This window comes from Dermacentor silvarum, chromosome 2 (genome assembly GCF_013339745.2).
Source record: "Dermacentor silvarum isolate Dsil-2018 chromosome 2, BIME_Dsil_1.4, whole genome shotgun sequence".
Taxonomy (NCBI): domain Eukaryota; kingdom Metazoa; phylum Arthropoda; class Arachnida; order Ixodida; family Ixodidae; genus Dermacentor; species Dermacentor silvarum.
Window position 1 is genome coordinate 164,399,632 of NC_051155.1, and position 143,826 is coordinate 164,543,457.

The window sequence follows — 143,826 nt, forward strand, 5'->3', positions numbered from 1 at the left end:
TTCTTTCTTTGTCTTAGCAAGAAAATGGTTCATTATGTTTGCCAATAGGCACATATTTTAACAAGGTGCCAGAGGCACGCATATCTTATGAGGCATTCAAAAGCAATTATACCACTATAGTCGGGTACAACTTTAGAAGACAGGAGGAGGCCCCGCCCAGTTGACCGAAGCGCAGCAGCCAATTCCTCCGCGACTAAAGAAATAGTCCCGCTCAAAAAATTGTGACTGCTTCTAAAACGCGTATTTGTCGCTATTATTAAGATTTGTGTATCTTGACGGTGGTTTGGTAAAACTATCATGATGGAAATGCTACCGCACATGCCGGATCGCAGAAAAATAACTCCGTGCCTTCTACAACGCTGTGCGTCGTCTGCTACGGAGCAAGATCGACGGCACCGGGCGTAGCAGTCGCTGGCTTAATAGCATAAAATTCATATATACTTTTTGTGTGTTTGCACAACCTTATTTTTTAATGTGTTGGGCTTATTTTTAATTAATATATTTTTTCTTTTTTTTTTTCGCGGTTGCGAACCTGCGATCTCGTAAGTTCGGGTACGATCGCGCACGGCATTCCGTGCCAGTTTTCGGCCATGGAGCCCAGCGAGGTGACATCGGAACGCAATCCTTTGTTGCCGAACGAGCCTTGTGTCGCCTCGATGACCACACCACCAAGGAGTCTCGGCAAGAACAAGAGCGGCCATATCCTGAACAGCGATTCACGCAACATGATCTTCCACTGCTACACGTTTTGGCGTAACAGGCAGCCTGAACGCAGCGTGGAGGACACGAGCAAGTTTGTCGCCGACATGCTTGGTGTAAGCGAAAGGACTGTGTTCAGGATGAGGCAGGAAGTTAAAGCTTCGCATTTTTCGGGTGGCAAACTGACAACGCCTACGCGAAAGCGCCCACGCAATGCGGAGAAGAGGAGACGCAGCGCGAAGTTTGACAGCTTCACGTTGTGCGCGCTGAGATCATGTGTGCACGATTTCTTTCGCCGCAACGAGATACCGACGGTCGAGAAGATAACTACAGAGTTCTCGGAGCGTATGGAACTCCCATCACTAAGGCGGTGTACTGTGCGTCGCCTGCTTGCCGAGATCGGCTTCAAGCACGAAAAGATAAGCCGCAACTCGCTGCTTATCGACCGGGATGACATCACCGATTGGCGGAATCGCTACCTCCGTGACATGGAGCGCTACCGGGCGGAAGACCGAAAGATCTTCTACCTGGACGAGACATGGGTGACGGCGGGACACACTCGGTCGATCGTGTGTAGAGTTACTGTATATGCTCCCTACGGGAGCAGAGTTGCGCGTAGGTCCGCCATCTCGCCTGGCAAGCAACCAAACCTATGTGGTGAAGCCGAACTCCGTTTTTGCAGGCGACATGCCTACCGTGTCGTCGGTCGACCATGGGCGCTTTTCCATCGAGTGTGGACCGCTTTTCCGTCTAATCGCAAACAAAGCGCATTGAAACAGCTCACTAGATAAAATACTCAAGAAGAAAAAAGGCACTACTGATTTTTAACGCTCGGCGTGAGATGGAGCGCGAATAATATTAGTTGTTTTTTGGACTTGTGCGTTTACCTGTGCACCTTCTCGGAACTTTCCGCTTTCCGAGCGATTGGTGCAGTTGGGAGCAGAGCACCCGGTCAATTAGAGAGGTTTAGCTTTTCCGGTTATCGGCTAAACGCAGGCGCACCGAGCGTTGGGGCCTGTTGGTGGAACCGTAAACGGGAGCGGCCTGTATGGTGCTGCCATCTGGTGGCGCAGAGCGCAAACAGACAAAAACAGCTAATACGGCAGTAACCAAGTGTATTTTACTTCGCTGCTGGCGTAAGTTTTCAGCAGCAGCACGATTACGCCACTGCCGAAAATTTACACCAGCAGCGAAGTAGAAATCACTTGGTTAATGCAATATTAGCTGTTTTTGTCTGATTACGGTGGAATTTCGATAGAACTACGATTGAACACCTGTGAGATCTGCTGCGCACGTTGTGTTGTTCCGCAGCTCACACGCACGTAACAGCGAACGCAAAGATCGAGCAGATTCGCTTTGAACTTGGCTAGTGTTAACTTGCGTCAATCTAGTTCGCTGCAGCGGCGGCGTCGGGAAATACAAGAAACTGGCCGGAGCATCAGCTTCTCCTCAGTGCACGGTTGCTTGGAACTCACGTGATGGCGTTCGGCCAATGGAGGCACGATCGGCTTCATAAATCAGACGCGCAACTCTGCTACCTTTGGTAGCAATACAGTAACTCTAATCGTGTGGACAGACACCGTGGTGCAGAAGCGCAGACGCCTGTTCGCTCGAGCAAATGGCCTGACGAAGGGTCTAAAACAACCTTCTGGGAAAGGTCAGCGCCTGATCGTGACGCACACCGGCAGCGAGGATGGTTTCGTCGACGGCTGCGTGGATGTATTCAGAGGCCAAAAGACAGGCGACTACCACGAAGAAATGGACGGCAATCGCTTTGAGGGCTGGTTCAAGGACGTTCTGCAGAAGTTGCCAGCTGGTAGCGTCATTGTTTTCGACAATGCACCTTACCATAGCCGGCGAGAAGAGAAATTGCCGACGACGGCCTGGAAGAAGGAAAAGATACAGGAGTGGCTCACAAGCAAGAACATCACCTACGGTGAAAGGATGATAAAGAAGCAGCTGCTTGAGCTGCTGGCATCTGTAAAGTCACGCTTTCTGAGCTACATCGTAGACAACACAGCTGTAAGGGCCGGTTGCATTGTACTCAGGCTCCCGCCGTACCACTGCGAATTTAATCCTATTGAGCTTGTGTGGGCCAAAGTCAAAAATGGCATCGCTGCGGACAACAGAGACTTCAAGCTGTCCACGGTCGACGTCATCTTGAGCGAGAAAATCAAGCAGGTAACGGCGGAAGACTGGAGGAAGAGCATTCAGCATGTGATGGACTTGGTGGCAAAGTTCAGACTTGACATGTCTGGGAGTGAGCACATTCAACCCATCATCATCCAGCTGGGTGAAGATGACACTGAAGAAAGCGACTCCGCCTGCGAGCTGTCTGGCATTGAGCCACTCGACGAAGCATAAAGGCTTCTTATTAACAAAAGATTAGGGCTACAAAAATTTTGCTGGTGGATTCGCAACAACCAACCATCCATTCCGTGACCTCTCAAATAAATAAGCAGTTCAATTTATGGCATATTCCTTATAATAGAATAGAAGCTCAATTCTGATAAACAACGTCCTGCACACATTGTGCTCGATTTAAGAAGTGGCATAGAAACACATTTAAATGCTGGCATATCTGAATTCAAACACTATTGTCAATCCTGATTATCGTTGGCGGGCTCAAAAGCTCATTCGGGCAGCCACCGTCGAGTTTGACGCACCCCATAGTGAAATAGCAGAAGTCAGAGCACGCTTTATGGTTCTGTTAGCAGTCTGCACTGGAAATCAGTCATGTGATAGCGAGTGGTGGTGAAATAGCAGCAGACAACACGAAACTGACAGCCACTGTCAGCAGCTTGAATGCCAAAGCACATTCATGTGGTTGCATTGTTTACTTTATCCGGCTCACACAAGTATTGCAAATAAGAGAACAAATATAAGACATCATTAGCTTAGTGAGGCCCAAAATGCTCATTCAGGCAGCCACCGTCGAGTTTGACGCGCCCCATAGTGAAATAGCAGCACTCAGAGCACGTTTTATGGTTCTGTTAGCAGTCTGCACTTGAAATCGCAGTCATGTCATAGCGAGTGTTGGTGAAATAGCAGCATACAACACGAAACTGACAGCCACAGTCAGCAGCTTGAATGCCAAAGCACATTCATGTGATTGCATTGTTTATTTGGTTATCTGGCTGACACAAGTAATGCAATTAAGAGAACAAATGTAAGGCATCATTAGCTTAGTGAGGCCCAAAATGCTCATTCAGGCAGCCACTGTCGAGTTTGACGCGCCCCATAGTGAAATAGAAGTCGGAGCACGCTTTATGGTTCTGTTAGCAGTCTGCACTGGAAATCAGTCATGTCATAGCGAGTGGTGGTGAAATAGCAGCAGACAACACGAAACTGACAGCCACTGTCAGCAGCTCGAATGCCAAAGCACATTCATGTGATTGCATTGTTTATTTGGTTATCTGGCTCACACAAGTAATGCAATTAAGAGAACAAATGTAAGACATCATTAGCTTAGTGAGGCCCAAAATGCTCATTCAGGCAGCCACTGTCGAGTTTGACGCGCCCCATAGTGAAATAGCAGAAGTCGGAGCACGCTTTATGGCTCCGTTAGCAGTCTGCACTGAAAATTGAAGTGTTGTCACAGCCAATTTTCAATTTATTAATCTGACTCGAGCAAGTAATGCGAATGCAAGCACAATTATTAACGTGATTAACTTTGCTAGCATTTTTTTGTCATATTTACGTACTGGAAAAATGCTCAGTAAAGTTGAACGTGTTTTAGTGAGCCACTTTGTTCATTACAAGCCGTAGGCAAAGTGACGGGACAGATTCAGACAGTGATATTGGGGAAGTAATAAATGGTGAAAGTTGCAAAAGCTCTCACAGCACTGCTTTGCTGGACTCCATTCACTAGAAAACTGCATTTGTAATGATGAAAGCAGTGAAGACAGGAAATGATACCCCACTGCACAATGTTATATATGTGTACGACCACATGTGACGGGCAGCAAAACCATCTGTTTATTAAGACTGAATGCAACAACATAGCAAGGTGCTGTTTCACAATATGGCACCTTTTCATGTGCACTTCTGGCAAGCTACCGTATGCACTGATGCATAAACAAATTAACAGAGGTAAGAGACGAAGTAACTGTGCAAGCCATGTGATGCTTTTAACATTTTGTATCTGTCAATGTTTCTGTTGTCACAGCTGATAGAACTTTCTTTGGTGCAAGTTGGCTAATCACGTTGCGGCAACAGCACAAGAAGCAAGGTCAGAATAGTAGGAGAAAACAAAGCAAGGTGACAGACTGAGGAGGCAAGTAGACAAGAGAGAATGGCTTTAATGACATCGAAGAGGCCAGCCCTGCTATTCACAGGACTTGGTGCTTTGAATGAGACGAGTTAATGGAATTGTAAAGAAAGTCGTGGCTGCAGCATGCTTAGAAGATCAAATGCAAAAATAAAAGGATAAAGATAGGAATAAATACATACACTGCACGGAAGAACTCACATATTCACACACATGAACACAAATGCGAAAACTAAGATCTAAAATACAAAAAAGGGCAAAATAACAAATATACACAAACACACAAGAAAACACGCACACACATTTAACGCTGACGCGAGTAGAACTATTAGGAGTCAGTTCACAAGCAGCTGTGCCTATTTGGTCGTACTTTTTTTTAATGCACACATTGGCTCTGTTGCCTTCACTGTCATAGGAATTTTTTAGTAGCGACATATCACAACAAAGCGCAAAGCTGTGTTGTGGGAAAGCAAGTCGAGCGCTAACAGCACAGCTTATGCGCGATTGTATCACAGCAGGCTTTCTACAGCTGGCGCGTGCAGTGAGCGAAGAGTTCTAAGCCACACAGCGATGCGAATACATGCCAAGCTCCCTTGTAACGACACCAGTGTATCAGTCATAATTTTATATTAGCATTCAGGCTGACATTAAGGAAACAAACACTGCTTCCAAACGCCTGACCGTTAACAATCCAATGACATTCGCTCAAGCACCACGTCCCACGAGAAACGCAGGGGCACAGTACACAAACACACCCGCCGCTCACAGTAGGTACCAGACTTTGGCGAACTCTCCTCGTCGTAACTTCACTTAGGAGCAAAACAAAATACCACGGAACAAACACGTACAATGTTTGTTTGCAGCGGTATGTCGCCGCGGGATCCTGTTTCCACACGAAGCGCAGCGTCACCGATGTTCGCTGCAATCTTTCTTCGCCGGCTCACGGCTCAGAACAAACGCACGCGGCACAAATTGTGCATCGTAAGCTCACAATAATATTTCCGGCATGACAGACCACCACAAACAATTCGAATTCACTCTGACGAAGGGAGACGCACAGAGCTGACGCGACTCGGCCCAGTTCGAAGCGAGGGCTGCCATGTTAGGCATGTTCTTCGTCGGCGGGGACATAGGTCGTCCGGCTCATGACGTCAGCTGAAGTGCGCGCCTATTGGTGCCAGCTCGTGTGCATCCGCCTTTGAGGGGCAGATGCCGCTGTCTTCTAAAGTTGTATCCGACTATACATCCATTCATTTTACAGCTCATTTTATTACAAGGTTCAGTTTATCTACATGTTGGAAGGTTTTTTTGCTTTTGCATTTTTTGCAGGAGTCTGCACCGCTGGTAGCAGGTGGCCAAGCATCTCAAGAAGAGCCAAAGAAGGCGCCTGTTGAGGCCCTGCCACCTGCATATATTTCTGAATGTCCGGTTCCCAAGGGCCCATTTAATGCCATTGTCTGCTCTGTGGAGGGCAACCTTGTGTATGTGCAGCCAATCAGCCGCTGCCAAGCCCTGCTGAAGATTACGCAATTACTAGCTGACAAGGCTCTGCGAGACCCTGGTGTCAAGTTTAGCAACTTGCCTGCCGTCAACGAGTGTGCGCTGGCGCTTTATTCGGAAGACGAGCTGTGGTACCGTGCCAGGGTGATCTCAACAGATGAAGCTGCCTCCACGGTATGCCGAGCTTTCTTCGTAAATGTCTCCACCTGTATGGCTCAGTGGCTATGGCATTCTGCTGCTGCATTTCATTAGCTCTGGGAAATTCAAAAATGCTTGTGTTCTTACATTTAGGGTGGGGGTGTGCAAAGATTCAAATTTTTCTAATAACAAATCGATAAATTTCCTATTCAGTTTGAAAATCTAATTGAATAGCCAGTATTCGTAAGTACAAAAGTTGTCCAAATAGTTTCCAGTAATAAATCCTCTAGTGTGCATGATCAAACATAAAATTGACGCGAGAGTGTGATGAACATCATCCTGGCAGACCTAGTAGACAAAATGCGAAAAGTTAAGTGGTGGAGCATGCTATACATCACTCAAGGAGCCAGACGTTTCCTACTAAACCGCGCAATCATTCGCACTCTCGGAACAGTCTTGTGTATTCAAACAAACTACTTATTTGTGCCAATGCTCAATTCATAGCACTTCATAACGTGCAATGTTATGACAGAAGCTTGCTAACATTGCGAAAACTATAGGATGTAAACATTGTCTTATATACTGATATTATGGCTATTTTTATTCGAAAGGTATACAGGTAAACCTCGATATAATGAAGTCTGTAAAGTCAGCAATTTGCTTCGTTATATTGAAATTCATTGTATTAACCCTTTGCCGGTCCGTTGTCGGGACCGCCGTAGCGGTTCGATGTTCAAGGGTTAAATTTAGCGGTCTTTCTCACTGCGATTCGTGCGCATTCTTTGTATACGTGATGTGCCATCGCTTGAGGGATAAATAAACTTTGTTTGTTGAAGTTTGCTTCTCTTTGCACTAGGGTGCAGCACTATGTTCAGCACGGCTTCTGGATACCAGAGCGTTCTCAATTGCGCGCGGAACAGCACGTTCGTGCGGTTCGCTGAGAAGCATGACCACTTTTTCATCGCGTGCGTTTTACGGTGGTGCATTTAGTGAAAGCTTCTAGAGGTTTCCATTGCCAATAGCTTTATTTTGAGGTGCACACAGCTGCAGAATCCTGCTGAGAAAGAAGAGCGACACCTGCAGTACTTCCGCAACCTCTTTCAATAGCTGGTGGGTGACGTGAGGGCTAGAGCCAAAAAACGGGGCCTGTCTGCGCGGAAGGATTGCGAGGAAAGGCTGGATGGGAGGAGCCATTTCATGTACAAGCTCCCAGGCCGAAATAGCAAAGATTGTGCTGTTTGTAGCGGTCGAACAACAAACGGAGGCAGCAGGGAAACTGTGATTTTCTGCAAAACCTGCAGTAACAACCCTGGCCTGCACCCAGAAAAATTCGAGCGGTATCACACGCTGCTCAAATATCGGTAGAGGAGTTGGCTGCAGAATGCAAAAGAAAAAATAAATATCCTATGAGTTTTTCGTCCACAGTTTATGGTTTTTATCGCGGCGCTATAAACTGGCAAAATAGTTTCGGAACCGGGACAGCTGGAAAGTGGGTAAAAGTTTCGGACCGCAAATGGTTAAAATTTGACCTTTTATGCAAATAAGTGCAGTCGCCGATCAATTTTTTTTACACGGAAGGGGCCGCAACATTTCCTGAATTATCGGGCATTCAAAAGCAGGTAATTTGAATGGTAAAAAAATAATTTATTTGAATTTGAGGGTCGGCGGCGAAAGATATGATTTTATGCCATGTCGCTCTCGTCACATCAGTGGTACTAATTAAACGTAGCCAGCCACACTTTTGCGTCTGCTCCGCTTTCGCAGCTGATCGTGTTGCCCGCAGTGGGGCAACGTTATCGGGAAAAGCGGCAGCAGCGAGGAGTGAATGCCTGTGTCTTCAATTCGTCTCTGAAACTCTAGTGGGAAATAAACGGAAAGACAGCACACATGATGTCACACCATCTTGGCACGCGTGCTCTTTGCAAACGTGGCAGATTACCTCTAAAGCAGGGTGGTGGGCTGTGTATTCACTCAGCTGCGCTGATAACCATGCACAGCCATAGCCAATTTTGAGACGTAATATCAAAAATAAATATCTTGAGCTACCCCATCTTCAGAGGACCTTTTTCGCAATTTTACACACACAGTTTATAGTGTGTGGGTGGGTGTGTGTGTGTGTGTGCGTGCACATGCGCATGCATGATAAAAAAATTTTACCCCTATGTCATTTCAAAATTATTGATATGGAAGGTAGAGCATGATCTATCTACTCTACCAATCACTAATTTGCGAAAAAGCTAAACCTAAATTGTGAAACCTAAATTTGGTTGTGGGCCAACTCTACTTGAGATTTTGGGGTGGCCCAGTGTTTAATTGAACGCTGGTGAGCGTCCTTCGAGTTAAGAACACGTTACGGGCAAGCGAGTACGTTGAGACCCTTGGCGCGTTTTCATTGGGCCTTACTTAGGCACCCTCGGAATGCAGGCGAGAGCTTGTGTAGACAAGGAACGTGAGCAAAACACAGGCTTGTGAGAGCGACAGCGAAGGTGACATGGCGTCACGGCGATGCACTCTCCCCTCACTCAACGGTTCATGCGCTGCTGCGGCAGCTGGTGATCTCTTTCGACCGCTCTGCTCCATCGAGGCGCACTCGTGCCTGGTGTTCCGGCTCAATTGGTACAATTGCATTGAAGGGGTTGGATGTGGCAAGAAAATCTGACTGACATTGTTTACTAAAGCCGAAGCACTCTTTGCCACCGGAAAGGCCATGGGTAGGCGTGAATAAGCTAGGAAAGGCAAGTAAGCAAAACTAAGCAAAAACGGAAGTCACAGCCGAGCCAAACAATGCTTATGCTTCAGAAGACAATTCTCAGAATTTCTATAGCTTTTTGGAAAAGCTGGTTGCAGTGGGAATTTGCGGTGCCCCTTAGGATTAAGCAGTTTTCACAGAGGCCATGAAGCCACTCAAGAGCACACAGTTTGTTTCTTTACTGACCTCTGCAGGTTCGGGTTATGTTTGTTGACTACGGCAACACCGAGAACATGACAGTGAAGTTGCTGCTGCCAATGAAGGAGGAATTGGCCTCGGAACCTGCCTGTGCAATGGCTGTGCAGCTTGAAGGTGTGCCAGTGCTTGCGCCCCGGGCTCATGACTTCATACCCAAGGAGCCACTCGTAGTGGAACTGGTTGACAATGGCAAGCCACCACTGGCACGCCTCATGCTTCATGGGAAGTGCATCAACGCTGTCACTGCACCCAAGGATGCATCTCCGGTCAGTGGCACTTGCTCTTACCAAATTGTTGTATCATCTTAAATGCTAATCCGATTAACGACAACTGCTTTATTGATTCTCCTCCCCCTTAGCAGTGTTTATGGCCCTACCTTATTTTTAGGTCCCCATTTGACATTCTGCGTTATACACAAGGCATTCCACGCACTTGAGCTGTCTAAAATGGTATTTTACAGTTGCGTACCACCCATGGGGATGGCTGGAAGTGTGCTGAAAGAATACTTGGTTCCAGAGGTGTCAGTAAAGCATGCAAGTGTTTCACACTTGTGGCTATTAGCACATGCTTTGAAAGACAATTTTTTTTTTAGGGTCCTGCATTTAATTACTTTTATGTAGCATGCATGGCTGTGTAGAGTGGCTTGCAACTTCCATTTATGCAGTAAGAAATGCGTTGCTAAGAAGCCTCACTACTATTCTTTTTGCCTTATAAAAAAAGGATATCTTGTACCGGCTTATGTAGAAGTTTTTGGAACTTGGGAACCACACACCAAAAAAAATACTATAATTTGCTCTCAGCATTGTACAAAATGATTATAGTGCTGGGTTATGTAATAGCTGCACTTATAGCTTTTAACTGAAAATTCAAAAAAGAAATTTTTTTTTCAGACTGTTATAAGCTGCACCTTAAACCTCAATTTGAGAAGGCCATTTTGAATTTCAATTTGAATTTACTATTTGCAGCAAATAACAACAAAGACTGTGCTGTGGGTGACCAGGAATAAAGCTGTTTAGGACAGCTTGAGGGGACCTCGCCACCACAACACTGAGCACCACACGGAAGAGTGGTAGAGATGTACATTACGATAACAAAGTCTGTACAATACAGTGCAACAACAACCTTTCATCCAGTTCAAATCAGACATGATATCTTAACAAAGAGCCACTAAACAGCACAATATAAACAGTACCTGAAAAAGTTCAAGGCACACAAAATAGTATCACAGGCTGACGGGAATTGTCTTGCCAGAAAAGTGAAACACCTAGTTAATCTTTGCCAATGCTAGCATTAATATTCATACCACAGAAGGAAGGCAGAGGGAATGGAGAGAGGTTGATGAACTAGGGGGGGGGGGGAATGGAGTTGTTACATGTAAGTCAGTGTAGTGGCATGAAGCTTGCACAAACAAGCGTACGCTGTACCTCACAATTCCTGGCTGTGTACTTACTCATAGAGCTGTTCAGGAGATAATCATTTCCTCTTTCCTTTTTGTTCTAAAGACTTCTGTGAGCAGCTGTTAGCACAGTTGTCAGAAGTAGTGTGTACAATTATCTTTCAAGCGTGGCGCTGGCTTGTGCAGGGACAACGTCAGCGGCCACTAGGTTTTCCTCGCAGACATTGTCACGCACTGTTGAATAACGCTGTACCATCTCTCTGTAGCGCTACATTTATGCCCAGTAGTTGCTGTGTCAGCAGTCGGCGACTAAGAAACGACATTTCCGCATCACCTTACATCGTTTGCAGGAGACTGTCCAGATTTCACAGGGGCAACTGCCATCCAGGTCGCACTGAGGCTACAGTTCTCCACCGCATACACAACTGTATTTACCTCCGCACAGCTGCCGGCAGTGAAATGCTGCAAAAACTACAACCAGAGCTAGCTGCCTATGCTACCGCATCAGATGTACCTGAGAAAGTGGCCGTTGGCGAAATAGTGTGTGTACTTCACCCAAAGGATCACACGTGGCAGCGTGCAAGAATTGTTGGAACAGCTGAGGACATGTTCAGCCTGTTTTTTGTTGATACCGGTGCCACGGGGACCCAGGCGAAGCTTCACTTGCGTTCGTTGCCTCTTGACAGAGACTGCATCTTCCCAGCCCCAGCGCTGGCCCTCAGACCACAGCTTGATGGTGTTAAGCTACTGAGCGATGCTCTAGTGTCTCCGCTCAAAGAGGCAGTTGTTTTTGTTGAAAGAGTGGAAACTGATGATAAGCCTACCCCCTCGCCAAGTGTGCGCATCTTCAGCAAGTCTGGGGAATGCATTACGGACCTTTTGCGCACTCTGGTCGCGAGGCGGGCGAGGCGCTGTGTGGCTGCCGTGGTCATGTCGTGTTCTTCACACTGTAGGGCACACGCCAAGGTGCGGTGATAACACTGATGAGACTTTCGCAGCTTGCAGGCCGACTGGCTAAAGTGGGATGCTTCAGTTGCAGTGGAACCTTGTTTCAGTGCGCCAGGCAGACGTGTACAACATATTCAAATTAAGTACTTCAAGATAACAAACATTATTTGAAACATTTACTCAATCGAGTACTAATTACCCAAATTCATAATGTATCTGGGTAGAATAGTAGAGTACACATTGCTGAAAAAAGCTGAGAAATGCTATTTTGTTACTTGATGCTTACCTTCAAAATACGAGACATTTAAAAAAAACTGGCATTATTGAACCACTTTTTATAGTCAAACAAAGCACAGGGCTGATTTGCCGAACACTTCTGTTTGCTCTCAGAAAGAGCTGCCTTCCTAAGTTTGGATTAGATATCCTGCACCTTTTGTGATATATTGTCGCTGACGCCGAAAAGCTGCTCTACAGACGGGCTCAACAGCACAGCAGCATTGTGCACAAGACATAGCTCTGAAAGGCAGGCTTATTTCAGTAGTACTGATGTTACATATTAATCCACACTGTCATACACTAGTTAGGTGTGTAATTCCTTGCACAGCTGCGCTTGCACTGTTGCCTGCCTGCAATTCAAGAAGAATGGCTGTGTGCCGGCTTTTGTGCTTGATAATGTCACAATTATAGTAACGTGGCAGTACGCATCCAGAGTCAAGTACTTAACGAGGCAGTTCTACACTTCCAACCAGTCAACTGTGGTTAAAGTAGGCATTTTGAAAACTATCTGATGAAAGAGTGCAAAAAGCGAGAAAAAGGGAAACAAGGGACCTGATTTTTGTTATTCAGAACCGTATGACAAAGGCATGCCTGCGGGGTGTGCGGCACAAAGTCGGGTGTGACAAAGTGGCTTGAATTTTTTCGTCCTGAGGATTTTGCATTATTATTTTCAGCACACGCACCTGGTAGCCAGATTTTATTATAATCGATAACATGGCATGGGAGCATTGTACAGTTAAACCTGTTTATAGCGAACCTCCATATAACGAATTCCTGGATATAACAAAGTTTTTCTATTCCCCGCCGTTACTCCATAGAAGCACATGTATTTGAGACCTCTACGTAACGAAAGTGGCAGCGGGAGACCCCCTCGAAATAACGGATTTTGCCCGCCGACAACCTAGAGATTTCGCCCCAAATTTTGTCATTTTTGTGCGAGCAGCAATCGGAAGCGCCTTCTCCGCCGTGACGGCATGCGAAGTGAGCGCATGTGTGCGTGCGTGCGAGCGTGTGTGAGGCGGGCCTGCATCCCTCGACCCGGCGATCTTGCCACCGCGGCCGTGACCTTTCCCCCTCCCTTCATTCAAACCTGATCCTGCCGCTTGCTGCAGCTGGCATAGCCCGCCAAGCCAGCAGACGCTGTGACACATCACACTCGATGAGCGCGGACACGCGCTGTCGAACGCTGGCGGCGTGTGGAAGCGCCGCTGCAGAAGCGAGCGAAGTGACCTTCGTGGCTGTTGTCTATCACTTCAACGCAAACTGAGTACCGAGAACACACAGCACACACAAAGCTACGAGCCGCTGACGCACCTACACTGCCTAGACTCTGCCCCAACGCAGATTGCTTTCAAGATACGGCCCGCGCGACCGCGCGCCCCCTGGCAGTACACAGTTTATGCCAGAGTACAGTACAACGCCGCCTGCTATCCCTCCCCCTTCACTCTCTCGCCGGTGCCTTGAGCGCAACGGAAGAAGGCGCGCTTCCTTTTTAGACGCAGCCGTCGGCTCCCCTCGCACGTTTTCACTCGTACATACAGCATACGGCGACTGCATTATCGCCCTTGGACTTTATACGGAACACCTATGAGCCAAAACCAATTTTAGGGCCACAACGCATCATAGACACCATCTTTAGATAGCAAATATGGATCTCAAGGGCCATAGTTTTGCTGGCGGAAACTGAAAATACGTCATAGTTGTCGCCCCCGGCACTTTGGGCTGCTAATGTCATCGTCAAGCCACCAAGCCAAGTGACATGAAAAGTCGAAATGGCCGCTCGGGCCGGCAGCGGGGTGGCAGTTCGCAACGTATGATGTGGGAACGGTCCCACAGTTGCGACGCAACAGCGGGGTTACCAATGCGTTGGGTTCTATGGGAGCTGTGCCGGGACCGGCCGAAAACGATGTAATAGCCGGGAAAACGCAGCACCGGGGAACGTAACAGCGGGGTTCTACCGTAACACTATACGACGCTGCGACGCCATCATGACGCTCGCTCTTCGTTTCCGATGTCTCGCGCTTGTGCCAAATGAAACGCGTCTGCGCCTCCAGTACCTGGTGTGACATTCCAAGGATAAGTGCTTCGACGAAATCAGAAAACAGGTGCGGTGCACGTTACAATCGAGGGTGCGTTAGAATCGAGTAAATACGGTAAGAGTTTCTTTTTCGAATTTTCGTGCCGAACCTGCATATAACGAAATCCTCTTTATAACGAAGTTTTTCGGGAATTTGGTAATTTCGTTATATCCAGGTTTAACTGTAGTAAACGATTTATTTTACCATAGAACACATACAAAAAATGCCAATGCATTGGCGGCTTATTGTTATAAATTATAACCCATATGTATACAGTGAAAGCTCGTTAATTCGCACCTCATTAATTCGAACTTTCGGGTTAATTCGAACTGATGGTCATGGTCCGGCCACAATATATAGGAGTCTATGGGTTAACCAACTCGTTAGTTCACGCGCGCATCGGCTCCTCTATCGATAATTCGAACTGCGCGCCGCTGCGTGGTGGTATTTTATACTGCCGCCGCAAGCTTTCAAGGCTCCACGATAGATGGCGCGAGCGCAGCGGCGTCCCTGTCGTCATTGCACTCGCTCTTCGCATCGTGTGGTGGTTCGTGCCGAACGTGTCTGCGTGGTCTCCGTGTCCTTTGTGTGCCGCACATTCAGTCGCTAGGCCTCGTGTACGTCAGAGCTACGAAGTCGTTCGGTGCCGTGTCGCTACGATGTGACGCTGCTCACGGCCTTGCATATGTTGGTGCGTTCCTGGGATCAGGTCACGGCAACAACTGTTGCCAATTGCTTCCGCCACAGTGGCTTTTGTGTGACCAATGAGGGCACAGCTTGCGAGCCCGACGAGCGCGAGGCCGTGGTCATTCCTGCCGGATTGCGGGATGCGCTGGAGGACGTGACCTTCGACGACTACGTCGATGCAGATCGCTGTGCAGCGGTCTGCGGCACAATCACCGACGATGATATCATCGCGCACGTGACTGGTGGAGACGCGCCCGTCGTCGATGTAGGTGCGGATGACGAAGAGGATGATGCACCCACGCGGCCCTCAGCTTTGGAACTAATGGAGGCTATGCGTGTCGCGCGTCTATTCTTCAGCTTCGAGGAAGACGCAGAGGATGCTTTCTGCCACGTTCGCGCGTTGGAAAACAAGGCTATAGCGATCGCATTCAAAGAAGAGAAACAGACAGTGATCACAGATTATTTTCGCAAGTAAATATTTTGAGTAATTTTCCAACAACCCGGTCTCAATTCCTGCTGTTTTTTTCAATGAATTTCGTTAGTTCGAACTTCTGTTTAATTCGAACTCATTGGGCGTCCCCACGAAATTCGAATTAACGAGCTTTTACTGTATTGTTAAAACTGGTATTGCTATAAGTTGGTTCGACATTGTTCACAAGATACTTATACAGTAGTATTTCAGATACGTACAGGTCGGGCAGCGAATGCCTGTCCCAAATCACTTTTGTACATTGTGTTCATTGCATGCATGAGCAAGCATTAGCGCTGACAGCTAATGGCTGTGAAGCAAGAATATATGCCTTCACTGCTGTTCCCGCTGTGGAGTGTTGCTGGTATTGAATCGAGGTGCCTAGTCTGTCAGTGTTCACGAAGGCATTCCTGCTAATTCTTTTACTGTCACGAACTAAGGACCTATGTTCCAACAGTTGCAGTCCACTCGTGACGACTCGCACCCTACCCTTTAAAAAAAAGGCAATTCAGTGGTATGGCCCATTGTAAAGCACAGTGCTTGCTTTTATCTGTTGAAACCTAACGCATTGGGCTAGCCTCTCCATTTTAATTTCATTTATTTCTGAAAGTGCCCAAGAACAGCTCTACTACGCCTTAGTATCGGTGCACTTGTGTTACATAAAGAACAGAAAATAAAAACAACAAACAAATCAGAAAGCCTGAAAGAACAGTGGTAAAATGAAAAAAAAAATGAATTACATCAATGACAGAAGTCATATAATGAGCAAATACAACAGCTGAACCCAGCACCTCCACCACTTCACTACGCGCCTTCAAAGGGGGGCTGACGACATTTATTGAGAGCAGCTGGGCTCCGAGAAAATGGCGGGGAGAACAAACTATCGAGCGTGGCTGTTAGCATGCGCACTTCTTTCTTCTTGTGCCTCTGCGCTTGCCCTGTTCCCACTACTACAGGTGACATTATTGAAATTATAACGTAAGGTATTTTGTTGTCATAACACGTGTTATAGTGTTACAGGTGCAAGAGCAGTTCACATAGAAAATGCTGGGATTACGCAAATTTGGGCAAGGCACGCAGAACATTATAGCGGACAGTAACCGCGGACAGGAAAAGTGGTTATGAATTAGTTTGTACAGGAATAAATAATGAAAATATTTCCGCCTTATTTCTAGGGGTGTAATATTAAACATGCACAGTACACACTCGTAGGCATAAAATACATGGTATCCCAGAAATCGATCGTGCAGGATACGATTGCGTGCTCGAATAGCCTGCTCAGGTTCTTTGAGCGGCCCTCACACAGTGAAGCCATTTCATGTTGTTGACAGTAACATTATATATGACAGTGACTTGCTTCACTGTGTGAGTGCTCGTAACCATTCCTTTTTATGTCGGCAATGGAGCTTCCAGTCCTATTGTAGACAGACAGCACTACATGAATTCATTTTATTGCGATAGCAATTATATGGACACTCAAAAGCAGATTTCTGCCGTCGGCGTCGCCGTCGCCGTGAGGTTCCGTATGACGTCATTTGGAGAAGAAATCGTCGCCGCGCGCCGAACGCTGTATGTGCGAGTGAAAGGGCGCGAGGGGCGCGTCTTTCACGGGGAGTGAACGCACGGCGGAGAACAAACGCGCGTTCTGCGCCGTGCTCGCTTAAGGGCTGCAGAAGTAGGCGTCTCTTTTCTCCTTTACAATCACCATATATGTAGAGCAAACGCACCTTCTTCTGACGCGCGAGAGGCCGTGGGGGGAGGGAGGGAGGGAGGGGGGTAAGGGAAGGGAGGCGACGTTTAGCTGCGGCACCAAGTGCCTATTTATATCAGAGGCTCCGGCAACAGTCACCAACACCGCACGCATTTTGAGCGAACGCGGGCAAAACGCCGATGGCGTCGACAACAGTTCTGCGTGTTGCCGATGCTGCTGCATGTCCAAGTTTATACAGCTGATAAAGCTAATATCATTACTCCGTATAGCTCTCTACAAGTTTGCTATTGCAATTGATGCTTCGCCTTTCAGGCAAAACTGCGACAACTTTTTGTAGCTTTTGTTCAAATGTTTGGTGAGAAACTTGGTGCATATTGATTTTATTACAATTTTATTTTCATTCAGAAATTCACTTGATAATGTGCAGCACATAAGAGAAATAAGAGGAGGGTGAGAGAAATGTGTGGATAGTGACACAGCCAGGTGGAAAACGCTAGGTTACAAGCCCAATCTGTAAGGTTTATTATGAACATGACATTATTTTGCAGAAAAGCATGAGCTAAGGCTCTTTAATGGCTTTAGAGTTGAATTCGTGACTGAATACAGTTGAACCTTCATACCATGAGCCTCAAAATGACGCAATTTATAGATTTATTTTTTGTTTCCTAATGTAAGCTTTATTGAATATCTCGTATTTGCTACTGCAATTAGCAGAGCAATCTTGTTCTGTAGTGTTGATTTAATAACATCTTCGTGCACAGAGCTTTTGGAACAAGGGCGGAGAGCACTAAAAAGTATCCTCCTGTCCAATCACTCTCGTCTAAGCTATACCATTCAGACTGACAAAGCCGATGCTGCTTATCAGCTCATCTATCACCTTCATCCACTTATTGTAACCTGCCTTGTTCATGAGTGAACAAGGCTTCTTTATGGAAGCTGAGACGTCAACCCATTTGACAACGCCACTTTGGTCGGTGTTCTGTTTTATTAAAGGAGCCCTGAAGCACTTTTTTGAGCATAGTAAAAGAATGTTGCTAGTTCGTTGTAGAGGCTGCTGTGAACCTGCGAGCCAAATATTACTGCACTGCATGCAACAGGGAATTTACAATCTACTGTCAAACACAGTGAAAAAGTTGTCGTGAGAGCATTCTCAGTAACATGTAATTGCTAATTTAATTAAATGAATGAAAAAAATATACATGTCTGCAATCTCGCAAAGACTGGAAAGTCATTTCATCTTGGCACTGCACGTAGCTGTGTCAGCTCTGCATGGTCTCCAAGTTGGTAGTGGCATGCTGTGTAGCATAGTCTACCGTGGCCGCATGGGGTGCCACAGCTCTTTCGCCGCTGCGACACAACTCGCAGCCAGGGGCTTTATCCTTTTGGCTTCTCCACTGTGTAGCTTCCGACATGCTAGCGGAGACAAAAGGAAAGTCTGGTTTTGCTGTGACATCACTTATATAGTTGAAGGATACTAACCATTTTTGTGGCTAGAGACTCATGAGACGAAGGATACTAAACATTTTTGTGGCATGAGATTCACGAGACAACATCCTTTAATAGTGAGGCCATTCTATGATTAGTTAAAAATTGTTTCAGGGCCCCTTTAAAGGGAAGTTTTTTTGGCAACCCTCTTGGACTTTCTTGACTGCGACTGCTGGCTGGGCGGGTGCTGCTGCTGTTGTCTTGCTGAATAGCGGCAGGACAGCACTACCATCTTTGCTACCCTTATACTTATAGGGGTCCAGGTTGCCGGCCTTGTTTTCTATGAAATTACTTGGTGAAAAACAAATACCTAAATATCCTCATTGCAGCCAGTATATGTCATGAAGAGCATAATTCCTTTAATAAAGCAAACTTTTCTAACCTTTCTACGCCTACTTTGCTAACTGTTAGGCCACAATTGCACATATACTCCTGTCATGCCAGCTACCTCATTGAAATGATCGCCGCGTGTGGATGATGACGATATTCATACTGTGGCACATACCCACAGCCGAGGTGTGTGCCAAGAAGGAGGTGCTACATTTAAAATAAATTAGCAGCAATTAAGAAATACAAGACAATATAAGAGTTTTCACATTGCATAGCACGGCTGCACGAGAGAGCACATCTGTGTGTGCCAGTTTCTGTTATGCCAACGAGGCATGAATTAAATGGGCAAATTTATAGCATTTCATTAACTAATTCACATTGATTCCAAAATGTGCGTTGGATGTGCAATTTTTTTTTTTTTCCTAGATGAGAATAGAATCGCCTGTGTTGCTTGCTAAAAAGCGCAGTTTTGCTTGCATTGGAAGCTGATAAGCACAAAAAAGGGCTATGTTGTGCTGAATGGTGATGCTCGGGCTGGAGGACTCATTACGTACATGCACCTACCGTCAATACTTTCACAGATGTGCTCCATGACACGGTGCTGACCATCATATTGGTCGACACTCCTTTGAGAATATTGAAAAATTGGAAAGCCGTTTTAAAAATATACTTCCGCATTTACTTTCACAATTTTTAAATGTCACTCATTCCCACTGCAAGTGCTGCCCTATAGTGATGTTTGCAAGCAAGTCCATGGATACACTAACAAATAATGTTGCATTGATGATACCTTCATCTTAGTTGCACCCTTTAAAAAATAAAAAAGAAGTAACTTTCCTGGCTGTTACCTTTCTGTGATTATGGCAGCTTGAACTGCAATATGTTGAACTGCAATATGTTGTAATGTGACCAAGCCTGGATTATGCAATAAGACCAAGCTTGCAACCGCATTGCAAACTTGATTAGTTTTCTTCTGTTGTTTAATGGTACATTTGACTGGTCCATTTCGATCTCCATTCTTGGTACGAGTGCTGTGCTGCTCTCTTTCTTTCTCCTTTTTTTGGGGGGGAATGTCTCAGAGGTCTGGCCAAGTTCTGGTCATGTGACTGCACCTGGCTTGCTTTCCTCTGCACTTCCACATCAGCCTGAGTGGCTTGCGTTGCACCCGCTTCCTGCATCTGCTCAGAGGTGGCGCTCATGTGCCTGCTCTCGTATACAGTGAGAGAGCGTTGCACATTTGGCTTGTGCGAAAGTCCCCTGGCTCAGATTTTGAGCGAGCACCTGATATACAGTCAAACCTGCTTATAACGAACCTCCATATAACGAATTCCTGGATATAACAGTTTTTCTGTTCCCCGCCGTTACTCCATAGAAGCACATGTATTTGAGACCTCTACGTAACGAAGTGGCAGCGGGAGACCCCCTGGAAATAACGAATTTTCCACGCCAGGAACCTAGAGACTTCGCCCCAAATTTTGTCATTTTTGCGCAAGCAGCAACCGGAAGCACCTTCTCCGCCGCAGCGGAATGCGAATCGGCGGCGGCGTGCTTGGCGCACTCGAATTCACGGCAACTGCGAGGCGAGAGCAAGCGCGCGTGTGCGTGCGTGCGAGCGAGCAGTGCGCGAGGCGGGCCTGCATCCCTTGACCCGGCGATCTTGCCACCGCAGGTGTGACCTTTCTCCATCCCTTTATTCAAACCTGATCCCGCCGCTTGCTGCAGCTGGCCTAGCCCGCCAAGCCGGCACTCTCCTTTTCCTGTGGATGTTGCCGAAGGAAAAGAAAAAATTTTTTTTTTTTTTTTCATCGCACTGGCAGCGCCACTCTTTGGTTACTGCGCAAGTCTGCGCTTCACTTCACTAACCTGACACTATACGATGCTACGACGCCATCGTGCCACTCGCTCTTTGTTTCCGACGCCGCGCGCTTGTGCGAAACGACACGCGTCAACGCATCCAGTACCTGGTGTGACATTCCAAGGATGAGTGCTTCGACGAAGAAACGCAAGATATTGACCCACTCTGCAGTTCGCTTTCAAGATACGGCGGCCGCTGCCGAAGTAAACGCTTCCCTTTCTCGCCTCCCCCACCGTGCCTAGCGCAGAAGCACGCTTCGCCCCCCCCCCCCCCCCAACCCCCTTCTGCCTCGCACCTCCGCAAGCTTTCGCTCGCACACACAGCGTACGGCGCGCGGCGACGATGTTGCCGCGTTTGGACTTTACACGTAACTTCAAAGCGACGTCCACAGTGATGGTACAAATGCGCTTCGCAATAAAATGTGCTTCTGCGCGGTTATTACTCCAACGGCGACAGCGAATTCGCACCCCCTACTGCCAGCTTCTCCGCGTTACCGGGAACTCATCTCGAAGGCCATGCTTCTGTGTGCAGCAATCGGCAACAGCTGTACGAGCAGGAAATACGTCGTGGTGGCCATGTAGTAAGTTCACTATCGCTGGCGACTGTCGTCCGGACGTCGCAACTCGTGAATCGAACGTCTGCGCACATGAGAGTTTGACGATTTTGTGCCTGTGCGTGTAGAACAAGAAAAATGGTACGCACTAACCGTTTGGTGGGCAATGAGCGACTACGGCTTAAACGATCAGCCAATACATGAGGTTCAATGGGGGCTGGGTGGGGGAATCTTCACGACTACGTTTAAAGCGCAGTTACGCATTAAGCGGGTACGTATTAACGAGGTTTGACTGTACTATCCTTACTTCGTATATTAATCGATGCTTTGCCTTTCGGGCGAAACTGGGACTTTTTTGTTCATCACAACTTTAGTGTATTGGGAGTAAATCTTGAGCGATAGTACATACGGTAAGCGTTTCTTTTTCGAATTTTCGTGCCGAACCTGCATATAACGAAATCCTCTTTATAACGAAGTTTTTCGGGAATTTGTCAATGTCGTTATATCCAGGTTTAACTCTTATGTGCTTCGAACCAGAGGATAAGTGCGACCAGCTAAATGCATCATAAATGCTTACAAGATAATATATGGCTTCGTGTTGTGCCTTTGTCTGTCTCTGCCTGAACATCTTCTACTTGGCAAGCAAAGAAATCCTTAATTATTCTTTTTTTTTTTTTTTCTTTTAAGGCACCAAAGAAGACCTTTTCGGAAAGGCCTCTACCTGACGGACGTACCAAGGCCATCATTACGCATATTACCGTCCCTGGTGGGCTGTTCTATCTGCAGCAGTCCAGCCTGAGTCCTGAATTGCAGACCATGATGACTGAGCTGAATAGCTCAGTTCCAAACACACCGCTACCTTCGCCAGCACCTGGCGATGCAGTTTGTGCACGCTATGCTGCCGACGGACTCTGGTATCGGGCAGCAGTGCTTTCTGTGCCTCAGGATGGCAAGTGTGAGGTGTCATTTGTGGACTTTGGCAATGACGACTTCGTGCCAGTCGGTGACATCAGGCCCCTTGCTGAGAAGTTCAAGAGCATACAAGTCATCGCCAACTGTGTTACGCTGCAGGGCGTCAAGTCGGTAGCCGAAGAGTGTGTGGCTCACTTGCTCAACGTTGAGGTTGAGCTTGAAGTTGTGGATGCATCAAGCCAGCCCTGCCAGGCAAAGATTTATGCAGAGGATCAGTGCCTCAATGGCCTGATTGAATGAAGCCGAGAGCAGTAACTCGGAGGACGTTAAGTTTTGTTTGCTTTGTAATTAGTCCAACAAAAGCAATGTTTTCCGTTCCTAAAAGTACAAATAAACTTTTTGGAGTGTTCCAAGTTCCTTTTCACTTGCAAGTCACATTGCATTTAACTGAACACTCATTCAGGCTGATCATAACATTGGTGAGTGGGAAGTGAAACTTCATGTGAATTCTTATTTGTTTCCTTCGACATCTGCTTAAACAAAAGCACATTGGTGCATCTAGCGCCACTCTTTGTACATTGCATTTGTCAGAGATGAAACAAAAGACGTGGCTGATTTTAGCACAGCACGGACATATCGGCCTTCTGTGAGCAAATAGTAAAAATTGGTAATGAAGGGCCATTGCAGAAATGTGTCATTTTGTAAACTTTAGGAGGACTGTGTACTAGGCTGAATGGAATGTTTCAGAAACGGAAATTAACACAGGCTGATTATTGCTCCCAAGCAAACCGGGCACTTTTTGCGATAGCCTTTGTTGAAAGCACATGGCACATCGACCATTGCCACTGTGGAAACTAAAACTAAGTTAATATCACAGGAAAGAGTGCATCATGAGACGGAGACAAATAGCAGCTATCATTTATACCTAGAAAGAACACTGTCTGAGTTAGGCGAGTCATGCTCCATTACACGTCACACTTGGAGAAGGAAAGTTTCTCATTTCGGGGATACCTTTTTTTTAACCCTTTAAAGACTGGACTTCAAAATGTTTTTCTATGTCTATATGTGCAAAATACATAAAAAATAAGCATGTTCAACTAAAAGAAAAAATGTTTTGTTGCGAAAACTGAACTCTTCACTACCACGAGAAAATGGGCCATGTTTTGACGGTTTCGGTAATGATTTTTAAAAATATTCTCATGGTTACAATGTCATCTTTCTGGGGTTTTACGTGCCAAAACCAGTTCTGATTATGAGGCACGCGGTAGTGGAGAGCTTCGGATTAATTGTGACCACCTGGGGTTCTTTAATGTGCCCTACAACGCAAGCACGCGGGCGTTTTTGCATTTCGCCCCCATCAAAATGCGGCCGCCGCGGCCAGGATTTCATCCCGCGATCTCGTACTCAGCAGCGCAACGCCTTAGCTCTGCCTAAGCCACCGCGGCGGGTATGGTTACAATGTCATGTTATACAGGGTGTTTCAGCGAACACTTTCAAAATTTTTTAAGGTTGCCTATGGCAGATAGCACAATTCTCGTTCATGAGCTGGTCTACTCGAAGAGGCGAACATTACTTGCACAAAAAAATTAAGGCGCATATTCGACTAAGTAACAAAAATTCACTAATTTTTAAAGTAATTACTCTATGGCCCGTATTGCAATTTACAAATTCTAGCAGTGGAGTTCGCAAGGCGGATCCGTTTGGGACAAATTCTCAGGATGACACCAATTTTGAGATATTAATTTCCAAACGTTGCGGAGAAATGCAATTTCTCCGCAACGTTTGGAAATTAATATCTCAAAATTGGTGTCATCCTGAGAATTTGTCCCAAACGGATCCGCCTTGCGAACTCCACTGCTAGAATTTGTAAATTGCAATACGGGCCATAGAGTAATTACTTTAAAAATTAGTGAATTTTTGTTACTTAGTCGAATATGCGCCTTAATTTTGCAGAGAAATGCATTGGTCCAACGCAGTAGGAGGGAAACACCAGGTAGAGAAACTGGAAGTGGGCTTCACCTAAACCTCCTATGGCTTCACTTGTAATTTGTACAGACAGTTTTATGTGACCCATAGGTGTACATTTCATTTGCTTCACATTACTTGCGATACTGCAGCCAGAGATCTTGCATAGGTGTCTCTTCCGACTGATTTCAAAATAAAGGGAGTCACATGCCAAACTTCTTCCTTGTCCCGTGTTCCTGCTCTAAACTAACTAATGATGCAAAGACATTTAGCTAGGCACTTCAGATTTAATATTAAAATTCGGCAAGAAAAACCAATTTCTAGTATGTTGCCTGTATGTATGTATGTTGGGCATGTGTCCGTAAAGGGCTCTGAATTTCTTCCTTTAGGCAAAGATTTTTCCACTTGACGTAATTATTGTGGAAAAGCTCTCGGAAGCCTGATACAAAGAAAAATATTAATTTACAATTTTTAAGATCAACTCCTGGCCGTCCGGAGAGCTCACGACATCGGGAAAGCCTTTGGCCTACCGGTGCCTACGTGGGCGGAGCCACCGACTTAGCCTGGGGGCTTTTGCCCTCGGGCCCTAGTTTCTCTGGACCTAAATAAAGTTCTTGCCATGCCATGCCATGCCTTACAATTTTTAGCAATGTTAGGTATATGGTGTCAAATGACGCCACCAGGGCTCAAATGTTGTGAATTAACACGTGATATATTCTTTGGAAAACATACAGCTTTCTTATATTTTATATTGCAGGAGCTGAAAAAGTTGTATTTTATTTCCGTCAAACAATATGTTGGCTCTTGTAATGTTCAAACAAGGAAATTTAACTGTACCAAATAAAAATAAGCTTATCACAGGTGCTAAGACATCCTGTTCCAAGTCGCAGTTCGTGCATAGTTCTTGATATTTGTATGCCAAGCTCCTCGAAGAGTTTTTCAGTTTTTTTTTTTATCTAGTGAACAGGTTGGGCACATGAATTCAGTGAGTCTTCTTTGTTTTTCTTGGTGAATAACCTACATGCACCTGAATGTCCTATGGAGCTTTATCACTTTTTCAGCTAAATAACAGTCCTGAACGAGTAAATATGCCAAGAAGCATCAAAAATGCTTCTAGAAAATACTTCGGGAAACATGAAAGATTGACTACTCACAATCTTAATTTTATAACCACTGAGCCCTGGTAGCGTCATATTCGCACACCACAAAGTTATGAAGCCAGATGTCTAAGTTGTTTGGTGCTGATGACGTCTTAAAGTTAAACGAAGAGTGTTACTGCTACAATTGATTTTCCCGCTGGACAATGGTTGTCTTGCACCATTCGATCTAAACTTCTGGCAATAGTCTCAAGACTATGCTGGCTTCACGTCAAAAGCTTAACTTTTTCTATTTACTTTGTTTCATGAATTGTATGGGACATTTTGCGTAATGTTGTCAATCAACACCACCAGGGCTGAAAGGGTTAAGGACATTACTTTGTGGACATCCTTTGTGAAAGAGACCATCTATTTTGTGTGCAAATGTCTAAAGAGAATGTAATAAAAAGGTGCAGATGGCCTGGCGACTTGCTTGCTACTCCACACTTCGGGGAATGATAGCATGAAATTAGTATGAACAACTATATTAACTTTATGCATAACAGGGATGAGTAGCTAGGATAATGAGAGGCTGCTGGTTCACCAGCATGCTGAATGTGTGGTCAAGCATCGTGGTGTGCGCATACGGGCATTGTCTTTTTTGTCGTTCGCCTGTGGAGTGGCAGGCTAGAGGCATGCCACACGATGAAAACTGATCTGTCCAAGTTTCTCTCACGAAAGTTTCCGTCTGCCTCGGATGCCTGGGCTTGCTGTTTCCTCATGAGGAAAAGGTTTTATAGCGATATGTTAAAATTGTAACCCAGCATTACTGCGGGGGACTTTGCTCATATGTACACCATGCTTTACATTTTCCAGTAATTTAAATTACCTTAGTGAATTTTACTCATTGGCACCATAGGAGACAGCTCACTGCATGCATAATGAACCATGCTCACACGTCTTTTCAATCGTATTTTCTAACCTAGCTGCTCATAATGGCATTATTTGTGGGCACGTTGTCTGCAACAGGCACTGCAGGCATGGTTGAGACATTGCATCCATTATGTTTAGTGTGTCGGAAATGTATGGTGTTCACGGCTGCTGTTTTTAGTAAGCGTTGATGGATGACTAAAGCAGTGCCTTAGAGGAGCTGGCTCCAAGCACCCTGCAGAAAGCCTTGACATGTTACCGTGATGTACATACACAGCAAGAGTAGATAGTTCTGAAAGCAGGCTTAAAAGATACGGACACAAGAGGGAGGTAAAAGTTGTATCAACACTCGTGTGTCTTTTCAGCTTTCTGTTGGCGGTCTGTGAAGATGACGGGAAAGAGGAATTGTTCTCACTCCTAGGGCAGGCTGTGTAGATTTTACAAGCGCAATGGTGGTGGGTTGCAACTTGATCCTAATCTAAAGGGGAAAGAAACACGGACCCCTGAAAGGAAAACATCGAAGCACTGATAGCTGTCCCGACAACTACAGAGCGACGACGAGGATTGGCTGTTGACGACGGTACTTTGCTCGCACGTTGCTATCCAGATTGAATACCGCGTTGGGAACTCGTGGTAACCTTTGGACTTGTGACAATGTATAATGATGCCTAGACCGCTGTAATATGCGTGCCGCACCTTGGTGTTTGCATGTATCCATGTGCTATGCACAGTCGGCAACAGATGAATCGTGACAATGCAAGGGGCACATACACTGCGCCGCGGTAGCTAGAAAACTTGCGACGCCATTTAAATATATCCTAGCACATCATCACGACGAACGAATTCCGAGTGCAGTGCGTTCCTAATATCGCATCACTCGAGTCCATGCCGAAGGGACCCACGTACATAATCTTCCAAATTTTAGGACGGGGAACAATGGGGTAAAGGGAAGGGTTGGTGCTGAAGCAGGCTGAAGCAACCCAATAGTTGTTTCGGCTCGTAGACCCGGAAATGTACTAAAAACAAACGTAGGGGTAAGATTGCACGCAAGTTCTGGTGTTCAGCCTCCAGTTCGAAAAGCGCTTTATTGCGAATATTTCTGTCACGAAATGTGCTCATTTTTGTGCTTGTTCTTTATATTTGATGATCTGGCGATAGACGTGTTCAAATTTTGCGCCATTATAACATGGTATTGTCGATGATGATGTAGCGCGGCTAGCATGAACGTTACGAGCAGTTTCGACTGTCAACCAGTTCCAACCATGTGTTCTACATGTTTTACTCGTGATTTGCAGACAAAAGTATGATAAGTAATTTCATAATTAAATAATTGTTTAAAGATAACTTCGGAACTATGCTTTATCCACATCGTAATTTATGCAGAAGCTGTAGTCTGCCATCATCGCCATCGTCACTACGAAACCAAATTACATTAGTAAAGACACTCTTCCGCTTAGAGAAAAAAAAAAAAACTGACCTGGGTTTTGTAGTTCTATATTTTTTTCTGTGCTGTTTAAACATATTCCTCATAGCAACAAAGACAGCTGCTCCAACGTAATTACTATGAAGTCAACGTTGAACGTTGACTTCATAATGCACATCGTTTGATTGTGTTCATCCGCGCGCATGCTTCCATGCTCTCTTCATGTGCCGGCGGTTGTTTTCATGGCGTCGTGCACGTAGTGCACGTGGTGGGAAAACTTTCGTAGTTTGTTGTGGCTAGTGTCGTTGTGACCGCAGCGAACTTTCCAACATGTTAGTCCTCTTCGAGTCACCGGCGGGATACGCCATTTTCAAGGTTCTAGATGAAAAGAAGCTTCAAAAGACCGACAATTTGTTCCAAGACTTCGAGACGCCGGACAAGGCATCGCGTGTGGTGAAGCTGAAGCACTTCGAGAAGTTTGGAGACATGACCGAGGCCTTGGCGGCTGCAACGGCAGCTGTCGAAGGTAAGATGAGCAAAAGCCTGAAGAAAGCGTTGAAGAAGGTTATAGCCAAGGAAGCGCACGAGAGTCTTGCCGTCGCGGACGCTAAGCTTGGAAACGTCATCAAGGAGAAGTTCGATATCAGCTGTGTCGCCAACAGCTCTATCCAAGAGCTGATGCGTTGCATTCGGTCCCAAATGGACAGCTTGATCACGGGACTCCCCAAGAAGGAGATGACCGCTATGGCATTAGGTTTGGCCCATAGTTTGTCCCGGTATAAGCTCAAGTTCAGCCCCGACAAGGTCGATACTATGATCATCCAAGCGGTATCTCTCCTTGACGACCTGGACAAGGAGCTCAACAATTACATCATGCGTTGCAAAGAGTGGTACGGTTGGCACTTTCCGGAGCTCTCGAAAGTGGTCACGGACAACCTGCTGTACGTGCGTACCGTTCAGACGATCGGCTTGCGCACCAACGCCATCGAGACGGACCTGTCCGAGATACTGCCCGAAGACCAGGAGGCGAAAGTGAAAGAGCTCGCCGAAATGTCCATGGGCACGGAGGTATCCGACGAAGACATCCGCAACATACTGCACCTGTGCCGCGAGATCATGGAGATGAGCAGCTACCGCGCCCAGCTGTTCGAGTACCTCAAGAACCGCATGATCGCCGTGGCGCCCAACTTGACCATCCTAGTGGGAGAACTGGTCGGAGCGCGACTCATTTCGCACGCTGGCTCGCTGCTGAACTTGGCCAAGCACCCGGCCTCCACCGTGCAAATACTGGGCGCCGAAAAGGCGCTCTTCCGGGCTCTCAAGACCAAGCACGACACGCCCAAGTACGGTCTCATCTACCACGCGCAGTTGGTAGGCCAGAGCACACAGAAGCTGAAAGGCAAGGTGTCGCGTATGCTGGCCGCCAAGGCAGCTCTGGCGACCAGAGTCGACGCGCTGGGAGACGACGGAACGGGTACCGAGCTTGGAGTTGAACACAGGGCGAAGCTGGAGACGCGCATGCGAATCCTCGAAGAAGGCGGTGGCAACCGAAGAATCAGCGGCACGGCTCGGGGCAAGGCCAGGCAAGACAGGTACGAACACAAGAGTGTCGTGCGTCAATACGAGCCGGCCGCTGACTCGACACTGCCCACGACATCGATTGCCGGCGCGAAGAGAAAGTTTAAGCAGGAAGAAGGGGAGGAAGATAACGAGGCGGCCGATGATGTCACCGAGCCCAAACCCAAGAAGAAAAAGACCAAGGCAGCAGAGGAGGTGACAGCTGTAACCGAGGCCGAAAGCGAGTCTGTCACCCCCAAGAAGAAGAAGAAGAAGCCGAAGAAGGAAGTTGAAGAGGAGTCCGAGACTCCTGTGCAAGTCAAGAGTGAGCCGGTTACCCCAAAAAAGAAGAAGAAAAAGCACCAGCCTTCTGCAGGTGATGACGAATAAATGATTGACTCAGTTTTTAAAATTGTCTCACATTTTATTACAAGAATATCTTATGGTACAGCCTTCAGTAAGATTCAAAGACGCTGCAAATGGCAAGATTGGGCCCTGTTGTGGGGCTCCTATAGCAAGTTCAGAAGAGCAAAAGAAACTGCTCTCTTCAGTCTAAAGAATTGATGCTGTGAAAAGCTTTACAGAGGCCACAGCGACGTTGAAGCTTTTGAGATATGCTGTACAACTGCCTTACAGCCCATTTAGGTAGCTGACACTCGGCAAGAACACTGGATAATGGTAAACAAAGTTTTTTACGCTGTTTTCACCTCTTGAATACATTGTGCTTAACCGCTTGCAAGAATGGCCACGCTCTGTTGCAGTCTCATTTTATCCATGTGGAAGTAAGTAGCCCACAGGTTTGTTTGTAAACATACATGAATGGCATTACTCGGTTGTCTTGACTCGACTGCAGTTACTACAACAGTTCACAACAATGCTGTATACGGTACTGCAGAGCTTCGCGGGCAAGTGTGGTGTGGCACTTGCGCACTTTATGCTTCATGCAAGTAATGCAACAATGTATGAGTTCCATCACTTGCTGCTTTTGTTTAGGGCTTTTAGAGCACACGGGAACGACAGCTGTGGTAATTGTGGATACAGCTTGCATTTTGAGCTGTCCATATGAAATTTAGCACACTATATGTGGTAAAATTGTGTCGCCACAACCATGGCATTCCTGAAATTGTGTAACTGCTTCTTACCAGCTAGACTGACTGCTTTAAACAAAACAGTAAGAAACAATACATCTCTGTTCTGCTAAACAAACATATTGCTATTTCTGCAAAGCAGATCTTGCACTTCTTAACTAGTGAATGCAGGAAGTGCTTACAACTTGCGCAGAACCAATTTCTGCAAGATGACAAATGAAGTTTGCTTTAGGTAGCATGTGCTTTCAAAGACGAGTGAAACACACCCTAAGCTAGTGCAGTCAAATCATGGCAGTCTATGGTCATGTAAATGCTACGATGTTGATACAAGCAGAATAAAAACCACCACACTAGACGCTGCTTGTATTCATCCTATGCACATGCCCAGAAAACGCAACCAAGACATGGAATTTGACTAAATTCCACATGGGCAAAGAAAGCAAGATTGGGTACTCGTGCCTTGAGTCATATTGTGTCATTAACACCCAATTCATTAGCAACTTACTGAATCCCAACAACCCATTTGGCTATCAAGTGCATCATCTTGCTCACAATATTGTTTATATTTAGATAAGCAGCAAACAAATGTGTATTAACTATTTGCTGAATTCGTATATCAGAGGCCATCAAGGCTACGATATACAGTGTAACATCCTTGCTGCCACAAGTACCATTTTGAATTAGCTCCTTTGGCTTTACATTGAGCAGCAGTTGGTAAGCATGCTTCTTGACAGCAGAAACAAGCCTTCTCAGAAAGCAAAAGCACACTGCACGAAAACTGCCTGTTACATTTTTGAATGACACAGCGTGCAACTTCAACCGATCAGCAGTGCTTCTTGTGAAAACGTAACCCAAGCTTGCTTTTCGTGCTGCCATATTGTGTGATTATACTGTATTCGCACAATTCAATGTGTGTGTATCATTGGCTTAAAAAATTGTGGCAGAATAAATCTGATGTATAGAGAATTAATGGAATGTTTTGCAGAGAAGCAGGCTTTGTGTTTTCATGCTACAAAAATTTGCAATGTTTTCATTCGCAGACACAATGCTATCTTTTCAGACTGAGGCTGCACACACAGTGTCTAAGAACTTACGTGATGTTAATGGCTAGATGATAAGTTACAAAAACGCCCAATTTTTGCTGCTGTGAGACAGGAATTCGTTTGTAAACACTTAAAAGTGAGGCACAAATAAATAAAAAATTGAACAGTGTGGCTAGAATACCTTTACTAAAACGGCAACCAACAGCTTTAACTGTACACACTGCATGCTGTCTGTTGTTAAGACCCATCACCAGAAAACACCAGGAATCTTACAATCGGAATAAGGTATTATACCTTTTAATGTTCTACTACATTCACCTTCGGTAGTCGAGGATGAGGCAGTTTTCAGATCAACAAAACAATGACTAGACAAACTCGCAAGTGCTAGAATACTATACATGATGGTAGAATGTACACCGTGACATGGTTCATGTTTGATGAGTGTCCTCATTTGCCAACCGGGAATTCTTCACTGATGCTTGGGATGATCATGATGAAAATGTGATGATGGAATTATGTGTACAAGAGGAGATGATCGCAGGTGCAGACTTTAGCTAGCACTGTCATGAATCAGCTTCGTCATCGCTCTTGCTTGCCTCAAACAAACGGATCAGTTCTTGAAAGCGGCTGGTCACCTGGAACATGAAAGCATACAAAAATTTTAACATGAGCACCTTGACTCAACAGTGGTACGTGTGCACTATACTAGTCATAGATCAAGAAGATAGAAAAAAGTGCAACTCATACGAAACGTGGGTAATACATAAGCCAGCATTGTCTTATCTAATTCCTTGCTGTCCACATCCCTGCCTTTGCCATGCTCATTTGCTGCTGCAGTGTAGACCTCTTTATTCGTGAGGGAGGTTGTTTGTTCATGAAGTGTTAACAGCGTCTTTTGAAGGAAGCGTTCTTGGCTGTGATATGCACAGTGCTGCTTGCATTCCCAGAAGCATGATGTATATATATATATATATATATATAAAGTAACTTTATTTGGCTGGAAAATATATTTTAAGGAGCAGTGGTCGGAGCCCCTCAGTCCAGGGCCCCACTGGCCTCAGAAGCATGATAGGTTTCTGTGTACATGAGGTCGGGATGATCTCTTCTTGAAAGGCCCTGTGTTGTTGGTTTGACATCGTCGTAAACAATAATTGAGCTCCTGGGTTCCCCCCACCTCGGTTCCTTGATGCCATAAGGTAGCATACAAGGTTTTATTGGACAGTTGTCTACTCATAAGTTCGCATACTACATGATGCCTGCAGTTCAAAGGATGTTCCACATCAACTGCTGTGGCCATGGGAGGTGTTGGCACTGCAAACACTCCCAGGATTAGATAGTACACATACACAAATTTCCACAATATGGATCACTGAGCTGTCATGGCGGCTTTAATCACTACAGCTCGCAGGGTGCCTGGGCATGCAGGCTTCTGCACAATAAGTGGCCAAATGTCCACAATGCAGCAGAAATTTCACATTTTCCCCTCGATGTGATATTGATCACATCACAGGTGTCAATATTTGAAGCTTAAAGAAAAATTAGGTAGCTGTTTCAATTGAGTCATCCGTGATTATAATTAGACATTTCCAAATAAACATCTATGATCAACTATTACAAGGAGTTCCTTGTAACATGCACTTCATACCACACTGCACTGTGCAGTTCAATGTGAGAAGTCTTCCAAAATATTTTATATACCGTATTTTCTCGCATATAACCCGCGCCAAAAATTGGAAAAAATTGCTTAAAAAGTGGGGGTGCGGGCTATCTGCGAAGGGAGGGGGTGGGGGTCGGCTTCACGGCAACGCGCAGCCTGCCATGCAGAGCCCGCGTTGTCCACATGCCTATCGACATCGATGTGTGTTCAGCCAATAAGAGGCCAACACAGGTTATAGCCAGATCCACATCCATAGTCTGGTTGGATGCTTTTCGCACGCTTTTTGCATGAGTCAGGTGCCGTTTCTCGTAAGCCCAGTTTGCACAGTTGGCCAGCCTTGTTTAGGCATCAGACTTCAGACAGTTTATTTCGCATTCAGTTTTTACAAAAACAAAATGCCAGGACTGGAGCAAAAAGCTGCTTTCCAGCAGCTTGACAAGGGCTCCGGCCCTGATTGTATTTGGCAGTGAAGATATTAAGGAAAAAAAAAAAAACGAAAAAAAAGACACACAAGATATACATGACATATACATCGTATTTGACATTGTAATTTGACACGAGTGTGCCTCGGCGGCAGTCTTTCACAGCGAAAGAGAAACTGAATATCGTAGCCGCTGCTGAAGAAATCATCAACAGAGCTGCTGCGAGATGGTTCCAAAGACTATTACGTCTTTGAGAGCGGCGATGAAGCCTCTGATGGTAGCAGTGAATCGGACGACAGCACTGACAACGTTACGGCAGTCGTTTTGAAATAAATTTGTTTTGAAAACGAAATGATAACTGCACGTAGTTGTAACTTCTGAGTCCTCATTTTTTCGGATACGCGTGCAGGTTATACGCGAGGTTATTTTTTTCTTTTTCGTGGAGTTCAAAGTTAGGGGTGCGGGTTATATGCAAGGGCGCGTTATACGTGCGAAAATACGGTACTTGCGTACTACGACAAGTGCTGCCAGCTTTGCATTCATATTAATTCTTCAATTTTTACTCAGCAGAAGAACTGCAGCTTAGTTTAAATAAGTCAGCCACAATGCACTAAAGGTACAGTATGTGCCTGTCCAGAGTTGTCACTGGGATGAAATGAAGCATTGGCCGCAGTTCCTATGTTCATGTGTCAGACCAAATGGCAATTCACATTTCAACACAGCAGGTTGTGCCTATTCAGTCTGGTAGTATACAGTGAAACATCGATTTAACGAAGTTCGCGATGTAACAAACTATTCATTTCCTGTATGGCTAGCAAATCTATTAAAAAAAATATGGCGGTCGAGGCAGAAGTTATTTGTATGCGTCCTTCTGCATTAAAATTTTGAGCAGCAGAAACACCATCGATGCACGTGTGCCGGAGCGTGGTATGCAGGAACTGCCACTCGCCGTGCCATCTGTCACGTGAAGGTTGCAGAGCGCTTGGTAGCTCGGAGTAACATGAGAGCTGATGATTCCTTCAGCGCAAGGGGGGTAGGGACGGGGTGAGAGCGTGGTAACGTGATCTAGCACTTGCTAAGGGGAGGGGGGGGGTGGAGGCAGGAGATGTGTGCACCTTCTACTTTACACTGGCCGTGGCTGTGCATGGCTATCTTTTTACACTTGGTTTTTCATTTGTGGGTGCCATGTGATGACGGCTGTGGGCACTAAGCACGGTCAGCCATGGTGTCTAAGATTAACAGCGCCACACGATGCAACACGCAAATTTCAAATGCCTTGAGCCAGGCTGATGCATTGCTTTCGGCGTGATCTGCACCGCATGAGCCGGCGCTCGTAACTGTGCTATTATGGTCCAACCTTCTTGCGATTTGTTTACAAGTGCTTATTGACAAGATACTATCCACCGGGAATGTTCTGGGAAAGTGTGAAAGTATTTTTTACTGCTGAAATTTTAGAACCTGAAATTAACAAAATTTGCAATTTAATGAAGTTTTTCGCTGCAAGTATGACTTCATTATACTGAGGTTCTACTGTACTACCTATACGTAAACAAAAGCAGCAATAAAGAGAAATGCTCACACAAACACACTCGCCTTCATCACTGTTTTCAAGTGCTAGCGCTTACAACTATAGCGCTATCAACTGCCCCAGGAATAGGCGCTCTATAAGCGCCTCCCACAAGAATGCAGCAATACTGTCTTCAATGGTTGATGATTTTCTCAGTGTCGTAATGAACAGCACATCCTTTCCAGTTTAGGACAGCAAATCTGCTTCTACCTACAATGAGCTTATGATGCTTACTCAGAGAGCCTAAATGAGTTATCAAAACAGCGTACCTGCTCAGGAGGTCTGCCCAAGGCTTGTGATGCTCGCTGCAGTCCCTTTTCTGTGCCCGACTGCTGGCATGCTTGCAAGAGAACCTTGTCGTCTTCCCTGCATTTGTAGAAAGAAATTTGTTTTGCGGAACAGAGGCATTTTGGTGCTAAAGCAAGTAACGCTGCACTCTAGGCATCATTTCAGGGTTACATACCAGTGCATATGGTATGTTTCCCATGTGAGAGGGAGCGTATGCCATAGCAATGAGTGCTCTGTGACGTTAAACAAGTAAGCTCAATTGGTTAGCATCTAATGCAATGTTTTAAAGGCACGAGTGTAATCATTGCTTATATCTAGGCTTGAAACTTTCTGGCTACAGCTACAACTAAAGACACAAAAAAATTAATCCAGCCTTTATTGAGGAAACAGCTTGTGCACACTATATTTATATGTAGGGTTAACTACTTTCGGTTAAATTGAGAAAACATAAAAAAACGTGCACCAAATTCGTTTATAAATGATCGTAGTCAACAAGGCAGATTTAAAAATAAGGGGGGGGGGGGGGATGTGCAGGTGATTATTCTTGTCAATTATGGAAGTTAAAGTTCACCACAAGAGATCTATGGATACTTCAAATTTATTTTGGCATACAATGGTGAGCACAGCATTAAAAGTGCACTTAGTACACTCACAGTGGCTACAATGTCGGTGAAAATGAACTGAATTTAAATGCTTACTCGGCACAAGACAAGTGCAGGCCTGTAAATGTTTATCTTAATTTTCTACAGCATTTTAAAAGGTGAACAATTAAGTGTATGTTCGTTACTGTGGTTCGCTTAACATTTCTTGCTGCCCCATGCACATTTGGGCACAACTATTCGGTCTCATTATGGTAAAACAGGGTGCAATAAGAAGAATTGAAAAAAAAAAAAAAGAAAAGAGGCAGGGGATAGCGCTCATTTTTGTTTCCTTTACTGTTGACTATGTTTGCGCTCTGTTTGTGTCATGGAGGAAGCACTCAGTTTATGATGGCAAAAAAACATTTTACTGAAATGGAGGTGAGAGCCCGTACAGCCATTTGTGTACAAACTGCAGGCAAACAGCTGATGCATACTGCCAGAGGACAGCACATCACTGATCATGGTCGAAAACACACCTAGCAAGTCAGTGCTTGATGACATTTCAGTAAATCACAATAAATTATAAACAAGGGACAAAGTATGTCGCGATAACCAGTCTGAGCATTGGGAGCAAGGAATATGAAGCCTGTGCTTATCGCGCAGCACCGGAGAACACCTCGAAAGGAGTCATCCGAGGTATCTCTGCCGATGAAAGCCCGGAAGACATCGTTAGGAAGCTGGTCACTCCACGTAACCCAAGCGTCCTCTACGCCAAACGTATGGGCAATACAAACAACGTAATCGTCCTTTTTGATGGATATTACGTCCTTAGCTATGTGAACTACGGAGCTGCGCTTGTTCGATGCGCACTTTACAAGAAACAATTTGACATCTGCTACGAATGCGGAAGACTTGGACACCGAGCGGACGTATGCCCCAATCCTACTGACAAAATTTGCCGGAGTTGCGGCAGCAAGAATCCAAAGCAAGACCACGAATGCAAAGCAGAGTGCCAACTATGTGGAAATGACCACCCGACCGCGGATAAACGATGCCAAGAAAGGTACCGGATCCCATACCTCGTCAAAAGACGAAGATGGGAACGTGCCCGGAGAGAGGAACAAGTAGAATACGAGAACTACGTCGACAACCAAAGAAGCCGAAGTACAGCCAGCAGGAACAGATCGGGTTCCCTCCCAAGAACCAGAAGCAGATCACACTCCGGCAACCGATCAAGGTCAAGGTCCAGACCCCGCAGTGGTAACCCCACCAAGTCACCCCAGGCCATTGGCAACAGCAAGGGCACTATCGGCAACCACACCACCGGACCCCCATCACAGGTGAGCTGGGCTGACGTGGCTTCCGGGGCGCGCGCGGAGGCAGAGGCTGCACTTAACACTAGAAATAGAGCGTTAGAAAAAGAACTAGCACAGATGAAACAAATGATGCTAGAACATCATCAGCGGATTGTCGCTCTAGAAGACGAAAACAGTAGACTGCGGAAAGAGAACACTAGTCTTAAAAACGGGCAAGGTGTCACACTAGATAGTATTGAGGAAAAAGAGGCAGACATTGAGAAAGAGGCTAACGTGCCAGCCAAACGCAAAGCCACAGACGATACCAAGACGATCGCAGTTAAAAAGACCAAATCCGTTAAACCTCTTGAGAAAAGACAGGATGAACTCGAAAGCAAAATTTACATTCTAGAAAGCAAGCTAGATATCATAAGTACACAGTTTACAGATCTGGGCACACAAATTACCCAGCAAGTTACACAGGCTATTATGACGCAAATACAACAACAATTTAACACAATTAATACAAAATTTGCCGACATTGAATCTTGTATGAAGACGTGGGGACCGCAAACCAGTGGAGGTGGTCCCATCAAAACAACCAGTAAGCCATATAATAAACCCTCGACACCTACGGTGGAGGGAACCGGAAAACTGTAGCTGCCACCATGGATCGACACGACCATTATACTATCTGGCAATGGAATTGTCGTGGATACCGTAGAAAAAGATCCAACTTACATCAACACCTAATTAATAAGGAACATCCTGATGTCATAATGCTACAGGAGCCACACTGTAAGGCCAAATTATCTGGGTACAGATCATTCTGTAGTGCCGACGGGGAGACGAGAGCTGTCACCACTCTAGTAAAACGTAGGTACACGGTCATTCAGTATGATACAGGCATTGCGGATGTAGACAATATATTAATCGAGTTAATACCTGCTAGAAAAAACAATCAAAGCCTATTTGTCCTTAATGTTTATAGTAACCCAAGAATCCGACTTCCCAATTTCCGATCACTTCTCCGCAAGACCCTCACTATCGCAAAAGGCAGAGCCTTAGTGATTGGAGGGGATTTCAACGCACAACATACGGCATGGGGATACAGATTTGAAAACCCCAAAGGTAGACACCTATGGCTAGACGCACAACAAGAGGGCCTTACCCTCATCACAGACCCGTCGACTCCTACGAGGAGAGGGTCTAGTGTTAGTGTGGACACTACGCCAGATCTCACCTTTACAAAGAACATTAGGGATGCGAATTGGCTTAACACCCAACAGGATCTCGGCAGCGATCACAATATCCTCGAAATCACTGTTAAAGCAGGGCCAAGCAAATCCAAGGGCAAACAACTGAAAATTGTAGATTGGAACAAACTCAGACAAATTCGCGAGAAAAAGGATAATACTATCACCGACATCGCGGACTGGAGCACGCAGCTGAAGCAGGATGTTAACTCAGCCACACAAATAATCCCCCAGGACGCGCAAATCGAGCAGGTAGACAGTAAACTCCTACATATGTGGGAAGCTAAAGAAGGTCTCCTGAGGAGATGGAAAACTCAGAGACACAACAGGACGCTCCGACGCAGGCTAGCCCGACTTAACAGAGATATAGAAGCATACGCACAACAGCTCTGTAACCAACAATGGGAAGCAACATGCACTAATATGGATAATCAGTTAGGATTATCCAGAACGTGCAACTTCCTCAGGCACCTTTTGAATCCTGAGGAAAGTAAAGCCACGTACAGACAAAACATTAACAAAATCTTGCATGCAGATGACAAAACTGAAGAAGCTTTTATCGATGAGGTAGCCACAAGGTATTTATCACGGGCTAAGCCAACAACTCACCCAGATTACACAGGCACCAAAAACATACAATTAGACGAAGAGATTAGCGAAGCGGAATTGAGAGCAGCTCTACAAAAGTTAAATACTACATCTGCGCCAGGACTAGACGGAATAACTAACAAGACGATCCGAAATCTCGATGATGCCTCTCTAGAAGAACTTACCAAGTATATAAACGCATGCTGGCTATCCGGTAAAATACCACTGCAATGGAAAACGGCCCAGATTATTCTAATACCTAAACCAGGCAAGCGGCTGCAGTTGGAGAACTTGAGACCCATTTCACTCACGTCCTGTGTGGGCAAACTCATGGAGCACGTTGTCCTAGCGAGATTGACCAACTATCTCGAGGACAACGACGTTCTCCCGCCTACAATGTTGGGCTTCCGGAGAAATTTGTCTACACAGGATGCAATGCTCCAACTTGAGCATCAAATTATAGATAACATCAGTCGGAACACCAAAGCTATCTTAGGATTGGACCTAAAGAAGGCGTTTGACAGTGTTACCCACGAAACAATATTAAACAGAATAAATGAGCTAGGCCTAGGCCAGCGAGTATACAATTATATACGAGACTTCCTTACTAACAGAAAAGCATACATTAGGATAGGAGACCTTAACTCCGAAGAACTACAGATTGGAAGTGCAGGTACGCCCCAAGGTTCAGTAATATCACCGATGCTGTTTAACCTGGCTCTAATTGGATTACCAACAAAACTACAGGAAATCGATGGCCTCAATCATACCATTTACGCTGACGACATCACCCTCTGGGTGAGCGATGGCAACGATGGACAGGTCGAAAACACATTACAACGTGCAATAGAAGCAGTTGAACAATACCTAGCAGGAACCGGACTGGCGTGTTCGGCTGAGAAATCTGAGCTCCTCATTTATTTACCATCGCGACGTGGCCGAAAGCCACGCAACTACGAGGAACGAAACCATCCGGAAATTCACCTAACTACCGCGGATGGTACGCCCATACCCAAGGTTGACAAGATCAGAGTATTGGGGCTCATCATTGAAAGTAACGGCTACAATGGAGAAACCATACGTAAATTAGACAATATAACATCTCAAATCATGCGACTACTGAAGCGAATAGCCAACAAACACAGTGGAATGAAAGAAGGCAATCTGCTTAGGCTAGTCCAAGCGTTTGTAATAAGCAGAATAGTATACGTCGCATCGTACCTACGATGGTACTCGTCAGAAAGATACAAATTAGACTGCCTAATCAGAAAAATCTACAAGCAAGCAATCGGACTCTCCATCACCACCAGCAACGATAAACTACTGCAGCTAGGTCTTCACAATACACTGGATGAGCTAATCGAGGCACAACGCATAGCACAATATGAACGCCTGTCCAAAACTAAAACAGGTAGGCAAATATTGGATCGCCTGGGTATAGGGTATCATGCCCAACATGGTGTCAAAGTAGATATGCCCAGACACATCAGAGGCATGATAACCGTCCCTCCAATGCCCAAGAATATGCATCCCACCCACCATCAGGGTAGGCGAAAAAGCAGAGCACGCGATATACAAAAGAAATTCGGTAACAGCAAGGACACCATATTTGTAGACGCAGCTAGGTACAGACACAAACGCGCCTACACAGCAGTGGTGATAAATTACGAGGGAAAATGCACGACGAGCGCTACAGTCAACACGCCACACGTAGAAACCGCAGAGGAAATAGCTATCGCGTTAGCCATAGCACAAACACAAGCACATATAATCATCAGTGATTCCCAGACGGCAATACGAAACTTCGCCAATGGTCGGATCTCCCCAGAGGCACTACGACTCCTAAAATTAGGTAACAACCTCGACAGAAGTGTCCATCTCATCTGGACACCCGCTCACACACTACCAGACGGTAGCAATGAGGTGGCGCACCGCATGGCTCGAGAGCTTACGGACCGAGCCTCGGTTAGTCCCGCTTCAGCGACTACCGACGAGTGGGAGTGGGAAGATCGAATGACCAAATTTCATGAATTTACACAACACCATAGATTGCAGAGGCGCACATTCCCGCCGCCTCATCCAAAATTAAACAAAAAACAGTCTGTCGAATGGCGGCAGTTACAAACCAGTTCCTATCCGAGTCCAGCTATCATGCACATAATACACCCAGATTTATACACGACTGACAAGTGCAGACATTGCGACTCTAGAGCCACCCTAGAGCATATCCTATGGGAATGTGCGGGTATAACACACAATAACAGTGATGCAGCCTCAAACAGCGACAGCCTCCGCGCGCGCTGGGAGTCTGCGTTGTTCAGCTCGGACCTGCAGCACCAACTCTGGGCCGTCCAGCGAGCCGAGGAAGCCGCCAAGGGCCAACAACCCTTGGCCGAAGCCTAGGCGGGGTCTAGGCCCACCCCACCAAATCGCAGGGCACTCAATAAAGTTATTTGAATGAGTGAAGGGACTGCAGAAACAAGACACACAGAGCGCTGTGTGTCTGTTTCCACGGTTCCTTGTCTATAATGCATAGTGATTGACCTACATTATTGCGAGACCAACTAGCCTGAATTTCTGTTTTAGTGCTTGATGACATATATACTGTGATATAAAAATGTCATGACACTGCAAAACACTCAGGAGTGTGAATATAAAACTGCTCGTGCTTTAAAGTGACACTAAAAGCACACTAGCTAACTAGAGTCGTAACTTACACTCCAATACATACTACATGTTTTTAATGTATTTATTAGCAGAGGAATCGGCAACTACCAACTCAGAGAAAACACACATCATCTTATACACATAAGATATTTCATGAATAGCCTCTAGCTGCACAAGATAGAGTTTTACGCACCTTGTCCAGATGATACTTTGGCCTTCTCTGCTGTTAGTTTTGTCTCCATCTTTTCCAACTGCAGACTTGGAAACCTGGATCAAACAAGACTTAATCATCAAATTTGGATCTAAAAGATCATGTGGGTACTTCATTACTGTCTTAGGTGATGCAGTGCAAGATAAATTGAGACATGGAAGAATAGGTAATGGCAAATGAAGAATATCATCAGAAGAAAGATCAAGCCACAGTAAGAATGAAACATGAGAACACTCTTCATTTGTTCCGCATAAGAGCTGTGCAGGATGCGCAGGCAAGTTCATCTGGTAGTTAATAATTAACCAATCCTGGTAACCGCTATAGTTGTTGGTTCTCTCAGACTCTTAAAAAGCCTAATTCTGTGTGTCTGATGGGGAAGGATTTACAGCGAGGTTTCACTTCGTGACCGCGGGTGACGCAGAAGCGTATGGGTGCTATAGCGCACACAAAGCTACCAGCCTTCAGTGTGCCTAGACTGTCCACATCGTAGATCGCTTTCAAGATAGGGCTCGTGCGGCCGCTCCACACGCAGCAGCCGCCAGAGTAGGACCCCCCAGGTGGAAAGATGGCAAGCTTTCTCCTCGCTTTCCTCCTTGCGTGCACAAGATTGAGCCGCCATCGTCGGCTCACCATCGCACGCTTTCATTCGCACATATAGCACACAGCGCATGGGGACGATGTTATCACAAGATGAACCTGGTACGACCATTCTGCAGACATCACTCGTAGCAACTGCCAGAGGAGGTCAACCCAGGGCGTCTCTGCCTATCCTCCTCCTTCGCAATGCTTCGCCTCTTTTCTCCTTCCCTGCTTCGCTCAACGCCACCGTCGCGTCGCTTTGCAGCGTGCTCCTCCGTACTTTCCCGGGCGAGTGATTCTCTTCTCCACCTCCAGGTGCCTTCCTCCTCCGGCGCTAGCTTCCTACACGGCTTCAAACATCCCATCGCGATTTCACTGGTGGCGAGCCATATAAACTTATGCGTAAAAAAAAAAAAAAAGAAAAAAGAAAAGAAAGGTACAGGAGCTCATGCTGCAAGACTTTTCCAGACAAGAATGACAAGGAAACCTACAAATTTGCACATTCAAAAAGATTTGAACCTTCTTTCAGTGCATCATAATTAGTATGAATGTTTTGGGGAATTAGTGGCCTTGGTGAATGAGAATTATTTCTATGGATTGCAACAATGTTCAATCTATGTATATGATGCTTCTAATTTATCTACAGAAAGAATCACATAGCACATTATTCAATTTAGAGATAAACCTGTAGTGTCTTGCTCAATTGACTATTTTGCAACTTAAACCACAGCCATGAAGTAACTGTCTCATGTGGTCATGGTGTGATGCAAATGTAGTGGGCACCTAGTTTACTCGTGGACAACATTCTGTGACAATGAAGGGAGAGCTACGGGGGCGGAGCTTCAGCACATGTATTACCACGCCAAGTAGTCCGGCAATGTATGATGGTGCTTTTGGTTTCTTGAGCAGATACAGAATCAGCGTAGCTTCCATGTGCGATGGTTTCACATTTTCCCAGACCCGAAAGAGAAAAGCAGAAAAATGTGTCAAATTCAATACTCAGTGACATTTTTTGCCTTATTTTGCAGCTGTAAATAATACTGTGCTTACATTTTCTCTTTCCAAATTTAAGCTAATGCAGATCAAAATGTGGGAGTTCTTTCAGAAGCAGGAGTGTGCTGAACTGGGCTGGTTGGTGCATATTGAAGGGAATCGAACAGCGCAAAAGACGGGACTTATGAGGACAACAGACGCAGTGCTGTCGCTGTCGTCTTCCCCTTAAGTCTCATCTTTTGCACTGTTCGATTCCCTTCAACATCTTTCAGAAGCGCTATTGTGCACGTTTTACCTCTGTAGCTTTCCCTTCAATGCCAGAACAAGTTGTCCACAAGAATAAATGTAGCTCGCTACTATAATAACTAGGAACTATAGTAGAAATACAGAGAAACTGAGCAATTCACGCTCGTTATATTTTGGTATTATTATTTTGGTATTACCTCCGCATGCTTCTCTGATGTCCGGCTCTCTGAGGTGTCAGTGTCTGTTTCTGGGGACTGGGGTCTGCCAATGGTCACCCGCGCTGGCCGCAGAACTTTTCCCGTCTGCAGGAATACACGGCCGTCCAGGAACTGCAAGAGGCACAATTTGACAGGGTTACTCATTCAAGAGCACCCTGTTTACGGCAAACGAAGTTCGGTCCTTGCCCAAGTAACAGTGGGAGTAACAGTACCCTTGCTTAATAGGCACTCCTAATTTTCTAAATTAGCCTCCATCTATTTTGCATTGAAATGACAGCAAAGGAAGGACATTTAGTCAGCTTAAAGTGGTGATGGCTGCTTTATAAACAATGCGACGGAAAAAGAAGAAAAAAAAGCGGAGGAAATGGAGGAAGAAATGTCACAAGTTCTGTTCAAGAAATCACACATTTGGGCATAGTGTGGTTCAAGAGATACAGAGGAGAGCAAAGAGAAAAAATAGACATAACATAACAGGAGGGTTGAAAAGGCACATGTGGTCCCAAAATAGGCCTCAAGCCTGATGGCTTCAGGCCATGAGATTTTAAGTATATTATTATCTCTCTCAGGTTCTGATGTGGTCCATGATGCACATACACGGATAAGATTTCAGTTAGAGTATTTTTCAATTCATAAAATTAGAGTGTTTTTTTGTTTTTTTTTAAGGTTGTAACTGCTCCAAAACCTCCAGCGCAACTCTCCAAAAGACAGCGGCAAGTGTTTTTGCATTGTCGCTCTGTTGTATATATGTAAATAGTTTCCTCCTTTGCTCTATCCTCTCTCCTTGTTTTTTTTTCTGTCTTTACTCTCCCTACATACAGCAATCCTGTTATTGCTGGCTGCCTCTCGGGCATCAGTAGGCTGCACTAGACAGTTACACTGCAGTCAGCAGTAATTTCCTTCCCTTCCTTTATTTATTTTGATAGACAACCAATTGTTGCTACTAGTGGCAAGTGCGAGTGTGGCTTGTCTAGGAAGCAGCGGTGATGAGCATACCTTGATACCACAACGGGTACAGTGCCGTGCACGGCTGAGAAAGCGTGAGTCGGTGCTGCGCTGGTGGCAGGTGCAGGGGCACTGTGGCGTGCCTGGAGTGTCCCTAGGCGGCGACAGTGTCAACTCCTCACAACTGCTGCCGGCGCCACCCGGGCTGCCTGCCGCTCCCTCCTCCTCTTCTTCCTCCTCTTCCTCTTCGGGCAAAGTCACCTCCTCAAAATCCTCCATCAGGCTGCAGTGAGGCCATAGAAAATGTTTAAATGTGACGGCCTCTAGCTGCATTACTGCGGAAGTCTTGATCGGTGCCTTTATTTTATTTATTTTATTTCAAGAAACCCCTAAAGGCCCTCACAACGAGGGTATTACATAGGGGGTGACAAAAATTGTATGGCAATCTAGAGAAGGAATAGACAACAAGAATAAAATGTGGCAGCACAGCAACAATCAATGAACCATAATGAGAAAACGCAACATAATAAACAGAACACACACACACACACACAAAAAAAGAAAAATCAAACATTGCGGTAAACGGAACAGAACTAGAAGAAAAGCTACTTATCACATTCATTTTTTAGAAGTTCTTGAAATTTCGATGTGTTTATTTCAGTTGCGATTGTAACAGGCAGCTGGTTCCACTCAATAATGGTTTTGGGTATGAATGAGTTCGCAAAAGATGAAGTGCAGCAAATGATGCGTTTGATCTTGAAAGGATGGTCACGGCGGGGAAAGAAGGCCGGTGGTGATTGAAAGAAATCGTCATGAAGCAACGGATGATGGTAAATTTTCTGAAAAAGAGTTAAGCGAGCAAGTTTGCGACGATGGGAGAGGTTAACAAGACCAGCACGAGCTTTTAACGCCGTGACGCTAGTGAAACGTGAGTAATCTGAAAAAATGAAACGAGCAGCACGGTTTTGCAGGGATTCGATGTTATCTATGATGTAGGCTTGATCCGGGTCCCATATGGCTGAAGCGTATTCGATTTTAGGTCGGATTAAGGTGATATAAGCAAGTTTACGCACAGGCGCAGGAGCATGTTGAAGGTTACGTTTTAATAAGCCAAGAGAACGGTTAGCAGCTGCTAGAATCAGATCAATGTGATAGTTCCAGGTTAAGTCAGACAGTAGGTGAACACCTAAATATTTGTAAGTAGAAGCTGCCTCAACTGTTACGTCATTAATAGTGTATTTGGTTGGGATGCGGCAAGAGTTTCTTGTAAAGGAGACGAGCTTTGTCTTAGAGTGGTTTAGAGTCATTTGCCACGATGAACACCAAGTGTTAATTGAATCGAGATCAGTTTGTAAATATTGGTGGTCAGTTTCACCTTTAATGGCCCTGTACACAACACAGTCGTCAGCGAACAGTCTAATTTTGGAAGATACACAGTTAGGTAAATCATTAATAAATATTAGAAAGAGCAGGGGACCAAGCACGCTCCCCTGGGGTACACCAGATGTGACTTGAGCCATGGAAGAGTTAGAACCATTAACAGCGGTGAACTGAACGCGAGATGAGAGGAAGTCTTTAATCCATGCTAGAACCTGAGGGTTAATATTGAGATGCGATAACTTGAGTAGTAATCTATGGTGGGGGACCCGATCAAATGCCTTAATGGGACACTAAAGAGAAACGCTAAATCAGTTTAGACTGATAAAGTATATTCTTTCAAAACATAATTTTCGTTAATTTAGAGGTTGATTGCTAAAAGAGAAAATGATGGCCAAACTTACATTTTTAGAATTTCATGCCAAATCTCCAGCGCCGGTATGTTGGCACGGCGTCACGGATTTCAAAGTATTTTCTCATGTCTGGGCCATTGTGACACCATGAAAGTTCTCGAAACTTGCGAAGTTGTTTCTTTGGCTCCCTTAGATATATGCTACAATGTAGTCTATCTTCAACGGAACAAAAAAAGTTTGCTGGACACAAAGAGGTGCTGTCAAAATACATGATATCATCATGGCGAGTTGGTGCGGGAACTTAAGGTGGCGGCACCACCTGCCTTTCATTTTCACATCTTTTCTGGCTTTCCTCCTCTCATGGTAAGAGTCGCTTTTTCAGCATTGTAGAAGCACAATGTACCAATACAGCTCAACTTACTTTTCTCTATAGATTAAAAAAAATAATAAAAAAAGGAATTCTGGCATTTTACATGCCAAAGCCACAATATTATTGAGGCACGTCATAGTGCGGGACACTGGATTAATTTTGACCACCAACATGCACCTAATGCACGGTACGCGGGCGTTTCTTTTGCATTTGGCCCCCATCTAAGTGCGGCTGTCGCGGCCAGGATTAGATCCCGCACTCTCGGGCTTAGCAGTGTAACGCCACTGCGCCACCATGGCAGGTTTTTCTCTTTAGTGTCCCTTTAACATATGAGAAACTTTACTATGTTCACAAAATTGATGTTGGGAGAAATTCGCACCCATTAGGCACCATTTCTCGCTCAAGTTTTTAGATAAACAGGCAGTAAAAATGAAAGGAGAAACATAAACAGCCAGAAGCACAGCCTCTCCAGACAAGGAAATAGGATGGTCACATTGGTGTACAGCGGCGGTATGTTCACATCATACACAAATCATATTTTTTTTTTTCTGGTGCAACAGCAACACGCATCGATAAAAATGATAAATGACATGATGCAGTTTCATTGCATAACGTTTTTCTTTACAATGACAAAGTATGTGCCGCTCGCAATAACTTCCAGCAGTGGAGCTTATCCATTCATCCAAAAAAGTACTGCTTAAAAGAATACCCATCACCCACCACTGTAGCCCAATGGCTATAGGGTTGCGCTGCTGAGCATAAGGTCGTGGGTTCGACACCGGTTGTGGCAGCTGCATTTCCATGGGGACAAAATGCAACAACACTCGTGTGCCGTGCACTGGGTGCACATTAAAGAACCCCAGGTGGTCAACATTATTCCGAAGGTGGTCAAAATTAATCCGGAGTCCCCCACTACGGCGTGCCTCATAATCCACGTAAAACCCCAGCATTTAATATTTTTAGTTTAAGCACGCACACTCATCTGTAAGCTCTTGCCAATGTGCAAGGGTTCCCCTACTTAATTCATGGTTTATAACCATGGACACTGATGTATAGTAATCCCGTGGTCCTGTCATTGGTCGTGCTGCCAGTAACACCGCTCACCTGTCGGGGACGCCCTGGCTTGGTAGCAGCTGCTTGCAGCTCATCCATTAGGTGGCTTTGTCCACGAAGTAGTGGTTGAAGAACAGAAAAGATGGTTTCGGCTGTCAACTCTGACTGGCGCTGCAGCTGGTGCAAGGAGCGCAGCAGTCGCTGCAGCTGCTGGGGTTGCTGACCTAAATGAACCTACCGGGAAAGGTTGGAGAGATGCTACAGTACATCTGCTTGTGGCATGCCCAAAATCAGCCAAAAAGCCATGCTGAATATATCCACTGCAGACATACACAACAAAATGAGAGCAACTGTGCATCTGTAGCCTACTACATGTTCTCAGTATGCAGTACCAAAGTATTCTGTAGTCTTATAATGCCTGCCCAGAAGCTCTACAATGCATGAGAGCCTATGGTGCACTGTAGTGGTGCCACATTATAGACATTTTATTCTTGTTGTTGCTTAAATACTTTCAACTCAAAGTCTTTTACTGATTTCCAATATATATTTACACAAATGAAATATAGGGAAGGAGGTTCCTTTGTCAAAAGACTGTATCGGTACCACCCACATGACATTATATGAGCAGCAATGACATGCACAGAGAGAAAGTTGAGGTCATCCTAACTGAGGTTCATGAATTGTGGTGGCCGACATCAGGGAAAGTGGTGCTCTCTAGTGACCCTTTGGTTTTAGTGCCACTGGGCAGGTATCGTAAAAAGACCAGCTACAGTGAACTCAAGCGATCAGCTTATGCGTTTGTTAGCTCTGTTTAGATTCAGGCTTGCTTCTTACACTGTACTGCGTAGGCTATTTTTTGCTGACACGCGTGTGTGCATTTCCATGCAAGTGCATGGGTGAATACAGGCTTAGAATTCATAGTCTTTCAAGCACACTCTGCAGCCAAAGTGTGACACACTTCACTAAAGCTTCATTTGAGGGACACTAAAGCAAGAGCATAGCCGGGATAGGATGCACGAAAGGATCAGCATGAAGAGACCTTGAGCAACCAAATAACAAGTTGACAAAGAAGAAACACACGCAACAGGTGAATAAAGGGCACACGAGATTGCATATTTGCAGGGATGCTTTGCAAAGCAACACTGGCAGGAAAAGTGCAGTTGAGGAATGCTCAGTGTACTAAATTCAGTGCCATCAAGTTGGACAGTGAGAGAATACTGACAATTGGAATCACTGCTGTATGACAGCAGGCCCTCATCATAGACTACCACGTTTAAAAATATCTTTTTGCAAGCAATCAGTCACCAGTGCCACGCCAACGTGCAATGCTTTCAATCTCGGCATAGAGTTTGGTGTCGTCAATGCACTAAACTTGCAGCTGTCTGATGCGCACTAAACACCCCTACAAATGTCTCATCTCGCATTGTGAGCTCCAAGTTTTCACAACAGTTATGTGAATCTGTGTGCCAAACTGTTTTCTTTTTGTGTAATGTCTGTAAGTGTGAATGCATTTCTGTCTGTCAAGCACAGCTCTCCTGTTCTCGATGACGCTCACAAAGTAGCTTCCCAAATGGATATTGCTATCCACCAAGTAAGTTCTGCAGGTAGTTGCAAGATGGAGAATGTTTCACTGCAAGAAAAAAGTGCCATTCACATTAATTGTTACAGGATACAAAAGGTTCCGGCGCCTCTTGGCTGCTGATCAATTAACCCTTGCACTGCCATCTTCCTGGATAGCTAAGATCATAGAGTAACTGCTCAGGAAACGTGATGGTTTTGGGTTTGTTCCTTAGATTAATTAAGATGGCTTATTCATAGCTCTGATGTTTGCTGTTCAGGGACTGCTTTATTGCTTTGTGCTACAGTAAGGCGTATGACAATTATTCCTTGCACGACCACAGTCTCCATCTCTATCCTCACTATGTGATGCGCAATTCCAATAGCCGGAAGGCAGGCTTAAATTAATTTTCATGCACCTCTAGTTTCCGAAGGAACAGGTGTATCTTTTTGAAGTTGAGGTACTGCAAAAGCTTTCCACACTGCAAGGCTTGCTCAGGCAGCAGAAAGCCCACGAAGTCATCCACCAAGTCTTGACGGTCGGGGAAAAGTTCCTCGATGCTCTTGTATAGCTGTTAAAGAAAAGTGCAAGAAAAAAAATGCACACCTGTGGAGAGCAGAATGCAAAGGTGAAAACATGCACAGGTACTGCGAAGTACTATAGTGGAATCTTGTTCAATTCAAACTGCAATTAATTAAAACTTCCGGTTCATTCAAACAGCTGCTGTGGTTCGATTAAAGCTATGTGTATTTCGATGTATGAAAACAACAGGTAATTCGAACGTGCCAACATTTACGACGGTTAAGTCGAACATACTGCGCCACCAACCATGCTCTCAGCTGCATGCCAACTCACACGGAGGTGCCCTCCGACCCAGCAGTGTAGCGGTGTGCCGGCCACTGCTTCCAGGTCCCATTGCAAATAGCGTATTTTTATGCATTATAACCCGCAGCAAACATTTTTTTTAGTTATGCAATAAAGTCGTGGTGCAGGTTATATGCGAATTTTGACACTAGGTGCAGCTTCACAGCAGCAAAAATTTTGCCTAGAAGTGTGGCTTCATGGCAGCATGTGCTGCGCTTCCAGTGAAGCCACACCTACGAAACTCGTCACTCTTGTTAGCTCAATGTACATTCACTGCCTACGGTAGTGTAGTATTGCATGTAAGTTCTCCATTCAATAAGATTCCTTTAATTTGAACTGCGTTTAATTCGAACAATTTTCGGGCCCCTTTGAGTTCAAGTTATCAAGATTCAATTGTACTCACTCTTACTGATGAGGTTCACTGACACTAATGAGGTTTTACCAACTGCACTGCAGTTGATAAAACTGCAGGTCTGTAATGAACTGCACTTGTGAGCCACGTGGCGGCACTATTGCCGATTCTTAATGCTTATGGTGTATAGCATTATTTACAAATATCATCACAGAAAGCAAATGATAGCATCAGTTTTACTAGCAGGGGCAATAGTCAATTTTCGATGTGAGGAGGGATGTAGAGCAACACATCCATATTTAATACAATACACTGCTTTGTTCGGAATCCCAGACAAGTCGCGGACAATTATGGGATCTTTGTGATCCCATAATTTTGAATGCAAATTTTACTCAGTAAATTGAACTGCTAGCATGACCCTGGCCAGACTTCTAACAAGGTGCTGCCGCAAACCTTCCATAGCAAGGTGCAGGAAAAATATAATCGTTCAGCTTGAATTTAGTTCCTAAATGTTGCAAGGAAAAGACTGGAACCCTATACGAGCTGCAAGGATTATGGGAGCTGTTTGTGCAAGACTGCAAGCACCTTGCATGAACAACAAGCTACTAGTGTAACATTAGGCATGACGCCTGAATTCATGCAAACATCACTAAATAAAAACATAAAGGTTCACATTAGTTAACTGGTTCTCACCCATTGGTATTGGGTAATAGTGCAAAACTACATATGCAAGAAACACACAAGGAATGATAAGCGCTGCTTCCGATTGCTGTGGATTATTTCCAATACTATAGCATATAAGCCAGGACACTAAAGAGAAAAATTACTTGAACTGCACAAGTAAGTTAACCTTGTACAATACCAAAAATACTTTGAAATCTGTGACGTCACAATAATGTCACAAAATTCAAGACACTGAGCTTTGACCTTCATTTTCTCTTTTAATAATGGGCCTATTACCGTGAAACTAACGAAAATATAGTTTTGAAACAACACTTTATCAGTCCGAACTTATTTGGTGTTTCTCTTTAGTGTGCTTTTAAAACACGCGCGCATATGCACAAGCCAAATGACTATTTAGCAAAAGGAGACACACTTGCCACGGCTCAGCATGCCCATGTTCTACAGAAATACAATTTCTTTGCCAGACCGTGCAATGGACAGTTTGCTAACTCGCACCGACTGCCCACACCACGAGGGCAGTCTCTATGATTATGTGCGTGCGATAGTCCCGAAGTCTTGAAGCTTGTCCTTGTCACTTTTACAATGTCTGGTTTTGCACTGTTACACAGTAACATTACTGCGGCGCAAACTGAGCTTGAAAAAGGAATAGTCCACTTACCTCAACAGGGTTGACCTGGTCACCGTGGGCACTGTTCATGAGGTGAATGAACTTCTTGTGACGAGCATGGTCATCCTTGAGCGCTTCTTGCACTCTAATCAGGTACTGCTGTGTGAACTGGTCCTCCCGCTCCTCTTTCTGAGCGTTGCAAGAGAAAGAGAAATGACACAGGTGAATAAAAACAGTGGCAGATGTGACTAGAGAGCTATGTTCGTTTTCCCGATGTAAGACTCGGTGAAACTCTACTAAAAAAATGAAGAGCATGCAGGTTATGTCAATAGCCCAGCCTGTGCTTTTTTCTTTATTATTATTATTTTCGAACTTTGAGCAACCAAAAAAGTTGAAAGTGGACAGCAAGTATGCTTTATAACACTTGAGACGTTAACTTACTGAAAATAAAAACAATTACGTGTTCTTTCCTTCAGTTTAAGTCTATAAATATAGCAGATATGCTCTGCCAACCAGAAATTGCTATGAAAAAGCTGAAAGCTTCCAAAACATGGAAGACATTAGTGTAGTGCTGCTAATATCATTAGCACCACTGTGTGACTGTCCTACTGGCTCTTAGAATAAAATTAGCATAAATGTTTGTCTTTATTTCAATAATGCAAGATAGAATAGGGTCAATGCCCGTCACGTGGCATCCACTGGCTATCATACACAGAATTTCTGCAGCCGCATTTCGATGGAGGCGAAATGCAAAAACATCCGTGTGCTTGCGTTGTAGTGCACGTTAAAGAACCCCAGGTGGTCAAAATTAATCCAGAGCCCTCCACTACGACGTGCCTCATAATCAGAACTGGCTTTGGCACGTAAAAACCCCAGAAAGAAGAAAAAAAAAAGAAACACAGAATTTCTAAGCAGAATAGATCTTGGTCAGTAACGAGGCTGTGAACCTTGAAGTATGCTCAGCCCCAATAAGCGAAGTATACTGAGTGCTGATAATCGTGCAGGCGGTGGTGTGTTGTTGCTGTGCCTTCAATATGATGAACCTCATGGCCCTAGTTTTGGACAGTGTTAACATGATATATGAGCATCCCAACTTCACATGACACAAACCATGGGAGCACTGCCACAGCATGAGCTGCCTTGGCCTTTTACAGAGTGAGATTTCCCAATTTTTTTTACGCATGAAGCAGAAATGGCAGGGTGCATTACGTCATGCACCTGATGTGCCAGTGCACAACCAAGTGTAATTTGCACAGAGATTATCACAATGTCTCTGGTATGATGTACCAACAGTGTTTGCAGCTGCGAGGAGCCTGTAACAGCTAGTGCAGTAATATTTATATTCTAAATATTGCGTATCAAGTTTAAATGCCAGCTGGTCCATGAAACCACGTCCATTTATTTGAAACAACGCCTGCATGACATCAGTCAAGACTTTTATAAGTGTAAAGATAGCTGTAATGAGGTGGCTGCACGTTTTATATGAGTTGCGCCGTAAGTTTTTGCCTGATAAAGTCTGCACCCATAGGCAAGGAGCTGTACCTTACTAGCGTAGGCATTCTCCCAGTGTGGTGCCACAAAAATACATTTCATGCATGTTGCATGGGGTGACTGCACTAGGAACCAACATTTCTGTCCCCATGAGAGATTTAAGTTTGGTTATGCTTTGCATCTCACAAAACAGCTCGTACAATCTGGACTATGGCAAGGGCCATAATTCTACCAAATGTCCTATGCTGCATTGTGCACAAACACGTGCTCATCCAACCCTCAAGCCTATTACCTGGACCCCAAACACGAGCAACATGATAAGCAACAGAGCTTTAACCAGTGCGACACAGGACACAGCAAAGGAACCACAGGACAGAGTGCTGTGTCCTGTGGTTCTTTTGCTGTGTCCTGTGGCATACTGTTTCGTTGTTTAAGAAGATGTGCTAACCAACCTAAATGAACATGCTGTCACCGTTCATGTGATGAGCCACAGGACATTGGCTGCAAGCAAGATACAACAGACAGAGCTGATATTAGAGAATTTTAGCTGGTCCAGTGTTCCAGTAAACACAGGTGGACTGGGCATTTTACTGGATGGGTGAGAGGTGTAAACGTAAGTGACTTGACAGTTGGTGTCACCTCGCGGCGCTGAGCTGAACCAGACAAACACAGAGCTAATATTGCATCAAACAAGAGCATTCTATAATGCTACAAAAAGTTTGACCAGCAGCGAAAAAAGAATACACATGGTTGATGCATTATTAGGTCTGTGTTTGCCTGGTTCAGCTCTGCAACACCAGGTGGCTGCATCACTCTGGCCGCTCACATTTACGCCTCCAACCTTCCGGTAAAATGCCCAGTCCACCTCGTTTACTAGAACACCGGACAAACTATGAGCACACTGTGAGATGCAAAGCATACTATCTCTCTACTGTTACTCTCTACTGTTACTCCTAAACCAACAAACGAACAAACAAACAAGTGAACAAATGAAAGAAGAAAGAATGAAAAGCCAATCAGAAACTTAGTCACAACAGACACTGATGGCACCAGCACAAATTTTATGCAAGTACACCTGCTCTATCCTTGCTTGCCTTTTACATTTCTGTCTTTCCCCACGGCCAAGTTCCTGAAGCACCCTAGGATTAAGCGTGCCAACTAGGAAGAGCCAATAACCTGTTGTACTTAGTCTGCTATTTCTGCATGCATAGTGTTCTACACTCAAACGTCACCATGCCGAAGATGTGGCAGCATGGTGGTGTGCCTTAGCTGAAATGTGGTAGTGCCAAAAGTCCCAAGTCTGAAATACACAAGAAAATGATGACATATTGTCATATGTTTTGGCCTGTCAAATAAATCAGGAGAATGTTATACTATTCACCCTTTTTGCGGAGCAGTTTGTTCTAGAGAAACGAGATGGCACTTTCAGCGGCGCGCCGTACGTCGCCTCAGCATCCGTGCACAAATGCGAAACCATTACTGCTTCTACCTTGCTTCTGTGTGATCAGCTGTCTGAAATGCAACTGAGTTTTCGCTCACGCACTGTGCTCCAATCATGCTGGACAGAATCGTGTGGATTGAAGACATGTGCAGTATTTGGCTGCAAAAATAGTGACTGGCATATTAAGGAATGTAATGAATATGTTTGGCCAGGTTCGCGGACCACAGCTGAAACTGTCTGTACGTGTTTCCGGCACTTCGTGATGTACGGCTTTCCTCGAGGATACAGAAATTTGCTCATTTGCCAGCATTGTATCCCTAACCTTCAGAGAAAGGGCTTCAGCCTCGGTACGTTGGCAAGAGTGAGTACCGCTCGTTAAACAATGAACAATGATAAAGAGAGTAGCGCCACTTCCTGTCACAGTAGGTTTCGCGTACAATGTCTACACACATCTACCCCAACTGGCACGGAAACTTACGCACCACTCTTTCGCCAATGTGTCAAGAATAAGTGAGTGGGCACACACGTGAATATATGCACACTATATACGCACAATAAATGACGGTACCACACTGATAGCGCGTGAATGGTTGAAGCTGAATGTTTCGTGACGGTCCACAAGAGTAAGCGAGTTACGAGCGATAATACATTTTCGCTACAAGGTATTACAATGTACAAAACAGCTACATCTCAAGCCTTGTCTGCAGCAAGAACAAATCTAACGGAACTGAGCAACCTGCCAGCGATTAGGCAGGAAATGATCACAGAGTGAGCGCACCGAGGAACTTTACTGAGTTAGAAACATGACAAGCTGCTGCTTCAAAATAATTGCCCAAATAAAGAATGAAGATCAAAACACGCTAATCCTGATTCAATTCATGAGCGGAAAGTTTCGATAGCTTGGAATACATATTTAACCCCGCTTTTAGAGCAAGCGCCATATATGTTGCTCGCGCCGTTTGGACGTAGCGTAATCAGCTCCGAAAGCACTTTCGTATGTTCTCTGAAGCTGTGGCCAAAGCTTCGTTTCATCTACCCAGTCACCGTCTACGATATCTCCCGAAACAGAGGTTTGCTAAGCCGCACCGGCGTCATATACAGCCATTGTAAACACAGAGGCAACGGTGGCAGTTGAGGAAAGCAATGGACGGACCTCACCATGCGATCAAACATGGCAGCGCCCACGGGATCGCCGCGAAAAGGGTCAATATTATGTCACAACAGCAGTTTCATGCAACACCATCAAGGGAGTAGCACCACTTACTGCAACCCAGATGATTACTCTAAATGCACAGCATATCACCAATACTGCTGATGCTCATCAGTTCATACATGTCACCTAAGGTATAAGTTTATATGTTTTTTTTATGATTTGAAATTTCTTTGACAAATGTGAATGGAAATGCCTCAGCAAAGAAGCATTACTACAAATTATTAGTACAAGGGACGCTGATTACCAGTTTACTTCTAGCCTTTCCCATGCATACTATTTGCCAAGTTCATGAACGTGGTACCAGTACGTGGCAACAGTCTGCAGCCTTTCTGAGGGACTCACTAGGCTGATTTGACAGCAGGTCCATTACATTAGGGGGCACATCGTGTTAAGAGGACAGTGGATATAAGTGTACCCTTGGAGATAAACAGCAGTGTGAGAACAGACCAAACAAGAAAATCAGCCCTCAGAAACAAGAATGGATAACTATCAGCAAACCTGGTGGTGCTCTACACTTTCTAAACAAAGACACTGGCTTTCTTTTGTCAGCATTTAGTAGTTGGGTGTTTGAGATATTCCATATGGCCGCTGTCGCCGATACTTCAATATCTTTTAAGCTCGCTCCACTTCACTGTCCTAACCATGGAAACGGGGCGCCAGTGTTTTTAGGATATGTGTGTCGAAATAGTTCACGCAGCTGCCATAACTTTGGCATGCACATTTCGATGTGTACACGATGGGAACTTGGCATAGGCTTTGATGGATCACATCAGTGGGTGAGAGAAATGAATGAAGGTCTCTGAAATTTGAGCCTGGGGCAACTTTTTTTGTCTGTCTCCCTCTTGAAATTCCTTGCTTGATTAAGTGCCTTCACAGTGAGCCAATTCGTGCTTATTCTACCTTATTTTTTGTACCTGTATTCACACAACAACAAACACCGATCTGCAGCCCAGTCAAGCACCACCTCAAAAAGTGTTGGAGGGCCCCTTTAGGAAACAACCACTATAGCCCGAGAAAGAATGCTTTCCAGTGCACCCATTGTTGCTGCCCACCCACCAAGGGATCAGAGTCCACAAGGCCAGGAACAAGAAGGGGCAAGGTGGCCTCCGCGTCCTTCTGCTGCCGCGAGCGCTTGCGACTCAGGGCCTGTTTGCGACGGAGGATTGTGCTGCTGGCTGCCATCAGTGCAGCCAAGTCTCCTTCATTGTCCTCAGCCTCCTCTGATGCAGCTGCTGGCAATGCCTCTTCGTGTGGAACTCGCCCTGATGCGTCAACAGGCTGAGCCACAGCTTCAGCTGATGATGTCCTTTCGGGCAAAGTACTGCTTGTTTGCACCTGCCAGTCAGTAGAAACAATAATGCAGTCAGGTCTGACTGTGTTGAACCCACGCTATTCAAACGTCCTTGACATCAGATTGTGCCCGCCTTTTTCTGAATGTAACCCATAAGCCACAGGTCTTCAACATGATTGAATTCAACATTATTTAATGGGGCCCTGCAACAATATTTGAGCATGGTACTAAATCTTAATCTGCCCAGTAGCTGGGCAATGCTATTACCAACACTTCAGCCAAACACTATTACTGCATATGATACGGTGGTCCTACAATTTCGTTTGATAGAACCCCTGCCATTCCCTGCAACCTTCTGAAATGCCTGCCACCCTTCGTGTTATGGTGGTTCGAAAAACATGGTGGCTATTGGCTTCACATCTTTGGATGTCACAACTAACCAGTGCCTCTAACATGAAAATGTACACAGAACTGTAGCCATCGTTCGCTTGACTTCGCAGAATGAGTGAATGAATGAATGAATGAATGAATTTATTTTCATGCAATTGTGAGAACACTTCCTGCATACATGAAATGGATAACAATAAAATGTGCTAAATTTTAGTAGCATGACAGCCCTGTTCAAAACCCCTTCTTAATATGCATGTGAGAAGGGGTGCTTCTCACATCCATAATGAGAAGGACCCCGCTGACGTGAACAGTGTAAAGCCCCGTTTTCAAAAATGTTCGCACGAAACATTAGCACTGTTTAGACGACAAACAGTGCACCTAACCAAACACCTTCCTCACTCTTTCCATAGACCATTATTGCCAATGACACATCTTTGGAGCATTTTCATGGCTGCCCCTGAACTCTTTCAAGCACCCACGAAGGAGTCTGTTTTTAGGTCTTGCATTGGCGGTGCCGAGCTAATACACCAGCGTGATGCCAAACAAATCTGGCTGATTATTTTGCTGCTTGTACACTGGCCCTAAACAGTGGATGTGTAAGTGGTCTAGTCCACTCTACTTCAATATCAACAGCTCAACAGGCTTCGTGCAATACTTTCAATAGTAAAGTAGCAATTATGTGAACAACCTTTATTCCAACCAACCCAGCGCAGAAACATGCCAGCAAGCCTGGAAAACAGCAGGGTCTTACCGGAGCAGTAGAGGCTGATGTCGAGGGCTCCTTGTCGTAGCTCAGTCGCTTCTTCACAGGTGTCTTGAGGAGGATTTTTCGTCCATACTGGCTGTATTTCTTCAAGATTGGCGAGATCTGTTTCAGAGGCGACACCACAGTGTGTCGAGGTGTCGGCGGAGAGACGACAGTTACTGTTGCTGGTGAGGAGGCAGTTGCTGGCGATACCACAACGGCACCTCCAATGGCCAGTAGGCTGTTCGAAGGGCAGACCACAGCTGCAGTGGAAGGTGCGCTACCAGCTGGCCGAATAAGTGGTGGTGGGGTAGGCGTCCCCGCAAGTGATGGCATCACCCGCCGTGTGGGACGCAATGAAAGGTGCAATTGCTGCAATGAGACAGGTAAGGTCATTGTCATCATCACCACTACAGCAGCATAACAATGGCCATCAGTCCAGACTCAACAGGCTGCATGCCTCACCCGCAAATTTACCAATTTCATCACTACTTGTAATTCTCTGTTGTCCTGCACTGCTTTTCTTCCTGGCATATCCATTTGTTACAATTATGATTGATTGGTTGATCGACTGTAGTTCAACATATTAAAGCAATAGATGAGTTCTGAGCCTGGCGCAAGACTAATTTAGATGAGAGGACGCCACTGCCCTCTACTTCATGGTATCATTTTGCTTCGTAAGTGGCCAAGAGATGACGCTTGTAACATCGGCTTGGTCAACTAAGAGCCCGCGTAGCTTACGAGTGGTAACATATAGCAGTCTTAATCTAAATCATTCTTAACCACCCAGACAAAACACCCCACACACTTTTGTTTTTACTACAATAAGAAAGGGGCTGCAAGTCAACATGTGAGCCTTGCATGAAGAACATGCGTATTTTTGTCCTATAGTCACCTTAAAGTACACCTTAAGTACACTCCTAATGGGTCTATTTTGTTAAACGGAGTACAAGTCCTCTACACAGGACTTGCAGCCACTGTTACAGAATGACACGAAACATTTGCCCATTATCCAGCTGTGCGTAACCACCTGTGCTAGTGAGGCTGTTCACGAAGCATGTGAAAACAATGGCCATGGAAAAATTGGCACTGTACAACAGCAGGGTCAAAATGCGACGTGCGAAGACGGTCAGCTCTGCAGTTTATTTCCAGAACAGTTTTCAGTTTGTTTACAGAACTGGTTATCTGGTGTTGTGCTGCTTAACCAGAACTCTCCCCACAAAGCGCCTCCCCCACAACATTCACTAACCTAACTCATCCTTACATCATGGTTCTGAGAGAAGGCTTCGGGTTAATGTTGATCAATTGGTGCATCTAATACTAGGTACTCAAGCGCTTTCGCATCCCATGCCCTTTGCAATGTGACCTCTCTCCCTGAATTGTGGAATGCTCAACCTGTGATAGACCAACAGTTGTTACCAGTACTCTATAACAAGAGACAACTGGTGGAGAACTAAAAAAGAATCAGAGAACTTTACTTCTTTGTTTTTGATCTCACTTGGGATATCCTTGGGTCATATCTGATCCCTTATCTTGAATTCTGTAACACGCTTACAGCATTAAAAAAGGAACACGGCACAAAATAGACAGGATAGGCTCCTGTCCTATCAACTTCAGTGCCTTGCTGTACAACAGTCTTTCGTGTCTGTCAACTGTCTCTTGTGCATTACATAATGCTTTCATTTCTCACTTTGACAAGCCACATTTTGCAACCTGCTGCAGAAAAACTTAACTCGGTTATTTTATGCTTTACTCCATTGTTTTAAGTGTTATTCCCAAACTGTGACATATTATTTTCGATTTATGGATGCTGGCATCTTGGGCTGTTACGTTAATAATTCCCGAGCTCTTGGTGCAGCAAAGTCGAATTAACGTGGTCACGAAACACCAAACATGTCCATACAACCATGTTCATGCATATAAATCAACTGTAGTACCATGTAATTGGTTGTTACGAATACAAAATGGAGGCATTAACAGGCCAAGATGGTGGCATTCAAATACTTCCGTAAAATACTGCAAAGATCAAAGATTCCATTCCATAGAGAAAAAACGAAGCAAACGAACCATCCACATGGGCAGCTGCTCCAATGGCCGCTTGCTTGGGGGCACAAGGCTTCGCAGTTCTATCGGGTGTGGCTCCCACACAAGTGGTGGGGCAACCTTGTGTACATGCCAGTACTACATTTATGTTGAGAAGAAACAAAAAGGAAAAAAAAAAATATTGTTGCAACAGGCCAGTATAGTGTGGAGAAGAAAGAGAGTATGAAAAAGAAAAAGTAAGAGACAACATGACACGAAGATAAAAGTTAAACAAGAGAAAGGGATACTAGAACTTGGCAGTGAGAGCGGGAAAAGAAGGAAACTAGTCTTATCATTCTTCGCACAAATGACATTTGCATAGAAAAGCTAGCGCATACAAATGCCAAGCCAAGCACTGTACCCCTTTGCACAGACCGCACAGGACCATGATTTTGTAGCGATGCCTTCCACTAAATTTTGTGCCACTCTTATAATCCCCCATTCACGGCAGTCTGATCGTATCGATAATGCATGCAGAGCGTCACTCTGACCAATGATGAAGTGCAAAAAAGGAATAGCATCAGAAAAGGCCTTGCTACAAAGTTGTGGCCCAGAGTAGGCATATTTTCGCTCATGCATATGGAGAATTTAAGGCTACAGTGAAGCAGGAAAGCATAAAGCGTCAGCCCACCTTGACAGGATTCTCTTCGCCTATCTTCTTGTAAATGATATTTTTCACATGGACCTTGATTTGAACTTCAGTTTTCACGGGAAGAAGGAACGTTCGGATAAGACGCAGGTAGGCGCTCGAAAAGGAGCAGCATCGAGGAGGCACAAACTGCTCCAGTCCCAGGGCTAGCAGGCTGAAGCAGAAAAAAAAAAAGACAATTCGAATAAAACTGACAACAGAAATCATCCCTGCAGTCACTTTCACTTCGCATGTACAATGCACATGACATCTCGCGAGGTACACCACTCTGTCAGCACAGCTGCTGCTTACAGAAATCAAATGTGGAGTTCCTAATACGCTGCATCGCATACTATCTATTGCCACTCTGTGAAATAGTGTCCAGACAAAAACCATCAACCAGAGGCATGGCCTGTAAACATTGGCCATTGCAGCATGCGTGGCAGTAGCTAACTATATTCTTTAAAACCTTGTGACTGGTCTATTTTGATCCCGAGATGAAGATGGTCTTTGACAATTTGTACTAGAAATTGTAAACGCTTCAATTGCACAGGTAGTTTAGCACAAGTTCAAAATGCCTGTGTGCGTGCTCAGCATGACAAGGTTATTGGTCTGTCAATTTTATTGTAGACACTAAAGTCCTTCACCCTTACTGGTTTCCCTGATGTACTTGCCTCAACCACTTCAGCCCCTCGGTAATCCACGGCCTTCAGTTCCTATCTAGCACTATTTGATCTGCATACTATTCAAGCTGGAATTTCACTACTCGTACTCTCCTACTATTAAACCATTGCCTTCAAGCACCATTTACGGGAAGCTGTGCATTTGCATGTGCTGTGTCATCTTAATCTCTCAGAAGAACTAACCACCACTCAGTGAATGACCGAGACTGACTACATGTCATCTCAGTGCTTTACTGAAATGAAAGTTACCGTGCGTGAAACCAAATGAGGGAAAATTACGCAACTGGTCCTCGGATGGGAAAAAGATGACCTTCTTGAACGGGTCGTGCAGTGGACTGTACATTCGGCTCGTAGGCAGCAAGTCCGGATAGATGAACACAGGGCTCTCAAGTAGTACGTCTCGTACGTGGTTCGGCACTATGCACAGAGAAAGAAAAAGATAGTAAATTTTGTTCAAGCTGATCACATCTCTTAGGTCTTGTTCTAAAATTACAAGAATACTAACAAAGCTTTTGGATTTCACATATGGCGGATTGCAAAAAATATTCTTGGTGAAATTATTGCAACGTAAAAGCAAGGGCAGACCGGCAGAACATTCAAGAGAATAAAAAATTGTACCAAATCTGCCTGCTTGTTCATTAAGAGAAGGCATCTTTAAGAGTTAATAAGAGGTTCTCAGTACATACTTCAATGTTACTGAAATGCTCCTTTTACTGTGAATATAGGTTTATAGGTTAGCTGGTATACCACTAGCAATCCCCATATAGCACATTCTTGTCCACAAGTACGAAATACATATCAAGAGATCTTATCTAGTACATACTACCCACGTGAGAGGTATTGCAAACAGTAAGGGCGAAAACGAAAAAGATGAGCCCAACGTGATAAACACCTATTTTAAAACAAAGACAACACCTACATTCAATACAATCACATTTGAGAATGTTCAGCTGTGCTGCCTATTAAAACGATAAGGTGAGAAATATTTTGTTCAATCGTATGAAAAGCAAGCCTACGTTTCGGTAAGAATTAATCACACAGGAAGACAAATACAGATGACTTCTGTTAATTCAACTCTGGTTCATTCAAATTTTCGGTTAATTCGATCTTGACTGAAGGTCCTGGCCCACGCCCAAGCATTTGTGTGGGTTTGAACTTTCGTTATTTTGTTCCTAAAATTGGCCTTCGCCAGATAATTCGAACTTGACCCCAATAGTGACCCCTTTAGCAGCAGCGTCTGTCTCGGCGAACTTATGGACCGTGAATGCACTGAAAACACGTCATCTTCCACACCTATTTTCTGCCTGCCCTTGGAAAATTTTCAACCAATAATCGCAGCTCATAATGCCTGATTATAATATTCAGCTGATTCTAATGCACATCTTTTTTCCTTCCAAGAAAGTTTGCCCTAAAATCGCCTGCGCGGTGTGCAATCGGATACAAAATCTAAATTGCCCTTGCAGCGTTCGTATGCTTCACTGCATAACCATTTATGTGTTCCGCCAAAGCTGACTTTAAAAACCGTGCGGCGAAGCTGACATCGAAAGAAATCGGCCGCCACTGTGCAACGCATATTACAAAAAAATCAGGTACACATTAGATTTCTGCTTTGTTTAGGAGCTTTAATGTCATTTCTACATTAGTTTTCTACTTTGGACGTATAGAAAGTTGGCACGCATTTGATTCGTGGGCGGGTTAGAATTGGGCAAATTACTGCCACATGATTCAGCGGTGTGTTTTGGTGTACATTTTCTGCATCTTGTTTAATTCGACCTGCCGGATAATTTGATCAATTTGGTCAGTCTTGTCAGGGTCGAATTAACAGAAGTCAACTGTACATAGAAATGAATTTAGCTTTCACAGAGTGAAACTGCTAAGGATACATACACAGGCAAAGGTATCACCAAACCAGAAAATAGTGCATGCAAATCCTGATGACTGACCTTGGCCCTTCACTTTGCTTCTACGAAGTGTGCGTGTAGTCATCTTGACAGGTGTTGTTCCCGTGGGGCGTGGCGAAATGTTGTCCAACAGCTGGATAGCTGGCAGAAGGTTGCAAGTCATAAAAAATGACCGCCTTCCTGGTGGCTGCAGCTGCCGCGTCGCAAACAATCCCAGCTCTCGCTGCAAATGCATTGCTTGAAATGAGCCTAACTCACAACGTCTTTAACGGCAACAAGAGCTTATAGGCCAGGTTAGTATTGACCAAACTGCACCCACCCATTACCCAAATGAGTTCTGCAAAAGTGCACAAGGTGGACGTAGGTTCATGAAATGGAAAGCTTACACCCCCTGAGTGCAGCGTGAAGCCACAAAGGAAGTCCATACAGGTTTCTCAAGAAGACGGCATCTTGAAACTTGCACGATCTGCCGTTGTGGCACAGTGGCTGCATTCGGATGGGCTTGGAATGAAAAAATGCTCGTGTGCTTAGAATTAGGGACACGTTAAAGAACCCCAGGTGGTCAAAATTAATATGGAGCCCCTCTGCTATGGCATCTCACAGAGCCTGTGTTGTGTTGCTTTTAGGCATTTAACCCAATGATTTGATCTTTTTTTTTTTTTAGTAACTTGCAAGGGTTTTTTTTTTTTTTGTAGCTTTTATGCTACAGTCAGATGAATGTCAGCTTTACCTCGAAGAACCATTCATATTGTTATGCTGCGTGGTGGAGTTGAAGAAGAGGAGGTTGAAGAACTGGGAAAGTGGTGGTTGGCTACCAGCAATCTTGTCTCTACGCTACCTCATTCATCCTGTTAAAGAACACACTTAATCCATAACTGCTTTGGTGCAGCTGCTGGGTAGTCACTTTGGACAACATTCTTCTGCACACCCTCTGACAAAGCCAGCATTTGGTCGAACTATCGCCTACTCCGCGCCGTTATTTAACCTCCCTTTCTTCAGTTCCGCCACGCAATGTAACAATATCATGTATACATGTATCCATGTAGGGTGCAACGATATTGCTCTTACACATACAACCTGTCCATGCAATGACTTTCCGCTACCTGGGTTTGGTCTGAGAAGTGACTCGGCTATTATAAATGGCCAAAATGACTCAATAAACTAGCATTTCACCCCTAAACACAGGGACTGAAAAACCACTATGCAAAAGAGCACTCGTGGAAGTATGAAATAGGTAGGCACATTAAGCATGTCTTCAATAATGAGTTGCCAGGCTATGAAGTAACAGTGCAACCCATTCATCACTCATGTGATCCACAAGCTTCTGTTGCATGCATAAGGCCACATGCAGTTTTTGCAAAACGGAATACAACGCTTTTTCTAAATGCCTGACAGTGCACGTGGCAAGTGCCTTACTAGGAGATGGAGATTCTAGCAAACACGTCAAAGTTCTGCCATTCACGTAATGCAGGTCAATCAATGCCAAAGGTGTGATGATGCTGACAGCGGTGGATTCCTCCTATGCACAATGTGATCCACTTATAGTGATACCTACATACAAAGCTACATCACTTATAACAATCAGCTGCTTGAGCATTATCTATCTATGTAAATGCTTATGATGTAAAATGAAGTGCATAAGAAGGTGTGATCATGGTAGTGCATAACATACAATAATCAAGTTACTTTCTTTATAAAAACTACCCTTGGGGAAACCCTTGGGGAAAGTTGGGCATAAAATAAACAAGGGCAAAATCATACTAAGAAAGGAGTACCTTATTCAAATCAGATGTATATACAGAACATTATGTGCAACGCACATGATGAAGTTAAGGACCGCACAAAGAGCCATGGAACGAAAAATCTTAGGAGTAACGTTAAGAGACAGGAAGAGAGCGGTGTGGATCAGAGAACAAACGGGGATAGCGGATGTTCTAGTTGACATTAAGCGGAAGAAATGGAGCTGGGCAGGCCATGTAATGCGTAGGATGAATAACCGGTGGACCATTAGGGTTACAGAATGGATACCAAGAGAAGGGAAGTGCAGTCGAGGACGGCAGAAAACCAGGTGGGATGATGAAGTTAGGAAATTCGCAGGCGCAAGTTGGAGTACGCTATCGCAAGACAGGGGTAATTGGAGATCGCAGGGAGAGGCCTTCGTCCTGCAGTGGACATAAATACAGGCTGCCGCTGCTGCTGCTGATGATGTGCAACGCATCTGGATCTCCAGCTCAAGGCTAGCCAGGATCCGTGCTAGTTATAACATTTACAACGGTGCAACACCAAAAAAGATAATTAATCGTATATACTACATAAATACACATTCACAGAACAGAAGGCAGGCTGTTTCTGATATTAACTATGACAAACCTAAAGAAAGGGTTATAGTATAATTGAAAAGTAAAAATATACAATAAGTGACAAAAGCAGACAAATGACACAAAGGAAATAACACCCTAAACAGACACCTATTCGGAGCTGGCATAAATGTAGATAACTTAAGCATGTGCTTCGTGACAGGGTGCAATGTTACAGCTCGTAGTCCCGTGAAATCACTTGAAGCACTTGAATGACACAGAGCACTATCATCAAGTTCTGTCTGATGCAGAACCAATGACAAACTTCTTCATCCTACCAAGCATCAAGCCTACAAGTTTACTTAGTTGTTTATAAATGCTCCAAATCAAGGTTTAATTTTTTTTTTGTCAATTTGACCTCAGCTAAGTGGCTGCTTGAACGGTAAGCGATCAGTTCATGCAGAGACGCATAGGAGAAGCATGGTGTTTATGTGCAAAAGAGTGTGAAGAGCGCCCTCTTCTGCCACTGTGCCTGTTTACTGTTATTCATATGATTACTTTTACAAAACCTAATATGAGGGAACAAAAAAATTTTTTTTTAGAAGTCTGTGCTTGAACAAGACGAATAGAATGTATTTTGCCTTTTTCACCATGTAACACTACCACACTTACCAAAAGCGTTTTGGCCATATCAAAATTTTTTCCAAGGTGTTCACTGTTGCTGCACAGCAGACACATCTGCGCCAAGAGCTGGACATGCTGCAATGTAAAGAGCGTCAGGAATGGTCAACCAAATGCATGCAGGCATTATTAAGAGTACAGTACAACAGCTACACAACAACTTGAACCGGGAAGAAGAAAACCCAGTAACACAAATGCCACTCACAGTTTTGCTACACTCATAGAAGATTTGTGTAGCACAGGTAGGGAAAACAATCGGAATTTTTACAATGCCAGGCTGTCACTGACACTCTCGTATAAAATAAATAACAGCCCGAGAGGAGTGAATACAGCATGCATGTAGGCTTCCTTACCATCCTCATCTGTTCTTCAAGCTGCTGTATCTGACGAGGCGTGGGTTGGGCAAGGATTTCGTGTTGCACACTCTCGGTTGCCTCCTGAAATATCTCTGCCTCCGACTGCTCCGCAAGGCTGGCTGTGCCGGCAGTGGCACCTCCTTTGGCTGGTGATGGCCTGAATTAGTAAATACACATGAAGTGAATTGAAATGGATTGAAAAAGATGCAATGGGGCAAAAAAAAGTTTTGAGCATTGTTTCAATTGTGCTATAAGATTGAATTATCTGACATTGAATGACAGCAGTCTACTGTACATCGTATGGCCAATACCACTGCTTGGTCTGACTGATGATTTCAACATGCAGCTAGGAAACCAAGTTGTTGCCCCTGATAGAAGTTGCAAAGCAAAAAAAAAAAAAAATGCAAAATATAACATCGGAGGGCAAGACAATTTTACTGTTCCATCTTTGATTCTGCGTGCCCAAGCATGAACTACAACTCCCTCGTTGGAACATGCTGTCTCCAGCAAGGCTAGGAGTGATCATGTCAACACATCGTTCTGGTGCTAACGGCACTTTTTGGGGGAGAAGGCTTTAGTCGGGGGCTCCTATCTAAATACATGGGAATGGAAAAATAGTTTTCCTCGGCAGTCACTGCAGTTGGTGACATTGATTGGATTAAAAAAAAAAAAAAAAAAGGTTAAAATATAGCCACTGTAGGAAGCAGATTTTTTTATTTAGGGCATGGATTTCTTAATAAAAATAATTAAAAATTTCCGAATAACAAAACTATTAAAGGGACTGACAACCAATTTTCATGGTACCCATATTTTTTTAGAGCAATGGAAAGCTTATCAGTCAGAGTGTCTAATCATGAAGTGGCAAGGCAGAAAACGCTGTGGAACATTTTTTATCAGAATCTTTCAATCTGTAGTGAGAGTGCAGTGTTTCATTGGTAGTGTGATGAAAACAGAGACAGGTGAGCGCGGTAGCTATTATATGCCGGCACTAGTGGGAGGCAGACAACAAGTGCGGCCGTAGCTTTGAGAAAGTATTATTTTATTCATCAAGCCGATGTTCTTGCGATTCACGCTTTCCGAAGTGTTAAATTATTTCTACAACAGTAGTAGCTACATATTTTCATGGTTGCCTGTCCAACTGTTTGGTCATTAACCAGTCAAGCATGCTTTTTAACCAAGCTAAGATAAGTTCTCAAAAGCGAAACAACGCTTTTACACGTGTTGCCATAGCCATGCCTGTGCTAATATTGTAGTGCTGGTACCCATCTACGGCACAACTAGTTGATGGCATTTTGTACCTCACAGGGAGATCACACAATTCTGGATACTTACTTGCAAACTTGAGCGCGTACAAGAGCATGTGCGCCGCCATGCATTGTGGGACGCTTGTTAGCATGGACGTTCCTTGCTTTGCAATACGTATAGAATAAAGCGTAAGAATCTAATAATATACAAACTGCAATTTTAAGCAATAAGTATTGCAGTACTTAATAGCAGCTGACTTATGTACTGTAATCTCATATACTACACCTGGAGTACCAAGATTTCACCGTGCCATTTACTGGTCTTTCCTCGACTTCCTTTGCCAATTTAAAATTATAATTGCTACTTAAATTGTGAACAGCGGGCTGGTTTCTACCACTATAAATCATGGTCAATTCATTTCAATCAACGTCTCACAACACATTCTGGCCAGTTTTCAGTACCTCTAAGTTTGCAAATCTAATTCAGCAATAAAAACGATATCACAATTCTGTAACAGTACCTAATAATACATCTAAAGTGGACAAAATTGTGTTATAAAGCCCTCTGAGAAATACCACTAATTTGTGAGTATGGCTTTTGTAAAACCCTCATAGACATTGCAATAAATTCATGTAAGCTGTAAATTCATAAATTAAATTTCTCTGCTTTAACTGCTCTAACGGGTGCTGTTTACAGAACTGCGACATCTGTATTTGGTGCGGAGCAACAGATTTGTAAACACAGTGCTTCTAATTTTTGAAACTTACCAACTTTTGGGAATATATCTGTAAAAAATTGCAGGCACTAAATAAAAATATTTGCTTCCTACAGTCGCTAGAATTTAACCAGCTTTCTCAAATACAACAAATTTGATTCAAACCGGTCCAGCAGTTGTCCCATAAAAGCATTTCTTCGTTTTACATGTATTTGAACAGGAGTTGGCCCCGAGCTAAAGCTTCCTCCTAAAAACACCGTCAGGACGGGACAAAGCAAAGGACACACAACGCAGAACATGATACATGCACGGCGAATAGTATTCTCCTCAGTGTCGCGCTTAAACTGCCAACTGCTTCACACGTAACTCAAGCTACGAAGAGGTGGTCAGAGATGTGTTTTCAGAACACATCATGAAGCATTGTGAAACACTGATTTAACAAAGAATGTGAGCAACCAAACAAACTTGTATCCAGCCATTCATTTCCATCTGTACAAGTAGGCACAAGTTTGGTAAAAGGACTTGTGCTTACTTTACTGGAACCAACAGCGCATCTTCCTCCTCTTCATTGTCCAAGAGCTCCCGCGTAGCTGCTTGCATGAGCTCAGTCATCAGGTCACTCACTTCTTTCTCTAAAATAAAAGAGCAGCCATTGACGATGCTTGAAAGGCACTACAGTAAAGCTTCAATATAACGAACACGAATATAACAAATTATCGGATATAACGAAGTAAATGTAAAAACTTTCTCACCAATATCAGTGCGCAGAGAAGATATGCTTATAACGAATATTGGATATAACGAAGGTATTTTCGTGTCAGGTGCGACTTCGTTGTAACGAGGTTCAACTATACCTCCATGCACACCAACAATCGACTCACAGCACTCAAAAGTTCAAGGTAATACCTAAGCATATGCAAAGCTATTCATGCGCACAAATTAAACGCTACATTGCAAGGTAGGAAAAGAAAAAACATTGTTTCTCACTGTAGGAAACAAAAAAACACAATTTCTTTATTGAACCAAACTTGCATAGGATGGTTAGTTCATTTCTCAATGTCACCTACTTTATTTATTTATGGTTAGAAATTTCTGTTTCACTGTAATTCACAGTCTCGCTAGCACTGTCGACAAATCAGGGCAAACAGATATCATATTTTTGGACTTAAGGAAAGCATTTGATCTTGTATCGCACACAAAGCTAATAGAAAAACTTGAACATCTCAACATTCCTTCACATCTCGTAAATTGGATTCACGCTTATGTTTCTAACCGTGCGCAATTCGTAGTAGTTGATAATTGTTCTTCCAGTATCCTTCCTGTTACTTCTGGTGTTCCCCAGGGCAGTGTTCTTGGACCATTATTATTTAACATATATATTAATGACATTGTAGACACTGTTGCTCAACCCGTAGAAATAAAACTATTTGCTGATGACTGTCTGCTCTTTAATGAAATCACCTGCCAACAAGATCAAGTTACTCTGAACTCTAACCTTCAAGACATACTAGCTTGGTGTGCACGCTGCGATATGCAGCTTAACATTGATAAAACAGTGTTTATGAAGATCACTAGAAAAATTAATAAATTATCATTTACCTTATAGCCTAGCATCCAAACCTCTTACGGAGGTGAATGAATATAAGTACCTCGGTGTTACAATAGCCAGTAACCTTAGTTGAAACTCGCACATCTCTCACCTTTGCGACTCAGCTTTTAAAAAACTTTGCTACCTGAGGCATAAATTAAAACACGCTCCTTCTGAAATCCATCTTATCGCCTACACATCTCTTGTCCGTCCTAAACTCAAGTACGCCGCTATTGTATGGGATCCCTAAACTAAAACTAACATCGATGCACTAGAAATGATACAACATATAAGCAGTAAGGTTTATCTTTTCTAAATATCGCTCAAGTCATTCCCCAAGTCAGTTAATGGCTGAACACAATATTCAGTCTTTGCAACCAAGAAGAAAAATTCACAGGCTTAAATTTCTTACTGAGTAACCATAAACTATCTCTTTCTCCCGAACCTTATACAACACCCCTCACTGCCCGCCGAACGAGACATCGCCACGCAGCCTCATTAACGCCTTATAATGGTAGAACCAACATCTTTATGTATTCCTTTTTCCCTCGCACAGTAACGGAATGGGACAGCCTACCTTATAGCAAACTTATCAGCTCTGACTCAATAGCGTCTATTACTATCTAAAATTAGTGGTTGTTGTTATGGAGTATTGTTTCAATTTGTATCGTTATGCATTATTTATTGATGTACACATTGTAATAATTTTGAATTATATACTCCTCTTTTTCTCATTACACTTCCAGTGCTTTGAAATTGTGCTTATGAAACAGTGTTCCAATTTGTATTTGTCACCCTCTATGCATTACTTAGGTGCTTTACTCATCTATACATTACTTAGGTGCTTTACTCCCTTCATCAATCTATTGTATTTTCATTTTTGTATGTACCTTTCCCCTCCTGCCTGGGCCTTCTAAGGCCTGCAGTATTCCTAAATAAATAACAAGGTGGAAAACGTAACAATTACAAAGAACATAGACAATCGAGAAAGTCATGCAAACTTGTAATAACAGAAGTGATACAAAGATTATAGCACAAAAATGTTATGCAATATGCAATGAAATATGCACACAGCAGTGAAAGTTGAAGCACTATGGGGATGTGAAAACATCACACTGCACATGGAGAACTGCATAAGAAAGCAGATTATATATGATCTCCGGAATCGGGTATTGCACAGCTTAACTATGTTATTTAAAAAAAAATATCAGCACAAAAACAAGCATGCATACCATAGCAGTATCACTAAAGCAAGCATGAAACAAATGTTGTCTGCAACAGTTGCATTACTTAATTATTGGATTGTAGTATTTGCCCTTCCTCAGAAAAAAAGTCACACCTATTGCTGTTCTTGATAATGCAGGCAGACTAACCATAACAAGTAGTGCGCAAAAACATAATTTAACCAAGAGTCCTTCCACTATGCGTACAGTCAGACTGCCACATTGTGCCAGCAAGCAGAGAAAGCAATGCAGCAAATGATTCTAGAAGTGAAACACATGGTAAAGGTCTAGCTACAAGAAGCGCTTATTATTAATAATGCCTCGCAACATCCACAGAGGGATGGTAACCGCAAGAGAGAGAGACAGATTTTAAAAAAACAGAGGTGGCAGCTCACGGGGTATCTTGACAGCAAGATCATTGCGAATATCCCAAGAGTCGATATCGTTCTCTTCTTCCTCATCCTGAATGGTATATTCGGGATCTTCTACATCATCTTCGTGGGTGTCTTCTTGTTCTGCAAAGAGCAAGTGCGCACATCACTTACTTTTGGTAATACTTTCAAATGTACAGCTGCACAACATAGAGAGAAAGAGAGAGAGATCAAGAAAAAAAAAAGGATACATTTACATCCCAAAACTTTAGCATGCACTAAGAGCAACTGTGAAAGTGAGGGCTATAGATTATTTCCAGCTACCTGGGGTTTCACGACATGCAATAAAATATATTTACTTATACATAAATCTATAGTCAAATTGTAGCCACCACGCTTTTTGAGATTTTTTTTTTTTTTCGCTTGAAATTTAAAGCTCATGCATAAGAATGCCTTAGTCGCTGAGATGTGGTGGCACTTGATGATCAGAATCATGCTTTCCTTCAAATGCTGTGAAGCGATACATGAGCACTGTAACATGTCAGCAGTCTTTATGTGATGCCCCCCTAAAAGATATCCTGCTAGCCACCAACTAGAGCCAGCTCCCTAAGCCCTGTTATTGAGTGGCGCCTTATTTGACTCCATTTGTCATTGTCACTCCCCGAAGGAAATCCCTGTGGCTTTTATCTCCTTCTAACTCAGGGCGCAATTAAACATTGGGACCTTCTTGAGACATTTTCGTATGCCAAGCCCTTTTCACTTATCTTCAGTCACTAGGTGACATGGGAACCATCGCAGTGCACTATGGTGCAATCTTACTATATAGGTGTTACAGATACAAAGGGAATTACGTTGTGTATAAATGTGACATGATAATGCTGCAAAAGAAAAGGAAGAAAGAAAGGAACGGCACGTAAAGCCTCGCTGTGCATTGTTGGTGCACTGAAAAACATTCATCAGTGTTTCTTTGCCACTACTGCAAAATGGGGGCCACCTGCACATATTGCCTGTTCTTATCTGAACAGCTGAAGCTACAGTGATACCAAATTCTTACATTTGCTTTTAATTGTGAAAAAAAAAAAAGAAAGTAAGGAGAAGAGAGAGACAGAGAAACCAATTTAGGGCTGTATGCACGGCATAGGAAGATGTGTTGCATACATAATTAATTATACAGTCGACTCCCATTAATTCATCCCTGACGGGACCAACGAAACTGGTCTAATTATTCGGCGGGTTGAATTAAACAAGATGCAGAAAAAATCTGATCAATTTTGCACTATTTGCTCGAGTCTCTGAAACAAACACACGCAAACTTTATATTTGTACAAAGTAGAAAACTAATGTAAAATGACGTAAAGAATCTAGTCAAAGTAGAAATCTAACGCACAACTGATTTTTTAGAACGGTGGCTGGTTTTCTAAAGTCAGCTTCGCTGCAATACAGCCATGTTGTGCGGTTAAGCGTACGAACGTCCCAAAGGTGGTTTTGCTTTCGTACTTGATTGCACTTGATTTCGTACTTGATTGCACAGGCAATTTTCAGCCCAATTTCCTCGGAAAAAAAAAGGTACCCATTATAATCAGGTAAATACCATTATTGCTTGAACATCTTCCTAAGGCGGGCCGAAAATAGGCATTTTTGATAGGAGATGACGTGTGTTCAAAGCATTTGCTGCCCCCTAAACTCTGCTGAGCTAGACGCTGCCACTACAGGGTTCGTTAATGGGGTGGGGCGCGAGCCTCTAGTGTGGTCAAGTGCAGATTATCCGGCGAACGCCAATATTAGGATCAATATAATGAACGTTTGGGCCCATAAAAATGCATGGGCGCTGACTGACACCTTCGGTCGGGATTGAATTAACAGAAAAATTGAATTAACCAGAGTCAAACTAATGGTTGTCTACTGTATATCAATACATTACTTCAATCAACATACCTGACATCCATTTAACTCAAATGAACTCAGATTCCTTTCACCCACCGCTGGTGGGTGAAAGGAATCTAGCTGAAATTATCCAATGCTTGAGTTAAGAGAAGTGGTTGAACTGCCTCAGTACCTTTTGAATCTACAGAACCATGTGAATTGGGTAACTACATGAAAGCAATAAAAGTAAACTGTACCTAGCCTTTACTTTTTGTTCTTTATGGCTGCGTCAGTTCAATGTGACGTTTTAAAGCAAAGTAAGTCTAAGAGGTTGGGTGGCTAGAGAGGCTTGTTGCATTACAAATGTTAAAGGCGTATTTATAAACAGCCTTGGCAATTGTGTTACCATGTGGGGATGCGCGACTATCACGTATACCCTGATGTGGTTTTCCCCGCATGGCTCCCATCTCCTGTAATCCGGCTTCGCCGCGTAGTTTTACGGCAGCGGCGTATTGCGAGAGATGCTGCTAGTGTTGCACTGCTAACGCCACCTAACGGCGGGGTGACTTGGGCACAAAAGGGAGAAGGCGTTTCCTCTTGGACGTAGGGTCTGTGAGCAATGCGGACATTCCGCGCGTGCGCCGATCCACGCTTCACGAGGATAGGGACAGAACACCGGTATGGACAAACACGGATCGTTTGAATGCGCCACTGTTCGCGTGACCGTACACATGAACGATTAGGCGTTGGTGTTTAGCATGTTCCCTTGCTATCCGGTCGCGGGGAGTCGGACTTCCTTGATCTGTCACGCGGCCATGTGAATGTTCTATGCGTAGTAATTCGGCTAGCGTGCATTAGTGTATGAAAGGTGCAATAAATGCCCCTTTGATTATTTGCATTACTGTGTTGTCATTCCTTTGTCCCATGAGCATGTGTGAGACCCCACATCTGGCTGCCCAATGTGGACCTCTTGAGGCATTTGATGATAGTTTTGATAGTTTTTCTCGGTTCGAGACAACCTTTGTTAGAACCGAAGCGTATTCCTAGCATGGATTTTGATCGCTAGCGTCGGCGGCGTGCTTTCTTGAGTGAGGCGACAGTTGCTGTAGCGTGTTTGAACTTTTCAACATGCTAAGCCTTTTCGCAAGTGTTTTCAAGTACACTCGGTACGAGAGCCACATGGTCTGCATCCTGGGAGAGCGAGGCCTAGCGCACGCGGAGCATTGGCACGCCTGAAGCGAGTCAGTACGGAAGCCTGGTGGGTGGTCTGAATTTCTTATGTAAATAGCTTCTTCCATCTCTTTGACTTCGGAAGTCGCGGCTCAGGGAGCCGGGTGGCCACGGGCCACGGGTGCCGCTATGGGCCGACTGGTATTGGGGCCTGGCGCCGGGCGCTCCGACACCGTCTGGGACGGTGGGCGCCGTCAACTCGGATGCTGCGTGCACCGAGCGGGGTAGGACCACCTCACAGAGCTAACGTCTCCTCGCGGCTGCCTGTTCTTGTGCCTATTTTAGGTGTTGTTTTTTTATGCCGGTTGTTGTCAGGGTAGCGACGCATTAGGCCTAAGGCTTTACAAAGCCGCCTGTCGCACGTGGAGGGACACAATCTGGTGGATCGTAGTGTTGAGGTGTCGCACTTTGCTTCCCTCATTCTATTTAGCCTCGCACGAATAGAAATTATTCGTGCGACTCAAGAAAGCGAGCTTTGTTCACGTGAACTTAGCTAGCTAAGTCTGAGTAGCCGCCTGATCTTTAGCTAGCCAAATCGAACATCGTACCACGTGGGCGATGTGCATGCCGAATTCCTCTCCCTTGCACTATTTTAGTATTTGTTGAGTGCGCTGAGTGCACGCAGTGTGAGCAGAGTCAACCCTGGTTCGCGGCCACCTGCACATCGCCTGTGCTGCTGCCCTGGCCTACGAACCAGCCAGCCCTGGTAAAGGAGATGCCTGTGGCCAGTTCGGCGCAGCGACTTCGACGGCTGCCTGTGTCCGGCTCGCAACTCTCGATGGCTGGGAAAAGAGCCGGCAGTCACCAACAGCTACAGCAGCTCTCACCAGCAGGGTGAGTCAGCGTCAGCCATGCTTGCTCGTGCTGACTTCTGTGCCACCGTTTTCGGATCCTGGCCTGGAGCATAGCCTGGAGTCATGCCGTAGAGTCTGCAGAGCTGCTCCTGTGACCAACGGATGCCAGCGGTGTGCCCCAGAGACACTGTCGGCACGCATGTTGTGGAAAACGTGTGGACATTTCCTCGGCGCCCACTGCCGCATGTATTGCCTTTTGTTCGCGACGCACGCGTTGATGTTAGACCGTGTGACATGTTTCGCCGGTATATGTAGTGATTTAAGGTTGGGGGGTTGTGGGGATGCGCGACTCCCACGCGTCCACTGATGTTGTTTTTCCCCGCATGGCTTTCACGACTACTGTAATCCGGCTTCCCCGCAAAGCTAAGCGGCGGCGGGCAGTGTAGGTGTTACGAGAGATGGCGCAGGTGTTGCGCTGCCAACGCCACCTAGCGGCGGGGTTACTTGGGCGCACAAGGGAGCAGGGTCTTCCTCTTTGACGTGGGGTCGGCGGGCAGCGCAGACACCTCGCAGGACCGTCCCAAGAAGGCGTAGGAGCGCGACACCGGAATAGCTGAACACGGATGTTTTGAACGCGCCACCGTTCGCATAACCGTACACGTGAATGACTAGGCGATGGTGTCTAGCACGGAGCAAACATATTCGCTCGCTATCCGGTCGCGGTGAGTCGGACTTCCTCGATTTGTCGTGCGCCCATGTGAATGTTTTATGGGTAGTAATTCGACTAACGTGCTTTAGTGAATGAAAGATGCAACAAATGCCCTTTTGTTTGTTTGCACTACTGTGTTGTCGTTCCTTTGTCCCAAGAGGCTCTGTGAGACCCCACAACCATCAACTTCATCATGGAAATACTTTACCCTTTTGTAATTCACAAAGTGAAAACAATTAGTGTGCTTACCAAAAGGCTTCACAAGTGAGACAAGAAACTCCTTCCACTCCTCATCATCACACTCGGTGTCATACATGTCAGTGGTGATGTCCGGAGCAATGAACTGAGCCTCGATGCACTCGAGGGGAGTGTCGTGAAGCGGCAATTTTGATCGGGTACGTTCAGCAATACCACTCTCCTGCAAGTGGAAACATTTAGATGAGTAACAAGCAGCTTCGCCACACAGCAGTCAAAAAGGATAAAAAGACTTGACAGAATGACTACTCACTATTTTCTGACTCACTGAATTTGATTTAGCCCGAAATTGAATCTAACAGCTTCAAAACCGACTCTTCAAGCCCTTGCTATATGGACACTTTTTAAAACCTACAAGTCAGCTCTCCTGTATAGAAAAAGCCCTTTCACCATGGTGATCAAAGCCTTTTTTGAGTTAAAACTTGGGTATAATGTGCATGCGTATGTATGTGCACATACACACACGTGCGCACACATGCACACTGGTTAAATGCTAGAAGACAGCTGCAGGCTTGTCATTACACTTGAAGCAGTTTTTTTTTTCTCTCTCTCCTTTTTACTTTGAACAGTTTGATTTTCTTTGCAAACCACAGTAGCTCCGTGCATGAACTGGGCCATCATTTTAGTCTAATTGTGTGAATTAGCTTTAATAAAAAAAGTGAAGGCAAAACATTGCCTTTTTCATTCTATGCCCAAACCATAATGCCAATGACATCATTAATGTTGCCATAGATTTCATGGAAATTTAGCATGTGAGGGTCCTCCTTGAGCAGGAAAACTGTAAGTTACCAAGTTGAGTTTTCATTTATCTTCTAACACAATGCAATTACACCTTACAATATTCAAATATTGTTACCAAGCACTGCTCGAGATGAAGCTGAGGACAGACAGTACAGAAGACGACAACGCTCTCTGATGGTGCACGGATTGGTGTTGCCACTTTGTATGTTTTGCATTATCAGAACCCGGAGGAATAGCACACTTCTGATGATAGGCCTATATGCTTCTGCTGAGGACGCGTTGGACATATTTCTTGCCATTGTTGCAGCTCTTGGAACACGCAGCCTTGGCAGAGCTATCGCAATGCCCAACGCCCGCCCGCCTGGCAGTCCCAGCCCGCCGCCGCGCATTGAAGAAGGCACCGCTATAACATCTCTGCCCGCACGACAAAACAGTTCCCCTTCGCCACACTCACGTCTTTCCCGCTCACCTCTGCCTCGGTGCTCTCCATCCCCTTACTCCTGCCTCTCCTCCGTAGACTAACGGGCGCAGCTCCGAGAGGTGAGCCTGCCATGACGACCCGACCCAAAATTCCTCTGTTTACACTGCCTGGCCATCACAACTTTATCAACGTGGACGTGGATGGTATAGCTGTGACAGCACTGACTGACACAGGAGCACACATATCGGTTATGAACTCGAACCTCCGTACACGCCTAAAGAAAGTCTTCGCTCCTGCCCCGCTCGCTGTCATCCGCATAGCCGACGGTGGAACTCCAGCTGTCACTGGGATGTGTGCCTCTTGTGTCACTGCAGTCGGACACCATACTTCTTTTATGTTTTACATTTTGGAGCAGTGCCCACACGAAATCATCTTAGGCCTTGATTTTCTCTCGGCACATTCGGCCGTTATTGATTGCTCTGCGGGTGTTGTCCAACTTGCCCTACCGTGTGCCGTTGACCCTTCGGATCCTACCCCGAGTCGACTATGCTCCACCGATTACGTTCGCCTACTTCACCGAGCCGTGACCTATATTGCCGTTTCACCCGATCCACCTGTCGCCAACGGCGATTACGTCATGTCACCCAAAGCCACCGTCCTTCTGCCGCAGAACGTCGCATTCCCCCACACGGTAGTCCGCATAAAAGACAATGCCACCTGTCTTCCTGTGGTGAATTTCGGCCTCTGTCCTCAAGTGCTACCTCAGGGTATATCTCTTGCAACCTTGACCCCGGCTTCCGACTACCACATTTCTGCCTTGACTGGTGATACTGCGTCCTCTACCTCTGCTGGTTCGGACCCTACAACCTGAGCATTAGAACCTTTCTCAACAATGATCGCTCCTGACCTTCTGGCCCACCATGCAGACGCACTTTATGGCCTTCTCGCCTCATACCGGGACATTTTTGATCTCGATGACCGGCCACTGGGTCAAACGTCCGTTGTGAAACATTGGATACACACCGACGGCCCTACCGCGTTTCCCCTACTGAGCGCCAAGTCATACAGAAGGAAGTCAACAAGATGGTTGCCCGAGATATCATTGAGTCTTCTTGTAGCCCTTGGGCTTCCCCGGTCGTGCTCATGAGAAAGAAGGATGACAACTGGCGCTTCTGTGTCGACTAGTATCGCCATCTCAACAAAGTAACAAAAAAGGACGTGTATCCCCTGCCGCGGATAGATGACGCCCTCGATTGTTTACATGGTGCAAAATATTTTTCTTCGATAGACCTTCGCTCCGGGTACTGGCAGATTGCAGTTGACGACATGGAGCGTGAAAAGACCGCATTTATTACACCTGATGGCCTCTATCAGTTCGGGTTATGTAATGCCCCGGCTACATTTGAACGCTTCTCCTTCACGGTTTTAAGTGGTCGATCTGCCTGTGCTGCCTCGATGATGCTATTGTCTTTTCACCAACTTTTGCCACACACCTCAAGCGTCTTTTGACAATTCTTTCTGTTTTCTGCAAGGCTGGGCTTCAGCTCAATTCATCAAAATGCCACTTCGGCTGCCAGCAACTTACTGTGCTCGGACACCTTGTCGATTCTTCCCGTGTCCGCCCCGATCCTGAGAAAGTTCGCGCCGTAAAGAATTTCCCCGTGCCGACCTGTGCCAACGACGTTCGAATATTTGTGGGCCTCTGCTCATACTTCCGCCAGTTCATACGCAACTTCGCTAATGTTGCGCACCCTCTCACAGAACTTCTCAAGAAAGACATGGTTTTTGTCTGGTGCCCGGAACAAGCTACTGCATTCGCTGAGCTTATCGTGCGGCTCACTTCACCGCCAGTTCTAGCCCATTTTGGCGTGACTGCTCCAATGAAAGTTCAAACCAATGCCAGCAGTCATGGAATCGGCGCTGTTTTGGCTCAGCGCCAGCAAGGTTGCGACCGTGTTATTGTGTACGCTAGCCGTCTTCTGTCCCAAGCGGTGCGTAATTACTCCATTACTAAACGCGAGTGCCTTGCCCTCGTTTGGGCAGTGGGTAAATTTCACCCCTACTTGTACGGCGGCCGTTCACAGTTATCACCGACCATTATGCTTTATGCTGGCTTTCATCCCTAAAGGATCCTACTGGACATCTCGGTCGGTGGGCGCTACGACTCCAAGAGTACTCATACACCGTTGTGCATAAGAGTGGCCAATTGCATGAAGATGCCGATTGCTTATCGCGCCATCCAGTAGACCCACCGGAGCTTCCCGACAGCTGCAAGTATACCTGCATGCTGTCGCTATCTGCGTTTCAGAACATCGGAGATGAGCAACGCTGCAACCCCCTACTTGCGAGACGTCATTCTTCGGCTGACTTCTGAGACACCTTCCCCTTCTCTGCGTAAGCTTGTGCTGCAGGATGGCGTCTTGTACCGCTACAACATGCACCCTGACGGTCCTGAACTGCTCTTGGTTATTCCCACACATATGCTTCAAACTGTCTTCACACAGCTACATGATGTGCCTACCGCGGGTCACCTCGGAGTCTCTAGTACGTATGACTGTGTTCGGCATCGTTTCTTTTGGCCCGGTATTTACCGTTCCGTCTGCCGTTACGTCGCTTCCCATGAAAAGTGCCAGCACCACAAGAAACCAGCAGTACTCCCAGCTGGCCGCCTTCAACCCCTTGACGTGCCATTGGAGCCATTCTTTAGAGTTGGTCTTGATCTTCTTGGTCCCATCCTGCTATCTACCTGCGGAAATAAGTGGATAGCAGTCGCTACTGACTACACGACCCGGTACGCGATCACTTGGGCACTTCCAACCAGCTGTGCAACCAACGTCGCAGACTTCTTGCTCGAAGACGTTATATTTCACAGCTCCTCACAGACCGGGGCCGCTATTTCATTTCGAAGGTTGTCCAGGACCTTTTGCACTCCTCCACTACAAAGCACAAGTTGACAGCGGCGTACCACCCTCAGACTAACGGCCTCACAGAGCATCTTAATAGAACTATCAAAGACATGCTTGCTATGTATGTTTCTGCCGACCATCATGACTGGAAACCTGCTCTGCCCTTCGTAACATTTGCTTATAATTACTCCCGACATGATTCTGCTGGTTTTTCTCCATTTTACCTCTTGTACGGAAGAAATCCCATGCTGCCATTTGACACCCTCCTTCCCGCCGTTCTCGGCTAATCGTCAGAATACACCCGTGACGCCATCTTCAGAGCTGTAGAGGCACGCCAGATTGCACGCCTGCACCTTACCGCTTCGCAGGACAAGCAATGACTCTTCTACGATGCCCACCACCATGATGCCCACTTCAACTCTGGTGATAGGGTCCTTCTTTGGACACCATCACGACGAGTTGGCCTTTGCAAAAAGTTGATTTTGGCTTACTCTGGCCCGTACCGGATCTTGCGCTAAGTGACTGACGTCACATATGAAATCACGCCCCTCGATTCCACCACGTCTCGACCTTCCACCGATGTGGTACAGGTCACCCACCTCAAGCGATACAACTCGGACAATCTAGCCAGCACCGGGATGGCGCCTTCGCCATCGGGGGTCATGTTACCAAGCGCTGCTTGAAACGAGGGTCTTCCCCCACCCAGAGAGCTTCTGCCAGCTCCCTCTTAAACGACATGGGAGACCCTAATACGGTCTCCAGAAGAAAAGCTACAAAAAGGAATCGTTGCCTGGACGGAAGAGGTCGCCGCAGACAAGCGGCCACCTACAACGCCCTGAAAATTTTCTTAATAAAGTTGTTTCCTCCTCGAGACGAAGCTGAGGACAGTACGGAAAACGACGACTCTCTCTGATGGCGCGCGGATTGGTGATGCCATCTTGTATGTATTGTATGCCAGTGGCCGCATTACAAGTACCCTGTAAACATATTTTAAACCTCTTTCCCCGTAACAATATTAACTAAACTTAGCCAGAAGTTGCTGCAATTGCTAGTTCTGGACAAATGGAAATTATTCCCACAGAATACCACTACTCGTGTGGAAACAAAAACCACATGGCGCTTACTTTCTAGCATTGAAGAACACCAGTAGACAAAGCAAAAAAAAAAATAATGATAATAATAATGTGAATAAAGGGACTCTTCAGAGAGTCCCTTCGAGAATCGAGCTCGCACAGCCACCAATCTTTCACTTTATGGCATCTTCTGGTACACCGAGCACCCGCTCTTGGTACGAAAGTAACTTGCCTTCTATTCCGGACATGCAACCAAGGTGGCTCGCATTACTAAACACGTCCTGCGCTTTGGTGCGCCCTTAATCACTTGAACATCGCGTTGCCCATTTTCACGAAAAACTTGCTGCCCACCAACATGAGACAAAATGAGAATTTCTACTCCCCCCCCCCCAATTAATGCTTGCATTTTCTGATGATGTACTCACAGCTCCTGCATCACTAGGGTCCTGCTTTTCTGGGCTCTCCAATGCTGTGTCTGAGGCGGTTGGGGAGAATGGGGCACTTGTTGCCACCGATGAGGGCGGCTCAGTGATGTCATCTTCACTCTAGACAAAAAAACAACAGTTGTTTCTAAGAAACAATAAGGAACCTGTCATGCAGCATCAAACGAGATACCAGCGTAACAGAGTTCCTGGTAAAAGGAGAAAAAATAGGTGCAAGCTTGGCCAAACTGCAGGTCTGCAGACACACTTCGCTGGCAGCAACCAGAGAAGTGTGTCTTCCCACAGACAGTATGCCACGCACGGTATATCTACAAGGAGAATTTTATTTGGGTAAGTAAGCAAATTTTGTAAATAATGATATAAAATTTGGTAGGCTAGCGAGAACAAAGCTATGCAACCAGGTGAAAAAAACACAAAAATTGCAACAGTTTTGCACCATCAGGCATAAAACAAAAAGTGATGGCAAATATCTTGTGTGCATAGGAAATAACAGATGTGCTTTGATATGCATGTGAACTGTGTTCATGAACATGCATATACGATATGATCTGCATAGCTTATTCCGGTGGCTAATAGTCGCCGTCATGTATGGGAATTGTTTCAATTGGTATTGTCAGCCAGGATGAACCTTGTACTGATACAGACCAGGTGCCGCGGAAAGGATGTGTGCGAGGCACCGAAATCGGCAGAGTGTTTCACCGAATATTCAAAAAAATTGAATAATATGAACAATAGATTTGTGAATTGAATTATTTGAACATTCACATTTCAACACGTATTCGTATATTTGAGTATTCGCACACTACTCCTGAAAACGTTAAATGGCTGTGCAAGCAGGAGAAAATAGTACTCTTTGGCACAATTGGCACAAATAGTATTAGAGTGGGTGCAGCCAGGCACAGGCAAGCAGAATTATAGCAAAATGGCGCAGTTGGACCACCACTGTGGCTCTTATCATCTGAAACAATAATGTGGTTGCTTAGCTGCAATGCTCAAGCACACTCTCCAGAAATGAAATGCGAGCTAGGCTAACCTCTCCAGTCATCATTAAACTTTCTCCCTCTGTCCACAAAAGAAGTCTCAATATCAACAATGCTCTGGATGCTTCAAGGTTACCAGGCGCATACATACCTCTTCAGATGCAGGGTGGTACTCTTCATCAGAGCTGCTCTCATCAGGGAACTCCTGCTGCAGCAGCTGTTGTGAGCCACTAGGTGTGGACAGTTTCATCGGTGAGACTTGCCACAGGAGCTGCATATGTGCAAGTTTTGGTGTGAATGAGGAACAGTTGAGTGCTACTTATGCCAAACCCTCAATTAACACAAATAGTTTGTCATCTATTGACAATTCTTGCCCAACAAATCTTGCAAGAAACCTGGTTACCTGGTCCTAGTCACCATGACCAGGACAAGGTGATACCTGGTCCTAGTCACCATGGCAGTTCAGTTAGGACAAATTGATGGAACCCTGGAGTGGTGACGCAAAGGCCAAACAATGTGTAAAGTGTGACACAAACGTAAAATTGTTTCAAAACACACAATGGAAGTTGGAGGAAAAGAATAAAAAATCTTCACAACTGTCTGAAAATTCAAAATGCCCTATGAAGTGCACCAGACATTTTAGTGCCAAACTCCTCCAGAAGGTCCATACAGCTCACTCAACTTTCACATTCAACTTATTTTTCCCTAGTCCTCAAACAGCCTCGGGCCATCTGATTTGTTTCTCATTACAATTTTTGAAGGCACTGTTGGTTCTTCATGATTGCTGGCATGTGTGATGTCTTGATTGTCCACTTTCACCGGAGTCGCAATTTTGGAGGTGTCATAAGTTTAATGAAGACAAAAGCTAACCATGTACAAATGGAGTGAACTTTTATGATGATGTTTCAAGTTCAGGTAGCAACATAATGTACCACACCACTACAAAATGGCTACGCTAGATTACAGAGGGCAACATGTACATAGCTTGATAAACCAGAAGAATCACTGGGCTGGCACTACTAAAGCAGACTTTAATAACCTGCTTTTGGACAGCAAGTTATGTGTTAGTTTTTATAATAAAGCACTGATTCCACGCCTTGTCAACTCATACCTAAGTTATTTTGAGTGCAAGTCCAATAAAAAATAGCTTCTTTTAAGTTTAATGCTTCAAGGAACGTGAAGGGGTTGACTTGGATTGACTGTAGTAGGCTAACCTTAAAGATACCCCACAACAAGGCTACAACCAAAAGTTTCAGAAGCCCTCCAAAACGAACAATTGCTACATAGACTTTCTACTTCATTGCTAGAATGTTTTTTTTAAGATGTTTATTGTCAAGTAACACCATAATTATGTTGAAATATACGCTTGCATATATGTACATATGTGCACAATATCTTTTTTTTTTTTTTTTTGCTTTGTCTACCGGTGCTCTTCAATGCTAGAAAGTAAGTGCCATGTGGTTTTTGTTTCCACACGAGTAGTGGTATTCTGTGGGAATAATTTCCATTTGTGCAGAACTAGCAACATTGCTTAAGGCCCAGTGCACTTGATCAACTCAGTTCGCTTTTACATTATAGGTGCCAGTGGTGATGAGTCACAATAGTCACCAGACAAGAGTGGTTATGACACTAGCTCTGAAACTGAAACCTGAGATGCAAGAATTGTGAAATATTACAAAGTGTCAATAATATGTCCGAGGTGCCAATAATAGCTCCTTTATTTTAGGTACAATACTGTATGCATCATGCCGCCTACTTACATGTGGCTGCTTCTCCATGATCTCCCTTGCCTTGGCCCTCGTGAACTTTGGCTCATATGGCAACGAGCTGAGGTCCGCTCCCGATTCTTCGGCTGCCACATGGGAAAGCATTGTGTTCTGCAGCATGGCTAAGACGCGGTTGTTTGACACCACTCTCTGAAAGAAAACAGTGTTGACTTGAGTGGTTGCGTTTGCCAGCAAAAGCAAGCCAAGAACCCTTTGTTAAAGTCAGCATAATAACAGTTAGTGAGGTGCTCTTTAAGGCGGTCAAAGGAGACAAAATTGGTATTTTTCAATTTTAGAAAGGAACATGGGCCAAATGTGAACCTGCCCCTTCCACTATGATTACGTCTTTGCAACTGATATCCGAGCAATCGACCATCACCCGGGAGTACAACTGGTTCAGGCCACCGAATGTCACAAATAGACCCATGTTATTTCCTGTTGATCACTGCTCTGTGCTGTCACAATACACGCTACTACTGCTACAAAACAAGCACAGCTATCAAAGTTACATATGCTTAGATAACCGTGCAATGATGGCTCATCTTCTGTGCTGAACGATTCCCCCATCATCAATTCTGCTTTCTTTTTCCAAAAATAGGACATGAAAAGTGCCAGACCCGTATGATGTTCTTGACATTCGTCACGGTGAGATTGTTCTTCTCGGCGGTGTCTTCCAAGAATCGGTCCAATTCCGTCTCGTACGGCTCTTGCGCCTGAGAGCCCCTCGGCCTTTTGAGTTTCTTCTTGCCCTTACGCTCCTCTCTTGGCCGCTTACGTCGCTGGGCCACCGATGTCGTGGCTTCGCCGATGGCGTCGGCCGGGCTGACATCCACTGTCGCTGAGTCAACAGGTGCGGTATCCACAGAAGCTGCGACACTGCACTCTCCATCCTGCTGCTGACTAGGAATACCGGGGTGAATCTCTTGCAGGCGGTATTCGCCGTTAGAAGATGGTATGCAAACATACTCGGCATCCGGAGGAGCTTCCGAAACGCAGTCTGGAGCAGTCGAAGAATCTTGCTCGCAGATCACAAGCGGCGCACTGTCCAGGCCAGGGCTCCTGATATAGGGATCAGGCGTTGCCGGACCTTCCGGCGTGCCCGGAACCGGGTCATCGGCCTCGGCTTCCCCTGCAAATAAGCGATCATTTTACGATGTGTGCCAGAACTCAAGCGACACATAGCTGTTCGCCTAGACATGTAAGCTTGTGTCGGTTTCACCACAGGCAAAGAAACAAATTGTGCCACGATCGCAAATGTTTATCAAAACACTTTCGCTAGAGCCACCGTGGCATGATCTACACTTTGCAGATAACACGAAAAGTATCTCTGCGCAAGGTGGGTTTCGCTGAAGGAATGCGCCGAGCAGCCGACAGCGCGCTCTTAAGTAGCGATTACAAGCACGCTGGTAGGTCACACTCGTAAGTAGCTCTCAAAATATGTGCACTGTGATAACTGTCCAATAATTACCCGGTGTTGATGTACCGCCTGTTGTCGTTTTTTGAGGGCTGTCGTCGGAATTGCCGGACATTCTGATTTCGACCGGCCCGTCTGCCGCAGGAAGCAAACCACAGTTTTACCGCGAAATTTCCGGTATCAGGCTTTGATCGGCGAAAGCTCAGAGATGCACACACGTCAGGTGGAAATCCTGGGCTGAACGCAAAGCTCACAAACATGTTCAAAAAGCGAATGATTGTGTTTCGCGCGACCCGAACACATATCCGCGTCACTTGGAGAGTCTCTCTCTCGGTGTGTATTGTGTTTTGGGTACACCCACGCCACCTATAAAACTATGTCTGCTGAATTAAGTTGACTGTTATGGCCACTAGAAGAACCAAGCAATTAATAAAGAGCAAATTTAAGCATATTGTTTATATTGTTAATAACAAAGTTGCTATCAATAATAAAATTATACACCGCAAGGGCGTCGCTAGCGTCGCAAGTTCCATAGTTGGCGTGTTGTTGGTGCTCGGCTCGGCTGGCTGGTTAACATCATGATTGGCGTACTCATTGGTTCTGAGTAAATTTAGCAATTTCTATTCATTTCAAAAGCGTCTATTTTACGGGTGTTTGTCAAACAGGTCGAACAGAGGATCTCCACCCCACCAAGTAAGCTCACCGATTGTCAGAGGGATTCTGAAAGCTTTGGTTCTTTCGCTTACGTTTTGAGCAGACGTGATTCGTGTGTGCGATTTTCCCATGCCTGTGCTTTGTTTTGTTGTTTTTCTCTCTTTTTTAACGAGTATATGATATTAAGCCGCGAACGCGTTGTCAAAATCAGGCCTGAAGTGTGTGTTGGTTCTTTCCCCTGTTTCTTTGAATGTGTACTAAACGTCCTTCGTTTTGCAACTCCTCTCTCTTCGCAGCAAGCCGTCTACAATGCCGAAAAAATTTGGCACCAACACGAAGTCAGCTGAAGCTCGTGCTAAAAAGGAAGCCGTCAAGGTAGCTGACAAAGAGAAGAAAGAAAGGCAAGCAGAGGAAGCCCTCTGGGCGGACGATGACAAGCACATAGCCAGGAAACAACAAAGGAAGGTAAGGCGGAGTGCGAGATTGCTCCGAGGATCCGGGACCAGCTTGGAACCGTTGGTTCAACTTTCCTTTTCATTGCTGGAACACCGATTCGATTATGCCTGTGTTCGTGAGTGTGACAAGGGTCAACTCGCGCCTCACACGTAATTGATGGCAACTGAGATGATGGCAATCAATAGTATTGCCCAATGCCAACCTCGCCATGGCATGGCTTGAACTTTGGCTTCATGGTCCTCTGCGATTCCCGTGTGTTCATGTGCAACTTTCATGCTCACTCAAAGTTAAATGTGTTGCAGTGAGAACAATGACACAATGTTGGTGTTTTCTAGGAGGAGAGAGACAAGAAGAAAACGGAGCAACTTGAGAAGAAGGCAGCACTGAAGCAGATGTACGATGAAGAGATGAGCAGCATCAAGTCTGTGAAAGCACGAGCCGAGAAAGTCACAAGGGCAGACATTGCAGCCTTAGCCGAAAGGCAACAGAGTAAGTTTGGTCAAAGTGGGTGTCATATAAGGATACATACAGGATAGCGAAAATCATTTGTTAAGGAGGTCACCTTTGTTGTAGATTTTGCTCCCTCTACCACCCCTATAAAGCAATATAAGCGTACTGAACTGTTGTACATGACATGTCCTTGTTGAGGCATTATCTGCTGATTTATTAGAGATGTATAACTCATTTACATGGCCACATTCACTGCAGTGCATTCTGTGCCCATTTCAGAGGCAAGGAAATATGGAAGGGGCAAACACTTCGTATCCTATATTATTTAATGTGCATTGTGTCCTAACAAAAAGTTGTCTGAACACAACGCTTTGCTGGTGAGCAAACAAATGCATGCTGTTTCCCGACAGTTAATTTATTGCCGAGGAGATATATGCTGCTTGTGAAATTAGACACCAGCTCTTTTGGGTGGGACTGGCGATGTTGTGTTGAGAGTTGGTGCATAAAAAGACTGTTTTCAGATGCAAACAGCAGACTAGGAACGAGTGATCTTGTGTGTGTGTGTCATGAAACTGACTGCCATAGTGTTTCCTGCTGCCTTACAACTGCTTGTGAGTGTAAAGTCACCCTTATTTCTTGCAGAGGCACAAAAGGACCCACAGGAGTTGCTGCTGCATGAAAAGCCATTGGAAGAAAATATCAACCGAGTCTTTGTTGAAAATGAAGCACGGACTGTTGAAGAAGCAATTGCTGTGCTAAGGCAAGTTTTGATACTATCTTACTTTATTTCACCTGTGACTTCACCTGTATTTTCAGGCTTTCCCAATGCCCAGGTGTGGCTGCATCATGAGATGACATTAACGTAGATTTTGTACTTGCAGGTCTTTAAACTGTTATCTTTCGGGAAGACTTGTAATCTACAATATTACTAGTGTTGTACACTTTCCCCTCTTTCTTTATGTACATGGGGTGACTGTCTTGTATCTCACTCTACTTGCTTCGCTGCAAATGACGTCGAAAGACGATAGTCTTCTGCCTCCCCTGATAGGTACCACCCTCTCTTCTCCCCCCTCCCACCCCTCACGTCCTTCCCCTCCCCTCTCACTCCTCCCATGATGAATGCAATGGAGAGTTTGCTGAATTCAATTCAAATTTCCCGCGTTCGCCCTGTTTTCGCGCCATCTGGGACCTTTTATCACTGTTGGCTTAAAGCCGTCTCTAGAGCCGCCGCTTCAGTTGGCTTGTTTTTAATGCGTAGCTTCTCTTGGACACCATTTCTAACGCATTGATTTTTCATTTACTAACGTAAAAAACAGTCCAATGTGTATTCTTAATTAAGTGAATGCTGCGGATCACGGTTATGTACTTATATTTTGCCTCAAATAGGCCTGATGGTTCCTTTGCGCTGTATAATGTTGACGTGTATGACCTCATGCCACCTCTGCTAGTAGTTTGGTTGGTTTTGGCCAAGCGGTTGAATCTGTTTTGGCCCCAGGAAAGATGTCGTTTAGTAGGGGCTTGTAGGCGTCGCGAACAGCTGACAAGTCGCTCCGAAACGAAAGGCGATCGCAAGCGCTGCACGCTTCACCGAACAGGTCATTTCTGAACTGGCGCTCAAACTGGCCCGTAGCGTAGTTCACGCAATGCGTGTAGATCCCCTGTTTGCTGTAGTAGGCTGAGAGACCTTTGCTGGTTCTCCGCACGGCTCTCCTCTGTCGCACGATGGACTCGCTTCACTTCGCGTTCTTTGCTATGCTTTTGGGCGCCATCTTTGGGTGTCTCTGTCGCCCCATGTGTCCGTCTTGCCTTACGGTCCTTGCCGGCCCTCTCGGCACGCGCTTCTGGTGTCTCTGTCGCCCGATGCGTCCATTTTGCCTCACGGTCCTTGCCAACCCTTTCGGCACGCGCTTCTGGCGTCTCTTCTGTCACACAGTAAGCTCGCTTCGCCATACGGTCACTGACGCTTCGCTCGTCGCGCGCCTCATGTGTGGTCGTGCTACCTCCGGGTGCGCCTCGCCTCACGGTCATTCGCGAGACGTTCGATGCGTTGCTCACATGTTTCCTGGGCACACTTGAGGCGACCAGCGTAGGCACGCCAGCGCTTCTCCACAGCAATGACCTCCTCTGTCTTTTCCTTGTGTTTTCTGGGCACGTCTTCGCGTCTAGACTGAAGCGGCACGTCACTTTCAGCATCGCCAGGCGTTTTGAGTAAAAGTTAACCAACGCCGCGTGTATAAAATTGCCTGTCGCGCCACCCGCTTTCCGATAGGAGCAGTAGGGACGCCTAGTTTGGCCGTTCATCCGCGTTTTGGCGTCCGCAAGCAGACATCCCGCCTGTCTTCGCTGTAGTAAATCGTTTCTTATAATTTCCGCGCAGCAGCTCTGCGTTCGAATCCTATCATATGCAATCATGTGGTTCCCATAAATGCATGTTCCACAAGCGTAGGTGGATTACCCGCCGTGGTTGCTCAGTCAGCTAACGCGTTGCGCTGCTGAGCACGAGATCGCGGGATCGAATCCCGGCCACGGCGGCCGCATTTCGATGGAGGCGAAATGCAAAAACGCCCGTGTGCTTGCGTTGTAGTGCACGTTAAAGAACCCCAGGTGGTCGAAATTGATCCGGAGCCCTCCACTACGGCATGCCTCATAATCAGAACTGGTTTTGGCACGTAAAACCCCAGAAAGAATAGCCTAGTGGTTATGACGCTTGCCTTCGGACTGTGGGTACCCGGGTTCGAATCCCGCCTCACCAAGAATGTTTACTTTATTTATTTATTACTCTCGTTCTCTGTCTGTCTTTCTTTCTCTCTCTGCACCTCCTCTCTTCATGCTTGGTTTTGACCGGGCGGTAGAATCGATTGACATACAGACCAAGCTTTTCGCGTTCACGTAGCCCAAGAAAGACTATCATCTTTAAAAAGTGAGATTCTCTGGCTTCAACAAAAATGACACAATTCTCAGCATTCACAGTGAAGCGTGTATACTATTGGGGGCATTGGAATTCTGCTTCTATGCTCACGTAGAGTGGTCCTGTCACTAGCCACGTGTGGTGACTCGTATATATTCACAGGAGTACGGACCACTGTGAGTTTAGTCTGGCGACATATTTTTCTAGGCTTGATCTCTGTTTATTTGGTGGAAAATTGATTGATCGTTAGTGAAGAAAATAAAGGGCAAAGTTTCTCTTTGCTAACGCCGGCATAATGGTACTTCACAGATGTCAAAGTAGTTTTGCATGTTCAATCCATTTTTTGCACAGGAAGTGTTCTCATAATTCACTTAGTTGGGTTCTTGGTTCCTAAGGAAGGCTGTGCAATCCTTGTTTGTAGATAAATGATTGACTAATCCCAAGTTGGTTCTGTACAAATCTCGTGTTGCGAGGAGCTAGCTCCGTGGCACCATTTCTTGTTTTTGCATCTTGTCTGGCTTGCCAAGACTCCGCTCTCAGCACAGCTGAAATTCCTTGCCTTCTAGAAGTGCAATTTTGCCATTCAAGCTTAAAAGTGGTTCTGAACCACCTCTCGAGCTTGGTGAAAAAACAGTCTGCGGTTAGCATACGGTGCTGTGAACATCTCAGCCAAATTTTGCAGTTGTGCGCAGCAGGTGGAGCTTGCAAGTGGAGTGCGAAGTCATCTCTTTCTCAAACACTCTCTTTTCAACAGAAGCCTGCGCCTAACACTTTTCTGGATGCTTTATTTCCTAATATAGCAGATTCCCAACGTGGCTGCTATTGGCCAATAGCTGACGTCAATCAAGAAGGGTGTTTGAACCAGTACACTTCTTCCTACTGTTACTGTGTATATTTATTGATGCAGTTTAATAAACAGGCTGAAGTAAGCGAAAATCTGCTTTCGAATTTCGATAATTACATACTTCTGGAAGAAGCCAACCATCGTCTGCTCACACTCGGCCGCAGCCACCCATGTAAAAATTAAACTGTGGCCACTCTGCTTATCAGGGTCGTAGCCGCCGGGTCTATTCAATTTCAAGCAGTTTTGAACACTTCACTAGCCTCGGACCACACGAAACTTAAGGTCAGACCACATCATTAGACGCCTTGGCAGCCTTCGCTTTGTCTTGAGCTATTGATAGCACTTCAAAATGCACAAGTTGAATGCGCAAGCTACTATCTGTAGGTCAAGCTGGTGCAGGAAAAAGCCGATTCGCACCACATAACATGGCCAGACCGGAACATATGAGCTCACTGAGCTCAAGCCCTGTTGTGCACAAAGCAAATGCTGCACATTGGCACTACAGTTGTATGTAGTTGCAGTCTGCTACGTAGTGTAGATAGGGTGCCGCAGCGAGTCTGCTGGCTGAACGCACTGTGGCTTGCTGAGGACAACCGCGTTTGGCACATGGTAGGTGCCAAAATGGGCAGCAGTGGCGTCTACATGAACATCCAAAATAAAATATGGACTGCGAGCCACAGTAATGTTCAGTAGGTGTAGCATTGCAGGCACGCCCCGCTCCACCGTCGCCTTTGCTGTGCAAGTCATTGAAGGAGCGAAAGTACCGTGAAGGGGGTGTTTGATTGCCAATAACTCCGCTTCTGCTGAACGCATTGAAGTATTTTTTGTGCCAATTTATTTCTGAAATAGACTGCTCCTCACCCTGTACCAAGTTCTCTCTTTTTCTTTGTTTTTTTTTCCGTTTTGGTTCAGCAGACATTTCGTGCTACATAGAGGCCGATTCCTGATAAATGCTTTTGTCCGAGTTGGAATTCGTCAATAGTTCAAAAGTTACTTGTGAAGCAACAGTACACCAACACATGCACTCCAGCTACTGTCAGAAATTTAATCTACAATTTCCATGTGTTTAGCTGATTTCTCCATAGACAGCACAACGGGTCTGCAATATGGGAGAGGCAGGGAGTGTATCTTCCAAGTTATCTTGGCACTGGCTGTGGAATAGTTAAACATCATCACACCCCTGATACAGCACAGGGAGGAAAAGGAACAATGTCTAGATTTCGGTCTGCTCATTGTCATTAAGTCATCTTGTCATTGTTATCTTTGAAGTTGAAAAAAAGCAGTTGCCTTATATTGTTTTACGAGTCCCTCTTATGGACATGCTTCTTTCCTTGCACTTGCAATACAAGTGAATCACAGTATTGCTACAATGCACCTCCACCTTGCAGTGTGAATGATGCACCACCGGACAGGCATCCCGAGAGGAGGGCCAAGGTAGCCTATGACGCCTTTGAGAAGCAGAGGCTTCCCGAACTCAAGGCCGAGAACCCTAACCTGCGGCTCTCCCAGCTAAAACAGATGATCCGCAAGGACTGGATGAAGTCTCCCGAGAACCCCCTCAACCAGATACAGGCTGCCTGCAAGTTCTGACAGCAGTATGGGCCACATCTCTTGGCTACACATTCACGCACTTAGCTTGTCTGGATGAAGGTGCATAGCGTTTTGTTTAACTGATTAGGTGCAAGTTGCTCAGCAGTGAACTGGTTCTGCTGGGATGACGTCATCAGTGTTATTGTTCAGTCATTGGATGCTAGGGTTTTTAAGCACTTCATCAGGGCCTTAAGTGTCCAGCCTAAGTACAGTTGTAGTGTCTATGTGTGAACTTTTATTTCTTGCTATGATCAATTTGTTTTTTTGTTATGCTTGTAACAGAAACTTCAATGAGTGAAATTCGTGCCCTCTTGTTTAATTCATGCACCTCGATAGTGTTAAAATTTATGAAACTGAACATCGTTATTGCCCCAAGTTGAACAGTTGTGAGCGTGTGTCACGGAGATTCATTAGTGCCACATTTCACAGCGAACTTTAATGGCTGTTCTGAAGGAGCTACTGGAATTGTCTGAGTACTGGAATTATGCTGAAATTTGGCAAACCTAAATCAGCCAGAGAACTAAAAGGCATCGTTGCTGGATCTGAGTAGAGCTTGCACGCACAGCTGGCAGTAGTCATGCAACACCCTCTTAAGACATCGAAGTGACTAGATTCCCAAACAGTGGAGTAAGAGCAATTCACTGCAGACTTAGTTGATCCAGAACGATTAGTAAAAAAATTTGAACCCATTCTGAATCGACCGGTGAAAAACCAGTTTCGTCATGTAGTGAAAAAAGGAGCATCCCCTCAACCGACCTTTTATACCTTTGGCCATCGGACGTTAAAGTTTTTAAACACTCCTTCAAACTCTGGCATCTAACTTATGTGCATTTTTAGTCTTGCTGGTGTAATTTTCTTTACTGTGATGACCTTGCCCTGGTTTAGTTATGTACAGCAACTTTAATGACAGTGGATTCAATTGTGCAGTGTATTCACTGTTTATATATAAAGAACTGAATTGATGTGTCTAGGAGAGAGAAGCAGCAGATTTGTGGTTGCTGCTTCATTTTAGCCCTTCATTGAATGGATGTGATGGAGATCAATAAAAGCACGGGCACTGTGTGCTTTCCTTGCGAAACAAGACCTGACTAGCACAAGATTCCTTTACACAAGATGTGCTGTTCAGTTGAAAGGTTGTAGCTCCTTTGAGTTTGGAGGCGAAGTAACAGCCAAGGCTGTAAATGCAAGTGGGGTATCTGCTTGTTCACTGTGGCACATATAGTTGGCCTCAAAAGTTTGAGACTCGGTTCCCACAGCAATGTGAATTTCTGCTCTGTTAAGAACAGAAATCCTAATTTAATCAGTCCGTGTACTACTACAGGCTGAAGCTACGTACCCAGGAAAACATGGTTTCTCTGGTGCTAAAAGACACACACAGACACGCATGTTTTCACGTGTGGTTTCCAAAGCGCATCAACTTTCCCAAGAGGTTTTATTACGTACCCAGGCTTTGCAGGAATTCAGCTTACTCGCAAATCCAGTGTACCACAAACTACAGTAAAAGCTCGATGATACAATCACGGCTAATACGAATTTCCGGATGATACGAATTTTTCTGTGGTCCCGGCCGAGCCCCATTACTTTGCAACGTGCTAGAGAACGGTTGTTACGAAATGATTTTCAGCCTGCGTCGGTTGATACGAATAAACGCCGCCCCACCGACGGCCGTGAAAGACAACAGCGCGCAGTCACGCGCTTTCTCTCCTTCTCTTTTGGTGCGGAGGCGCGGCGCCGGACAGCGCGGACTCCGCGACTGGGCGCGAAGAGTTTGAAGCGGTGGCGCTTTTGTACTTTTCCTCCTTTTCTGCGAGCCGTCAGATACTCGGAGTGTCTGCTGCGCTTCGGGCCGCGTTCTTCGTGTTTGCGCCATTTTGCCTAGTCGCAGCGAGCTATGTCTCGCAAGCGGAAAGCACTCTCCTTTAAAGAGAAATTAGACATTCTTCGAAAGGTCGATGAGGATCCCAAGAGGAAGCGGACGGAGTTGGCTAAGGAGCTAGGCCTCGCAACGTCAACACTGAGCACAATTGTTGCACAGCGAGACTATCATGAAAAACGTGCTTTCGTTCAATGTCAACGCGAAGCAAGCGAATTCGAACACGCTTATTTCGAACATGGCGCGCACCGACAATGCTCTTAGCAGCGCGCCAAATCACGCGGCGGCGCCTCCGACCGGCATTGCTCCGACACCGCCATAGAGCAAAAGCTCAGGAGAGACCCCTCAATGCCGCGCGCGAAGGAACGAGGAAAAAAAAAAAAAAGAACCCGCGGCGGAAATTTCCTTCTCTCTCAAATTGCAAGGTCGCCATTTCTGCATCGCGCAGGAACAAGCGTGTACGTGCCGACTAGTGTGTTCTAGACAACCGTATTCTAGCACACACTAGTGCCGACGTCTCAGCCACGCGGATAAAATGGCAGTGAACCCTTCTCCTCTATTTTCTAGTCACATGTTGACCTTGCACGCTGCGGCAGCAGCGCAGAGGGAAGCAGCGGCGGAGGCACAGTCGGGCCAACGAAACTGCCACGCCCGCAAACGCTTGCTTCCCGATAACGGCAGAAAACGAAACTTCAGGGGGCGGCTAAAATAAGCTGGCGCCAGCACGGCGGCGGGCGCGCACGGAGCCGAAGGTGAGAGAGCTACGAGGGAGTTGAGAGGGAGGGCGAGGGGAGCCACCGAAGCGGCGTAGTAAGTGGTTCATGTGGAAAGGGAAATGTTGGCGCTATCTTCTGCAGCCCTTGAGGGAGCACAAGCGGCGGAGTTGACGCGGCCAAATCAGCTTCCCTGCCGCCCTCCTCCCTCACCTTCGACGGTCTCCGCGCGCACCCGTGTGCCGGCGCCGCCCGCTCGCTCCCTGAAGCTTCGTTTTCTGTCGTTATCCGGAAGCGACCGTTTGCCGGCGTGGGCAGTTTCGTGGCCCGCGCTTGCTATGCGCTTGCGCGCCGCGATATTTCACGACTCGCACCGTTCGTGCATCGTGCTATGGTGCACGAATACTTCAAAAATACGTCCTTTTAATTCGAACAAATTTTTGGGCCCCTTCGAGTTCGAATTATCGAGATTCGACGGTAGTTTTAATTGTGTTTCGATGATACGAATTTCGGCTAATACGAATATTTTTCGTGACCCCGTGAGATTCGTATCATCGAGCTTTTACTGTACATGCACAGAAAAAAAACAGATGCGACACTTTGAAGTCTACAAGTTTACTTTATTGCTCACTGTATAAAAGTGGTCCCAATGAAATGTGGACTGTGCCTCAGGAACTGTAAAGATGTTCCTTAGTCACAAAGTGTATTCTCTGTTCCGAGCATAAAGCCGTGGGTGTAAACTTTCCCTGAGATATGCTGATGTGTAGACACTACCTGAGGGCTGTAGAAATACAAAGAAAAGCACACTAAACGTGGTCACAAACACATAACACTTGAAGATGTAAAAACCGTTAATCAGATCGATGTTTGATACATAGCAAGTAACAGCCTAAGAATGAAACGGAAACCTGTATCTAAAACCAAAAACACGAGCTACCCAGCTCTTTATGCTGTGCCCTTGAGTTCACACCTCTTTAGTAACTGGAGCTCCTAACAACCAGAACAGATTTTTCTTCTAACTACGAGACAGCTTCTTTCAGGTTTGAGGAAAATAATTGTGGTATTTTTCACACGCACTACGCAGTCTGTCAAGAGGAATGCTCAACCAAGGTGGCACAAGTGAAAGTGTGACACACTCTTATGCCAGACTTTTAATATGAACACATACATGTAAAAGTCTTGAGATTTAATTCTTCAAGTCGGGCATATAAATGCAACTTTGAGCTCTATTGCAATCAGAAACATTTTTAAGTATCAGTGCAATGCCAGCAAAAATACGGCAAGCATTTCTAAAGCATTTCTACCTTGTTTAAAGTTGCAGAAGAAGGCGCATTAAACACAGCTATTTCACTGACATAAGAGTGGTCAAGATCGGAAACCACATCATAGCTGGCGTTTTGGCATGAAATGCAGCATGAATACACAGCACCCAAAAGAGCAGAATATGTTACAGGACAGCTGCAATGAAATCTCGCTCTAACCAAATTGGTTAAAAATGAGTGGTACATACCACTGAAGCTTACTGCAAGGCTGGTAATTGTATAATTTTCTTATTAGCAGCCTCTAAACAGCACCAAGCAGATGTATGGACATTCTAGTTAGCGGCTATGACGCAAGTTCCAGCATGCCACCTCCGAGATTGTTCAGCCCGTCACTGACAGCCACCTATCCTCGAAAGTCACGCAGAGGAGATGCACATTCTAGGTCATACGTCACTTCTGGCTAGTGGTAGCGCATTTTTTTCAGTTTCTTGCTAGCTTTTCGTGATGCTGCCACTCATATTTCAAACGTAAAATTTGGCACGTAGGCATAATTTTATGTGGTCCAAAATTACGTTGCAGTTGGCATTGCAGTTTGCAGCATACACGAACACCAGGTGGTCAACATCAATATGGAGGCCTCCGCTACAGCGTCCTTCGTAACCAACTGTGCAGTTTTGGGGCATTAGACAGCACAATTGAATAATTTAAACGTGGCACTGAAATTTGCTTCAGCGTTCAGGAGAAACCAAGCACGTGTCAGTTGTGCGATTCACATCATGATAAAAAATAAGGCGACACTAACGGTGAATGGGCAAGCAATAATTCCTTGAAGGCGGCACGCTGTGTTCTTAGGCTGTTACTTGCACTCAATAAATGTTGGGACACACACATTGTAAAATTGATGACAGTGTCATTGGTACTCCACACATATGCTGCAGAATTTAAAATGACATCATTGCATTGGAGTTACCTGAATAGTAGTTAGAGCTGTCACTGCAAGAGCTGTTTTAGCTAGGCTGCCCAACAGGTTATTGCACAGAAACAACAGGCCGTAAAAAATAAAAAATATTGCTAACCTCCGAAGTCCTCGCTGTGCATTTAATAAACCGGAAAAATGAAATGCACTATATAATTCTTCCCAGTGTTGCTTACTGGATAGACGCAAGTTCGAGCAAGTTGTATGCAATGGTGGCTGTGATATCAAATGAAACTTTTAACTTATTTTCCTTCTCAACAAGTACGTGGACGCAGTGGGCCGATTTCTCTGTGTCATGTCAGTGTATTAGCTGTACTAAGGACAGGAATATAGCATATGTCACAAATGAAGTGCTGACAGCTGAAGATCAGACTTGATCTACCACTTTTCATTAGCTCTACTGTAAGCCGCACAGCAAGGTGAAATTTTCACTGAAGTTGTAATGGTCGTACCTTGTATACCGAATGAATTAGGCTGGAATTTAAACTATTAGCAACCTACAAATAAGCACATGTTGCGGCAGGTGTGTACGGCGTTCAAGTTATGCTCATTAGTTTCAACGTAATCTAGCCATAACAATGTTTATTAGTCTCTACCAATACTATCTTTGTTTGCATACTTGCAGGGAGCAGTCAATGTTTAGAATTATCACATGGGCCACATTATTACATTGCTTGTACATACCACAATGAATTCCTCAACAACAGGTCCTACTGTTTCATGTCTTGGAATAGCTATCAATTTCCCATGCCATTCCTGACATGTGCTGCACGGTAAACACCAGAACCAGAGCATTGTGTGCTTGCAGCGACTATACAATGTCTGCGTGCCACCATAGAGTTTCATACAATAATTACTAGAGCAAACACAGGTGCCAGTGTCTACGGGAGCCAACATAGGAATGATGGGCAATGCATGTATTTGCCTAAACCTCGTCCTCAAACGTCTTCGTGACTTTGTAAACTCGTCATTTTCAACAAAGTACTGTGCAGTAAATAATTAAGTAAGCATTATTAAAATTGTCCGATGGCAGCGTTCGAACACAGCACCACTAGCACCGAAGCCTGACATTGAAACCATTACACCACAAATGCATGCATCGCCAAGCAGCATAGAACGCTATTATGAATTTCTCACGGGCAAGTCGGCGCGTTTCGATTTGGCGACCTTGACAGGCTGAACCACTTCAATTAGTAGCAATTGTGCGTGTTCGCCAAGTATTATGCATTTAGAAAAGTATAGATTGTGCTGAAATTTAGGACAATGAAGGCAGATAAAGCATAATAAACAAAGTCACAAGAACGTCTGAATCTACAAGTGCTAAGATCAGACAAATCTATGTACAGTGGTATCTCGTTAATACGATTCCGCATAATACGTTTTTGAGGATAATACGTTTCTTTTTCCTATAATACAATTTGGTTGAATAAAACGTGCGATAATACGATTTTCGGATGATACGCTTTATTTTCCGGTTCCCTTGAAGATTGTTATCAACGAGAGTCCACTGTACTACCCATCATTACCATGGTGGCTGAAGAATTGCAGCACCAGATTTCCCTCAAGTAATTATTGTAGGAGCCTCCATGCATGCCACAGTGCGTGCTGTGCTGCAAGCATTATTGCTCTGCCTTTGGAAAATTGCTGCACTGGAATTTACATGCCATGCATACTAGCAGGGTAAAGTTTTAAAGTACTAATTCTCCTGCCCCAAATTATGCAAGTGTGGTTTTAACATTGAACTGACCTAGCCATGAGCACATATCTAGGTAGATGCAAGACAAGAAATTCCAGTGCTAATGTCAGAGTTTCTGCAAGTTATGCTGAACAATGGCTACTGCTTTGCGCAAGACATGTTCAATATTGGAGATGGTGTTGTCGCCAAACACTGGTACGTCGTTGAGGCTTCTGCTTGCTTCCGGAGATGCAGTCGCCGTGAGAAGCACACCCCGCGATTCCAAAAGATGTTCGACGGAGTCTTCCTTCTTTCCACTCTGAGGAGAAATAAGAGCACAAATATGGCTACCATACTGCTAATTGTAGTAATGGTGTTGCTTGTGATACATCATATCCACTTCTCAAATGAATTTCTTGTCGGCATGAAAACAAGGTCTAAGTATACAAGCCTGTTGCGGTGTGCAAGTAACGAGTCTCCAGTCTAGCAGCGGTGCACGAATGTATTTGGAAGTTGGCAGAATGATTTTTCCTTAAATGACTGGAGTGACCTTTTCATGCAAGACAATATTCAACCATGACTATCTCTAGTTGGTTGGCATCCAGGGACCAAGAACCAGATGTAAACTGCATAAAATGTTGAAACTAAAGACAACTGACTAGAGTAAACTTTGATGTACCAACAACTTGCATTATAAACTGCTACTACTTTTCACCACTATATTTTCTATGGAAATCCTGTCCACGGCTGACATTGCTGCATTCTTTAGTGATCTGGTTATATTCATCCAGGCATTGACATTGCCATCTGCACCAGCTGATGGATACGATTTCATTCAGTTCGTAACAGTGAGATACAAATGTAATAATACTGTATAAACTGGTGAAACTCACAGTTTCTTCGCTAAGCCTTACAACCACTCCCCATGGTGGCAGGTAAAGGGCACTGGACAGTGAGGTTGCATCGCTGCCAGCTACAAGCACCACATCAAGGTCTTGTGTCTGCATCACCTGAAAGTTTCACAGGCACAATCAGGCTGGGAAAATTATGTGATATATATATATACACAGGCATCATAAGAAAATCCATCTGTCAATGGACCATTTCAAGAAAAACGTTAGTCGAGATGTTAAAACTTGCCTTTAAGTTGTCTTTCTTTCAATTCAATTGTTACTTAGATGTGGAAATGTAATTAACCCCATCAGACATTTTCTTATGGAGTACTGTGTAGTGACTGATATGAGCAGAGCATTCTTCAGCATTTGTACACGCCAGTTTATGTAGGAACAAGATGACACACCTGTTCTTTTAGTGACAAGCGGCTGTAGTCAATTTCCACGGCCTTTGCAAAGCCAGCGATGACCTTGGCAATTGTACGTCTGTAATCTGGCAGCACATAATTTGTTCTGCTGTAGATCAGAGGTAAAAAAAAAAAACGAAATATGTTACTGAACACAAATTTGTTACTGTGACAACAAATGCATAGGCGCCAGAATATAAGACAGATGAAAGAGTTTTGTTATCTATACTTACAAGTGTAAAAGAGGTAGAGCCAGTCCAATTCTTGGCTGACGCTTGGGATCTGGCTTTGGCTTGTGAATGGCAAGCGTTTCTTTGACTCTCCCTACGAATGCCAACAGTACATTGGCTGCTTCTTGGTCGCTTAGCTCTGGCACCTGTGCAACACCCAATACGCACATATTCAAGCAAAGCTCAAAGGCAGATGCCACGTGCCACACTGGGTCACGGAAGGCATGTGTGGTAAAACTCGAGTGAGATCCATCCTACACGACTAAAACAATCCAAAGCGCACATGCATCAAGGATCATGAACCGCATGTAGACAACAGGTTTGTTCAATTCGCCCTGCACTGCATGAACTTGTCCATGTCAGCTCGTGGCCAGTTCAGCATCCCCATGCATAGCAAATTCATACTTTCCACGCACAGGAAGTATTGTGAATCCAGTCTGTATGAAGCCTGACCTTGTAAAATTAGAGGCAACATGAGGACGTGACCATGTTTTGCTAACTGTGGAGTACCTTGTGTATCAGTTTGGGAAGTGCAGATTGAACTGAATTAATCTAATGAGGGACAATCGTTCCGTAGGAGCAGCTTTGCAAACTTACCCCAAAGTAGGCTTTTCTGAAGCACAGAGTCTTGTTGACAGCTGACAGGCGCTTGTCAAGGGGCAAGACATTGCATCCCCTTGCTACTGCCTGCAATTAAAGTGAAGGGGAAAGAAAAAATTAGAGCAGATCCCTTCAACTTATTTTTCCGAGCACAACTTGCCTGTATCAGCTGGTTTTTTATGAGGGAGGATTCAAGAAAAAAGTTTGTGTCCCAGTCGATCACCTAGAAAGGAAAGTTCTGTGTTAAGTGGACATAGCATTGCAGTGCAAGGATATGTTGAAAAGTTATTCTGGGCTGTCGTTCGTAAACACTGGAAAAGTTTGGCTTACAGCTGCTTAGCAAAATGACAACCGTATTTACAGCTCATCTTTGACCATTTGTTTTTAGCTTACAGAATGAGAAACGCACAAAGTATTCTGCATTACTTGACAACTATCCAGAGCCTACTCTGACCCGTGGCAAATGGCCAGAAATTTACATACCCCGCTATCCGCATGTTCAATTGCCGGCAGCACTACTCCTTGATCGACTGCGGCTTTTGATGATGCATCTTTATCGAGCACTTTGAACAGCGGTATGGACACGTTTCGAAGAAACATTCCTGGTGGCTGGTGCGCCTTGAACTTGAAGAAGTATCCAATTTCGAAAACTTGGTCGCACAATAGAGAGTCCATCTTGGCTTCGGAAGCTCCGTCCACCATCTCCCACGACGGTCTCAACTTCGTACATGTCTTCGTACTCGCTGCGCCGCCGTGGACATTTAAGCGGTGGCTACCGACGTCGAATTCAAGATCGGCCACCTCGCACAAGCCACTTATCGATGAACTCCGCCGAGCCGGCAAGTCGCCGGCGTGAGCGACGTTGTTGATCGTAAATACCGAAAGTAGCGCTCGCACTGGTAGCATCGTTCGTTTATTTATACCCTTGTCACATGGACAGCCTGAACTGCGGTTAAGCTAACGGTTACGGCTTACCACGGTTGAGAAGCGATTCCGCAGACTTGCTTCGATCAGACCGTGCAAATTTTCGTCGCGTTCGTTTGGACTTTTACGTCTTGTCTACTGCCAGGAACAGCCTTTTTGGTCTCAGTTTGCCGCTCACCATACCGAAAACCAGCGTACAGCGGCTTATAACCGTTCAGTCAAGACATAAACAAACGAGCGTGCATAGTATGACAGTACACACGCCTGCCGCGAAATAGTTCGAAGACGCTCTCCCAGATGACGGGACGAGCGCATATTGCTGTCGATGTCGATTCAGCGGCAAACCTGCAAATGTGGCAGCTAACATTATTACTCATGCGCACGATGCTAGAACCACGGCCGCTCGATGAAGTGCGTATTCATCGAGCGGCCGGGCTAGAGCCTGCAGCTGAACCATCAAGCTAACTGCCCATTCTTTAATACCGATAACAATCCACATGATTCAAAGGCAAATACAATAACAATAAAAAGAACAACAAACGCAGCCTGAAATGTTTAGCCATAATTTAGCGTTCTCGAAAACACAACAGGAATGAGAGACAAAAACATGCTAGGGATTGGTTGGGAAACTTTCGCGACCTGAAAACTAGAAGCACCCAAGCTGTTGCTCGGGCCAGATACTAACGCAATCGCACAAATCTCCCGCCACGCCGCTTGTCTACTTTATTTCTTGTCATATTTTTTCTTCTCATAAAAGCGCAGGGTAGTGCGCGTGCAGCTGTCGCGACAACGCATGTGCTTATTACCTTCACGCATACTTTCCCACCTTAAGCAGCTCAATATGCTACCAGCAGAGCTACAAAATTAAGGCCATGCCACAAGCAAGTTGTGAGCTGTCTCTGCCTCGAGCAGGCGCTGTATCATCAATGTGATTCCGTCTCCATGCAAGACAGGTACAGTCAACCACAAAACATTTCGAACCATGAAATCTCACAAAAAAAATAAAAAAAAAATATAAAACCTTCACAACGCAGCCTGGTATTTGCAATTCGGGCCTCGACTAAAATATTGTGCTAACGGCGCTGCTCCTACAGTCTACTCCCATAGAACAAAGAACCAACTTGGCTGCTCCCGTGGTCCGTTAACTTTTGTGGTTGACTGTAAAAAATAAAAATATATATTACGTACGCAAGTGCAGGTCGCTTGTAAAGATCAGAACAAGACCAAATGGCCGTCCCTACAAAAGTACTTCAAATAAATCGCTTCAAACGTAAAGCACAGCGTTATGTATTAATGAAACAGATTAATGGCATGCGAATCAACGTTTCTAGGCGAATAGCCTAGAATAAAGGCGGTGACGCTTGCAGCGACATCTTTGGAACACGCACGAAAAGTAGATTCAACTAAACTTTTTTCTTTTTTTTTAGGTGTACTTTGTATCGGCGCCCGCGCGCGCAATTCAACTACGGCAATTTGGTTCGTTTCTGGGACAGCAGCTTTATTCTATGACAGTAGTAACAGCCATAGAGTAGTGAGAAACCTTATGGTAACAGCAGCATCAACAACCATCAACTACGACTGCACGCGCGCACATGCAGCCGATCAACGAATGAAAGAGCTCCACGGAACGCCGCGGTTTTCTTCTTCCCTCTCTCTTTTTCTCTTTCTTTTTTTATTTCGCCCGGAATTTGGCACCAGTCGGCCATTTGTCGTATGAAAGAGGCTGCAGGTCAGTCGCACGGTCGCGTTCTTCGTCAGTGATCCCGACTGTCAGAAGCTCTCCTTGTAGAAACTCTTTTAAGTACCTCAAAATGTCGTCGGCCGCAAGCAAAGGCCCCGAAGTTACCGACAAGGTGAGATCCGTCCCGAGCATGCTGCCGACCTATTAACGCGCCCGCGGTGCCAAATTTGATGCAGTGCATTTCACGCATTTCATGCTTCATGTACGCGCCTGCTGAAGCACCAATGTTTTGTTCGCCGATAACTTTACAGCTTGGCACTAACGCAGGACGCGACGGTATTTTTATATTCAGGTGTACTTCGACATCCAGATCGGAGGCAAACCGGCCGGTCCGTATAGAAATTGGTCTGTTTGGCAAGGTTGTGCCGAAAACTGTCAAGAACTTCAAGGAGCTCTGTCAAAAGCACCTGACAGAAGTGAGCTGAATGTTTCTAATAAAGTGTGCATATCTTTTAAACTTTCTTCTCTCTCTCTCTCTCTCTCTCTCTTTTACTTTGTAGAAATCCAAAGATGGTAGCCTTGTTGGCTACAAGGGCAGCAAGTTCCACCGTGTTATTCCAGAATTCATGCTCCAAGGTGGTGACTTTACGGACGGAGATGGCACTGGAGGTGAGATATGAGTCTTTATAAAGAATTTGTGCTCTAGCTTGCGACGACGTTTATGTATGTGCAATTGTTGCAATAACCCTGTCGGCTCACCATGCTGTAAGCTTAACAAGTTGTTTGCATTGCATAAATGATGGCTTCTAAATGATTGGCTTTCATCTTTATAGAATGTATCAAAGTGCTTGATCGTAATTTATGGTGTATTCTTTAGTGTGGTGTCGCATTACCAAGCAGCTACAAAAATAACTTAAGCCAAGGATCGTGTACAAAAGTAGCAGAGAAATGGAAAAAAATACCGTATTTTCTCGCATATAACCCGCGCCAAAAATTGGAAAAAATTGCTTAAAAAGTGGGGGTGCGGGTTATCTGCGAAGATTCGCGAAGGGAGGGGTAGGGGGTCGGCTTCACGGCAACGCGCGGCCTACCGTGCAGAGTCCGCGTTGTCCACATGCCTATCGACATCGACGCGTGTTAAGCCAATAAGAGGCCAACACAGGTTATTGCCTGATCCACATTCATAGCATAGAATTTCATAGTCTGGTTAGACGCTCTTCGCCCTTCCTCCATGCTCTTCGCACGCTTTTCGCATCAGTCAGGTGCCGTTTCTTGTAAGCCCAGTTTGCACAGTTGGCCAGCTTTGTTTAGGCATCACGAGTGTGCCTCGGCGGGAGTCTTTCACAGTGAAAGAGAAACTGAAGATCGTAGCTGCTGCTGAAGAAATCGACAATAGAGCTGCTGCGAGATTGTTCCGAAGACGATTACGTCTTTGAGATCGGCGATGAAGCCTCGGATGGCAGCAGTGAATCGGACGACAGCACTGACAAAGTTGCGGCAGTCGTTTTGAAATAAATTTGTTTTGAAAACGAAATGATGACTGCGCGTAGTTGTAACTTCCTAGTCCTCATTTTTTCGGATACGCGTGCGGGTTATACGCGAGGTTTTTTTTTTTATTTTATTTTTTTTTCTCTCTCTCTTTCGTGGAGTTCAAAGTTAGGGGTGCGGGTTATATGAAAGGGCGGGTTATACGCGCGAAAATACGGTATTTCTTCAGCAGTTTAAAAGACAGCTTAGTGCATTGGTGTGGAGGGAGGGTGTCGCAAAAATACAATGGCAGCTGGTATGGGATAACATAGCAGCAGGGTTAGGAAAGTAATGTTGCCATATCTCAAATTTTTAGTCTCATTGGCTCAGAGCAGGAGTTATGAATTTTGTTTTCCAGATGTGTAATCTACCAATTTAGTTTTTTCAGTATTTTTATTTAGAGCACTTTAAGTGCATTTGCGTTCGGGCTTTTAATGTGTTATGTACGCATCTTAAAATTAGTTTTTACTTAATTTACAGGACGTAGCATCTATGGAGATGAATTCCCTGATGAGAACTTCAAGCTCAAGCATTATGGTGCTGGCTGGCTCTCAATGGCCAATGCTGGAAAGGACACTAATGGGTCACAATTCTTCATCACGTGCAAGAAAACCACTTGGCTAGATGGCAAGCATGTTGTGTTTGGCAAAGTTCTTGCTGGAATGGTAAGTTTAATTAACAGCACTTAACCAGTTGTGATCACTTCAGCTGTTTCAGTGCTAAGTTCACACAAATCTTCACTTCTTGCATTGTCACATTTCTTGTGACAGTGCATACAATTTTGATAATCACTTTGGCTATCTTTTACCTGCATGCTACTTTTTCTGTACATGAGGAGTGCATCTGATGGGAACTTGACCCTAGTAAATGTCTAAGGGCATCTGTTCCAAGTGCCATGTTACAAAACCAGTCATTGCTAAAAGCTATTGGTATTTAAAAACAACTGGCAGAAGCCATACTGAAAACAAACTTATCTGTTCATTGCAATGTTACTATGTTATGCACACATTCCAGTTACATTACAGAATGATTGCAATTGACCATTTCCAAAATTCCATGAAGTTGGCTGCCTTTGGAACCAGCTTTCCAACTGGACACATTTGTTTTACTTTTGTACATGTATAAAGCCAACAGACAATGAAGCTAAGGAAAGCATAGGGGAAATCTACCAATTTACACTTGATTTACCCCAATGCTTTCCTTGGCTTCATTGTCTGTTGGCTTTATGTGGTCATGATTAACAAAATCGAGCTCCTCGGTTCCCATTCTTCTTTCATTTTTTCCTACATGTAGTAATTCAACTATGGGCAGAGAATGCCACTTAGCCAAAATGTGTGAATTCCAGTTTAGTTGTAGCTTGGAAAGTTTGGTATTTTTTCTGAAGGCTTTCTAACAGGGTGGACTGAATGATAACAATGTACTTTTCACATGCACAAGAGTAGCTTGATGGGCCCCACAATGTTTAGGACTGGGTAGCAGCAGGCATGGTTGTAGTGAGATTTAACTTGCAGGATGTGTGCAGCTAGCATGGTCTGCACTTTTGTCAATCTATTAAAAGATCCAGGAGCAAGAGTATGAGCTCATTAAACAATTTTTGTTAAAGAACAATCTCTGCACAGTATTTTGGTGTTAGCACTGTGCCAAGTGACACTACTGAGACAGGCTTGTGACCTTCTGCACGCTATTCATCATTTGCATGCACTTCCAACGTGAGTTAATGATAGACTACTTTGTGTTCCCTTCTTTTTCGGTGTCAACAGGATGTCGTGCGCAAGGTCGAGAAGATTCCCACGGACAGCAACGACAAGCCAACAAAAGATGTTGTTATTGCTGACTCCGGTGTGCTAACTGTGGAAGCTCCTTTCCCCACAGCATGTGCTGACGCAACTGACTAGGGAGAATAAAGGCCACAGAGAAAATGCTCAATTATCTCAGCACAGGGAAGGCTCCCGCGGAGCCTTCTGATCGGCAGAAGCGCGCAGTTGCAGCAAAGCACGGCCCCTCCACCTGTCCACCCTTCCCCTGGAGCCTTCCTGCCGGCGGGAGCGCGCTGCCGAAGTAAAGCGGTGCCCCTCCGCCTCCCTACCCACCATCCCGAGCGTTGTGCGCGACTGGAAGACTTGCGCGCTTCCTTCCCGCTTCCCGCCCTTGCGTGCGCGAGCCGCAATTGCCAGCTCACCATCACATGCGTTCACTCGCACATAAAGCGCGCGGCGACGATTTTATCGCCATGGACTTTATACGGAACCTCACGGCGACGGCAGAAATGCACCTGGAGGGTCCATGTAATTGCTATCGCAATAAAAGGGCCATTAATATATGAATCTAGGGCATTTTCTGGCAAACTACAGGGATTGTTTAACGGGACTTTCTAGATATATCGGCACAGCTAGAGGCTGGCATCACGAGTATATATGGGCGCGTCGGCACATGCGGCTATGATGCCTGGTAGCCACTACTGCTATGCGTTTCCAATATTCTGGAATGTAATATCGTTTTCAAGCGAATCTTGCATTGCCTCAAGTTTCGGCGGTGGTGGGGTCGCGCTAAAAAAACACAGCTGCTCCCAGAGTAGAGCAGGTGCGGGGAAAGCTGTGCCGTATCACGTGACGCGCGCGACCAATCAGGATTGTTTGGTGCGTCGCGGTGAAGGAAAGGGAAGGAAATGGGGTTGGCGCGTGCTCCGCCGGGCTTCCCTCGCCTCAGATCAGTCTCGGCGTAGGGATGGGAAGGCTGCGTTTTCGGCTGTCACCCGTTCGCCGTCGGCGCGAAGTCGAAGCCGGTTAGACGTTCCGTACTCAAGCGAACACAGTGAAGGAGTCGGTGTCGGGAGTAAACCAAAAAAAAAAGATGGAGATGGAGAGACAATGGATATGAAAATGATACAGTGCGCGTATCAAATATACAAGAATACACTTAACAGTAGTTCACTAAAATAAAGTTCAAAGAAAACCAGCGATGTCATACACGTGGCCGGGCAGCAGCAGCAAGTCCATAAACTGTAAAGTCGGCGCGCTGAGCTTTACCTAAGAATGCCGGCGAGCCGATTTTGTTGAGGTGGGTGCGATTGCTGTGCTGGGCTTCCCGGTAGTCTAGATCTGACGTCTTCTCTCAAGCAGGTTGAGCTAACTTGAGGCTAACTACCGCGAGCTTCGTTGCAGACGTTGGTTTGTCGTCTCGTACGTCAACTAGTTCCTCGGAGTTCCGACGTGGCTAGGCGACCCAGGCGATACTGGACGGCACTAGGCCCTCGACTGCTTATCAGCCGATTACAGGCTCAGCTTCCAGACTGATTCGCAGGGCCTAAAACTTGCGCTTAAATAGCCTCTCCTTTCCCTAGGTCGGGGAACGGCAGGTATGGATGACAGTTCACCCAGTTATTTCATGACTCCTACCAAAGGTCTTGGCCGCGCCCCTTTTAATCAGGGGCGAGAGAACGGGTGATTCCCCCCCCCCCCCCGCTGTCAGAGGTCGCGCCCCCACACTGCACCACACACGCACACACTTGGGTCCGTTGACAAGCACAGAAGCAACAGCGGCCGCCTGCCCTACGGTGCCCATTAGTCGGTGTGTCGCTGTCTCTAAACTATGCCGCACCGTGAGACCACGACGCTTTCTTTTCTTTCTTTTTTTTTTTTTCTTTCTTTTTGGCGCCCGTTAATCGGCGTGTCGATGTCTCGAAACTATGCCGCTCCGTGACATTGAGCAACGGCGCCGCGAACTCGCTCAGGAAAGGGCTCGTCGTCGACGTGCCGATTCTATCGTGAGGGCTTCCGAAGCCCAGGCGAAACGTCGGCGAAGAGCCGCCGACCCTGAGTAGCGTCGTCTTACCACAAGCTTCGCTTACCCCCCTTTTCTCGACAGGGGAAGGGCTCTGAATTTTTTATTGCTTAGCTGCAGAATTGTAAGCTTCATTTAGTATCCTATTTTTTTTTTTTAGCAACATTCAACAATTTTTATAAAACAGTTGACGGCCCGAATACAAAATCCGCTTCCAACTTTCAATTTTTTTTTCTTTCAAATACAGCAAAACGCATCAAATTCGGTGCAGTGGCTGCTGAGAAGAACGATTTCTGCCTGACCATGCATTTAAACAGTAGCCCTCGAGATATCAAGGCTGCGTAAGGCCTCCGATAGAAATAATGCCATTTTTTTTTTCTCTCTCTGGCATGTTTGCATTGCTCTGTGTTATGCGTTGCATGAATTGCTGTGCAGTCGAGCCACCATAGTTGAAACTCGATACAACGAAGTCGCTTCGGCCACGAAATTGCCTTTGTTATATACCCGATATATAAGAAACGCAAGCGGAGTGCCTCTAACAGGCCAGCAAGAGAGACCTAGCAGATTTTGATGGCCCGTCGGCATCTTATAAACGCGATAGCGTTATGGGCCCCATGTCGCAGTAAATCCGGCGTTGGCGCGCCGGCGTCCGTGGCTGAAAAAATCATCCCGAACCACCCACGAGAAAACATAATTCTGTTACGACGAAACTACTATAGTACCAAGGCCGGCATACTATAGTACCAAGGTATAGACACGTTGTGCGGTGCGTGTGGAGAGGAAACGGCTGAACACCTCATACTTTTCTTTAAAGGGCTTAACCCTACAGTGCAAAGCAACGGGGCTGATTTTTTCAAAGCATTGGGGTTTAGGGACAGTAGAGGCAAAATAGACTATAAGCAGGTAGAAATAACCAAACAGAGGTTCTCTGATTGGTGGCTAAAGTCAAAGCAAGGGTGAAATTTCACCCTCCACAAAGTACAGAACATTTAATAGTCACGGCTAGGTGGCGTGTGCCACCGCCCGATTTAAGGTTGGAAGTTAAGCAGCGAGGGGTAGGTAGACTGGCTCTGGGAGCACACGGAAATGCACCGTCATTCGAGGGCAGGGAAGCCAGCAGCAAGATAGAAATTGAGGAGCGATTGAGAGAAATGGCAGAAAAGCGGTGGGCAAGGAGAGTTTTCAGTTATTTGTACATGAGGAATGTTGATAGAAAATGGAGGAAGCTGACCAGAAAACTGTCAATAAAATATTTGGACTGCAGGAGGGGTGCAAACCAGGAAACAGCCGTTAAGAAAAAGGTTAAGGAAACAGAGGGGTCTGTGGAAAACAGGGATGCAGATGAAATCAGCACTGGGAACATACCGAACTTTCAAGCAAGAAGTTGCCAAAGAAAATATCTACGATAATTCTAGGGGAAGCTCTTTGTTGTTTGAAGCCAGGACGGGAGTATTGCAGACTAAGATGTACCGAGTCAAGTACCAAGGTACAGACACGTTGTGCTGTGCGTGTGGAGAAGAGGAAACGGCTGAACACCTCATACTTTTCTGTAAAGGGCTTAGCCCTACAGTGCAAAGCAACGGGACTGATTTTTTGAAAGCATTAGGGTTTAGGGACACTGAAGGCAAAATAGACTTTAAGCGGGTAGAATTAACCAAACAGAGGTTATCTGATTGGTGGGTAAAATCAAGGCAGGGGTGAAATTTCACCCACCAGAAAGTACAAAATATGTTCATAGTCATGGCTAGGTGGCGTATGCCACCGCCCGATTTAAAGGGTTCAGCCTCATCCATCCCTCCATCCACTCCCTTTAGGGAGTGAAGGGAGCCTATACCATAGAGTTTCTCACTAATAGTGTGAAACTCTATGGCCTATACAGCATGAAGGAAGGAAGTTTTCTTCGTACATGCTATACAGGCACAGAACACCCATATACAGGTACTCTACGGCAGCGTAAAATGGCAGCGGCGCGCAGAGGCGAAGTTGGAGAAAAAGAAAACTGCAGTTGCCGGGAAGCCTGACAAGCATTCAGGAATCTTTAAATGGTATCGCGTTCCACTCTTAAAGGCAAAGCTTAGGCGTCCTCGAAGTTTTCTTCATATTTTTGGTAAACACCGACAGCGTGCGCTCTGCACGGCCACGAATACGCAAGAAATTAGGCGTGCGATTATCTACGTACGCACACACACGTTACATACAAAACTAATACTTCAAACGTAAAAACACAGCGTACATATTATGTATTTATGAAACGGATTGAACCTGCATTCTCTAATTTGCATGTCATTACAGCAGTTACGCTAGCTTAATTGCAGTGGCATCTTTGGAAAATGAATGCGGCTCGATACTTCTTTTCCTTCTTTAATATTATTATTATTTTTATTTTATTTTTTTACTTTGTGGCCTTGATTCATTGGCGCTCGTGCACCCTTCAACAGTGGGCGCTGGATGCGTTTCTGGGATAGCAGTATCGACCACCACCATCCACGACTGCACGCGCGCACGCTCAGGCGATCAACGAATCAAAGGGGTCCACGGAACGCCCCTTATTCTTTTTTTTTTTTTTTTTTCCTGGTCTTTTTTGTGCGCCCGGCATCAGTTGGCGATTTGTCGTAAAGAGGCAGGCTGCTAGGTCAGTTGCTCAGTCGCCGTCATCGTCAGTGATCTCGACCGTCTGAAGCTCTCCTGGTAGAACGCTCCTGGCACGTTTTGTTGTAGGAAAATGTCGTCGGCCGAAGTTACCGACAAGGTGAGATTCGTCGCGAGCATGCTGCCGACCACGGTGCCAAATTTGATGCAGTGCATACTTACACAAGAAGCTTCACGTACACGTCTGCTGAAGCATCGAAGTTTTGTTCGCCGATAACCTTACACCTTGGCTCTAACGCACGCCGCGACGGTATTTTTGTTTTCAGGTGTACTTCGACATCGAGATTGGAGGAAAACCGGCCGGTCGTATAGAAATTGGTCTGTTTGGCAAGGTTGTGCCAAAAACTGTCAAGAACTTCAAGGAGCTGTGCCAAACGCACTTGACAGAGGTGAGCTGTTAATGTTTCTAATAACTTGGACAGGTCTTTAATGTTTACTTTTTACTTTGTAGAAATCAAAAGATGGTGGCCTTGTTGGCTACAAAGGCAGCAAGTTCCACCGTGTTATCCCAGACTTCATGCTCCAAGGTGGTGACTTCACTAAAGGAAATGGCACTGGAGGTGAGATAGAAGTTACTGGGCCTTAGAAAAATGCTGCAACCATTTTCGTAGTGCTTGCTTTTAAATTATCGTACCCGCCGTGGTGGCGCGCTTGTTGCGCTGCTGAGCCCGAGGTCGCAGGGTGAAATCTCGGCCACGGCGGCCGCATTTCGGTCGGGGCGAAATGCAAAAACACCCGTGTACCATGCATTTGGTGCACGTTAAAGAACCCCAGATGGGCAAAATTAAGTCTCCCACTAGGACGTGCCTCATAATCATGTACTGTGGTTTTGGCGCTTAAAACTCCAGAAATACTACTACTGCTACTACCAATAATAATAATAATAATAATAATAATAATAATAATAATAATAATAATAATAATAATAATAATAATAATAATAATAATAATTATTATTATTATTATTATTATTATTATTATTAATTGTTCAGTGTGCTGTCAAATTAGTCGCCGCCCTCCCCTCCAGCACACTAGCTTAGTGTGCTGGAGGGAGGGAGACACAAAATATAGTCTCAACTCTTTGGGAACACCAGGGTTGTCAAAGTAATGTTAATTGCCATATCTCAGATATTTGCGTCCTTTATTGGCTCACAGCAGGAGTGAGTGAATTTTTGTGTTCCAGACAGTGGCGCACCGATGGGGGGGGGGGGGGGGGGGGTGATTCGGGGATTGTAACCCCACCCTGAGGCCGACTTAACACCCCCTTTTGTTTAACCCTTTTTCTTTCCTTACACATATGAGTACTGCAACTAAGATGTAAGACGCGCAATCGTCTGCACACTCGCAAAAAGTGAATTTTTTGACAATTTCCCGTGAAGAAATCGAAATTAGTGCTGGTACTTTTGATGGTATTGACAAATTTTCAACCCCCCCCCCCCTGGCAGAGATCCTGGGTGCGCTACTGGTTCTAGATGTGTAATCTATACCAATGTGGTCTTTCTCAATATCTTTATTTCGAGCCCCTTAAGCGCATTTTCATCCCTGTTTTACTACTTCGACGTATTATGTATACATAATAAAATTGCTCCTTTTGCTTAATTTGTAGGACGTAGCATCTATGGAGACCGATTTGCCGACGAGAACTTCAAGCTCAAGCATTATGGTGCTGGCTGGCTCTCAATGGCCAATGCTGGAAAGGACACTAATGGGTCTCAGTTCTTCATCACGTGCAAGAAGACCGAATGGCTAGATGGCAAGCACGTTGTGTTTGGCAAAGTTCTTGCTGGAATGGTGAGTTTAATGAGCAACACTAAGCAAGTTGTGATCGCTTCAGCAGTTTGAGTGCTAAGTTCGCACAAGTCTTGGCTGCTTATGTTGTCACACTGTAACAGAGCATACATGCATACAATTTAGATAATCACATTGGGTATCTTATACCTGCATGCTGCTTTTTCTGTAAGTACAGTGTGCGTCTCATGTGAGCTTGACTCTATATTTCATCTTGCAAGTCGTTTACAGCAATGCCGAAAGTACGAGGCGTACACACGCAATATCCTTGCACCAATGAAATATAGTTCCCGGCGTAACTGTCTGAGAGCTTTGGTTTTGCTAGGTACATGATATGTTACAGCGTTATGTGACATGGTAGGGCCTCCGTGCATGTATGTCGTATACTGTGAATTCAGTGGCCACTGAGCAGAAGACGCGGCGCAGATGGACAAATCTCAAGGGGCATTCGGCTTTCCTATTCACTTAGAGGAGTCCTGCAGCTTCCAGAGTGCTTCTAATGACTTGTGAGATAGAGTATAGCAAATGTCTAAGGGCATCTGTTCAAGTTACACATTATGAAACCAGACAGATTTATAATTGCTAAAACCTATTGGCAATTAAAGTCAGTTTGGCACTGGCACAACTAGCAACAGCCTTAGTATCGATCTTCCCTAATGCAAACTTGCCCGTTCATTGAAATGTTACAATGTTATGCACACATTCCAGTTACATGACAAAATTATTGCAATTGTTCATTTCAAAAATTGCGTAAGTTGGCTGCCTTGGAAAGCAACTTTCCATTGGGACACTTTTATTTTACATACCTACATTTATGTTTACATTCCTTGATGTTTTACGTTCCTACATGTATTACTATGCAGGGAATGCCACCTGGCCAAAATAAGTGAATTGCATTTTTACAGTAGTAGCTTGGAAAGTTTGGTATCCTTTCTGAAGGCTCTGTAACAGGGTAGACTGAATGGGAAGAACTTACTTCTCACACTCGCAAGAAAAGCCTGATGGGACCTCGCCATGTTTGAGACTGGACAGCAGTAGGCACCCGCCGGTTATAGTGAAATTCAATGTGCCGGAAGAGTGGTCTGCACTTTTGTCAATCTGATAAAAGATGCTGGAGCAGGAGTATGAACTGCACATGTGTGGCCCACGCATTAGATAATCTTTGTTAAAGGGCGATTTCTGCACAGCACTTGGCATTTTGGTGTTAGCACTGTGCTATGTGATACTTCCGAGACAGGCTTGTCACCTTCTGCAGGCACTTCCAAAGTGAGCTACGATCGACTACTTTGCATTCCCTCCTCTTTTTATGTCAACAGGACGTCGTGCGCAAGGTGGAGAAAGTTTCCACGGACAGCAAGGACAGGCCAACAAAAGATGTTGTCATTGTGGACTCCGGTGTGCTAGACGTGGAGGCTCCTTTCCCCACTGCTTGTACTGGTGCCACTGACTAGCGGCACGAAAAGCCACAAAGAGAGTGCACAATCATCTAATGCTCATTTATGCACCCCCCCCCCCTTTTTTTTTTCATTACCCAAAGGTGCATTGAAATTGGGAATGCCCATTTCAGGATCATTCCATATGCACACAGGCTTGTTAAGTGAAGGCTGTGCTCAGGTGTTTTCCGTTTTTTCTTGAAACATATTCTAAATAAAATGGTTACTTTGTTGACGTGTGGTCTGGCTCTGTGTTGTGCTGTGTAAGTGGTCGTGCCCGCTTCAGTTTCCATGATTGCTGATGAGCACCAAGGTGCAATGGTTTAACTGCGATGATGGGAGTGAGGCTGTGTTGTACAATTGCACAGTTAGTAATATTGTTGCTCTGTGCAAGCCTACATCTTGGCAGTACACGTAGTATGTGTAACAATAGGGCCAATTATATGTGATGGTGTGGAGTTGAGGCGGTCAAGACAACCATGGCTTTACTATCAATGTGCCATTGCTTAAACCGCTTAATTACCATGGTGCTGGACCATGTTTTGTTGGTTGTGGTAGTATACTCTAAATGCTTGCTTCCTTGCCTTCGAGAGTGGCTCGTACCCACTATGGGGGATTGCCCAAGAATCGGGTGATTGGAGGAAAACAATTATTGGAGTCTAATAAGGATCACTTTTGAAAAATTTTGAATGACTAAAGGAATTTATTCATATAAAATTTAAGAATTTAGCAAGGAAATCGTCCTGATTCAATTATATACCCCACAACAGTTGCACCAACATCCCTATGACAATGTCCAAGAGAAGAGGCACCAAAAGATAGAATACTGGGTATCGTAATATTCAATCCAGCACTGTGAAAATTTTCTTTTAAAGCGTGTTTTCTGAATGAGGAAAAACGGTGGCATGACAGGAAGAAATATTCTATTGTTTCGTCTTCACCACAGTATGAGCACAAGGAGGAGGGCGCCAGACCAGATCGATGCAGATAAAAGTTTAATGTAGGAATGCGACATCTGAATTTGGTAAAGAGGACTTCAAGTTTTCTATTATGGCAGAATTTTCTGTTCCAAGGGAATAGGAGATGTCGATAATCAGTTAGATTTATTAATGGCAGGATTCCAGGAATCTTGCACGACTGCCCGTCTCCTGAACCTAGCCGCGGTTATGCAATCTGATAAAGGAAGGATTGGACCACTAAGGGCAGCTCTCGCTAAGCTGTCAGCTAATTCATTAATAACTAATCCTTTGTGACCAGGCACCCATACCAATCTAATTAGTGTTAAGTTAGAAGGGGTAAGACATTGAAATGTACGTGAAACTTGTGAGCTACTATTTGCAGTAAGAGCTGAACATAATGACAAAGAATCCGTTACTATTACAACTTCCGAGATTGATGAGTGCACTTTTCGTAAAGCCAATGTAACCACCAGAAACTCGGCTAGAAATACTGGTATGTAGTCTGGAAGTCTTGAGGAGAACATCCAGTCAAAAGTGGAAGACAAAATTCCAATTCCAGAGTTTTCTTCTGAGTGCAAGGCATCTGTCGCTATGACGGCATTTATTTTTAACTCCAATAAGTGATTTTCTAATAGCCCATTTAATATATTGTAAGAAAGGAGTTTTGCGTTGTTTGGATATATATATATATATATCGTCGAAAATAATTTGGAGATTCTCCCTCTCACTGCAACTTGGAGGGATCTCGCATAATCGTACATCTGAGGGACCATCTAGTGCCTGCATGAAAACGACCTGAGGAGTGTGGAACTGGGGCCAGGAAGATTTAAAAAATATTGCAGGCTGGGAAATAAAAATGATTTGTAATTTTATAGGAGAATTCATACATTTTTAAGAAGGTTTGGACTGTTAATACCCGAAATCTGCACAAAGGAGAAGGTAAATGTGTTTCTAGGTATAATGCATTGTTGGCAACGAACTTTGGCAATCCAAGACACAGGCGTAAAGCTTCCCGTTCCAGAAGAAAAAGGGGATGTAATTTGTATGCCGGCGCACCTGAATATAGAACACATCCGAATTCCAAAATTGGCCGTATGTACATTTTATAAATCGTCACAAGAGAGTCTCTTCGCATTCCTGATCGACTGTTGCAAAGCCTTCTTAGCATTCCAATCGCTCGCACCCCTTTTTTACTTATGTGTTCAATGTGCTTGCGCCAATTTAGCCGGTCATCATATATTATGCCCAGGTATTTTACCGAGTCCACCTGAGGTATATTCTGCAGGCGGTAGGTTAGGTTTATTTGTATTGGATCTATTTAGTGCACTTTGCCCAATCTAAACGTCGCAAGTGGAGTGTCACTCGCCGCAGAGTGTACTCCGGTCGAAGTGCGTTCACGGAACACACTTTGCTGGCCGAGCGCGTAGCCTCGTCGCCAGCGGTGTCAATGGTATAAAATGTAATGCATAAAAAAAGGACACGGAAGTTCATTTTAGTGATTGAACAGCTCTTGCACACAAATAATAGCCTAAGATGCGTTCATATTCTGTTCGAGCAGGATCAAATGCCGCCTCATCGCACGCCGCTATGTCGTTTTGGATTGGCTAGGCATTTTTCTTGGCCGGCATTGACTTGCCACACTCTTAAATAAAAAATATTTTCGTTTTTTGTTGAAAAAACATAGATTAAGTTTGTTTTAATTAATAATACAACGTAAGACAATCACTTTTTAGAAGTACTTTTCTTCTTAATCTACGTTTTCACAAAACGCGCTCGTAGTCTGTCGCCATTTTTTTTCCTGCGAGTGCACTCTGTTTTCCCGTTTAGAACCGCGTAGAAAAAACTATTATTGAGCATTTTCTGACGTTTAGGGAGGGGCAAATATTCCGTGACCAGTTTTCTATGGCACACAGGTATGTTTGCAATCGATTATATAAAGAGTAGATGTCAATGTCAGATGCAAAAAACGCAATGTCATCTGCGTAGACATATGTGTATATGTCATTATGACAAGGTATAGAGCTTAATAATATATTAAATAATAAAGGGGACGTGACAGCTCCTTGTGGAACTCCATGAGACTGTCTATGTGATGAACATTCTTTCAAAGAACAATAAAATTCTCAGTCAGTCAGAAACTCGCTAAACCATTTTGTTATGTATTTTGGGAAATCAAAGTTAATTAATCGATTCAATAAAACTTTGTGTTCTACACTATCGTAAGCTTTTGATATATCTAAAGTTACTAGAGCTGCAATTTGTCTCTGGAGACTTGCTAGTTTTATACGGCTTTCCAGGCCCACATGAGCATGCCAAATGGAAAAGCCAGTTCTAAAGCCAATTTGGAAAGGGCTGAGCACGTCTTTGTCCTCTACTAATTTTATAAGACAAAAATTTAGAATTCTTTCTATTAATTTCACTAAATTGGAAGTTAGAGCAATTGGTCGAATATTATCAAGCGTGTATCCGTCACCATTATTTTTAAGAATCGGAATAACTTTAGCGAGTTTTCAACTGGAAGGTATCCACGAAAATTGAATAGAATAATTTACTACGTCTAAAAGATCATCTGGGGACTCCTTGAATACAATTTTTATCATTTTTGAGGTTACTCCGTCAACACCTGGGGCGGCATGTGGCATACTTTCCACTGCTGTAGCCAGTTCTAACATAGTGATCTCCGTAAAATCATCGGACCGTATGCGTAACTTGGAACATGGCGATAACAAGGACGGGAACCAGATTTCTAAACCCTTTGCAATTTCTTCTAACATCTGCGTCATTTCTTCACCAGTGAAACCCATCGAATCAATGTTACTCGGACATGGAAGAATCTTTCTGCCACGAAGAAAAGTGAAAAGCACTCGCTTGTTTTTAGATTTTGATAGATATTCGAAACGTTTGCAATCATAGTCGTGTTTTGCTTTAGAAACTGTATGTTTAAATATAGTTCTGTAGAATTTATAATCACTCCAATTTTGTGGACACTGGTTGTATAACAACTTTTTCCAGGCTGCTTTCTTTCTTTTATAATTGCGTTAACAGTCAGTATTCCACCAAGGGTTGTACGAGTAACCATTATTAGATTGAATTCTGAATTCCGACTGCTTGCTAGATTTTTCGAGGGCTGAACAAATAATCTTCGTCTTTTCTTCATTGGACGCCTCAGAAAGTGGCGAAATGACAGATCACAAGGACTGCTTAAAGGTACTGTAGTTTACGAACGTTCGAGCTTGTTCATCCATTATTTGTTGTAATAGAGCAGACTATTTCAAAGAACAGTGGAAGGTGATCACTATTAGAGGCGTAATCAACAGTCGACCACGAAGACACCAAGAGACTAAGACTCTAGAATGTGAAATCAATTGCAGACTGATTTTGGCCACGCACAAATGTAGTTGCCCCAGAATTTACACAAGAAAGGTTATTATCTAATGACCAATTCCACAAGCGCTTACCGCATGAATCTGTCTTTAAACCCCATGAAACATGATGCGAATTGAAATCCCCAGTAAGTAAAACATCCCGCCCACAGCTAGCTAGAACACTGTCAAGAGAGTGAGTGTCCTGTACACCGGAAGGAAAATAAGTAATCAAAATTCTTGCTCTACCTTTGTCTCATCATAAACTGGACAGCATGAGCTGTTAAGCTTTTCCATAACTCTTTGCATTCTCCTACAATCACTGCCAGTGTACTCCAATAAAATGCAGCAACTTTTACCAAACTCGCTGCATTGGCTGTCCCTATCCCAGATGCAGCTTGTGCACTGGACAATGTCTTTTTGTTCTTTGGGTATAAGCTTCTCTATAGGAGCCATGACAATCAAAGAACTCATCGAGAGTGGGCTTTATTTTATACCCAGGCATGGCATCGTGCATCGCACCACACCTGAAGTGCCAGTATGATGTCTCGCTTGTTCTGCTTCTCCAAATGCGCTTTAGACTCCAACCAGCACTTCTCTGCTTCTACATGCTCCAGTGCAGTAATTTGGCCTACTTAAACCTCCAACAAATGTTTTGTTATTGCTCTCGCAGCATTTTGAATCCACCATGAGCATCTGGAGGGCACATTGTGCAAGGTTTTATGCTGCTAGCTCTTACTTTCGAAGAAGCTCCAAGTGGTACAATTGTGATTTCTTAATCTTTACGAATTCATGAGTTTTATATTTCACACCAGACAACTTTTAAGACTTCTCTCAGCAGATGTACATAATTTTCTCATAATTTACCAATTTTCATTCCTACATTTTATTTTGGTTCTCTTGCTGCAACTGTTGCTTTTGCATGATCGGAGTGTACATGCGCTGTACCCTAGTGGAGAGCACTGAAAACATTTTGGTTGTCAGCAGATTGCACTAGTCAGAAGAGAGAAGGTGACTCCGACTGGCATGTAGATGTAGATCCTTGATATACTGGCATGTACCCACTCTGGAGGATTGGCCAAGAATTGGGTAGGTCAAAGTAAAGTGCAAAATAAGAGGTCAAAATTTTATAATAGGTAAGTTAGAATCGAAAGATACAGATAATTGTTAATAAAGCTTATTGCTCCTCCTCTTCCTCAGTGGATTGTGGAGCAGGTGATGTACGGGTAGCCAGCAGTATAGTTGACATGGAAGCAGGCTCACACTGTGAGCACAATTTCAACGACATGTTAGTTGTGCTGGTATTTCTGGACAAATCATGGCTGCTCAGAACGGCACTTAACCCCTTCAGGCGCCAATTGATTCTGTCAACTGCAATTTTTGTTTCACCAACATTTCTGCAACTTCTCAATTATAAAAAGTGTACCTATCTCGAACGGATTAAGAATTTTACATTCCTCAGTTGCTTTTGTCAAGTTTACAGAATGTGGATCGACTTCATGCGAGAACTCTCTACAGGAGCGTCAAATATGAGAACAAACTATTTCATGTCTTTAATACCTGGAAAGCACCCATCTAGCCACTTGAAATATATGGTAGATATAAAACATTACGAAAAATAATGGCAGTGAAACCGCTGCATGGTGACATTCTGATACTGACTGCAAGCACTCGGACGTCTACCTTCCAACTCGTTTTGCTACAGCACTTTAAACGAATTATTCAAACTCAATTCCAGCACAGCGCTAATAATAAGTGCTCCAAGAGGCCTGCGACTCATTTGAAATATCTTTATCAGTGCCTTTGCTTTTGATGCACTACCCTGGTGTACACGGCACCTGAAGTGTTTAAGGCGCAGTCACACTAGGACAAACAGCTGAAGAGGCTTATTTCTAATCACTGTGCCAAGCTATGAGTGCTGTGCTGTAAGGGCGTATGGCTCTATAGCAACCTTTGGCTCATTTTGCGTACAGAAAAAACAAGCCATGCACTTTACTGCACACGACCCATACCTGAAGTAAATAAGAATTCAACTCGTAGTTGCAGACACAGTGTACTGCAAAAGCATAAAGGCCACCGTCTTTGTCACCTGAGTATCCCAGGTCATATGTATACGCTATTTTCGAGTTCGCACTTGCCTATATTTAACGAATTATCAGATATAATGAAGTAAATCTAAAATGTTTCTAATAGTAGCAAATGGGCGGTGCCAGATTAAAGATGGCGGTTTACGACATGTTTCTGGCTTCTGCAAACGCTTCTGGCACATCTAGTACTCAAGAGCATGACCTACAAAATTAGCTCCCATTGCTCCGAGGGAGCCGTTTCTTTGGGGGAAGAGTTGATGATAACCAATTGGGCTTTACGGTGCGGTGCCACTGGAGGTCAAAGAGAAGCAAAACTGCTTATTTATGTAAGATGAAAATTTGGGAGATGGCTTAAATTAAGAAAACAGGAGGAAAGGGTTATGTGGAAGGGTGCGACTTCAATACATTTACTTGCGTAATTTATGCAGAAAGAAAAATAGGCTGGCTGAGTTCATCCTTGAAAAGTCACTTGAATTTGAGATTTCATTTTAAACAAATGTTATTCAAATTGGTGATGCACTGGTTGTCAAAAAACCTTAAATCTTTATTGTCACCACAACACAAAAATTTTTTAAATCGATCTTTTGTAGAGAATCATTTACATATGACAATGTCATGGAAGCACCCTTCTACAAAGGTGTCCATAGACCACCTGTAATGTGAAGAATGCATGTCTAGAAGAGATCAAACACAAGGTATACTGTAGACGTATATGGCATGCTTGATCAAGCACTGTCTAATGCTGGTGTAGCATAGACGTCTACACGGTAATGAAAAGTATAAGTTTAAATGACATAAATCATGTTGATAGATGTATATGTCATGCTTGTTCTAGTTTAGCTTTAACAAATTGGGTCAAGCTGAGTCAAGTAAGCTATTAGCCAACTTTGATTACCTGGGTGCACTATAAACTATAGATATACATAGGGTCAGTAGCGCACCCCCAGTATCTCTGCCAGGAAGGGGGGGGGGGGGAGGAGGGGGGTTGACAGTGTGCCAATACCATCTAAACAGCACTAATTTCAATTTCTTCACGGGAAATTGTGAAACAATGCGCTTTTTGCGAGTGTGCAGACGATTGCGCGTCTTGCATCTTAGTTGCAGTACTCAAATGCGCAAGGAAGGAAAAGGGGTTAAACAAAAGGGGGGATTAGGTCGGCCTCAGGGGGGGGGGGGTTACAAACCCCGAACCCCCCCCTGTCGGTGCGCCACTGCATAGCGTTCTGTTTTTAGCTGCACAAATTTTATAAGAATTGCCTGTAGCAGCTAGCAGAATTCTAATCCCCGAGCTAAATTTCTCTCGATGAGGCGGCCTTTGGTTGTACGGGAAATCAAAATGCTTGACTGAATAATTAACATAATTCACTTTCTAAATAATTACGTTACGGCACATATTTCAATCTACGAATTGTAGCTAGTGAGTTTGCAAGGTACATCGACTTGGAACGAATTTTGAGGATTGCACCGGTTTCGAGATATGCGCCGTCAAACTTGCGGTAAAAATGCACTGTTGTTCCACTTACTTTTCTAAGAAAACACTGTTTTATGCATTGAAGCACAAAAGTAACTGGAACGCAAATGCAAATTTTGTCGCACCCTTTGAAAATTATTTCGAAATTGGTTAGGTGTTCTGTGGCATTAGGTCCATTAGGTGTTAACTAGCTGAACCAATTGGCTGAATCATCAAGCTACGCGCCCATGGTACAATAATGAGCTGCATCGTGTTCTGCAGTCCACGTTACAACCACGAAGATAAGGGCAAAAAGAATAAAAAGAACAGCAAAATCGGCCTGGAATGTTTAGCAGTTTAGCGTTCTCGAAAACGCAACAGGCAGAGAACAGAATTGCAGATGAGTAGAGGCAAAATCATGCAGGGATTGGTAAAGAGTTTTTCGCGCTCTGAGAACTCCAAGAACAAGCGAGCTGTTGCTCGGGCCAGGCACTCACGCAATTATGTTTTAAAGCTCCCGCCACGCCCCTACCATGTGTATTTTATTTCTCTCCTAACAAGAAGCGCAGGGTAGTGCGTGCAGCTGTCGCGACAACGAATTGCTATGTGCGTTCGATATTTTTGCTTACGAACTTCACGCACACTCTCCCCAGCTTTCCCAGCTGCTCCTAACGCTACAGCAAGCAAGTTGCGAGCTGTCTGAAGCAGGCGCTGGCTCAACGCCCGCCATCCACGTACGACAGCACGCACCGACCGATCAACCAATCAAAGAGCTCCACGGAACGTCGCTTCATTTGTTTTTTTATGTTCACGTCCGGCAGTCCAACATCAGTCGGCGATTTGTCGTATGAAAGAGAGTGCCAAGTCAGTCGCCGTCTTCGTCAGTGATCACGACGGTCAGAAGCTTTCCTGGAAGGACACTCTGCTTGCACGTTTTGTTCTAGGAAACCCTTCTAAGTGTCTCAAAATGAACCTTATCATTGGCACGCTGGGCCTTCTGGCCCTCATCACGGTCGTGTGGTCGGCCGAAGAAAAAGTAAAAGGCCCTAAAGTTACCGACAAGGTGAGATCTTTCACGAGCATGCTGCCGACGTGTAAACGCGCCCGGTGCCTTTGATGCAATGCATGTCACACTTCACGTACACGACATTGCCGTCGTCTGCTGTAGCAACTAAGTGTTGTTCGCCAATAATTTTACGGCTTGGCTGTAACGCACGCCGCGACGATATTTTTATTTTCAGGTGTACTTCGACATCGAAATTGGAGGCAAACCGGCCGGTCGGATAGAAATTGGCCTGTTCGGCAAAACTGTGCCAAAAACTGTCCAGAACTTCAAAGAACTGTGCCAAAAGCACCATACTGAGGTAAGCTGTTAATGATTTCTGTTTGTATGTTTGCATGCTTTAATGTTTCCTTTTGCATTGTAGAAATCCAAAGATGGTAGCCTTGTTGGCTACAAAGGCAGCAAGTTCCACCGTGTTATTGCAGACTTCATGATCCAAGGTGGTGACTTTACCAAAGGAGATGGCACTGGAGGTGAGACGAGTTACTGGTCTTTATAAAAAGGTGCTCTTGCAACCATTTCTATGCATGTGCGAATAAGTTACAGTTAGTTGTGTCGGCTTACCAGCTGTAAAGCTTAGTCTTTCAGTGTCACTGACCACCCGTACATTCTCCACTCTCTAATGAGGACCATACTAAGACTGCATTTGCCATTATCTATGCCATTTCTTCTTTTCTGGATAACCGAAAATAAACCGTTGTGTTTGTTTGATATCAGAGAAAAAAAAGAAAAAGACGACACTGGGGGAGGCTTAACAAGTTATTAGCACTGTATATGTAATGGCCCCGAATTTGTTGCCTGCGTGTCCACAGAATGTATAGTGCTTGATTGTCATTACAGTGTATTATTATTTAATATGCTCTCGCATTACCAAGCAGCCTTTTAAAATAGCTTGAAGTAGTTTAAGAAACAGCTTAGTGTACTGTAACGAAGGAGTAAATGAATACAGTGGCAGTAATATGAAAATGTGCAGGCATTATCAGTCATGTTGACATATATCAAATTCTTGCATCTCCTTTATGGCTTATCAGTCCTCTGCTCGCAGCAGAAGTCATGTATTTTGTATTAGATGTGTTATCAATCAGCCGAGTCTTATTCAATGTATGCATCCTAATATTGCTGTTCTTAATTTAGGACGTAGCATCTATGGAGAGCGATTCCCCGACGAGAACTTCAAGCTCAAGCATTATGGTGCTGGCTGGCTCTCAATGGCCAATGCTGGAAAGGACACTAATGGGTCGCAGTTCTTCATCACGTGCAAAAAGACCACTTGGCTGGATGGCAAGCATGTTGTATTTGGCAAAGTTGTTTCTGGAATGGTGAGTTCAACACTTACAAGTTGTGATAGCTTCAACTGTAAGTCTACACTGCTTACATTGTCATGTTTCCTGTTAGAGTGCACACACTGCATACGATTTTGATATTCACATTGGCTAAATTACTTACCTGCATGCTGCTTTTTCTGTATGTGATGCATCATGGTTTGAAGTGTGCATCTTGAGTGAACGTAACTCTAGTGTCTTAAGGGCATCTGTCCAAGTGGCACATTACAAAATGAGACTGTTCTACTGTTGCTGAAACTTATTTGAAAAGTATTTGGTGCTGGCACCACTAGTGAAGCCATATTGATATATCTTAATGCAAAGTTCTCCATTCATTGAAATAATTGTTGACGGTGTTAAACACATTCCAGCTACATGATACAATAATTGTAATGGACAACATAAGAATTCCATAAAGTTGGCTGTCTTGGAAAGCTGGTTTCCAGTTGGACACTTTCGTTTTACTTTCCTGCATATACTATTTCAAATATGGGAGGGAATGCCATCTGGTCCAAATAAGTGTAATTGTGTTCTTACAGTTGGTGCTCAGAAAGCCCAGTACATTTTGTAGGAGGGTTGCCTGAATGGGAACCATATACTTTATGTGCACACACACAAAAAACTTGATAGGTCCCGCCATGTTAGAGCCTACACAGCAGCAGGTACTCGCTGGTTGTACAGTTAAAACACGATTTAACGAAATCTAATTTTACGAAGTTCCCTATCTAATGCATGAATTTCCATTCCCTGGCAGGTACCTACAGGGTTCAATGTTGTCATCAACCCGAATTAACAAAACTAATGGCCGCTAAACCCAATTTAAAGGGACCCTGAACCACTTTTTATTGAAGTAGAGAAAGGCATTTGAAGTGAAAATAGACTATTTCATAAATACTTTGCCACAAAAAGTATTTCAATGCGTTCAGCAGAAGCGGAGTTATTGGTAATCAAACATGGGCCTCTGCTCTGCTCCCGTTCCTTCTTCAATGCCTTGCACTGCGAAGGCTACGGCGGAGTTGGGCATGGCCACAACGCTCCACCTTCGAAATGTTGCCATGGCGCGCAGTTCAAATTTAATTTTGGATGTTAATGTAGATGCCACGAATTACGATTTTGATGCCTACGACGCGCTAAACGTAAGCCAAACGCGGTTTTCGTCAGTGAGCCGCAGTGCGCTTAGCCAGTGGACTCGTGGCGGCACCCCGCGGCGGCCGTGGTGTAGCCGACCGCAGCGACCAATAGCTGCTGCGTATGCGATTGTGCTTTATTACGAAATAAAGCACCCAGGAAAGAGTGAGGATCATGGCTTCTGTCAAAACGAGAGTGTTTGAGAGAAAGGCGACTTTGCGCTTCATGCACCGTGTACGACAGCGAAACTTGGCTGAGATGTTCAGAGCAGCGTATGCTACCCGCAGCCTATGTTATTTCACCAAGCCTGAGGGGTGGTTCAGGGCCCCTTAAACGAAGTGTTTCCTGAAATAAATGAGTGAAAAAAGTGGTGATTTCTTTCTAATTTTGACACAGACTGGTTTTCCTTCGAGCGCGCACTTCGAACGCTATCGCGTTAAAACATCTGGACGCCCTAGTCACGTTCCTTGCGCCTGCGTCTTGGCATATCGGTAGCCTGTCATAGCTTCGCGTGACCGTCTACCTGGCCTGCATTGCACATCGTGCAAGCAATTCGGGCCGCACTCGCGGACTTTTCACACGCACAGGCGTGGGTAAGTGGCAAATGCAATGCTGCGGTAGCTTTTGGTTGTTGCTACTTTACAGTTGTAGATTTCAAAGGACCGAAAAATTGCTTTCTCGATTTTACGAACTTCCCGATTTAATGAAATAATTTGAGCGTGATCATCTTTTCGTTAAGTCGAGTCTCAACTGTAGTGAAATTTAATGTGCAGGGAGCATAGGGCTAGCATGGTCATCACTTTTGTAAAGCAAGAGTACGAGCTGTACATGTATGGCGCACGCGAGACAATTTTTGTTAAAAGAATCTCTGCACAGCACTCAGCTTTTGGTATTAGCACTGTGCCATGTGATGCTGCCCAGACAGGCTTGTGACCTTCTGCGTGCTATTCATCATTTGCACAGACTTCTGAGGAGAGCTGTGATTGAATACATTGTGTTCCCTTCTCTTTCTGTATCAACAGGATGTTGTGCGCAAGGTGGAGAAGCTTGCCACAGACAGCAGAGACAGGCCAACACAAGATGTTGTTATTGTGGACTCCGGTGTGCTAACTGTGGAAGTTCCTTTCCCCACGGCTCGTGCTGATGCCACTGACTAGGGGAAAGAAAGGCCACAATGAGAGAGTGCTCAATCATCTCATGCTCATTTATGCACTCCTTTTTTTTTTTTTTTTCACTACCCAAAGGTGCTTTGAAATTGGCAATCCCCATTTCAGGATCATTCCATATGCACACAGGCTCATTAAGTGAAGGCTGTGCTCAGGTGTTTCCCGGTTTTTCTTACAACGCAGTGTAAATAAAATGGTTACTTTGTTTACTAGTGGTCTGGCTCTGTTTTGTACACTGTGGGTGGCCATTAATTATGGGCCACAGTTTCCATGATTGCTGACAAGCACCAAGGTGTAATGGTTAACTACAATGGTGGGGGTAATGCCGTGCTGTACACAACACCACTGCTCTGTGCGAGCCTTATTAATGTAGGAGTACTATATATGCAGCAGTGTCAGTGCTACGTGGTGGTGTGGAGTTGGGCAGTAGAGACAATGCATGGCTCTTGTGTCAACATTGTTCTGTTCCTTGTGAGGAAAGGCAAACTGCTTATCAGCATGGTGCTGGGTCTTGTGTTGGTTGCAGTCGTAAATTCTTGCTCTGCCTTTGTCTTGTCATAAACAAGTAAACAATAGTTGCAAGGGATGGGTTCTGAACATACAGGCTTTATTTTTAATTGCTTTGCTTTAGGAGAACCTCTTCCTTGAATTACAGATAGGCTGAGCCCAAGATTGCCAAGCTGAGAGAAGCTGCAACTACAACATATTTCAGTCTAGGCATTTTGTGTAATTGTTATGTGTTAATCAGGGAGAGTCCTTTTTCGGTTTGGTGAGGTGCATACAAGTTTAGCTGGGAGTGGTAACTTGGCCAACTGCTGCAATTTCATCAATTCCCTCTGTCTTTTCAGTTTTGGCCACATTTTGGTGACGGAAAAAAAGAGAAGCTAATTGAACAAGGAGAAAGTGTCAGTTCAACTGGTAGCACATTTCTATGTCTGTCGCCAAGCCATTAATTAGAAAGAGTTGTGTACAATCGTATTCACAAATATGCTTCGACTTGTCACTCCTCAATTCTATCAAGTGAAGTTTATGTTTTGAATGTGAAAATTGTGAGGTGTGAGGGGCAGTGGTTACCCCTTTACAGAAGTAGTAGTAGTGGTTGGTCGCTGCGTTTCAGTAGTACCTTCACTGCTTCATGCGAGTTTCACATATGCGTTACATCCATCGTGTGTAGCATATAGAATTTGCTAAACAATTGCTGAAGACAAATTTATGTAGTGAGCTGAATGTTTGCATATTAGAGTGCAGTGTAGAACTGAAGATATTTTTAAATGCATTGTGGTAACAAGAACAAGCAAAAATAACTAGGGCTGACATAATTGCCTAGTGAATAGGCCTGTATATAGCCTATAGGCCCGTTCACTGAAACATCCATGCTAAGTCCTGAAAGATGTTTGTGGTGTGCCCAAAGTGAATCTATGCTGAAACTTTGCACACACCTAGTTGGGGCCTTATATGTTCAGACTTAGTCTTGAAATGTACATGCTCTGTTTACAAGTCGCAATTTGCTGTCAGATACTGATAAGAAAATAAATTTTTGTAGGATTTCAACATAAAAAAAAGAAACATCTCAACCAATTAGTATATTGAATTTTCCTACATTTGAACTCACCTTTGCGACCTCACCTTACCAAACAGCTCATCTGGCACATTTTATAGGAGTGTAGCACTCTCTCTCTGCAGGTTTCTGATATAAAGCAGGCCAGTGCTGGTGCAGATCAATACCTCCAAGATCACTGGTGCAGCTACGTAATGGTCTGCATTTGTCACGAGAGGTTTGAATTGCGGAGGAATTGTGCGACTCCTTTGGTTACAATTTTCTCTACAACTAAGTCTCTCTAGCATAAGATAAACTTTGTGAGGTGTTGAGAAGGTTTACCTTACAAGCTAGATTGATTAGCTTGCTTTTGATGTCCCATTAAATTGGCAGCCCAGAAAGAATGAACATCTAAAGAGCAATTTGAGCAGTTGCTTTATTTTCACTTTGACAGAAGGATGCAAACAGGTTCCTTTCAATGAAAACTCGGCAAAGCTACGAGAATCTATGCTCAAGTGTAGAGAATGGCTGCGTACAAGAAGGACGGCATGGTCGTGTCAACGCATGGCTTCTGTGGTCTTGAAAGCACGAGTACACACATAAAGAGCTTTGCGATTATTAAACCACTGAATTTTGTCCATTATTTCCTTCACTCCTTTGTGGCTTGGACATTGAACAACTTGGTGGTAGCATTGTTGCAAAGGAGAAAAATATTTCAGTCTCTCTAATTAGTATTCACCACTTCCTGAATTAGAAAATTGGCTCATTACGCACCTACTATATGGAGTTTTGTAAAAATGACCGATTGCCACATACAATTTTATAAGCCAAAACATTTAAAAAGTAGCAGTAGCTGAATTGTCACAATTTAAAACCTTGCCTGTTTATAAACAGTTTGCAAAGTTTTAAACCCTCGCACAATGATAAAGTATGCACGCCTCCATAACGCCTGGATACATGCCTGTGGCATGCGTCGTACCAGCTGTGCAGGTGCAATTAGTGACCACGAAGACTCATTGATGGTGCAATCATTATTGATGTTTAAATCATGTCTGTCCCTGCCATCATATTAGTGCATAGGCAATCTATATATAGCTCACAGCATGTATTCAAGAAGGAATGACACTTATGCATTGCTAACTTCAGAATTGTAATAATTCTGAATTGATGAAAAATTAGCCATTCCTCTGAACCCACTAGGCATATAAAATAAAATGGGAAAAGTTTTTTGGGGGACAGGGTGGTAAAGAAGCTTAACATTTCTAGCACAGAGCAGAATATTTGTGACTAATCATCCACATCGCCCAGTCCTTGTCGATGCCGAACCGGATAGCGGGCACCTGAAGCTCCCTTTATTGGTGCACGGTAACCAGATGTGTACGTTCCGCCTATCCCGGAACCTGCGATCCAAAAGGAAAAGGTCACAATGTATTGGCTAATTAAACCATAAAAAACAAGGGCGGGGTGCCCACAGTAGTTCTTCGAAAGACAAGCATTGAAGAAACAATTTCCTCATAGCCTTATGCACGCGTTGGAACTGAGAGGTGCACTGTGATGGATGGGTGGGTTCGGCTTCCAGTGATGGCAAGTTGTTTTACAGCGCAAGCTGTTATGGGCTCATTCCAATAGCCGTTTCGGTTCGCGTCGTTGGACGACCCGACCAATATGGTGGCGCTATCTAGTTGGTATGGTGGCGCCAACGCAGCGTGCGCAGGCGCAGACGACAAGATGCGATTCAGACAAGGCGCCTCTTTCCTCTTTACCTCCTACTCCCCCTCCCCCTTGCGACGCTGCGCCGTGCTCCCTGATGGGCTGCAGAATCTAAGCGTCTCTTTCCTCCTTCATAATCACCATATATAATCAAGGCGCTTCCGATGTAAGATTTGCGCAACATATTCTGGATACCTCTTCCAGCGGCCGTTTTTTTCAGCTTCACTATTGGTTGGCTTTATAGGGTTGTGACCAAAAAAAATATTGGGCCCCTCGGTTCCCCTTCTCCTTCAATCATGGGTGTTTGCTAAATCATTTTACGCCACTTTGAGGTCCTTCAATAAAGGAACAAGAACAGCTAGCAAAGTTTTGCAACCTTCTGGAAGCACGTACCAAGGACAACATGAACTGTTAAGCAGTACTTTCCACAACACTTTGCATTCTCCTCTGACTGCCCCCAGTGTACCGCAACAAAGCAACTTTTATGAAACTCGCAGCGTCCACCATGCCGGATGCAGCATGTGCCCTGGACGTTGGCCTTTTGCTCTTTTAAGTACAAGCTTGTCAGTTGGAGCCATGACAATCAAAGAGAACTCGTCAAGAGTGGGCCTCATTTCATACCAAAGCGTGGCATCATGCATCACACCTCACCTGATGTGCCTTTATGACGTCACGATTGCTCCGCCTCCTCAGACTTGCTTATCATTCCAACCTGCACTTCTCCGCTACTAAGAACTCCAATGCATAATACTGGTCTACTTAAACCTCTGACAAATGTTTCATTATTTCCCTTGCAACATTTTGAAGCCACCATGAGAATCTAGAGAGACTACAATGTTTTAACCCGCTAGCGCTTACCCTTTTCTGAAAGTGACTATTTAGAAAATTTGAAAGCATTCTGGAGAGCTCCGAGTGGCCCATTTGCGATTTCTTCATCTTTAGGAACTCTTGAGATTTATATTTTACAACTTTTACAACTTCTCCAACTTCTCTCAAACTTCACCAATTTTCATCCCTATATGTTCTTTTGGCTCCGTAGACCTCCACTGGAGGCGAAATGCAAAAACGCCCGTGTACTTGCGTTGTAGTGCACGAAGCCCTCCACTACGGCGTGCCTCATTATCAGAACTGGTTTGGCACATAAAACCCCAGGAAGAAGAAGAACCTTCACCATGGTGTTCGAGCGATGTAAAGATTATTGGCTACAAAATTCGCGTCAATGTACTTGTAACTGAATTTGCCATTGACATGACCAAAGTGCGTATGCGCTGCACCATAGTGGCGAGTGCTGCAAACGTCTTTTTTTGTCAGTGGATTGCGAAGAAAGCCAGCAATGTCGTTGACATGGAGGCAAGCTCGCATTGTGAGCGCAATGTCGACGACATGCAAGTTGCATTAGTGTTTCGGGACAAATCATGACTGCTCAGAATGGTCACGTTAGGATAACCAGCTGAAGAGTGGTTTATTTCTAATCGCTGCGCCAAATTGAATGCTGTGTGAACAGCACATTTTTTCATCTTGATTGCTAACTTTCACTACAAGACTGCCAAAATGGCTTAGCTAAGCCTACTCTACTTCTGAACGGGATTGACAACAGCTTAAACTTCATGAGGGCAGCTGGCGAGTGCTAAAGCTTTCACATTTTCAGCTTTCGATACATGTTTTAATTTGCTCTGAACATGACCACTAAATACAAGTACAGGCGTTGCGGCAATCACATTATCAGTGCAATGTTTTCGCTTGTAGATGTTTCTGGCGCAGATGCACACCTGTGGACACTTATTTTGCTTGTGAGTTGAGTAAGTAGACAACCCTGGTAAATGGTGGAAGCGATGTCAGCATGTATATTTCATTTGTATTTAATGTTGCTCCAGACATGCGATGCCATAATGCCAGAGTGAGTTGTCTCCTTATTTTATATGTGCAAAAGCATACAATGATATTTGTACACTTGCTGCCACACAGCAGGACAACCAGACATAATGTACAGGGTCGTCCACTCTTGGGGTGAACACGGCTCCGCGTGGCCGCGCTCCGCCGGTGCCTCCGGCGCGGCCGCGCATCGAAGCAAACCGGCGCAGGCGCACGGGGGCCTAGGGGAGGTGTTTCGCGTCGTCTGCTACAACGCTGGCGCGCGCCGCTCTGGCTTTGCAGTGGAATACACGGCGCTAAACGCAGGCGGCCGAGCGCCCAAGGTGGCGTCGCGGGAATGCGCGCTTCACTAACTGCATCATTTTCCGGCTGGTTTTGTCTACAGCTTGTGAACAGGCTGCTTAATCAATTTGCATCAACAAAAGCAAGCTTCTCAGCACATAAACGACTTTTTTTTGTAATTGACAAGGGTAAACGAACAAAGTTATTGCTTGCGCGCTCTTTATTAGGCCGGGCCCATTTTATTTTACTGCCACAACTGTTGGTGCCGTGCATCCGGAGAAGCCCATCAGGCGCGCTTTTCACGATTTGTGTCATGACGTGATGAGACTAGCACGCTGTTTCCTGCATCTCTTGATGCTACACCGGGTTTGCTTAATTGACATCAGCCATAAATTTCGCAGAGAATTAGAGAGCGATTGTTCAATCGTGCTTATATATTTGATCATGTTTGTTAAAGCGTTTTTATCGGCTAGATGCCATGGCACCCAGCAATCGAATAAAAAGCAATCCATTTTTGAAAGCTGATAACGTGATGTTCATGCGAGCCGACAGAAATGTGTTCAATGAAAACACATCTGTTGTCTCCCTTTAACGAGTCATCCCAGAATCTGTCACTTGTGAGCGACCAGCCACTTATTTGAGCAGGCGTTGGCAGCAGCATATCAGCATCGTAAGCTGTTTAGAGATGGTAGCATGACCAAAGCAAAAAAAAAAAAAAAAAAAATGTGCACGGCGGCCAATCGGGCTGACGCCCATGGCCAGTGAAAGAGTAGATGGCCCGACCGCAGCCATCTAGGTCGGGCCGGGCTTGGCTTTAGCGAATGGCCAGCCCGTTTGCCGACCACCGGCAGGCGGTCGACAGAGGACACCGGGCCGGCGTCATGACCGCCGCCTAAATAATCTTGGCCGCTTTCGCCCGACGCACGAGCCGGCTACTTCCCCACGACGGCAGCAGCATGGCTTGTGCGCTCCTGGCGTTCCTTTGACGGTATTCTTAATTAGGTTTCACCCACTCAGCCTACCTCCCCCCCCCCCTCTCCCACCTCACAAAAAAAAAATATAAATAAATTCATCATAGCAAATTTATACGCTGTCCACCTCTATGGCGTATATAGCACAGAGGCCATGTGTCGCTTCGGCACGTATACCCCACAATTACCAAATTATTAAATTTTAGTGAGAATATGCATTTGACCAATTCCGAGGTAATGGTGAAATGAAGTGGAAGCGAATAACGACTTAATTACCCGGAAAGACGTGATGTAAGCTGCAAAACTGGCGCGTCGATTATAGATTTCCCACTCCAACCACCTATTCAAAATGAACAGAAACAGCATTCGAATGCTGCGTGCACTGACTCCAAGGATACGAAAAAAAGATGTGAATAAATAAGGAAAGGTCCGCGCCACCTATTTTACACGAGCTCATCCATGCTATCAAACATCATGCTATCAAACGATCCCTTTAATTGAGAACGCGACTTCCCGCGCAATGTATGCGTCAAAGGACCGGCACCGCTTGGCGGTATTACATGCAGTCTGACAACAAAAATAAACTGTATTTTTTATTTATTTAGAAAGATGAAAATTGGGCGTAAAATTACCGCCAGATTAGTTTCCTACATTACGTAAAGCGCTCCACGCCTACCTACAAGCGGCATTAACGCGGCCATAACAGAGCAGCGGATGCCACCCCTTAGTTACTGTCACTATTTTTTGCCAGCCTTAGTGGTAGAATCAATTACAAAAATGATCAAATATATAAGCACGATTGAACAATCGCTCTCTAATTTTCTGCGAAATTTATGGCTGGTGTCAATTACCCAAATCCGGTATAGCATCATGAGATGCAGGAAACAGAGCGCTAGTCTCATCACGTCCTGACACAAATCGTGAAAAGCGCGCCTGATGGGCTTCTCCGGATTCACGGCACCAGTAGTTGTGGCAGTAAAATAAAGTGGGCCCGGCCTAATAAAGAGCGCGCAAGCAATAACTTTGTTCGTTTACCCTTGTCAACTACAAAAAAAAAGTCGTTTATGTGCTGAGAAGTTTGCTTCTGTTTATGCAAATTGATTAAGCAGGCTGTTCACAAGCTGTAGACAAAACCAGCCGGAAAATGATGCCGTTAGTGAAGCGCGCGTTCCCGCGACGCCACCTCGGGCGCTCGGCCGCCTGCGTTTAGCGCCGTGTATTCCACTGCAAAGACAGAGCGGCGCGCGCCAGCGTTGTAGCAGACGACGCGAAGCACCTCCCCTAGGCCCCCGTGCGCCTGCGCCGATTTGCTTCGATGCGCGGCTGCGCCGGAGGCACCGGCGCTGCGCGGAGCGCGGCCACGCGGAGCCGTGTTCACCCTAAGAGTGGACGACCCTGTACCAGTGACTCACAGCACGGAGGATTTTCAACTACTGCTCTGAACAGCCAGAAAATGTTTCCATCAACATCTCAATATTCTGACGATGACATCACAAGCTCAAAATGGCTTTACCGGTACGACCAGATGAATTTGGGGCAACAAGTGGACAGGCTACTTGAAGCAAGCCCAAATCAGGAGCACAGCATGTGAAAACAGCCAAACAGAAGCAGAATGTGTAATTCAAAAAGGCAGATTACAAATATGGCTCGTTAGAATTCAAAGTATGCCTTGTGCATTATATTTAAATACATGCTCTAACGGCTGGATGAGTTTATAGAATACATTGAGGAGACGTGGCAAAACATTGGTTGCTGCCATCGATTACAAGGCAACCTATATTAGCAATGATGGCGTTCACCACTGGTTTGCTCTTCTCAAATGTTTAAATGAATGCTCCCCTACAGGCCACCTGAAAATTTCAATGTGTGAGTTAACTCACAAATGCCAGGGTCTACATCAAACTGCCACCTTCAAAACTTTAAAAGCTCAAGTAGCAAAGAGCCTAAGAAACTGGGACAACAGGCTGAAAAATTTCGTAAGCAACTTTTTTTCGTAAGCAACAACATAAAAAGCCCTAATCCACTTATGAGCAGAACTGGTCAAACTGCTTTGTAAGCAATGTGCGCTCATACGGCTGACCTGCAGTGCGGTCCACGTCCCGGTCCCTGGGTGAGGGTCGCGTGAGCAATGGCTGGCAGAGGAGCTCGTCGAGAGACTGCGGGCAAAGGTGGTTGTTTTCACGCAGCGCCCGCTTCATCTGTTCAAAGATGTGCGTCTTCTCCTTGTCACCTAGCCGAGCCAGGCACTCGTCAACCTTGTCCACCTGAAATGGGATTCACTGCCCTGATACGTCTACAGGTAACACTGAATAGAAAATGTACCATCAGCATCAAATGTCTACAAGGTGCAGGTTCAAGAAAAAAAAAAAAAAAAAGCTAAATTCCCTTGCAGTTTGTCCATACAGCTAGCAAAACAACACCACTACAGTAAAATGTCATTAATTTGACCCTCATTAATTTGGAATCGAATAATTCAAACTCGTCTTTTGGTCTCGGCATGTGTATGCATTATATAATGCCATCAAACTCTTGTTGATTTGGACATATTTCGTTGCGCACAGGTTAATTCGGAAAACCCTCGAAGCACGGTATATGCGCAATGCAGGAGAGCAAGAGTGGCGCTAGCATCCAACCTAAACGAAGCGGTAGAGTATGCATCGCCATATTAATCAGTGGAAACTGTACGGATATGACAGGAACCTTTATGCATTCTGGCAGCGTGATAGACTGGACAAGGAACATTCAGAACCAGGACAAGCAATGGTCGTGTTTGTGTGTGTTCCTTATCCAGCCTGCCAGAATGCAAGACAGTTCAAATTACCAACTAGCTAGCATTTCTGTGTTAACGACAAGAACGAAGGCTTCGTGCCTATTTGTGCCTTTATAGCCTTTATTGCTGCATTTACCGCAGTGCATGACACCGATTTGGCAGCATGCCTTTAGAGCTGCACGGTCACCACACATGGTCACGTCGACAGCAGCCACAGTCTTGTCTGCAGTGGTTGTGGCAAACAGTAGTTTCGCTTTGACTAAGTGCACACAGTGGCTGCATGCCCTCAGAACTGCGTGGTCGCCATCTACGATCGCGTCAATGGCGACTGCCGTTTTATCTGCAGCGGTTGTTATTACTCTGTGCACATTGGTTGCGTGCCTTCCGAACTGTGAGGCTGCCATCCATGATCGCATTGACAGTGACCATGGCTTCATCTGCAGAGGTTGTGGTGAGTAGTTGTTTCATTTTGGCTTAGTACAATGCGCGGGTCAAGTCAAATGTGGCAGAGGCTGTCGAGGAAGAAGAGCTATTCTACCATGGCCTGCACGCTGTCATCAAACCCATTGGCTATGTTGTGATGCTGTTGTCAACCGGTTCACAGGTAAAAAAATAACCGGGATGTGCGAGCGGTAGTTAAAAAACACGTCTCAGATCAAGATGCGAGTCTTGTGCCGTGGCCGCGCTGCAAAGGAAGCCGCGAGGTCTTTACTGCTGCGAGAGCTAATCAGTCACAAGGTGACGAGAATTGTAGCTTTTCACAGCTTTTGTGCAAAATAGAAACAGAATTTGCCTATTCATTCGGCAAGTAAAAGCGAGTTGACGTATTAAGCATTTGTTACTCTTGATACCCTTGATAATTCAACATTTCATTATTTCAGACATTTCTTTGGGTCTCGTGAAATTTAAATTAACGAGGTTTTACTGCATATATCCGATATTTTTTGTAAGCATACAGTACAGTTGAACACGGATGTATCAAACCCATATACTATAACGAATTATTGTGTATAACGAACAGGAGTAAAAATTCCTCTTGAAAGTTTTTGTGTACAATTTTTATTTTATATATCTAAAATTCTAAATAACTATATATTGAACTTTTCAAGTGGTCCTTTTCAGATGCGATATACCCTGGTTCCACTGTATTATACGAGATAATATCAGCAAGTCGAATTTTAGATTTGCAGTAGAATCTTGGTAAACAGAAATTGCTTAAAACATCCTTGTGGTTGGTTGGTTTTGCATTAAGGCAATGCAAAAAAGGTTTGTTAAACGAAACTAAAATATTACCGAAAATGAAGCTGCATAGCCCTAAACGTCCCATCGACATTTGGAGTTTTTCATCTTACCACCTTACTTTTTGCTGAGCTTCCCCAAAACACAGATGGTTTTTCCCCTCTTCCTGGTAAATGGTGCATGTGCATAATTAAGGAACACGTACTAAGCTCCGTTAATGGTCTCATATACAAGACACGCACGGCAGGCAAAACGAGGGCTCAAATCGCCACAGAAACATCAGAAACAGCTTTGAATGGCTGCCGGTATGCTTATTTAGTGCCTAGGTGCTTGTACTAGCTGTCACCGGAGGTGGCGCATGCACGCGTGTATAATTAAGGAATGTGTACTATGTCTCGCGACAGCGGTCTCTTTCTATTGGTAATCTTCACCGCATAGCACGGCTGTATTGCGGCGAAACTGACCAGTCATGTTCGAAATGTTCGACGGATTATAACTGAAAAATCGAATTAACTGGAGTCAAATCAAAGGGGTCCTGAACCACTTCTTATAAAACTGGAGAAATGCATTTGAAGTTAAGTTAGGATATTTCACAAATACTTTGCTACAAAAAGTACTTCAATGCGTTCAGCAGAAGCGAAGTTACTGGCAATCAAACATCCTCTTCGTGGTGCTTTCGCTACTTCAATGCCTTGCACTGCGAAGGCTATGGTGGGACAGAGCATGCCCACAATGCTCCGCCTACCGAATGCCACCGTGGTGCACAGTTCACATTTGATTTTGGATGTTCACGTAGAGCCACTATTTCCGATTTTGGCGCCTAAAACGCGTCAAATGTAGCCAAACGCGGTTGTGATCAGTGAGCTCAGCCAGGCTTTATATCTTTCTCGCAATCGTCAATACTGTGTTGAAGCTCCGAACAAGACTTACTAAAGCTTTCCATGCTGACTTGTTTACTTGATGAGGTGAAGCAATTTATAAAAACACTACGGTTATGGCATTGACAAAGGCAGTCGTCGTCGCAGCAGTTGCCTCACTCTGTGCCGCCATTTTTAAGGGGCTAGGGTAGCCAGAGTTCCACTTTGTTTCCACCAAAAATTCAGTTTTCTGGGAAGCTGGTGCCATGTAATAGCGCAACGCTCACACCAAAATGATAAAACGACTGCCGCTCGTCTGGGACACTCAGTAGACGAAAGAAAATCCCTGCACGAGTGAGGCTAATATTTGGCATGGGAAAAGTTTCAATAATTCTTATCAGTGATTGCCACTAATTTAACAATCTTGCATTAATGAAAATATTACATTTATGCTTGTGTGCAGAACCAATTAGCTCAGTTTATAGCCCAACGTGTGACAAACACAAATGTCTTGGCTTAATATATAAACGCTAAACGTACTATTGGATCAGCTTAAAGAAATGCTGAAATCCCCGCACTTGCATCACCTGAAACTCTGCCGTGGCATGGTACGCACTGTATTTTCAAGCACATGATCTAAAAGTTATACCAGTGCCACACAGAAAATGGCATTCAGTAGTTAAGGCTTAAGTGCCTGAATGACATTTTTCGGCAGAGCTGCCACATGTCCAATTTTAATGACATTTGACCAGATGATGTCAATAACAGCGTATTCTGAAGTGAGCAATTTTAGGGTAATAATAAAAAGATAAACATGCATTTACAAGTTTAATCTGCCTTCTGGGATAGTGAAATGTCGAAATAAGCATACTATAATGCTGTCTTTTACAACACTGCAACCGACCATAGCAGCCTAGGCCATTGCAAGTCAAATCCGAAGCCAAAAATAAAAATGGCGCTTGGCCTGTCGAAGCCCGTTCCACCGCTGACCCGAGGAAGTTCGCCAAGTACAACTCCTTGCAGGAGCGTTGCAGTTGAAAGTTATGTATAAATTATTTCTTACATGGTAGAGACTTTCAAATACTTCACTAATAGTGCACTGAGCAAGGTATGGCATCGAGAGTATGCATTTCTCAGTCGAATGAGTTCTGGCGAACGCCTTCGGTGATGAATGGCATTAAGGGGGGATGTGGCTTTGAAAATCAACTTCCTGATTTCTTCATGGATTTTGATGAAAATTGGCACAAATGTTTAGAATGTCTCCCTGATACTTCCATAAAAGTTCCAGAGTGATACCTTGAGAACATTTTATTCAGCAGAATTTTTATCTCTTGAACTTTCTGGAGGGCCTGGGGAGCTTAAAAGGCAAATGTCATTTGATTCGCCCGTGTGGCACCGCGCAAATGACATTAAATCTTAACGCATTAGGAAGTTAATGCTATTTTCTGTGCCTGTGTGGCATGGGTATTACACGTGCTAAACAAATGACGAATACACAAGTTGAATAGACAGGTGATGCACATGGCGACTCCACAGTGACCCACCGTTTCCTGGCAAACTTGTTGCTCCATGCGCGACTGCATGGGCACGTCTTGGTGGATGATAGACCGCAGAGTCAAGAAGACATCGTCCACTCTGTCCAGGTCAGCTAGTGCCATCATCTGCAAGCACAGAAGGACACATCACAAGACGCCTGGGTCATAGGTCAGCTGTGTGCCTAGCCCACAGCGCAAAGGACCAGCAGCGATTCTGAGAAAAGCAGAAAAACAACTGATCAACAGGGACTGGTCAGTCTAGGCCAGTGGGCCTTGACCTGCAACTCTTCAAAGGGAAGTGCGGAGTTGGAAGAGGACTGATTGGATTGAACGACCGACTGACTGGGTTTAACAGCCCACAGCAGCATTTCGACAAAGAGAAGTCGTAGCACTCAGATGTGTATATTAAAGGGACACTGAAGAGAAATATTAAATCAGTTTAGAGTTGTAAAATGTAAAAGTGCTGAAAGTTGGGTGAGTTGGTAGCAATTCATCTTGAAACTGCAGTGCCTGTGTGTTACCTTTGCCTTGTGTCCTCGTTTCTTGTGTGCGCGCTGCAGTTTCAAGGTAAATTATAAAATGTACTTCTGAAAATTCATTTTCGTTAATTTCACGGTAATAGGCTGGTCCCGAGTATGCACCCAAAGCTTGGCGCACAACTGCTTTTGCATCCCACCAGCACGTCAGCACTACTACCTCTGAGCAGACTACATCGTTCTGGGAGAACACTATCTACATGTCAGAGCAGATGGGGGAGCACTCCAGATGAGCAGCAGAAGTCCGCTTAAATGCCCTCTGTCCTCCCAAGATCCATACGCCAGGGAAACCTTCGGTCACTTTCCTCCAACCGGAGCGTCCAAAGTCACCGAAGGTTCCGCCTTGAGGGTGAGGGTAACACATAATCACTTCGGCACCTTCGTTCTCTGAACACGCTTGGAAAAATAGCCTCGGGCGCACACGGCTCACTGTTGCAGAGAACGGAGGGGACGCTCGTAGAGGGGAGGTTTCACGCTTGACCCAATCTGGCGCGTCTTGATTCCTGGGAGGGCCCAGCCATTAGCGGGTTCGTCTGTTGAACGGCCTTGGTGGCTAGCAGCGGACGTAACGAAACAGCGTAGAATGCACTTTCCCAGGCATTCCTTGGTGGTAGCATCGAGGTCGGCGACCAAGTGGCATCCATCAGCCCCATAGCCGCTGGTCTGTTCGATGCGACGTATTGTGGGCCTCACCAAGCTGATTCGTCTAAGGAAATCAGAAGTGGCTCGAAGGTCGCTTCCCCCGCTGGCCGATTCGTAACATGAGCGAATGCTGCTAACCAAGCCGCCGAGCAAACTCGAGACATCGAATGCAAGTGACAATGGCAGAGTGCGGGCATACCGTCAATGATGTCGTTCTCTCCATTGCAGCCGAACTTGTGTGTAACCTCATAATTGAGAATTGAGAAAGCATGAACCCTTGGGATTAACACAGTGATAAACACCAGGGCCGCACGTTTCAGCTTTGCTGGTTAACCAGTTTCACGAAGTGGAAGGGCCGACGAAATTTTAAAAAGGCATTTTTACATGGGTATCATCTACTGTATGGTACGCCTACTAGAATTGTTTAAGGTCAGCCTGGGTAAGAGGACATATTGTTATAACGATCTGGTTCCGTGACCTTTTTTGTTACCGTTTGGAGTAGACTACACAGCTCTTCGTTATCACTGGATTGATAATATAGCTGTGCTGCTGATTGCCAGTAACAGTGACTTAAGTTGATTTATGTTGCGCAACATAACAATGAGTTATGTAATTGTCTTGTTGAAGCAGTCCCTCTTCACTATTTGGCTACTATATTAATAGTATGGTACATGAGGTGTGCATGGCACTGTCTAGCAATGAATATGTCTCAATTAGGTAATACCAAACATTCAGAGAAACAGACCCACATGCAACGAAAGACTTACCCGGATGTTACGGACTGTGATGTAAGAGAGCTGCGCTGTCAGAGCGAGAAGCTCCATGGCAACCTTCGGCTCATTCTGCGTGCAGAGAAAGCAAGCCACATACTTTACTGCACACATGACCAATAAGTGAGCTGAACAAGAATTCAACTCGTAGTTGCAGACACGGTGTACAGCAAAAGCAAAAAGGCCACTGTTTCTGTAACTGGAGCATCCCAGGTCACATGCATGAGCATTCTTCTGGGCAGCCCTCACCTGAAT

The 143,826-nt window shown here is 44.8% G+C and overlaps 8 protein-coding genes across 9 annotated transcripts in view; 5 read left to right on the plus strand and 3 right to left on the minus strand.

Moving 5' to 3' along the window:
• The first annotated feature begins 11,373 nt into the window (after nt 1–11,373).
• LOC125943199 (tudor domain-containing protein 1-like) lies at nt 11,374–22,667 on the plus strand. The gene is made up of 2 exons (XM_049661819.1): nt 11,374–11,853; nt 22,030–22,667. The coding sequence occupies exons 1-2, from the start codon at nt 11,410–11,412 to the stop codon at nt 22,552–22,554; spliced, it is 969 nt and encodes a 322-aa protein (XP_049517776.1). The 5' UTR covers nt 11,374–11,409; the 3' UTR covers nt 22,555–22,667.
• A 5,161-nt stretch (nt 22,668–27,828) lies between these two features.
• Nucleotides 27,829–29,617, plus strand: LOC119442033 (nucleolar protein 58). The gene has a single exon (XM_037706749.2). The coding sequence runs from the start codon at nt 27,979–27,981 to the stop codon at nt 29,593–29,595; it is 1,617 nt and encodes a 538-aa protein (XP_037562677.1). The 5' UTR covers nt 27,829–27,978; the 3' UTR covers nt 29,596–29,617.
• Nucleotides 29,618–31,611: 1,994 nt separating this feature from the next.
• On the minus strand, nt 31,612–87,327 carry LOC119442032 (GON-4-like protein). Its single transcript, XM_037706748.2, is given in 25 exon segments — nt 31,612–31,971; nt 35,252–35,348; nt 41,851–41,924; nt 43,884–44,015; nt 44,898–45,129; nt 48,051–48,082; nt 48,084–48,233; nt 49,976–50,128; nt 52,116–52,253; nt 57,266–57,544; nt 58,642–59,007; nt 60,703–60,816; nt 61,349–61,520; nt 62,313–62,445; nt 63,972–64,152; nt 66,899–66,985; nt 67,261–67,420; nt 69,756–69,855; nt 72,430–72,549; nt 77,251–77,419; nt 82,823–82,942; nt 83,972–84,091; nt 85,581–85,736; nt 86,204–86,715; nt 87,055–87,327. Coding segments are annotated over 25 exon segments (3,930 nt in total). The 5' UTR covers nt 87,116–87,327; the 3' UTR covers nt 31,612–31,899.
• A 203-nt stretch (nt 87,328–87,530) lies between these two features.
• On the plus strand, nt 87,531–94,985 carry LOC119442034 (coiled-coil domain-containing protein 124). The gene is made up of 5 exons (XM_037706750.2): nt 87,531–87,693; nt 87,951–88,119; nt 88,446–88,599; nt 89,203–89,320; nt 93,701–94,985. Exons 2-5 carry the CDS (start codon nt 87,964–87,966, stop codon nt 93,900–93,902), a joined length of 630 nt encoding a protein of 209 aa, XP_037562678.1. The 5' UTR covers nt 87,531–87,693; nt 87,951–87,963; the 3' UTR covers nt 93,903–94,985.
• Nucleotides 94,986–95,118: 133 nt separating this feature from the next.
• Nucleotides 95,119–104,105, minus strand: LOC119442035 (uncharacterized). The gene is made up of 8 exons (XM_049661820.1): nt 103,015–104,105; nt 102,688–102,754; nt 102,529–102,614; nt 101,935–102,077; nt 101,702–101,810; nt 101,295–101,411; nt 97,055–100,720; nt 95,119–95,394 (listed from the first exon to the last, which is right to left on the minus strand). The coding sequence occupies exons 1-7, from the start codon at nt 103,435–103,437 to the stop codon at nt 100,529–100,531; spliced, it is 1,137 nt and encodes a 378-aa protein (XP_049517777.1). The 5' UTR covers nt 103,438–104,105; the 3' UTR covers nt 95,119–95,394; nt 97,055–100,528.
• An 843-nt stretch (nt 104,106–104,948) lies between these two features.
• Nucleotides 104,949–116,548, plus strand: LOC119442040 (peptidyl-prolyl cis-trans isomerase 6). 2 transcript variants are annotated; one of them, XM_049661821.1, is made up of 5 exons: nt 104,949–105,308; nt 113,359–113,481; nt 113,544–113,652; nt 114,699–114,883; nt 116,197–116,548. In XM_049661821.1, exons 1-5 carry the CDS (start codon nt 105,267–105,269, stop codon nt 116,329–116,331), a joined length of 594 nt encoding a protein of 197 aa, XP_049517778.1. In that variant the 5' UTR covers nt 104,949–105,266; the 3' UTR covers nt 116,332–116,548. The 2 variants fall into 2 exon arrangements, with proteins under 2 accessions (XP_049517778.1, XP_037562683.1); XM_037706755.2 differs by lacking the exon at nt 104,949–105,308 and adding an exon at nt 112,931–113,192.
• An 8,425-nt stretch (nt 116,549–124,973) lies between these two features.
• On the plus strand, nt 124,974–129,059 carry LOC119442038 (peptidyl-prolyl cis-trans isomerase 5). The gene is made up of 5 exons (XM_037706753.2): nt 124,974–125,234; nt 125,413–125,535; nt 125,599–125,707; nt 126,369–126,553; nt 128,707–129,059. Exons 1-5 carry the CDS (start codon nt 125,019–125,021, stop codon nt 128,839–128,841), a joined length of 768 nt encoding a protein of 255 aa, XP_037562681.1. The 5' UTR covers nt 124,974–125,018; the 3' UTR covers nt 128,842–129,059.
• A 1,752-nt stretch (nt 129,060–130,811) lies between these two features.
• Nucleotides 130,812–143,826, minus strand: part of LOC119442037 (pentatricopeptide repeat-containing protein 2, mitochondrial) — a 20,313-nt gene continuing 7,298 nt past the window's right edge. Inside the window, exons 7-10 of the mRNA XM_037706752.2 lie at nt 143,569–143,643; nt 141,633–141,749; nt 137,303–137,486; nt 130,812–131,787 (exon numbers count right to left, since the gene is read on the minus strand). Of these exons, the coding sequence (XP_037562680.1) occupies nt 131,675–131,787; nt 137,303–137,486; nt 141,633–141,749; nt 143,569–143,643 (489 nt within the window). The 3' untranslated portion in view covers nt 130,812–131,674. The remainder of the gene's footprint in view (nt 131,788–137,302; nt 137,487–141,632; nt 141,750–143,568; nt 143,644–143,826) is intronic.

Coding starts and splice junctions, on each gene's coding strand:
- LOC125943199 (XM_049661819.1), top strand. CDS start 11,410: ATGCTGCAAAAACTACAACCAGAGCTAGCTGCCTATGCTACCGCATCA. Junction 11,854..22,029: donor GCACTCTGGTCGCGAGGCGG/GCGAGGCGCTGT, acceptor TTTTCTTTTAAG/GCACCAAAGAAGACCTTTTC.
- LOC119442033 (XM_037706749.2), top strand. CDS start 27,979: ATGTTAGTCCTCTTCGAGTCACCGGCGGGATACGCCATTTTCAAGGTT.
- LOC119442034 (XM_037706750.2), top strand. CDS start 87,964: ATGCCGAAAAAATTTGGCACCAACACGAAGTCAGCTGAAGCTCGTGCT. Junction 88,120..88,445: donor CCAGGAAACAACAAAGGAAG/GTAAGGCGGAGT, acceptor GGTGTTTTCTAG/GAGGAGAGAGACAAGAAGAA. Junction 88,600..89,202: donor CTTAGCCGAAAGGCAACAGA/GTAAGTTTGGTC, acceptor TATTTCTTGCAG/AGGCACAAAAGGACCCACAG.
- LOC119442035 (XM_049661820.1), bottom strand. CDS start 103,437: ATGCTACCAGTGCGAGCGCTACTTTCGGTATTTACGATCAACAACGTC. Junction 102,078..102,528: donor TCAGAAAAGCCTACTTTGGG/GTAAGTTTGCAA, acceptor GGTGTTGCACAG/GTGCCAGAGCTAAGCGACCA. Junction 101,412..101,701: donor GCTTGTCACTAAAAGAACAG/GTGTGTCATCTT, acceptor TGAAACTTTCAG/GTGATGCAGACACAAGACCT.
- LOC119442040 (XM_049661821.1), top strand. CDS start 105,267: ATGTCGTCGGCCGCAAGCAAAGGCCCCGAAGTTACCGACAAG. Junction 113,653..114,698: donor TAAAGGAAATGGCACTGGAG/GTGAGATAGAAG, acceptor CTTAATTTGTAG/GACGTAGCATCTATGGAGAC. Junction 114,884..116,196: donor GCAAAGTTCTTGCTGGAATG/GTGAGTTTAATG, acceptor TTATGTCAACAG/GACGTCGTGCGCAAGGTGGA.
- LOC119442038 (XM_037706753.2), top strand. CDS start 125,019: ATGAAAGAGAGTGCCAAGTCAGTCGCCGTCTTCGTCAGTGATCACGAC. Junction 125,235..125,412: donor GCCCTAAAGTTACCGACAAG/GTGAGATCTTTC, acceptor TTTTATTTTCAG/GTGTACTTCGACATCGAAAT. Junction 126,554..128,706: donor GCAAAGTTGTTTCTGGAATG/GTGAGTTCAACA, acceptor CTGTATCAACAG/GATGTTGTGCGCAAGGTGGA.